This window comes from Cheilinus undulatus, linkage group 21 (assembly GCF_018320785.1).
Source record: "Cheilinus undulatus linkage group 21, ASM1832078v1, whole genome shotgun sequence".
NCBI classification, from domain to species: domain Eukaryota; kingdom Metazoa; phylum Chordata; class Actinopteri; order Labriformes; family Labridae; genus Cheilinus; species Cheilinus undulatus.
In genome coordinates this window covers 12,474,653-12,618,831 of record NC_054885.1, presented here as the reverse complement: position 1 = coordinate 12,618,831, position 144,179 = coordinate 12,474,653, and the positions used below count along the sequence as shown (strand labels likewise).

Genomic DNA, 144,179 nt, shown 5'->3' with positions numbered 1-144,179 from the left:
CCCCACAGCATGATGCTGCCACCACCATGCTTCACAGTGGGAGATGTGCATTGTTTGGTGTCCACCAAACATAGTGTCTTGTCTGATGGCCCAAAAGCACCATTTTAGTCTCATCAGACCAAAGAACTTTCTTCCACTTGACCATGGAGTCTCCCACATGCCTTCTGGTGAAGTTTTCCTTCAACAATGGCTTTCTCTTTGCCACTCCCATGAAGCTCTGACTGGTGAAGAACCTGGACAACAGTTGGTGCATGCAGAGTCTCTCCCATCTTAGCTGCGGAAGCTTGTAACTCCTTCAGAGTAGTCATAGGTGTCATGGTGGCCTCTCTCTCTAGTCTCCTTCTTGCACGGTCACTCAGTTTGTGAGGACAGCCTGATCTAGGCAGACTTACACATGTGCCATATTCCTTCCATTTCTTGACTGATATAACTGAACTCAGGGGAAGGTCAGTGCCTTGGATATATTGTTGTATCCATCCCAACTTAGACTTTTTAATAACATTTTCTTGGAGGTGCTTGGGGTGTTCTGTTGTCTTCTTGGTGTAATGGTAGCCAGGGAGACCGAGTAACCAGTGACTGGACCCTCCAGACACAGGTGTCTTTTTACTACCATAACTTGAAACACATTCACTCAAGTGATCCCCTTTTCACTAATTGTGGGACTACAAGAACCAGTCGGCTGGACCTCTTTTGAATCAGGGCAGTCACTTTAAAGGGGATGAATATTTATGCGAAAAGCCACATCATATCGACCATGATTGATTCATAAAATCAATGACATCCAAGGGGTTGATGATTTTCATAGGCACTGTGGGTGTAAACATCTTTCTACTCCTTTTTTGAATGTATTACCTGATATTGTTATGTAGACCGACCTATTAATGTTCATTGCTTTAGACACGTTTTTACCTTTTATTTATGTTGAAATTAAAGATGATACAGAGATCCTTTGTGGCTCAAACGGTTACTTTGAGTTGAAAAATTGTGAAAATTTCTGTCACCCTTGCTGCAACTAAGTTTCTGCTTTTAGGGTATGACATAAGCCGAGAAAGGCTTATATTTGCTATTTCTTCTGTTTCAGGGCTACTAAATGGAAAAAGTGTTCTTACAAGGTTTAAAATCTGGGCTATTTTATGGGGAAAACAGCCTTTTTTGTAAAGCCATAGTTGTAAAAATTGTCTCTTTTCATGGATATTCAAATATTTCCAGGATGTACCAATAACAAAAGCCACCTATCTCATACATCAACATGGAATTTATTTCATTTGTTTCAGATGAATGTTTCACATTTTGTACAAAATCATTAGAAAATGCCTGACACTCCAAAATCCCATGGCTAATCCTCGAGTAGCTTCAAACACCACAGGATTAATGGGGAACCATGCAGCATCCTGGACCAGTTGATGATGCTCAGCCTGAGCTCCTGATCAACCAAATGATAATCCACAGTTCAGTCGACAGCCACACACAAACACACACACACACACGCGCGCGCGCACACACCATTGCAGAGAGTGTACAAGCCGTGGTCATGACCTGACAGTATGGTACAGCGAAATCTTTCCACTTCTGATAATGTACAGAATAAATCATCACCACTCATATGTCTGCGATGTATGGACAAAGTACCATGACAACACCACCATGCATGTTTTCATGACACATCATTGGTTATGATTGGTTATGTAGATTTTAAAAAGATCGTTAATATCAGTGTTTAAAATCAACCAATGACTGCAGGCCTGAGGAGGAGGGGGGAGCCCACTGAGCCTGGCTTTGGATGAGGTAAAACAGGAGGGGGGGCAAGTGGAGGCTAATTACGCAGTGTTTGCTAATGTACATGCCCAGCACACACACAAATGAGGTCTCAGCCAGAGCGCACAGACACGCTTTAATCCGCAAACACATCTGCCTCATGCCAAAAGCTTCACATCATAATTTAAGAGGGGTGAAAGAGTCAGTCGACTTGTGACACAGATTGTGTGTGAAAGAAGAAAGGGTCAGAAAAGATACTAAACACAGTCTTAGTTAAGATCCGACAACTGAAAACAGATTTTATTGAGCCAAAGAGATCGCCCTCTCAAACAGAAGGAACCCTGACACTGGGGCAGCGAGGCACTTACACAATCACTTTCATTTACACAGTGCTTGCGTCAGTGTGTGCGTGTCTTTAAGTGGAGACACAGCTACATTTTCTTTTTTTTGATCAAACGTCCAACACACTCACAGATACTTGTTTTCACATTGGAGCATGTTTTAGCAGTTGGCACATGTACATGCAAAGCATCAGCTCGGCCTACGAGGCGAAACCGAAAAGAGAGCGCAGGGAGGAGAGAGGGAGAAAAAGATCGACATGTATGTGAACGGACGAACGCACAGACGGACTCACAGACAGGCTCATGAACACTTTGGGCGTTTAAAAACGCCCCCAGTCTTTGATCCTGCCCCCGCCCCCCTCGTGTTCATAGCAGCACCAGAGGAGCCCTCTGATTGGTGGGTACAGCCGTTCGTTAAGTCAGTCAGTTTCCAGGATGAGCGGCGGTTGCTCGTTCTCCTCCTCTAGGCGCAGGTCATTAAGGTCGTCTTCTAGCCCCGCCCCTCCAACGGCGCCCTGTTCTTCGCAGTAACCTAGGTTACAAGACGTCAAACATCAGACACTGAACCCAACAAACTTTTACTGGATTGTGAGTCTAAATTGGTTGTCATGAAGAAATAAAGAAAGATTTTTTTCTTGTTTTCTCTAAAATCTCTTTATCTTAGTAGTTGATGACCTAAAATTCCTCCTCAAAAATATAAAATAGGGATGCATGACATTGGTTTTTTGCACACATCTGATGTGCCAATTATGCAAACCCATTTAAGTCACTACCAGTACAGATACAGATGTACAAGTGCATCTCAAATATTATAATATCATGAAAAAAGTTCATTTTTCCCATGATAGAGTTAAACTTCCATATATTTTAGATTCATCTCATACAGAGTGAAACTACATTTCAAGACCTTCTTTGTTCCAATGTTGATGATTATAGCTTCCAGCACACAGAAAACTGGCCACAGTGAAGGCAAAACTACCAGAAACTGGTTTGTTAACCATGGTATTACTGTGTTTGATCAGCCAGCCAACTGGTCTGACCTTAACCCCATGGAGAATCTCTGGGGTGTTATCAAGAGGAAGATGAGAGACACCAGACTCAACAATACAGACGAGCTAAAGGCTGCTATCAGAGCAACCTGGGCTTCATAACACCACAGCAGTGCCACAGACTGATTGGCTCCATGCCACATCACACAGATGCAGAAATTTGTGCAAAAGAAGCTCCAATCAAGTACTGAATGTACAAATGGGCATCATTTCCCAGAAGGTCAACATTCTGTATTTTAAATCCTTTTTTTGACTGGATTTCTAATATTTTAGACCAGCGTTACTCAACCCTGCTCAACCAAAACTGTTGAAAAATGTCTTTGCAAGAGCCACAATGTAAGTGGTGAAAACGGGCAAAAACTGATTAAAGTGGCAATAAAATTAAGTTAAAAGTGGCAAATAATGTTCAAACAGTGGCAGAAAGTGGAAAAAAGGGGCAAAATAGGCATAAAATTGCAAAAAAAGGGTGAAAAGTGAAAAAACAGGGAGAATAATGGGTGAAATTACCAAAAAATGAGACAGAGGTGGCAAAAAAATTGCCAAAAACAGCAAAAACATGGCAAAAAAATGAGAGTAAAAGTGACTAAAATGGGCATTAATGTGGGGAAAAATGGTCAAAAAGCAGTACAGAGTGGCAAGAAGGCTGAAAAAAGTGGCATTTAATGGCAAAACACAGCTTAATTGGGCAAAAAAGGGAAAAAATTGCAAAAAGCAGGATAAAAGAGTCAAAAAACTGGTGGAAAAAATGGGACAGAAGTAGTAAAGATGGTCAAAAAGAAATAGCAAAAGTGGGCTTAAAGCAGTGAAAATGGATTAAAAGTGGCAAAAAATGAAAAATAATTGGCAAAGAATTGCAAAGAAGGGCGATGGAAATATACAGACAAAAATAAAGGTTGACAATTAAAACCAACTGTATAAATGTGGGGATTCAAACTGATTAATGTGACTATAATTTAATGCAAGTAAATAACTATAATTTCTGAGGCCATAGTTTCCATTTTTAAAGGTTTTCTGGGGGAATATTTCAAATTAAGACATAAAAGAGCCACAAATCATCACAAAAGAGCCACACGTTGAGTATCACTGTTTTAGACAGTGTTATTTTCTTTAAGTAAGTTGAAAGCTCTAATCATCAACATTGAAACAAAAAAGTCTTTAAATATGTCAGTTTGTTTTAGATGTATTCAGAATATATGGAAGTTTCACTCCTAAAATTAAATCACAGGAGAAAAAAAAAGATTTTTTTTTGATGATATTCTTATTTTAAGATGCACCTGTAAACACGCCTTTTTTTTTTAGTGAGGAACACTAAGTGTCTATTCTGCTCAGACAGGCTGAGTCAAATGTCTCTCCATTTCTCTCCAGAAAAAGGAAGTAGGCAGTCTGGAAGTATTTAAAAGTTTCAGCTGTATTTGTTTGTGGCTTACCTTTAGTAACAGCAGCACTATAGGTTTGAGCCACAAGTGGGCGATCATGTGACCCCTGCTCAAGGATTTCATTTGGTGGCTCAGCACTGCCGTCTAACCTGGGGTAAAGGACAGTAAAGATTCAGACACTTGAAACTCTGAGGGGTCCTTAATACCTTTCATAAACATCAGTTTTGGGCATCAAGATACCAACAGCTATATTTTTCATGAATTGTTCTAAAGGAAACTGTGATATACCATTTTTTAAATAAATGAAATAAATCACATGAGGTACTGGTTGCATTGAGATGACTCCTCATTTCAAGACAGATAAGTCATAAGCCAGTCGTGATGCATCATCACAAACAAGCCAGTTCTTCCCTTTCATGTGAACAATGGGAGATGGCTCCTGTTTCTGAGCTGGTTTCCTATTTCCTATTTTTGTTGGTGTTTAATAAACATGAAAAAGCCAAAATGGAACCAAATGAAGATCCAATTGGGAGCCAAAAGAGCTGCTCTTAGTGCTGAGCAGAGCCAAAAGATACAGACCTCATTAAAGAGACAGAATTCCCATTTTCACAAGCAAGGCTGGACAGGCATCAATAAAGCCATGCACAGTGTCTACACTACCAAACCAGTCCAGATGAAGGCCTCCCAGACTGACACCATATGCAGTCATCTTCATTAGACATTGAAATGCATCTGCAGAAAAGCTCAAAGGATCAAGGATTTCCACTTGGTATCCAAATGCCCAAAAATAAAGTTGACTTGAGCTAATAGAGGGATATATTTATTTCCATAGAATATACAGGTGTGGGCTACCTGTGCTGCTTCATTAGTGTGCATTCCCCTCCTTCTTGTGGATCCAGGTTGTACAGGTACAGGTAACCATCGGCTGCTGCCACCAACAACCTGGGAATCTTCTGAATTCTGAAATCAAACAGCGGAAAAAAGATTCACAAACCTCATGGTACCATCTCAAAGAGTGTAAATTGAGCCAACATGCAACTGTAAGTGCTGCCGAAAATATCTTATCAGTGATTTGTGCAATGAATATATATTTGAATAAAGACAGAAGGCTGAAAACATTGATTAAAAGGTGTTCTTCCCACCTGAAGCTGAGATTCCTGTTTTTTTGTTTCACCACAATCAAATTAATTGATAAACTTTAGAATCCACTATGAGCGGATATTTTTCCCCTCAAAGCTCTGTTGTACCAAACCCAGATTTTCAATTAAACTTCTTAAGACCTCAGAAGGACTTCTGTGTCAGTGTGTGTCTACTCACACAGCTAAGGCGCAGATGTTCTTATGTCCACAGAAGGGCAGGCGTACTGTGGCGAAGGCTCGCCCCTGTGTGAACATCTCTGTAACCTGGGAGGGCAGGTAGGTGGTGGACGCCATCAGGACCTTGCCCAGGTACCCTCCCCATGTGGTGGGCTCCTCTGCTGGCCTAAATACAAATACAAATATTAGAAGGATGTTTCTTTAAAAAAACTTTTACATTTTGAATGGAGAGAACACTTTACAAAGGGAGCTGTAAAGGTACGTACACATATTTCTCCTTCTGCGTCTCTAACTTGAAGATGTGGACCGTCTCTGTGTTGCTGGAGGCTGACAGATACAGACCTTCCATACTGAATGCCAATGAGCAGATGCTCACACACCTGGGATCAGAAACACACAAACTGTAAGAATAAAGGAACATATATTGTTACAGATGACACTGGTTGGTCTCAGGCTGGGTGATATAATGCCCTTGATTGTGAGTCCCCCTGATAACTACTAAATAAAATGCTGAAAGGTTGTTTAAACATTTACAGGCTGCTATGGACCTTTATGCACTGTTGCTCCTTTTGCTCATTTCATGGTTTAATTATACTTTTTGTTTGCATAGGCTGTAGGAGCATACATAGACAGTTGATGAAAAAAGAAAGGATTTTTTCAGGAGAACCGCCACAGTAATAAAAAGCATTTTGATAAAAGGTACGTGCTATCAGAGAGCCATGCAATGAATCCTTACATCCTTTCAGTAATTTTCCCACACCTTTTGATTAAAATGTGTGCGCGATTTAGTGGGTCACACCTGCAATTTATTTTATAAATCTTGCATGCATTTAATCAAATCAGATAAAATGCCTGCAGAATCTGATGATCACTTGTGATCACATTTGTTTTAGTCAAGCATTTGCATGTGCATTTTATGCCTTTATTCTCAAGGGAGATTCAGTAATTCATGTGCACATTTTATTTAACTGCTTGTGTTTAAATAATTAGGATGTGCATTTTATTCAATAATCTGCAAAAAGTTTTGCTAAATCATTAATGTGTTATACTAATTTCCATGCATGTTTTGATTAAAACTTGCAGCAATGGAAGTAATATGCGTGAACAATTTACTTGGTTATTTGTGGACATGTTTTTGGTAATTCAGATGCACATAATATTCAATCTAAAGTGTGTTATAGCAATTCACTTGCCAATTTTAAGTGAAACTTAACACACATTGCTAAGTTATACTTGTATTTTATTATTATCCTTGTGGGTTTTCTTTAATAATTTGCACAATTCACATACTTTTTTATACTAAATGTAAATTTGATTCCCTTGGAGGTGGTTATCACAGCCTTGGATATGTAAATAATAACAACGACTTTGACTTTTATGCATTATTCTTCTTTTTTATTTAAAAAAAAAAAAAAAAGTGTTTCACTCAGGGTGTAAGTGGCAAAAAAGAAGCCATGCATAAATAGCAGCAGAAAAATATAATTTTTTTTCTCTACTGTTTTGCACTAATTTTTTTTTTTTTTTTTTTAAATCCGGATCAGACCTGATCATAATAATTAAATGTCATCTTTTTTAGGTGGGAATTTAACCCTTTAAATGCCAGTTTCCATGCAAAACCCTGATGTCTGTAATGTGAAAATCCCACACAAAATATATTTTTTATTACTACATGTAAATTTTCTTGAAAGTGGTTATCACAGCCTTGAGTATGTAAATAATAAGCAACAACTTTGACTTTTATGCATTATTTTCCTTTTATATTTAAATAAATTGTTACCCACGGGGGCCAAAAATGGATGCCATACCTACATAACCAGCAGTAAAATATTCATTAAATATCTTTCAACCATTTTTGTATTTATTTCATAATCAAAATCTAACCTTATCATAAATATAAAATATTTTCTAATTTGGGGGTAAATTAACCCTTTAAATGCCAGTCTCAATAAATTGTAACCCTCGAGTGTATGGGGCCAAAAAAGGAGGCCATATATAACTAGCAGTAAAAATATACATTACAATATTTTTTCACAATTTTTGTACTAACTTTATAATCAAGATCAGACCTCATCATAAATATCAAATGTTGATTTTTTTTCAGGAATTTCACCTTTCACATCATAATTCCTAAACAGTTTCTAAACATGACCTAGAAGAGGCCTGCCTTTCTCAGCTTAATTAAATCTTAGTTGTTGCTTCCATCTGATTGGCTAATTAGACATTTGTGTTAACGAGCAGTTGAACATATATACATTGCTTAACAAATTTATTAGACCACCTGTCATATTTGTCTCAAAGACCATCCAGCATCATGAAGTGCTTAAATGCGGACTCTTTCATTTTCAGTGAGCTCTCCACGTTTTACCATTTTGAACAGGAATGAGGGATTTCAAACTGAATTCACACAAATTTGAGCCGACTCACTGGGCTTCTCTGAGAAGTCAGAAATTAATCAAGCATAACATTCAACCACTAAAGCTCATTTTTCTGTTCAGGAATGCAAAAATAACTACAATTTGACACATTAATCAAGAAATATTAATGTGCTTTACCATTTTTTAAGTTTTTTGTAAATCAGTAAATTTGAAAATTCATGGATAACAATAATATTTATATTTCAGCATTAAAAATATTATTTGGGTTAAAGAGATTCTACATATTGGTGTATTAACCATTGCAGAAACATAAAAAATGATTTGGTAATTATCAATGCTGTTAATTTAGGGCAGCTGTGGCATAAACCTTACTTTGGTTAGGGTTAGGGTGGTCTAATAAATTTGTTAAGCACTGTATTTAATAAAGTTGTCCGTGTATACATAATGATATTAAACTAATAATGTTGCTAACCCTCTGTCTATCCCAGAAAACCTGCTTTCACGCCTTAAACCAAAATCATAGCACATGAATCATCAAAGAATCTACCTCTTGACTCCTCGTCGAAACTCAAAGAGCTTCTGTCCCTCTGGAATAGAGAAGACACGAATGACTGTGCCCTAAGAGGAAGTGAGAGACACAAAGAGAGGGGGGAGACACTTACTCGGGCGGAAACACATCAACAAAGTCCCACGCAAATAAACCACAGAGACACAAGGCCAATGTACTGTAAAGAGACTGTGTTTACCTTCTCGGAGGCTGTGGCCAGTTTGGTTCCACTGGCATCAAAAGCTAAAGCCGCTAATGGGCTGTCGTGGGCTGGAATCATGTTCGCTGCTCGCTGGGGAATGAATACAGACACAAGTTAGAGACCGAACAAAAGATTCACACAGATATTTTTAATTTTTTTCTACATTACAAGTTATCTATGCCTTTAATAAGATATAGGAATTTATGTGCAAGTAAAGAAATGGAAGATGAAGTGAAAAGCTGTGAAAGATTGAATATAAAGGCCTCATTAATTAAAGTTCTGTGAGTTTTACCAGGTTAACAGTGTCGAACACTTGAACCTCTCCTATCGTAGTGCTCCCGGGGTAGGCCAGATAACAGTTGTCATTGCTGATAGAGAGGGCACACAATCCTGGAAAAACATAACCAAAAAACAAAGAAAGGAAGCGAAAGAAAAGAAGGAAGTTTAATCAGATTCCTCCGTTTGTCTGAGGATAACTGGAACTGAGAGAATGACTGGTACACAGTGAGACTGCAATAATCTATTGTAGCAGCTCTGACAGCATGAGTGGGTGTTTGCTCTGCGGATGGATTAAATCTACAAATATCACTGCAGTAACTCGGATCACTGAGACAGTTTTCAGCCTTGAGGAAAATCCCATTGCTGTTTTTAAAGTGAGCACGTAGTGAAATGTGAGAGGAAATAAAAATCTCTCCCCCCTTCCTTTAAATGGATTTTAACAACTATTGTTAATTCCTACTGGTCTTCATTAATTTTACAGCCTGATTTATACTGTTCCTCTGCGCTGAATTGTTGCATACCCTGAACGTGCACCACTTTAAAAATAAAACTACAGTCTCTGTGATTGCCCCCCTGCCAGCCTCTGAGTAATGACAACAGGCATATTGTCTGCACTCTAGTGTGAGATGAATGGCTGTAGATGACGATACAATCCGTCAGATCTATTTCACAGCATGCAAAAGTATCATCCATGTCTCCCCCATTTATACTGAACAAGTGTGAAAAATGTCCCCATCCTCTGCCTCAGCTAATTCAGCAGCTTTCCATCTCTTCCTATGTCTCCTTTCTTCTTTGCAATAACTGAAGTATAATCAACTGCTGCTTAATATTTATCAGGTCCAACAGCGAAATAATACACATAAACAAGCAAGAAATATGGAGAGTGTACCAGGACCTGAAATATAAAAATCACACTGCCAACTAGCATTTATATAAAGCGACTCAGACACACCAACACCCAGGTATGTAGTGCTTTCAGTGTTGACGTAAAGTCAACACAGAAGCATAAACCAGGCTACAAGATCATGCAGAGATCAGACTCACCTGAAGGATTGGGCGGAGTTTCTCTGATAGTGTGCAGAACTTTCATGTCTCTGATGTTGTGAATGTAAAGCGACTCCTCCAGACACACAATCAGCCTCTGAAAAAAGCAAAAACACATTAGTCATGGGCAAACACTAACGTCTGCTGCCAGACGAGTCCAGTCATTAGAGAAGAAGACCTTGAATTGGCTTGAATTTTTCAGCTAAATAACCACACTGTAGTTTTTTATCTGCATTATTTTACAACAAGCACTGAGGGAATGTTGCACTTTGTTAAAAAGCTTTTAAACCACAGCTTAAGTATTTACACTTTAGATGCACCTACTGTGAAATCAGGGCTAGTACCAATGTGTAAAACAACAATTTAGCCTATACCAATGTATAATTCATAACTTTGTAGGAATTCCATACGTCTATTTTTTAAATAAGCTATGAGTAATGTGTACTAAAATTGCTGTTAAAAGTTCCTCATCTTCAAACGTATCTGAAAATTTCTTACAAACTGGACATCCCTAATCTCTCCAGGGACAGTTTAAGCATCCAACAATGAAACACAATAAAACATGGGAATAAAATTGTAATTGACTGCAAGCGTGTGTTTTCAGAAAGTTGTGTTTTGCCTGTCTACATGGAAACGGAGCCGGGAATGTCTTGAAAAACTTTTACTTGAGCTTGTTTCCAAATTGTTCTGTTTTCAAGCACCCAAGGTGCCGTTCTTTGTAGACAGTCAGTCGAAACGTGACAAAAGTTTTATGTTTTACCTGAAAATGTTGTTGTGTAAACAGGGCCTAAATTGTCTAGTCAAGCACATCCCTTGTTAAATTAAATGAAAGCATTTTCAAGTAAATTTCAGTCACAGTTTGAAGGATTTTTGGGGCCAGGCTGAAATTCTCTGTCTGGGTTATGTTAAAAAAGAAACAGTGCTGTTGCTTTAAATACTGAGAAGGTATTTGGCAGGGAAGCTGGCACCTGGCTCAAATTGCAAACTCTAATGAAGTTTGAAACATGAGACTTATGAGGCATAATAGAGTTTTGTTTGGTACCTAACGGGGAAAAAAAGGATGAAAAAGATTCATATTCACAGCCAAATCTGAGCTGAATTAAATGGTGTTTCGCTTTCTCAAGTTCATTTGCAAACTACCACATGTATAACACAAGCTAAATACATTTACTGCTGTTTGATTCTTGGTGTGTGCCAGGTGAAAATGTGTAACAGACAGACTAACATTTCCCTGCCTGCATCTTTCAGCTACCTGTCTGTTGAGTTTGACAGCCAGTATGGTGTTGGAGTAGGAGTAGTTGCAGATCTCGGTTCCCTTCTTGAAGTGACAGACTTTGAGCTTCCTCGGGGCCTTGAGGCTGACGATAGCAACCAGGCTGCTGGAGAACAGACGCTCCACGATACACACATCCTCTGTGTCTGCTGCAGGAACACACACAGACACACAAACCCATCACCTTGCAGCAAATACACAATGGGATGCTTTCATCTTTTATTAGGTTCTTCACTGTCACCCTTGTGGTAACAATTTTCACTTTGCTGAGGGGGTGAAACAGAAAATGAAAGCTTTCAACTGACAGGACTTGTTGGCAGTACGGTGATCTACAGAGGCAGTTTCCACTCAGTGTGAAAAGTGGTGGCAAATTTTGTGTGAGATTTGTTTCTTCTACAAGCTGGAAAACTTTTAAGCTGGGGGTCAGACTACACATTTCCTGCATGATTATGACCTGATCCAGCAGACGGAGAGTTCCAGGACCAATCAGCCCAAAAGTAATCCAGCGTTTCCCACAGAATGACGCCGTACTTTGGTGGTAGAGGCAGCCTGCCTCTCTCTGAGTGTTCAGCTGTTTCGACAGAATTCATCAACAGTTAATGGTGTAAAGATATCTCTTGCCTTTTAAAATGTTTCAATAGATATTCTATAACTGTGGCAAGTTGGCTTCATGTTTGAAGGCTGGAAGCTGCAGAAAAATGCTGTATGATGGCTTATGAAGCTTAATTTCTACCATGAGACCTCAGTTGGTGCATTTACTGGAGGAATGTACCAGCTGATGTCTTTCCTGCAACAGTTATTATCATATTATCTCTAATAAGGTGAAGGAGTCAAACTGCGGTCGGGCCCTGTATTACGGTAGTGGTCATGGTTGTATGACTAAATAAGGTCAAACCCCCCTTTAAAGGCCTGGATATCATAAAGGATTAACATGCTAATTCTTGTGTTCTTTCATTTGAAACAGCACAGCTTTAAATGCTTTTAAATAGGTGAGGTCTGAGTTTTAAACTGCACAGCTTTTCGTAACTTTATGGTAGAGATCGTGCCACAACTTAGCCAATCAGATTCTTTGTACAGACGAGAAGGCTCTACCTGCAGCAGTGTTTATTAACAAAAGTTATCGTGAAAAATGTTTGTCAACGACCTTTTTTTTCAACGAGGAAGACGGGCATCCTAATATTAGCTTCTGTACAGTAATCCTCCTCAGCCTTGGTCAGAATTGCAGTGATAAAAAAAGACTCCAAAACCTTGCACTAGGTCCTGTTAGTTAAAAATATTAATCTAAAGTTGAAATCTGCATTAAAATTGGCAAGACGAATACTAATTAGCGAGCCGAAGGAGGTGACATACTATTACATTATGATGTGTTTCAAGTAAGGCTGAAGATTTGGGAAAATAATCTAATTGCAATTTTTTTAACCTAATATTGCAATTTAATATGCGTTCATTTCTCAAGTTCCTCATTTCATGTGTTTTCCAGCAAAAACAAGCAATAATTAATTCTCTACTATAACCAACACAGTATTAGATTACATTAGGGCTGGACAATTGTGAAAAAATATCTAACTGTGATGATTCAGACTCATTTTGCAAATTGGATATGAACTGTTGTATTAAAGGGAACGATAATTTTAATATAATTCTCATATTTAACAAGAAAAACATACACAAATAAAGAAAATAGGATTTTTCTGTACACTATTCTAAAAATATGCCACTAAAATGATTGCATGATATGTAATGCATAATGTCTCTGCTGCAAAAAAACTTTTAAACTGGTATTTTGTCACAAATTTCAGGTTAAAGAAATACTGCACCTTCTGCGATATGAAAATAGCAGCAGGCCATATTGCGATTTAATCTCATTTGCGATTAATTGTCCAGCCCTAGTTTAGAGACAGACTTCTGACAATTCAAGGATGAAGTTAACTTATTATGGTGATGTGTTCAAAGTCACATGGAGAAAATGGAATTTTAGTTTTTAGCGAGAAATTTGAATAAATGCGGTCTTTCAAAGGAGAAATGTTTAATTAGTAATATAAAACAGATATAAAGCATGAGTCTAGTTAAAAGCATACCGTCACACTTTTTCACCCCAAATGCACCAATATTCCTATTAATATTATGAAGATTATCAAAAAAGAGATTGATAATTAAGGCGCATTAATAAGAGTACCATTATGAATAAAAATCAATGATTCTCATCACAGAAGTATGTTATCCATTGTTTGAAAGTATTTTCATCAGTGTATTTCAGAGTACTACATGGAGGATATTGCTTGTACAAAATGAGTGTTTATTTTTTACATTCCGGCTACTTTTTTAAGAGAGAAAATATGATGTGACTAAAAGTAAAGACTAATATGTTAAGATTTTTTATTGCCTACAACTGGACTAAAACTATGACTGAAACTAAAACTATTTTTGTCTAAAGACTAAAACTAAGAATAAATCTAAAAACATCTGCCAAGATTACCACTGATCTGCAGGCTTGCAGGCAGCAATTTCAGGACCCGCAGAAATAGGACTCTTACACATTTCTTAAAAGCACTTGAGACCCACCTAAGAATCATTAACGTGTGGGAAACACTGTGACCATCTTATCCCATGTTGTTTCTCATAGTGAAAGACAATCAATGCCATGTTTGAGTCTAGGATGCCTCCTGACATTAAGTCTGGTGTGTCTGATTTTTCTTCCTACTTTCCAAGCTAGTTTCTAGATGAGACATGAGTGCAAGCAAACCAAACAGCAAAGTGAAAGAAAAATGATGACGTAGACACTGTGAGTTTGTCAAACTCTGACAAAATGCTTGCCTTTACGATGAGGGGTGACCACAACTAACTGAAAAAGAAACCAGTGAGAAACCAAAACCCAGACAGAAGACTATAAACAAACACACTGTTTTTATACTGCATTTGTTTGTCTATCCAAATGTTACATAGAATTATTGGCAAGCTTCATGCTAATGCTAATGCCAGTTTCTCAGAAGCTTTTTTTCTCCTCCTTCCAACATCATCACATCAGTTGTGAAGGATTGTAAGGTACCACCGTGTAGACTGTCATGTCTGTTGGTCAAGTCAGAGCATCGTTTTAGAGCTCTGATCTACTCTAACAGTGACCATCATAATGAACAAAAAGACTGAAGTCTATTTCCAGCTTTACTGCGTAAATGTAACTGCACATGCATTAACAGATCACTTAAAACTTTTGTTTGTGAACTGAAGATAAAACTCCAGCAGTCAGATAATTTCAGCATCCTACTACCTGCTTTGCATCTGCTATTCAAATCCACCAGACTTATCGAGAGGTACAGCTTAGCCTGCTCAGCATATTTGAGTCAGACATTAACATTACCAAACACAATAATAAAGAGGAAACTCAACATTAAAGCACAAGCATGTTGGAAAAGTGCTGACAAACCTTATAAATATTTCAAACTATTTAAAGCTACAGCAGCGCTCTAATGGTGCAGTGAATGCATCTCCTGTCTAGAGAGCTTCTACTAAGAATATGAAGGAGACAAAATATAACAGAGAAGTGATACCGCTGCTGTAGAGCAGGTAGTCTTTAGTATATACAGAAGTATTTTTGTACTTGTAAAATACTTACTACATTCATAGATCTGCTCCAATTTGTCCACAGAGGACAATGAGAAAAACTTGTATCCTGATTTGGTGCCAACAGCTAAAGACCTGTAACAAAAATAGACACAAGAAAAGCAGGACTTAATGATTACATCAGCAAAAAACTCCACCAACAAACCAGGAATATCAGTGGACTCATACCTCGCTATTACAGCTTACAGAAGGCTTTTAAAGCTAAAGAGAGAAACTTAAGGTTTGTGTTGTTTATGCAGCTTTCTGATGAGTAGAACTGTAATAGTAGCATAATATTACACTTAGATACAAATGTATTAAAAATCAATGGACACTGGTACCTTTTGTGATATCACAGCATCGTTAATAGAAGTCATAAAGAGTCAAATGTAACTGCAATGTTTTAGTACCATGTTGTATTTTCATTTAAAAACCCAGGGTTTCATGAAATCCCATTCATACACATTTACATGTCTCTGACATAGAACAGTAGTCTTGCCAAAGGGCACTTGGGAAGAAAATCCCCCAACCTTTTAGTTGAAAGACAGCTTTACCATGGATCAACTGTCCTGCACATGCATAAGTACTTCCTTTATACATATCTCATTCCAAATGAATCACTTACTGTTAAACTTTTCTGTGGAAATTTTAAAATAAGTAGATTTTATTTTGTCTAACACCTAGGCAACAATATCTTTCATAAATTTCAATCTGGTTCCCTTCAAAAATATAGCACTGAAACAGTGGTTCTGAAAGTTACTACTGACATTCTAATATGGGGTGATAAAGGGGAATTTTCTATCTTGGTTTTATTAGACCTCTCAGCTGACTTTGACACCATTTTCTAACTGACCGCTTAGCAAACTCAACAGATATTTCAATGTTTATACGTATAACTTTAGGTCTTTTCCTGCCCCCTTGCAATGTGGAGTCTCACAGGGGTCAGTACTGGGTCCGATCCTATTTTCACCGTATATGCCACCAATGATAAGCCTTAATACACAGCTGTACTTTTTATGCACAACTTTTCACATCACCTAGTCTTCAGTATCAGCAGTTTTCAAAGCGTGAGGCGGGCCTCCCCTGAGGAGGTGTATAGGACTTCCTGGAAACCACAAAAGGTGATTTTTGCATTGCTAACTTCTGCTGTGCATGGGGCAATGTGGACAGTTTTAAAGTTAATGTAGAGTCAGCTAATAAAGTCAGGATTACCTTGCATTGGTCCTGATGATGCTCAGAGGCCACAGTGTTTAATTAGCAAAGATGTACATGCAAATGACAGCATAGGGCTGTGTAAACCCTGGGGACATATTGAGACAAAAGCACTAAGTCTAATGACCAAACCAGGGGAGTTTTTTCTTACACAAAGTGAAAAGAATTTTGATACTGACGGTAACTGAGACGTTTAGCACTGTAAACACTAAGAAAGCCTGTACAAGTGCAGGTTTTTGGCACTGGCAATGATAAAAAGTGAGTACCAGGCAAGGCTGAAGGTGAAGGATGACCTGCTGTTACGCAGTACTGCATCAACTGCATAAATGGAAACTCATAATAATCAGGTACTATTAGCAAGAAGTTCTGAAACCACATAACTGACTGACTAGGAAAAATGGATGTTTAAATACATATGCAAACCAAAATATAAATATATCAATACAAATGCTTAAAGATGAGACATAAATGTTTGAAAATATCATTGTTAAAATCTGACTGGGGTCAGTTTCAAAATGTTATTAATTATACCCAAGTCACTGCATGCCTTATATAACTGAATTACTGAGCCTTTATTCTAGCAGTCGCTATCTCTGATCACCTGATCAGGGCCTTCTAACTGTCCATCTTTCAGATTTTAAACCCTGAGGTGACTGTGTGCATTTGCAGTGGAAGCTCCTTAACTTTGGAACAGTCATCCCCATAACATCAGGTCTGCCTTATTTTAAACAGCTACTTAAAGCTCATTTTTAGAGATTGGCATTTTTATAATATGTCTCCTCCTTGTGTTTGAGATTGAATGCCTGCTAGTTTTTTTTGTTTGTTTGCTTGTTTGTCAGCCCCTACTGGGATTTGTAAAGCAATTTGTGACTGTGTTTTATAAAGTGCTTTATACATAAAGTTATTTATTTTATTATTACCTCACAGCAGCTTTTACAAGTATCGATTAAAAAAGAAATAATTGCTTAACTTACCAGTGATCTTATTTACTTATGTTGCTCAAATAAATACATTTGTATTAATTTCAGTCTGTTTTATGACCAGATAAAAACTCTTGACAGGAGCTGAACACTAGAGGATGTGAGTTTGTGACAAGTCATTTTGCAATAAGAAATGGCCTCTGTGGTCTGAAGCAATGCTTGGTGTATTTAAAGAATAGCACTCCTTGCAAAACAGGGACATAGTATTAACAACAAGAAATACGGTGACCCAGTTACAGACTTTTACATCACAGTCAACTCCTTTAACTGTAGCACATGTCCTAAAAATACCAACAATCCTACGCAGGTGTAAAATGCGCTCAAACTTCTGTTATATCTTTCTATTGTCGTTTTATCAATCACAGTAATCGCCACTTTAGCCTCCATAGAAGCTACATGACATTTAACCTATATATTGTTGCTTGAGTTAGTCACGTACCGGTGTACAGATTCATCAAGTGACCGTGTTATCTGGTGACAGCTTGCCGAATGTTTCTCTGGAAGTCGTAGATACGACAGATGTTGAAACTTTTAAGGGTTTTCGCAGCTGTTTCTTAGTTATGTTTATTGTCTTGCTGTCAATATAAACTCGTCAGGTATGTATAATATAAAAAACTGAACAAATATGCTATAACATATTGTAACTGCGATGATTTCAGACGCATTCGAGTAAATGCCACCAGTTAGCACGGTCACGCGTTAAACCCAAACACCGCACAGCATCATGTTAGCTAGAAAGCTATGCTAAGAACGGCTGATATAACATATAATCTAATGGTACTTTCAGTCTAACTGGCTAGATAAAACTGGCTATCCTGCTAGCAATTTTTAACATCATAAACCACAATTAGGGTGTTTCATAGAGGGTCCTGTCACCCAGTTAGATGCCCAGACAAGTCCCCACCAAGCTAACTAACGTCAGCTAGCTTGACAGCACAGGCCACCCGATCCCCCAGACACTCTCCCCGGCCCAGCCTTACGTGTTGTCCTGGTTAAAGTTGGCGAAGAGGAGCTGGCTTCCGCCGGCTTCCCCGCTGAGACTGGCCAGGTTCATGGGCTCGGCACCATCGACATATAATAATCCGATGGAAATAGCAGCAGTCGGGCTGGGACTGGTGAAGTGGTAAGGGGGCAGACGTGCTGAGTTTCACGGAGCCATCTCTCTTTTTCCTGGCCTGTAGTGATTGTTGTTGTTTTTCATAGGGGCTGCTGCTTCCCCTTACTGCGCATGCCCCGAGGACGCAACGTGTGGTGCGTTTAAAGATCCAGGACAGTTTAGTACAAGTGCCAAATCCCGCTGGTGATAAATATGAACTATCCCTTATGATTTTAGTTGTGTTTAGTGTTTGATATCTTGGATTGTGGGAGACAGAAACCACGGGGAATCAACGCTCCCCTCCTGCAGACACTTAACTGCAGAAAAGTAGTCATGGGTTGATGTAAGAGCGTCCCCCACCGTCAATTTGTGTAAACAGCACTATACAGAAGTGTACCAAGATCCCATCCCATCATATCACCAGCCTAAAAGGAACTACTATTATATTGATCGTTACATGGTCAAAATGCTTTTCATGAGAGGCCTGTCCAGCTGATGTGAACATAACACCATGCAGCTAGAAACAAAGCCACAATGACTGGGCAAAATTAAACTCCAAAAGGAAATGCTTTCACTTTCTCTCTTGCATACTTTTTCCAAACGGAAACTGACTCATTGTTAGATAACACCAACAAAAACAACCCTTTTCCTGGGTTTCTGGACTATTTTTTACCATGCTGGTTATCTCTCAAACTGCATCAAACCCTGAAATATGATGATTAGATAATATATTTCATAAAGAAATGACTCGTAAGAAGTTTCAGTTGAAAATATTAGATTGAAAATTAGATTGCCACTCAACCAATCATGACAGAATTTTGTTTGGCAGGCTGAGCCACCTTGATGTATATCACGTGGACAAAAGCATTCCTTTGCCTCACCTTGCTGCCATCAGGGACTGTGATGACATTGTCTTCAAACACCACTCTTCCTGAAGGCTTTCCACAATATTTTGGAGTGTTTCTGTGGGAATTTATGCCCATTTTTTCTGTAGAGCATTTATGAGGTTATGATTGATGTTGGACGAGAAGGCCTGGTTTGCAATCTCTGTTCCAGTTAATCTCAAGGGTGCTCGATGGGGTTGGGGTCAGGGCTCTGTGTGAACCAGTCGAGGTCTTCCACGCCAAACTCATCAAACCATGTCTTTATAGTCCTTGCTTTGTGCAAAGGGGCAAAGTCATGTTGGAATAGAAAAGGGCCTCCCCCAAAATTTTGCCACAAAGTTGGAAGCATAGCATTGTCCAAAATGTCTTGTTATGCTGAAGCATTAAGACTGGCCCCAACAAGAGGTAAGGGGCCTAGCCCTCCTCCACCAAACATCATAGATGGCACAACGAAATCAGGCTGGTAGCATTCTCCCAGCATCCACTGCCATCTTTTCCCATGCTAGGACATAAAGCACTACCAGGGTTGTGTCAATCCCGATGGTGCCCTCAGGCTACTTACTAACCACATCTATGCCATATTTTACCTTCAGGTTTGGCCCAAACATGCCTCTGAGTTCTGCACAGTACGATATGTAAATGACAATTTCACTGATTGACGTGTATTTTGAATGTGAACAAGGGGCGTGGAGTGAATAAAATATTATCAAAATAAATTCTGATTATCCAAAATGTCCTGAAGAGCATCCTCAAATAGCCTAAAAATGTTTTCACAGTAAATTAGTGAAGCAGATCCCTAACACATGTTGCAAAACTGAATTGGTGGTTTATTATGTGGCAAGATGGCATGCAATGAATACAGATTTATGATTCGGGATACTGCACCAACAGAGTGCATATATTTTTAGTTTTTATAGGTTCAGTTGGCCTCAAGACATGTAAAATATTATGGGTGCTAGTTCAGGTCAGTTAGTAGAGCATGTCAAGAGATTTCAGTCCTCAATACACTGGTTGCAGGTTCAAATCCCAGTCCTGCAGCTTTTTGGTGCATGCCTTCCTTCTTTCTTTCTCTGACTTAGCTCAAAATATTGTGTTCACTCGCAATGATTGCTTTTAATGGTGAAGGGATTAATATTGGTCCTTGCCTGGGGCCTTCACATGACTGAAACTGCCCCTGATGAATATAATACTTAATCTACTCATTTTTTTTTTTTTTTTTGTGGTTTAAGATGTTTGATGCGTGAGATGAGGAGGAAACAGTTAGTGATCTGATGTGTTTACTGTGTAATTAAAGTTGTGAGTCATAGTTTCTACGTACTGTATATTGGTTTCACTGGAGTTGAGGTGTAAGTCTGAACATGTCTGATTGTCCACAGAATAACTAAAGCTTGGCAACAGAGTTAAATGACTGACTGTGAAGAGGGTTACTCATCCCATGTTGAGGATATCATGCAACACACCGACAAAGCCTCAAAAACAAAACAAAATGAAAGAGATTTAATAGAAAAGCTGTTTTTTAGTTTTGTACAAGTGTAATGTTAGTTTCCTGCTGATATATACATGATAATGGCAATATAAATCATAAATCTGACCCTGTCCTCTTTTGTTCATAGGACATGGTGTCTGTGGTTTCACAAAGAGTTTCAGATTTTGATTCACCTGACCACGGAACAGTTTTCCATGTTGCCTCAGTCCACGTATCACAAGCATCCTAAATTTAACCGGGACCTCGTCCCTTGTTCACAGAGAATTCTCCAGATTCTGTGTATCCTTTGATGATATTATTACACTGTAGACAGTGGGATATTCTAAGTCTTCACATTTTTAGGTTGAGGAACATTTTTCTTAAATTGTTTCACATTTTTAGTTGCAGCTTTTTGCAGACTGGTGAGCCTCTGTGCATCCAATCATGCTACTAACCTGTTGCCAATTACTTTAATTTGTTGCAAAATGCTCCTCCAATTGTTTTTCATTAGTATCACTTTATTTTCCAGGTCATTTGTTATGCTGTCCCTTCTTTTTTGAGACGTGTTGCTGCCATCAAATGCAAAACAAGCATTTAATGGTAAAATGTCTCAGTTTCAACATCTGATAAGTTTTTATCCTATGTGGTTGATAAAACAGTGCTTTCTGATTTAAAAAAATCCTATAAGACCCCTGATGAAAATGATCTATTATCATTATTATTGTACAACTAAGATCCTCTAAAGAGCACTGTGCTACACGGCCTTTTCTCCATGTGTTTATGTTTCTGTGCTGGCTGTGTCCTTTCCTCCACTTCACTCTTTTGGAGGACTGAGCAGGTCTGTCAGCACAGGCAGAGGTCCAACACACTGTGTGCTGCTGGCCTTTAGGTTTACACAAGACAGAGCTTCCAAATAAACATGACAGACTGATGGAGGCCAGGTTTGGGAGAGAGAGAGAGAGAGAGAGAGAGAGAGAGAAAGAGAGAGAGAGAGAGAGAGAGCTACATGCATATTAAGCTTTGGTCAAAAGAAGTTCATGATTATTTTGATAACGATGACATTAAAATGTCATGATGGTCGGCAGGGAAATTAAACCATGGTCACCAACTGTCCATACATGGATGTTAAAGTCATCCAAACATGAATGTTACAGTCATCCATACATGGATGTTAAAGTCATCCAAACAGGGATGTTACAGTCAACCAGACATGGATGTTACAGTCATCCAAACATGAATGTTACAGTCATCCATACATGGATGTTAAAGTCTTCCAAACAGGGATGTTACTGTCATCCAAACATAAAGAATACAATCATCCAGACAGGGGTGGTACAGTCATTTAAACAGGGATCTAACACTCATCCAAACAGGGACGTCACAATAATCCAAACATGAATGTTAGTGTCATCCAAACATAAACAATACAATCATCCAAACGGGATGTTACAGTCATCCAAACATAAAGAATACAATCATCCAAACAAGGATGTAACAGTCATCCATACATGGATGTTACAGTCAACCAAACAGGGATGTTACAGTCATCCAAACATAAAGAATACAATCATCCAAATGGGGATGCTACAGTGATTTAAACAGGGATGTAACACTCACCCAAACAGGGATGTCACAATAATCCAAACATGAATGTTAGTGTCATCCAAACATACACAACACAATCATCCAAACGAGGGTGTTACAGTCATCAAAACAGGAATGCAAAACTCATCCAAACAGTGATCTAATAGCCATCCAAACATGGATGTTACAGTCATCCAAACAGGGCTGTGACAGTCAGTTTATTATTGTCTTTTGAAGCCTTGGACTATATATATTCAGATGCAGTGAGCAACTGAAAGTGAAGCCACGTGCATTGGAACTCACCCTGCTGACTGATCACAGTGTTTTTCATTAATCAAGCCTCCATTTTAGTGAGCTTTTCTGGTGAAATATACATGAAAAAAGAGCCCAAAAAACTATGCATGAGTTTCTCTCCAAACCCAGAATTTGAAGAGATGCATTTTTGATGTAATTTTATCCAGAGGACTTTACCTTTGCCTAAAATTAATTTTACCAACTGACCATCAAACACATCAACTTACGTGATATCAGCTAATGTAACAAGGATTAACAACTACGGGATCTTCAACATTTTAAGTGAAATGTGAGCTCTGGTCCTCCAGCCAGCTTCCTTTAAAGCAGGTCTTAGCTTCATCTTAGGTCACCATTATTATACTATTTTGGCTTTCATACAATGACAGGAGACAGAAATGCATTTTAATATACAGTCAGTTTTTCAAGAAAACTCCCAGACCACCCATGTAGAAGTGGCCATTGTCTTGACTTCTCAGGGCGCAGATGGCCTAGTTGTCAGGCCACGCACCGTGTACACAGGCGGTTCGGTTGTTCGGCTATAACTAAAAGTGAGCATAAGCTACAAGATCAGCTTGATTACATAGATTCTAATAAATCCTGACAGCGTGCAAGCAATGCTTCTTTTCCCTGTCACCTGGTTCTTGTTTTCCTCTGTGTCACATTCAAAGCGATGGGCAAGGAACAAAGAAAGAGGGAGATGACAAAGAATCAGGAGTGTCAGACATAAATATTTCCTTAATTTTCTTTGACTTATTTGGGCAGGAGATTCTCAGAGTGTAAAGCAAATCTATCAGGCATGTAGTTTTTAAAAACTATCTTGTCAACATGCACACACAGCTGTTACGCCGCCACCATGCAACCAGTCCAAGGCCTAGTCCACACATATGCAGTTATTTTTGAAAATAGAGATTTTTCTTGTCCCTCTCAAAAATAAATTGTCCTCACACACATTTTCAAAAACATCTTTTTCCACATCAACACGCACAAATGCACCAGCGCAAACCGGGAAGGCCACTTTTAACAGCTTTTCTTCCTAATTACACTGCAACCTAATGGCATGCAAGTGAGCATCAGCTACAAGATCAACTTGTTAACATTGATTCTTAGTATCCTGACAGCATGCAAGTAGCTTTTTCCCTGTCACTCCATTCCTGTTTTTCTCCTTGCAACTAACATTAAAGAAGGCAAGGAACAAGGAAAGACGGAGATGACAAGGAATCAGGAGTTTCGGACAGGAAAATTTCCTTGATTTCCTTTGATTTTGGGGCTAAGAAATGTCAACGATAAACATGCCGTGTGTTGTCCTGGTTGCATCAAGTTACCGTACAATCTAAAAATGAAGGATTCATCTGGATTTGGAAACTGTTCGTAATATTTCATGCAATGTGGCCACTCAACTTGAAAATAAAAGCTTTTTAACACAGGAGTCATCCATTTAGATAAATGTCAGCATTTCAGTGCCAAATTTCTGCATATATGACCTTCATTTCTGTTGTTCACCTGCACTCATGTGACCCTCTGGTCACTGTCACCGATATTTTGACTTTTATCTCCAAACACAGCCCTGAGTGAATGTGTAACACACTTGTGCAGAACGTGCACACTTGTTTGGATGTGTGTGTTTGCATAATGTGTCTGTTCTGTGTCAAACAGCTGCCGCACAGAGCCACAGAGGGGGACATGGCTGCTGATGTTGATGTTGGAGAATATTTAATTTTCCATTCGCTGTGAGAGGAGAGTGCTTGTACGTGTGGGTTCTTAGGGTATCATGGGAAGGTCTGAAGAATGAAATTTAAAGACAGAGAAGTTTAAAGGTGTATAAATCATTGAAGAACTCCTACACAGAGGCGAATGAGAGCCTAAGCTACTTTTCTGAAGCCATCGACTGGTTTAATCTTTAACAGTGTGCTCTGCCTTGCGAACTTATATTTTTGAGCAGTCTTAATCTAAAAACAAACATAGCTGTAAGATAACAGCAGGGTAGAAATTTTGAATTAAAGGAAAAGTAAGAGTGACCTTAAAGGATACTTGAGGACAGAACTTGAGTGAGATTAAAAGATTAAATGAAAATGTGAGGAGAGGCGTATAGCCACTCTGCAATAAAGCCCAGATCAGTGGAGGACTGCAGTGATGGCTGTCCTTCTTTAACTTCTTCTCATCTCCACACAGGATCTCTGGAGCTCAGTCAGAGTCACCATCAGGTTCTCGGTCACCGCTCTTGCCAAGGCCCTTCTCCCTGCTAAGCTTGGCTGGGCGACTAGCTCTTGGGAGAGCCTTGAGAGAGTACCAAACTTCTTCCATTTAAGAATTATAGGTGGGAGATTCTCAGTGGATGAAACAGGTGTATCAGGCAACGAGTGTTGTAACACTCGAGAACAGTCATGGCCTCAAGACTGGTCTTGAGAGCATTTTTCCTCAGCTTGTCTTGGTCTTGGGCTGGCCAGACTTGGGAAATTCCATCAAGACCACCACTCATGTGCTATTCTTCGGCATCTTGGTCTTGGTCTAGGTGCACTCTGGTCTTGGGCATGTCTTGGTCTTGGATAGTGTGATCTTGACTACAAAACAGGCAACAAAGCACTCATGCCGGCAGTCTTCAAGCCCTAACTTGTACAAGTGTTGAGCTGAAATGACTACTTTTAGTTTAGTTTCTTGTAGCCAAATGTTGCCTCACAAAATAGTGCTGAACACAGAGGCTTGAACCAACATTATATCTGAGCCAGAACTTACTAAATTGCGCAGTGCAACCATACCCATCTGTAGCGCTATATAGCCTAGTTCCCACATGTGCCTCCAGTGTGGTCTGCTTAAAGGGACAATGCGCACTGAAATCACTGGAGGCTAATGCCACTACTATTCCAAAGTACCTCATACAACCCAACTTTAAAAATAAAGAAATATCCCTTTAATTATCTTGATAAAACACTTTTCTTTAAAAAACAGAAGTTACAATGTGTGTCACAGATGGCCCCCCTTTAATTTATTGGGCTATGGTAAATCCTCCTAACACCCTGCATGCACATATGAGGACATTACATCCTGGCTTTCTGACAAAATAGTAGTAATTTCTACTATTTTTGAGGAAATTATCTGTACTGCCTATTGAAGTTTAGGTTATTCATTTGAAATACTGGGAGAATTTGCTATCAAATTTTCATGAATTTCATTGATAATTTTGGGAATATATCTTTGAATTTTTCAAGAATTTTCATGGAAAATTTGGGAGATATTTACATATTTTTCAGAGCTTCATTAGAAGTGTTTTTGCCTTGAATTTTCTGGTATTTGCATGATTTTTTTTTTTTTGATGTGTCAGGATAGTTTTTTATAATTTATTTTTAATTTGATAATTTTTATAATTTGGGGGGAAATTTTATTTGACTTCTTTGAGAAAACTTTAGTTTGAGATTTTTAGGTATGCTCATGGAACCTTGTAACATTATTTATTAATTTTGGGAATTTGGTTGTGAATTGGGAAGCAGGGTATCCTTTGAAATTTCTCGAATTTCATGGAATTTTCAGGGGATTTGTTAGCTTATTTGGGGGAACTGTCCATCATTTTCCATGGAATCTTGGGGAATGCGTTTTTACATTTTGGAGAATTTGCTCTTAGAATTTTTCAGGAAAATAAATAGAATATTGATGAGAATCCCTGTGGATGCTGATCTTCAATAATAAAGATTCATTGTAAAATTAGAGGATTTTTTTTTTTTAAAAATTGGGGATGTTTTTATGGGAAACTTTACAAAAATATGTTTATCTGTACTTTTTATAGTCAAAGGTTGAGCTTTTAAACTTATGAGGTCCAAATTATCCCAAATACGAGGGAGAAAATAAAGGCTCAGGTCTCAGAGAATATAAATGTATGTTTTGGTATCTCTAGGGATCTTAAGATCTTAAATCAACGGGTTGAATAGATTTTTTTATTGTCTAAATGTCTGTTTATACTGCAGAGAAACAAGTGTGGAACCAAAAACTTCTGCTTGACAAATTTTAAAACACCAAATATTTAAAATTCGGTGTTGTCTAGACTTAAACACTGTTTATTTGACATTTTGTACAGTTGCTTATTTCCCCGATATAAAGGTCTTTATTCGTGACGAAAGTCCCATGTAGTAAGTTTTCTTGGCATGTTTTATGGAAGCAAAGTAGAAGAAACTTCTAGAATATTTTGAATGGTAAAGTTAGGTTTGGTTATCACCGTGGCGTCTGTTTTCCAATCACATGTGAACGCCACACCAGTTTGTCCAGTTGTGAGTGTAAACCAACCAGGAGAGAGTGTAACTGTAGCGTGGAGATCTGTCTGTTTGCTGTTGGGTTATCATCAGACAGGATAAGGGAAAGGGGAGGGGAGGAGAGGAGGGGAGGGGTTACAAACCCAGTCCCGCGGAACATCCTGCGAACACATCTGAGGCTGGGAACTAAACTCCCCTCACTGCTAACAAAACGGCTCACATCGCAGCTCGCGTGCCTCTGCCGGGATGTCTCGCCTTTTAACACGAGGAAAAGTCCCTGTACTTTAACTAAACTCGCCCAGTTGTTGTGTAGTTCACTCTGCGGGTCGCTCCCCCCTTGTTGGACTTATGTGTTCATGTTTTGGACACGCGGCGGTGGGACATCCGGAATGGAGAATCCGTAGGAGGAGACGCTGCGCGCTCGTGGGCTGCTGTTGGTAAATAGAGGCGAGCGCAGCAACGCACGCGCGCTCGCTAGTTTACACGCACGAAATGGACTTTAAAAAGACAAAATTTGGAAGGTGAGTTTTGTTTTGTGTTGATTTTTCTCACTGTAAAGTTGAACACTGGATGTGTGGTACAGTGTCAGATCCTGTTCATCCATGCGCACTAACGAGCTGGCACAGAACAATCACAGGGATGTTATAGATTAGTTTGTGTGTGTGTAGATGAGTGTGTGATGGGGGGGGGGGGGGGGGTTACTAGCTGGGTGTCCATTTATCTTTTTCTATGTATAAAGTTAATTGGAGTAGAGGAGAAAGAGGTAAATTGTCATTCTGGTCAACTCCGGCACTAGAAGCCACTTTTCAAAACTGCATTTTGCTTCTCTTACGTAATCTTACTTTTGAAATACGCCACAGTAACTTAAGCTTAACTTTTTTTACTTTATACAAAAAATAAAATTAAAACTGTTCTACTCACTTAGCCAGCCTTTATAAGTAACTTTTGGCCCATTTACAATAAACTTTGATATGTATGATCGAATGTTCATTTTAACAGAACAGAGCAGTGAAATTATTCAGGCCGTGTGTGAGTGGTGATATGTTAACCGAAGTTGCGTGTCAAGGCTAGCCTGCAAAAAAGCCACTCATCCATGCAAGTTGGCTTATGGCCAATTCAGACTGTGTGTGTGTGGAGGCCACGAAACAGTTGTGTCACAACTTGATTTTCATTTTTGGCATGCATTTTAGTAAGTCAAGGCCTTCGGACTGCATACTTGAGTGCCACCTTTTTCACCTATTCTGTGAGCTCTGCATCTCTCTGCCAAATTAGGCCGGGAAATGACAAATAGAGAGCCATATGTACCGAGTTTTATTTTAGGAAATAGAGTAGGGTCTATCTCTAGCCCTCACCCTAACCCTAAGCCTTCAGCCAATGTGTACAAATGCAAAGTAGCACATCTCGATAGGTAGCACAAATCAACAAAACACTGGTCTAATAAAGTTCTCAAAATTTAAATTGTTGCTGGAGCTTTGTGTTTAAACATCAGTAGACTATGCCATTGGAAAGAGAAACACTTAGAGTTTTTAGTTTTTTTAAAATAAAAGTCCAGTGTAGCACTTCTGTAGCAAATCTAGCATCATTTGTATAGAGTGCTTTTATTCATTACATTTTCCCAGGTTCAGTTAGGCTTTACAGTGAATCAAGTAAGGGAGATTTACTGAGACATATGTGGCAGTCTACACACTCCAAATGCACAACCAGTCTGAAATGAGTACATTTCCATATGCAGTACCGGCTTGACTTGACTCGACCAGACTTGACTCAGTTTTAGTACTGGGACCCTCATTTTTCATTACGGTTGATAGTAGTGTAAGGCATATAATCGAAATCTAGAGTAAATCACAACATGGCCTAGCCTGTAGCAATTTTCAAACCACAGAAGGTGCAATGTCTTTAACCTAAATATGTAAAAATACCAGTTTTAGACTTTTTTTTTCTGCCACAGGGTTGTTATGGTCTAAACATCATGCAATCATTCAAATTTTGTTTTTGAAGAATAGTTTACAAAGATGCTACTTTTCCCAATTTGGTATGTTTTGCTTTATCAAATGAAAATGACACAAAAATAACCATTCCCTACAATACAACAATTCATACTGAATTTGCAAAATGAGTCAGCATAATCTAAATTAGTTGTTTTTACAAAAGTGTGTAGCCCCAGTTTAATTATATTGTATTGGCTATAACATAGAATGATACATTGCCTGTGTTTGCTGAAAAATACATAAGATGAGGACCAGAAAATAATCACATGTTGAATTGGAATCACAATGTTGGGGAAAAATCACAATTACGTAGATTATTTTCCCAAATCTTTCAGCCCTAGTTGATAGTACCTCTCAAGTGGAGCTTTTCCACTATGACTTTGGGCTATGCTGAGCCAAACAAAGCTAAGATGATTTACTTTTTCATCACCAGTTTGGCGGTGTCAGGCTACGCCGAGCCGTGCCCAGAATGGTCGGTGACGTCAAAGCGGTTTGTCAGCAGTCAGGGACGCATCACAGACGTGCTTAAATAGCAACCGCTGCACCAAACTTTGAAATACCTGCTTGAGAAGAATTAGAGACAATGGACGATTCTTCAACAAAACAATGCGTACTGAAGCGCTGCTATTTAACACCATAGACTGAAAACACTGTGTCATCAGCTCTAGATGTGTGCTAAAATGGGTAGCTTGGTTGTGGTGGAGGGTGCATGGCGGCACAGGGGTTAGCACTGTTGCCTCACAGCAAGAAGGTCCCTGGTTCACTTCCTGGTCAGGGCCTTTCTGTGCGAAGTTTGGATGTTCTCCCCGTGCACGCTTCCTCCCACTACCACAAACATGCTCATCAAGTTAATTGGTGACTGTAAATTGACCGTAGGTGTGAATGTGAGTGTGCCTGGTTGTCTGTCTCTATATGTCAGCCCTACGATTGACTGGTCCAGTCCAGGGTGTACCCTGCCTCTCGCCTAATGACAGCTGGGATAGGCTCCAGCCCCTCCCTGCGCCCCAGAACGGGATAGGCGGTATGAAAAATGGATGGATGGATGGCTGTGATGGAAAAGGAAATACCTGCTGTGCATTGCTGCCATGCTGAGTCAAACCAAGTAGAGCCAAGCTGCTCAATGTAATGGAAAAGCCCCAAAGGTAAACTGAGTTGTCATTGAGCAGCTGCACAAACTACCACATTGCAGGCGATAGTGTTCTTGGTTGTCTGTCTTTGGCTTTTTGCCACAAAAGGAGACTATAGCTGCATTTCCATTACAGTTTTCTGCAAAACAAAGCAGTATTTCTTAAATTTCTACTAAGTGCAATTGTGCTTTGAACACATTTCTATTGAAGGAAGTTTCGGGTATGAGCCTCGCAATTTTCATAATTTTCATCTCATGAGACTCTGCTGCGAGGAAGCTGGACATTTGAAACCTGTTGCGTGTTGGTATGGTTGTGATTACATCTGCAGCAGTTGCCTTGATAATTTTGAACAAAAGACGAAGGCAATGGATGATAGTTCAGAGGCAAAGTCCGTATGTATGGCAAAAGCCACGTGTAAGGGTATAAGTATGATGTTAAGGAAAGTCTCGTCTCCTCTTCTGTCCACACATATTGCACCATGTTGTCTTGAGTAAACAGGTCACGTGACACCATATGTAACGTCCTTTTATATCGAAACATCTGAAAAACCTCCGCATGAGAGCATAAAACTTTTTACCGATATTTGACAGGCTTTTCGAAAGTCAGGTGTTTCCATTACCAGCTTTTAATTGTGCTATTTAGATTTTGCGCATTTCTGAGGGTAATGGAAACACAGGCAGTGTCTCAGTATCATATTTTCGTATGAGCTCAGTACCTCGCCATAGATGATCCCAAAAAAAGGACCAGGTACCATGTATGACTGGAAATTCAAAAACACAAAAAATAACAAAGCAGAGCTGAGACAAGTCAAACCTGTCTGAATTTGCTCGATTATCTCGTAGTTTTAGATTTTGTTGGGATTTCTTCTCCCAATAAAACTTAGCAAAGTTTCAATTTGTGATTTTTATGTTAAGAGAGATCAGATATGCTCGCAAGCACTAAAGATGTTCAGTCGGTTCGCATCCAAATGACTGTACTTGTTTAAAGCTTAGGATTTTATCCCAGGTTGATCATCCCCCAAGTTTGCTTACTCTTAAGTTGCGTTTGACTTGTCTTTAGGGTCGGAGTCTGGTTGTACATGAATGGAAAATGTTAGTTTGTGGAGTGCTGCTTTGATCTACCATTACTTTCCACACATTATAGGATCAAAAGTGCTAAAGAGTAGCACTCTTACAATTAAAATATCATTTACATGGTCAAAATTGCTGAATTTGTTGAACCAAGTTGATTCTCAATTTATGCAATCCGAGATCCTTTAGAGAGTAGTTCAGTGTATTGCTTCAGTGTGCTGTTGCTTTTTACAGCCTAAAACGATGCACGCACAACTGTTCACGGTTTTCTCAGACATGAATTTGTCTGTTATTTAACCTGGTCTATGTCTACTTGTGTGCTTGTGTGTTTGATGTGGGAGTCTAGAGATAAACGAGAGTTGGCGATAATCGTGAGAACTGGAGTTTGAGTCCCAGGAGAGAAGAACTTGATCTTTGCTGTACAAGAAATAACCCTGGGGCTACAGGGAGGGTACAAACACACAAATACACACAAAAACACACATTCTTACAGACGATGCAAGATCCATCCATAGGTTCTGATCCTCTTAGATGCAACGGATCCTATTAATGTAAGGAATGTGCTGATAGTAATGGGCTTTTACATGTAAACACTGACTTAAAACATGCTTTATTCACCATTACATAAGCAGGTAGCTCTGTATCTCACCATAAGACAAAGAAGAAATACAAATGTGTAGAAAGAAAGAACCTGAAAAGAAGGACGAGAGAATGGAGGAGAAAATAGTGAGGACAACAATGCCCTCTCTGATCAAGGCCTGTGAATCCCTGCGCCTTCCTCTCAGCTCATTACACACCAAAAACACACACACAAACACAGTTTTGTCATAACTGATTAGAGGACATCAGAGCTCAACAATACAACAACAGTGCTCCAGAAGATACTGCTCCCTTGTTGTGCTCTTGGCATGGCCGTGACGGATCTGCAGAACAAGAGAAAAGGCAGCCATTGACCTTCTTCACACAGAAGCCATTTTCTGTAATCATTATCTTTTCATTGCTTTAGGATTAAATGGCAGAAAGACAAAAATAAGATAATCCAATATTAGGAGGAAAATGTAGGTATGATAATCCATTAGCTAGCACCAGACATTAGCTAATGTTAGCAATCAGTCACTTACGAGGTTAAATCATCTAAGAATATTATCAGCTATGTGCATTGTTATATTAACCTGCTTGCAGTAATTGGCCGGCATGCTACATTGGTAAAGGAATAGATTTCTATGGCCAATGTAATGTTATCTAACTAGTCAGTTACTTGGTCTAAAGCTGGAAAGTGGCAGAAAGCTGATAGTACTCATTTTGCAGTGCTAGGTCAACATGTTACAATATCAAAGCAATTTTAAATACGAATGTAGATTTAGAATGCCAACAAACCCACATAATTTGGGGAAAAAATATCAGTTCCACCTAAAAAAGTCATTCTTTAAAACCAACATCAATTTTAAATGTTCTCAACGTGTCTTAATCCTTCTAAAAACTCACATATTGATGATCAGTGATTTTCATTTCTGCCTGCTAAAACAGCAAAAACAGTTTATTTTTGAAGTTATATAGCAAAGGTACAAAACTAAAAGTTTGAAATTGGCGCTGTAAGAAGAACGTAAAAGTAAGTTGTTTGGTTTACTGAAGTTACAAACAAACAAACCAACAGACAGGCAAAAACAAACACAGGGCTTTATTCCAACATTTAAGCCAGCCACCTTGAGCTTGTGTCAAAGGAAAATGGCGGTCATATGAAAAAGATGAATTAAGTAGTCTTAAGCCAGTATTTTCTGCCCCCACCTTGAAACATTGAATGAATTTATTGTTCGCATTGCAAGAAATACTTAAGACATTCATGTGTAAATGGGACTTGAATAAGGTTGATGATGGGTCTTTATTACCATTAAATGTGCCGAGAAGTCTATAAATAGAAAATAAATTAGCATGAGGAAGTGGCTCCTTATGTCCTGCAGTGCAAGTAAGTAAGAAACAAATCTGTTTGTTTATGATTAGTGTGAATCAGAGCTAGAAAGCCCAGATGTCTTGTGATCCAGCAGCCAGACCTACAACAACAGGACGTGCTCGTGTCATGAGGGTCCTAGTAGCTGGTGCATAAAACCATACTTCCAATAATTGAACACAGCCAAACTCATACATCAAGCAGAAATGACCTACAGATATTCAATGTCTTTGTGTCTCTTTGCTTGTTAAAAGTTGATGATATACGACTCATTTTTACAATCTAGAAAGGTGTCTTTTACCACACACTGAAACCTAAGTGCATAATTCTTCAGCATTAAAATATACTAAAAAAACAGACCTATTAGTTACTTCAAAATGCCCTCAAATACTTATTTTACTTATTGTAATGCCTCAGTGCCAATAGCACAAATGTCCACACTGACTTAAACATTAGCTGTTTAGATTTTGGAGTTCATGGTTCAAAAGGCCTCATGTTCATCCCTTTCTTATAAACACAATATATCAAAAATGCTATGTGGGACTTTGTGCAAACTTTGAACTAATGTCAACTCTGACTTAAGGATGAACTGATGTGATTTTGTAGGCCCTAGGTCAAAGATCAAGGCCAGTATGGCCTCATGTTCATCCCTGTCTTGTGAACACAATATCTCAAGACACTTTGAGGGATTTTTTACAAACCTTGCACACATGTAGATAACACTGACATAAGGAATAACATCTTAGATTTTGGAGCTCATGGGTCACAGGTTTATGTAATTGGACCTCATGTTCATCCCTTGCTTGTAAACTTGATATCACAAGAGCACTAAGAAGGATTTTCTTAAAGCTTCTGACATATTTCCAGTTTGGCCTAGGGACGAACTGATTCGATTTTGATGCTCAAAGATCAAGGTCATTGGGCCTCATGTCCGTCCCTTTATAATGACCATAATAGTTCAAGAATGCTTTTAGCCATTATTCTTAAAATTTGCACAAACACTCATTCTGACTTACGTAAGAAATTTTTAGATGTGAGAAATCAAAAGTCAAGCTCATCAGGTCTCATTTTCATCTCTTGCTTGTGAATGTGATACCTCAAGAACACTGTGAGGAATATCATCCCTCTGATTTAAGGATGGACTTCGCTGATTTTGGAGGTTTAGGTCACTGGGCCTCATGTTCATCCCTTGCTTGTGAACAGATGTCTCAAGATGCTCAAAATGCTTTGAGAGATATTTGACAAACCTCGCACACATGTTCTCTCTGACTTAAGGATGAAGTTCTTAGATTTTGGAAGCTGTAGGTCACAGGTTAATGTCTCTGAGCCTTACGTTCATCCCTTGCATATGAATGTGGTATCTCAAGAACACTACGAGGGATTTTCTTCAAACTTTGTACATTTGGTTCCTCTAACTTAAGGATGAACTTCTTAGATTCTGGATGCTGTAGATCCTAGATTAATGTCACTGGACCTTATGTTCAACTTTCTTGATGTTAGCAGCCAAAGGTCAAGTCACTGAGGCTTATGTTAATCCTTTGCTTGTGAATGTGATATCTCAAGAACACTAAAAGGGATGTTCTTCAAACTTTGCACATTTGTTCCTTCTGACCTAATGATCAACCTTAGATTTTGGAGGCTGTAGGTCTCAGGTTAATGTCACTAGGCCTTATGTTCATCCCTTGCATGAGAACATGATGTGTCAAGAATGCTTCAAAAATATTTTGACAAGCTTCTCATAACTATCCATTCATACTCAAGGATAAACTATTTAGATTTTAGCAGCCAAAGGTCAAGTCATGGAAGCTCATTTTCATCCTTTGCTTGTGAACAGGAATTCTTAAAACTGCTTTGAGGAGTTTTTGACAAACTTTGCACATTTGTTCTTTCTGACTCAAGGATGAAAGTATTAGATTTTGGATGCTGTAATTCACTGGCAGGTGTAAGTCACTGGGCCTCATGTTCATCCCTTGCTTGTGAATGCCATATCTCAAAAGCTTTCATGGATTTTCTTAAAACTTCTCACAAACATCCATTTTTATTCAAGGGTGAACTGTTTTGATGTTACTGATCAAACTTCATGGTCATGGGGCCACATGTTCATCCCTTGCTATAGGATATTTACAGATCACACTACCACAGACTGAACTTTTAATGTTTTGCCTTTATGTTACTTTTGAAGGCCAGGGTTGGGCATTTTTTCCCAATACTGGTGCCAAATCAATACTTTTAAAATGGCGTCTGTGCCTAAATCAATACTCTTAAAAGGTAAAAAGTGTGGTAAATATGGTGGGTGAATAAAAGTTGTCTTGGAATTATAAATGATTCAAAGGAAGATCTTAAAAAGATGCCAATAGGACATATAAGTAAAGATTTAGCTTATTATGAAAGAGGCTCATATATAACACAGTTTGTGCCTTTCATTTGGAGGGATGGAGAGTCAGGTACCAAAATAAAGCACTAAAATCTGCCATATAATTCAGAGTGGTAGGTATAGGATGTTTTGGTACCAGTACCATGATGGTGCTGGATTTTGATATTCATCCCTATTGAAGGCATGTATCTGTCAGTCAGAGTGTTAGTTTTGGCGATGAAACTCCTACACAAGAAATAAAATGTGTTCATTAAGTATTCTTCTACCCATTCTTCCAAATTTTAACTTTAAAAAAAATCATTTTAAGGCTGTTCAGTTTTGTTTTTAAACAAATGTATGACAAGCTTGGATGACTGGATTCTGAAATTTTTGAAGGATGTTTTGAAGAGTTTTGGTAATCAGGTGTTTGTACAACATATAATTGAAGATTTGTCATTGTTTGTCATTTAATTTCTCCTGAATGCTCCTGTGATGGTGCAGAATTAACACACTGTTATAGCAAACAGCTATGGAATATGCGTGTGTGTGTGTGTGTGTGTGTGTGTGTTGTTGTGTATGAGGCATGATGCCAGGGTGTTATGATGAGCTGTCGGCCTACATGTGTAATCAAATAACCCAACTGACTGAAAGAGACACACCTGTGGCCCCTGCATGAAAAGCACACATGCAAACTAATGTGTTTGTGTTTGTTCGTGTACGTGTGTTCATCTTGACGTATGAAATGTGGTTTCGTAACATCTCCAGATGTGTTTTCCCCCCTGTAAGCCGGGATTGAGAGATTTACTGCTGATTACATAGCCCACATAACACACATGCTCACACTCACACAGATGTAACATTGCTGGTAGTATCACAGCAAGAAAAAAATGATGCAAATGTATTCAATGTAAGCGGTCTGTGGTATCCTGTTGTTCTTGTACTGGCAGTGACATTCATGTTTGGCATAGCAACACAGACAGTAGCCCCAGAAACGATGAGGAACATAAAAATTCAGACAACGTGATGTGGATTAGAGTCCTGTAAATCCGCCAAGAATGACCATCAAACACACAACCACACACATAAATACACACGCTGTTAACTCTTAAAGCTCTACTTCATTTTCAGTAAAGCTCTGCTTCTTTCTTTCTTTCTTTCTTTCTTTCTTTCTTTCTTTCTTTCTTTCTTTCTTTCAGGTTCATGAACTCGAGGGTTCCAGCCAGTAAGAGATACCAGCCGACTGAGTATGAACATGCTGCCAACTGTGCCACACATGGGGTGAGCAAAAATAGCACAAACCAGACAGAAGAATGCAGACTTTAAGAATTAAAAACAGCATCTCTTAAGCTTTTTTGGTTCATAATCTCTACTGGTTCAGTTTGTGGCAGATTTAGTATAGATGTATTTATTTAGGACTGATTGTACAGTCCCTATAAAAAAGCATTATCTTGTTGGATGTTTCTCCCTTTCATTGATTTTAAAGAAACCTCTTTAGTGTCAAAGTGAGAACAGCTTACTACAAAGTAATGTCAATCCAGTTAATATATCTAATGTAAAACAAGCCAAGGCACAACTCCTCTATTGTACTGAGGTCTGGGCCTTCACTTGGCCACTCCAGAACATTCACCTTGTTGTCTTTAAACCATCATTCAGTCATTGTATTACTGGAAAATAAATATTCTCTCAAGACATAGTTTGCTTGCATACTGAATAAGATTGTCCTCCAAGTTTTTTCTATATTTTGCTGCATTCACTTTACCCCCTTTACAAGCAGGACCGGTTGCCAAGAAGCATCCCCACAGCATGATGTCGCCACCACTGTGCTTCACAGTGGGGATGGTGTGTTTGCGGTGATGCGTAGTGTTTAGTGTCCGCCAAACATGGCCAAAAAAAACACCATTTTGGTCTCATCAGACCAAAGAACTTTGCTCCACTTTGGGCCGTGGAGTCTCCCACATGCCTTCTGGCAAATTCTAGTCCAGATTTAATATGAATTTTCTTCAACAGTGGCTTTCTTTGCCACTTTTGTCTTCATGGTGTAATGGTAGCCAGGAATATTGGTTAACCAGCGACTAGACCTTCCAGACACAGGTGTCTTTATGATACAATCACTTGAGACACATTCACTGCACTCAGCTCATACCCATTTCACTAATTGTGGGACCACAAGCCCCAACTGTCTGGAGCTCTGTTGAATCAGGTCAGCCACTTTAAAGGGGGTGAATATTTATGCCCTTATTTTACCTTACATATTTTTGTTTTGTTGACATTACTTAATTTAAATCTGTTTTTTTACTTTGACATTTAAGAGGATTTTTTTCAAGTTCTTCTGTCAGATTAGTCCAATTTTATTGACCATGACCGATTAATAAAATCAGTAATAGGGTAAAACATCCATCAGGGTGAACACTTTTAGTGTCTATCCCAGTATTACAATTACAAAAGGTTGGGGCGCTCTGCCGAAAATAAATAAAAACAGAATGAATCCCAGCTCCGTACATATTGGTTCATTTCTCTTTTTGCAACCCTTTGATATTCCTGTATTTAGGTGCCATGTAAATTAACTCATATTGTGCTTTTATATAGTGTTTATTCTAATTATTCCATCTTTTATCTTGACCTTTCTTCAGTAAGATTTAAATTGTATGTCTCAGTGGATCTGTTAAGTTAGATGCCTCTAAAAATGACGAGGATTGGGATGAACGAGGTGAAATGAGGATGGTTTTTTGCCATGCCATAGAGGCAGTGGGCTATAATCTGTGCCTGCAGCATAATCTGCAGTAATCCCCGTGTGCTTCTATCTCCGACAGAGGGAGACAGAAAGTGAATGAAAGATAAAAATAGATGAAAGAAACATGAAAATAATGAATGTGGAGCTTTAAAAATGCTAAAGCTTTATTCAGAAATCTTGTCATGATTCTTGGCATCATTCATTCAGTCACTCCATTCTGCACGCCATCCAAAACAAATATCATGTGGTCTTTATGAGTAACAAACACAGTTAAAGGAATTGTTTTATATAAAGTGCTTTGCAAAAGCATTTGCCCCCTTCCTGAGTTCTTCTTCTGTGATGTTTCAGATCATCAAACAAATTTTCAAATTAGAAGAAGATAACCTGAGTAAAAAGGCCATCTGAACCTACCTTGTGAAATAGTAAGTACCCCCAGGTCTTTAGATGTTCTTTTGTTTTTTTGGAACTTCCTGAATGAGTTATGAATGCATTCTTGGAGTATTTTGGTTGGCCAGCCACTCCTGGGTAGGTTCACCACTGTTGCAAGTTTTCCCCATTTGTGGATAATGGCTCTCACCATGGATTGTTGGAGTCCCAAAGCCTGAGAAATGGCTTTGTCAACTTTTACCAGAGTTGTAGATGTACTCTTGGAGTATTTTTGGTTGGCTGGCCACTCCTGAGATGGTTTAGCACTGTTCCAAGTTTTCTCCGTTTGTGGATAATGGCTCTCACCATAGTTCTTTGGTGTCCCAATGCTTAAGAAATGTTTGTTACCCTTTCCAAGGTTGTTGATGCACTAAGAGTACTTTTGGCAGGTTGGCCACACCTGTGAGGTTTAACACTGTTCCAAGTTCTCTCCATTTGTGGGTAATGGCTCTCAGTGTGGCTTGGTGGAGTCCCATAGTCTGAGAAATGGCTTTGTCACCTTTTACCAGAGTTGTAGATGTGCTCTTGGAGTATTTTTGGTTGGCTGGCCACTCCTGAGATGGTTCACCACTGTTCCAAGTTTTCTCCGTTTGTGGATAATGGCTCTCACCATAGTCCATTGGAGTCCCCACGCTTTAGAAATGTTTGTTACCCTTTCCAAGGTTGTTGATGCGCTCTGAGAGTATTTTTGGCAGGCTGGCCTCACCTGGGAGGTTTAACACTGTTCCAAGTTTTCTCCACTTGTGGATAATGGCTCTCATTGTGGTGTTAGTGGAGACCCAGTGTCTTAGAAATGTTTATTCCCCTTGCCAGATTACAAATTCTTTTTTACATGGGGTCTGATAGGGTTGCATGTCTATGTGCCTTTTATAAACAGAATTATTTGAATACTGCATTTATATTTATTTGGATTGTCTTTGTTTTATATTGAAATTGGTTTGATGATCTGAAATATTCAAGTGTGACAAATGTGCCAAAACTAAGAAATCAGGAAGAAAGAGAATGCAACAGAAACTCCTTTTCAAAATTGCAAATACTAAAGTTAGTGTATATTTCTATGCACATACAGGATGTTTTGATTCTATTCTGTGTGTATTATGGGTGAACAAAGCTATTAGCTGTGTCCTTGTGATCTTTTCTAGTTGTGGATTCTCCCCAGTCTGGTTGGTGGATCTGTGCTCTACTTCCTGTCCGTGGACCAATGGCATCGTGTGGCTGCCTGGCTCTACGGGAGCGGTCTCACCGGCCTGTTTGTCACTTCAACTCTCTTCCACACCGCTGCCTGGAAAATCAGCCATCTCCGGTCTGTTTGTGTGCATGTGCATGTGGGTGGATGTTTGTGTGTTTGAAAAAAAAAAAAAGGCTTGTAAGGATTTCATGTTTACTTCATCCTCAGACATCCAGTTTGTTAATTACAGCACAGCTTGTAGGGCAAGGATCAAAGAACAGATGTGACCTGGTAATGAAAGTACTTAACATCTTCAACTCACATCTTCTAAAGAAACAAGCTTTTATGAAATCAGGCTTTCACATATCTGGTATATCTGAAACTGTAATCTACATTGGATTTTGGTGTTCTGTTTCATTTTTGCTATGTATTCTATGAAGCAGAGGTAGTTAACCATTAACTGTTAACGATCACCAATCACCTGTGAGTGAGATTGGCTGATACAATACAATCTTAATTTATGTTTTGATATCACAGCTGGTTCAACAGTGGGTCCGGCTATTTCGCTCTGTAGTGCACTGGAACCTCCTACAGGTGGCAGTGTAACCTGATAAAAGGAGCACAAAAGTCATCCTTGTTCAGTCAACAACATGCTTTCACTTCCTTCGTTCAACAGAGAAGGACAAAAACCTCCCAGCTGATTTAGTCCATGTGTTTATTTATAGGAATTAATTATTAACCTCCCTATTGTTCCCTTATTTCTTTTTCAGTTCATCATCAACCCGAAGTTCCTTGTTTTCTTTCAAAATAAAAGTGATCTGTATCCAGATAGGAAGTCACCTGCCCTTATTGTAAGACAATGCAAAATACAAAATGAAAAAGAACAGTTTTAAAATGCAAGAAAGTGGAATTTCAAACTGGGACATAAAGAGATTAATTGCGATTAACTACATAAATTCAGAGATTAATTGCCAATAAAAATTGCAACTGTTTGACAGCCCAAATTTTTAATTAAAAATTGCCAATACTGATGGTTGTCAGTTAGTCAGGGAATCATTAGTTAAAATGCTATCTGATAAAAAGATAAAAGCGACAAAGCTCAACCCAGCTTTATTTATAGAGCACCTTCCATTAATGAAAGAATTTGGCCAAAAGAGCTTTACAGAATTATGACGGAAAGAAAGGAAAACAGGAATTGACAGCTCTAGCTAAAATTATGAAAGAACAGACAGGAAAGAAAATGAGAGAATATTAAAATAGTATTTAAAAATACATTCATGTGCACAGGCATGTAGGGCTCTGAGGATTAATGTGCCACAACCCGGGGCTGCGCTGGGGGGTGTTAGTCAAGCTTGACACATGTTGACACACGTGTGTCACTCACCAACAAGGTCAAGTTCAACAGCATTACTTGTCCTGGTCTTTTCACCCTTGGGGGTACACCCCAAGATCGCCAGCAGTTTTTGGGCCCTTGTGACAACCACAGTCTGACCTGGGTCTCATGGCAACCCTAAAACCTGTACCTTGTGCTTACACCCCACATCCACCCCTTACTCCACCCTAAAGCTGTGGATTTTGTTATTCTTTCAACAAATTAGTTTCCCATGCCCCTGGCAATATGCAAGGACATCTAGAGCAAGATCAGGGTTGTGTAAATCCTCTTTCCAGCCCAATGGTGTTCTCAATGCCCCTAATACAGCCTCAAGTTTGGCCCTAGCATGCCTAAAAGTTCTGCACAGTACTGTATATTTTCAGATCCTCTATTTAAATCATTTCCTCAATAGAACAGTGTGTAGCATGTTAAAGCATCAGCTGTGATGTTAAAGCAGTCATTCCTAAAGTGGGGCTTGTGGCTTCCAATTGAATGTTCAGCTAACATGAATCTGCACAGATATCACGACTGCTAAATGAAGACAATGGTGGGTGTTATAAAGGAACAAACTTTTTTCTTTTTGTCACATCCTACCTGCTTGAGAAAGGTTTTTCTGTGTATATAAATATATGTATTTATGTTGGTGTATATGGTGCAAAGTAGGAGGGCTTCATATAAGTTTGGGATCCACTGTGCTGAAGGAAGATGCCTTCCATATGAATGTGGTTAATTCTTTGCATAGTGATGTGTTAATTAGTCTGGAGCCTAGCAACAGTTAATGTGTGATGAGTAACAAAGCCTCATCTCTCCTTTGCTTTGTTTTGTGTAGGACAGTGGAGCAGCGTTTCCACATGTGCGACAGAATGGCCATCTACTTCTTCATAGCTGCCTCCTACTCTCCCTGGTGGGTTCTGTGTTTGTAAATGACATACAGAGTGTTGGGTAGCACACAGCTCACTAACAACACTTTAATTTTCTGATGTGTTTTATCAGGTTAATGCTGAGGGAGCTGGGGCCCTGGGCGTGCCACATGCGCTGGCTGATATGGGTCATGGCCTGTGTGGGATCTATGTATGTCTTCTTTTTCCATGAGAGGTAAAAAAAATCTCCCTCTTTGTGTCTCTTCTGAGTGCACTGGATTGACACAGTCAACCTGAAACCAAACTCCCATCCTTGAGTGTTTATAGCAAACACTGAACTGCTGTTTGAAGCAGAAAAAAATGGCATTTAATTGTTGTGCACTTGCAGGTACAAGCTGGTGGAGCTGTTGGGATATGTAGCCATGGGGGCTGTTCCTGCTTTGGTCATCCTGTCTATGGTAAGCACAAACCACAACTGTTTAACCGCTGTGTCTCTCTGCTTCCGAGAAACAAAACTCTTTCCTTTGAAACAGGCTTCCTGCTATTGTCTGGGACTCTTGCATTATCAATAGTTAAAGAAACAAACTGGTGGTTTTGTTTATTTAAGCCTTTACCGAAGTATCATATTTTTAGAGTAACAACTGACAGTTATTTTCTGAAGCTTATATTTTTAGCTAACTTCCTTTTTCTCAGCAGGATCACTGGTGTCCAAATTAACTCAATTTTGAAGACAAGCAAAGGCTGATTTTATTGGTTGTCATGGTGGGAATAATTCTGTTTATGGCCCTATCTGGTTAATTTATTACACCCACTTCCCCTTTTCCATGCTAAATATTTGCTTAATTATTGACATCCATGCTAAGAGCTGGATGAATCCCATGTGATCTCCTTTGGTCTGAGGATAAGCTTTTTATTTATGTCTTAAATTTAACATTTTATGAGCCACCGCCTTTGTTCTTCTTTTTGGGTGCCAGAAGAGACCACATGTTAAAAAAGTGTGATTACCGGGGATGTCAATGTCACTTAAACCAGCCGAGTGATCAGCAAGCAGGAAATTAGCTTTAAAGTAAAGTGGCAGAGCCCTTGATTATAACTTAAACAGACCTGAAAACTTCAATATTGATGAAAGAGAAGAGTTAAGGAATAATTCAACAGGCGGAAATACAAAAAAGCCTTTATTTTAACAAGACTGTAACAATATTTTTTCATTAATGTTTATTTGTACTGTCTAGTAGTAGCAGTGTTAATTAGAGGCGAAAGAGCACATAACCAGTAGCCAAAGCTCACATCGCAAAATAGTACCAAACACAGAGGCATTCTGGGTAAAAAAAAATGGAATGCTTTGAAAATATTTGATATAGCTTACAATCAAGCCAGCACTGTTTTTTTGGATGCTTTAGGGCATTAGGTACTTTTGCACCCTGAGTGAAGTTACTGACTCAGTCAGAGAAGCCCTGCCTATATAGACCAGTTTCAACATTGTAAGGATGCTGTTATCGATGGTCAAGCACATTCTGGGTCAAAGTGCACCTTGCAGTCTTTCACTGTAGGACTAAACAGTTGACATTTGTTTAAAAAACTGAGCTATAATAACTTACATACAAATCTAATTCAACTGTGGTATCTTTATTTTTCTAAGTTAATTGAACACATTTTTAGTTTTAAGCAAACAGTGCTCGTTGACTTTAAGTGTTTCATGTAGCTGTACTCAAATTATTTGACCATCATTTCTTAATCTGCAGAGTTTTCCCAAAATGCCTTTGGGCATTAGACACTTTTGCACCATGAGTGAAGTTGCTGACTCAATTAGAACAGTCCTACCTGTGTGGAGCAACCATAGTACACAAGGGATAAACATGACAGAAGAGGACTTCCTGGTTTAGTGTGCACCTTTCAGTTATTGTTTCTTGTAGTCACTTAACTTTGCCTAACTTGAGTGGCATAAATGTTTAATGTTGACGTGATAGAGACATGTTATTCTGAGTTGGATCTAAATGGAATTTCCAAATTTTCCTTCCCAAAGTATTGGAAAGTTCCCAGTGTAGTTTTACTGAAAAAAGTTAAGTTAACCCAACAGAAATGTACAAGTGAAATTGAGTTGATATAACTTTGCTACTGAAAAATAAGTTTCTACTGCCTAAAAACTTTAACATAAACAATTTTAACAAGTATTTTGGGTATTTTCAACATGTTTTTGAAGGGGCAGCACTCACTGAGATCACTGGAGGCCAAGTACCTTATCCAACCCAACTTCAAAAAAATATCAGAATACCCCTTTAATTTTGTTAATGCTATTATATTACTTTCTGTTATTGTTATGGCTTATAAATACATCTCTACTGACGATAATGCATCATAATCAAATGTCAACACCAGTACTGCCACGGTCTACTGTAGGGAGTGATGTCATAATGGTCCTGCACCACCAAAAGGTCAAAAAGCATATGACTGTACCTCACAATACACTTGAAAATCAATGCAGATTTGGACAATATACCGTAAATGGATTTGACAAAAACATGCATTGCTTTACTCTTTAACCAGCAGAGGGCACTCTCTGCCTTGGCTTCTTTTGAGTATCAGTCCCTGAAGGAAGCGGTGACACATTTGATCATGAAATGAAGTTGCAAAGTGTAAGAACTAACTCTGCAACTTAACAATCAAAGTTTAATATGTACAAAAAGGGCAAGATAAAGATGTATTCTCCATTTTATTTGGGGTCAAAATATGTTAAATGTTGGTTGATAAACTTACTTCAATCTTATAGCTGTGAAAATTGGAAAATGGTAAGAAATCATTATAAAAACTTGAACCTGGTATTGTGATGTGTAATGTTAGAAAAACAGAGAAACACTCCATCAATAGAACCTTTTCTTCTTTGGTTTTTAAACTCTGCTTTGCTGTTATTGTTTTTTATGTTCCAGGTGGAGCGAGCAGGTGTATGTGAACTCGCAGTGGGAGGAGTCTTCTATGTAGTGGGCGTGGTCTTCTTTAAGAGCGACGGCCTTGTCCCTTTCGCGCACGCTATCTGGCATCTTTTCGTGGCAGCAGGAGCGTGTGTTCATTATTACGCTATCTGGAGGTACCTATACTTACCTGGGCCACTGCTGCAGACGTCAAGGTGACGAGCAGCCTTTACCAGAGACGACAACGTTTCTTACCGTGTCACTGACTGAGAAATATAGATTTTGAATAAGGGGACCACTGTGTCTTGGCTACAACTAATTGAATCACGAGGCTACACCTCGAGAGATGCTGCTAAGATGATCCGACTGTCGGCGATGATTGCTGAAGGTCAGATTAATTCTCTTCAGGTGGGACCAAACACTCGTAGACATTCACTCAAAAATCATTTAGGTTCAAAGTCAAATAAGAGACCAATCTGGATCCAGATCCAGATTTTAACATGTTGTTATCACCACACAGGTGGGATGTTTGCAAATAGGGCAGCACAACATTTGCCAGTACCATGGAGTTCAGTTGAGCCATATTTGATTAAGATTTTGGAAAATTAACTTTCTTGCCAAGAGCTTCATTGAAAACATTTAAATCCCAGTCTCTCTTTCCCCATATTTCCTGTCTTTCTTCCAGTAATGTTGGAATCATAAGCAAGGTTTGTAAATTAGTGCAACAATCATAATTTGATGTTAATGTAAACTGCATCTATTTACAAAAATGCATCAGGAGCTTGAAGGGTTGTCCAATTTTTGTCAGGAAGATTTCACTTCTATGCTTTAGCACTTGAAAATGAGGGGTATAAAAGTCAGAAATGAAACTCAGCCTGGATATTCATACTTCTATGCTAAGCTAGGCAAAACTAACCTTGCAAAGCAGATGGATTTGCCAGACTCCATCTCGGTCATCAGGCAAATCCACCTCAAAAAGCTCCAATCCACAACGTTTGTGCAAACGAGGCAGTACCTTCTGGTGGGGTTTAGTTGTACTCAAAGCCGTTAGCAATGGCTGCCTCCAGTACGTTGATTAGCTTGGATATAGCTCTAGTATAGCCCCAGTTTTATCAGAACTTGACCATGCTTCTGCATGAAGTACAGAATAAAAACAACACTAAAAGCATTTCACGATGGGAAAAATGTTTTTGCTCTTCTGCCGACCTGCTTCGACATGAGTTTGTGATAGTTACAGGGGGAAAGGGCCAGTTGTTGTGTGAGTGGTTGTATACAATAGCTGCTAGTGGAGTAATCAACTGCTGCTGTGGGTGTAGCCACATAACTGGACAAAAATTCTTTATTAAAGCAAAGGCAGAGAGCAACACTGAAAAGATGTTTTTGCTCTTCTCCCGGCCTGTTTTGGCATGGGTTTGCGATCGTTACGGGTGACGTTTGCCTTTGTATCCACTGGCTGCTGCTATAGCTATTAGCTCAGATGTAGCTGTAGGAAAGCAGCAGTCTTAATGAACTGAACCACATTTCTTTTTAAAACAAGAGCATAGAGCCACACCGAAAACTCATCTTGGTAGAGAAGACATCTTTGCAGCCGTGGCATCAGTTTTATTCACGAAAATCCATGAACAATCTACAGCAGTGGAAACACATCAGCTCAAGAGAAGCGCACCCGTATGTCATTTTGTCATGAGACTCTGATTGGCCTGTCATGATTGTGACAGACAGAGTGTTCCTCCAATCATCTTCTGTGAATTTTTGGAAAAGTCCTGCCCTTCCTAAACACTTTCTGTGGGAGTTTTCCCAGAAGAATGTGAAAAACATCCATGCAATAAATACACTGCCTGGCCAAAAAAAAGAGTCACCACCAAAAAAAAGGTCAAACACTCTAATATTTCGTTGGACCGCCTTTAGCTTTGATTACAGCATGCATTCGCTGTGGCATTGTTTCGATAAGCTTCTGCAATGTCACAAGATTTATTTACATCCAGTGTTACATTAATTTTAATATTGTTGATGGGAGAGTCTGACCACTGCGCAAAGCCTTCTCCAGCACATCCCAAAGATTCTCAATGGGGTTAAGGTCTGGACTCTGTGGTGGCCAATCCATGTGTGAAAATGATGTCTCATGCTCCCTGAACCACTCTTTCACAATTTGAGCCTGATGAATCCTGGCATTTTCATCTTGGAATATGCCCGTGCCATTAGGGAAGAAAAAAATCCAATGTTTGAGAAATGAGAAGTTACTCATTGCATCAGCTGGGGTTAAATAACTTGTTGCCAGCTGAAAGATAATCGCCCATGTAGTAATTATCCAATAGGAGGCTCGTACCTATTTGCTTACTTAAATCCAGGTGGCGACTTTTTTTTTTGGCCAGGCAGTGTATATGAAACATTCAGTCTGACGTGTCAGGTTAAGGCAAAACAGGAAGTTTATGTCCACTTTCTCATCAAACTCTTGGCAAGAAAGCAAATAACCAGTAGTAGTAGTAGTTTTGCAGTGTGAAAACATATTTCTTTAAATACAAATATCTGTAGCTGAACTGACAAGCATGTGTTAAGTTTTTACAAAGCAGCCCGGTTGAGTTCCGTTTAGTTTGCAATTATTTGCATTTCCATTGTCAAAAGTTGGGAAAGGCACCACAGTAACTGATCTGTACCATCCTACTTTGTTAGGACCCGTCTATTAAGTACCAATCATACCTATCCTGCCTTAGAGAATATAGCGAGGTTAACTGCAGCCCATCGATTGGTCCAAAGAATTGTCCCTTTCCATGTGACAGCAGTGATAATGGACAAGTGTTTAGTACTGAGTTGAACAGCTTTTTTCCTTGTTTTGCCATAAACATGCTTTTAAACGAAACTGAAGAGTACTTTTAATTTAATTTGAAATTACAGCTCAATTCAATACAAGAAGTTTTAAGCTGTTACAAACTGGTTCTAGGAGCTGACCCTTTTATGTTGGTTTTGTTCTAACAATAAAAATAATAAAGCCAGACTGGTAGAAAATGAAGAACTTTTTTGAGGCCAAAAGACCAGCTCTTCTTACTGAACTGAGCCAGGGATTACTCTACCAAACTATACCAAGCTACACTGAAACCAAAACTTACTGCTTTGTCGAAATGCATCATGAAAAGACGATCTGTACCGTCCTGCTTTTCTATGATATATCTACTCATGGGTACTGTTGGCTACAAACTGAACCAAACTGGGCCGCTTTGTGGAAATGCACAAATTTAGACTTAACTTTCCGTATTGTATGAACTCAGCCTTTCAAGGGATTCCATCCATAAATGTGCCAAAACTTACTACGCATAAGTACATTCCAGTTTCTGGTGCTAACCTCATTTGAAAGAGGAAAGTTTCCTCTAATTTCATTCCAGTTTTGTGCTTTTTTTTCTGCACAGCACCAACACATGACAATGTAGAGGTTGCAGTGCAAAAATTTCATTGAAAGAATTAACATTGCCGTCTTAGGCAGATGTATATTTAATGCTCCTGAGAAAGTCTTATTTTGAATTCTCAGTGAAAGATTTTTCCCCTACTGCTTTCATAAACAAACATGTGCAGGCGGGGTCTTTAGAGGCATATTTTGATTAAAATTTAATCTAGTTAACCGTCTTACAGACCAGATAAATCTCTCAGCAGTCGAAGATAGGAGGCCACTGGGGAAATGGCTTTTTTTTGTGATTCTATTGTGATTTATTCAGAGCAAATCAGCCTTAAAATCAATGTTACAGCGATCTGAATCATGAAAACTAGTTTAGGATAAGCTGATCTTATGTAACACTAAAACTTCAATAAAAAAATGCAGTAATGATCTTTATAGAGGAATGTGAATGCCACTTTTTCAGTTAAAGTGACACACTTCTCTAATATAGAGCACCTTTCTATCAGCAGTGATGTATAGAGTTTATTACAGTCTTCATAAAATGGATAAATGAACACATAGGTGTTTTATACAGATTATAAATGCAAATTTGTACTTTTATAGTTTAAATTTTATACTTCTGTCAAGCACTGTGTAGTTACACTTTCAGGTTTTACCACATTAAGTAGTTTAAATGTCTGTTTTACTCTTAGAAAAAGAGCAATTTCTCAGGAATTGAGCATTTCTTTTGTCTTTATTTTTTAATCGAATATTCTATTTTGTAAAATTTTATTTTCATTGCATTAAATAAGAGACTATCTTATATCATGTTGAATCTGAGTGATTTGTGGAGTCAAAATGCTTCAACACATGAAGTTTTTAATCAAATAATTTCATTTATTTACAAAAATGATGTGCAAAAATCAAATTTTTAAGTGGCATTTCATTAAGAAATCATAATTTGATTCAAGTGAAAAATGATTGTGTACCTTTGTTTGTTGTGTATCAGTGAATGTTTGTGTGTCACTGTGAGTGTGTGAGGCTGGTGAGAGCACGCAGCTGAAGAGGCATGGCGACGTTGGTGTCTCTGTGCCACTGAGGTGTCGTGATATGTGAAGGCGGAGTCAGGACGCTCTGAGCCACACCCGGCGCCTTCAGCAGTGACCAGAGCTCTTCCCCTCTTGTTACTATGGCAACAAGATCCTCCTCATTGGTACACCAGGGCACTGACCCGCCTCTTGTGGCCGTTTTCAGCTTGGAGAAGAACAAAGACACCCTAGGAGACAAAAACACCTTATAGGATCACAATACATTACTTAATATTAGTAAAAGATATAAATGTGGTGATGTCAGTCACCGAGGTATAAGGTCATGTGATCTGGACGCCAGCTTGGCCAGGGCGCTCATTAGAGTGGTGATGACTCTGGGGGCGGGGCAAACTGCTCCAGGTGGCGGGGCAGAGGAAGTGATCTCAAACAGCACTGCCTCAAGCGTCTCAAAACAGGAAGTGATGAGCCTCACGGAGCAGCGGGAGTCACAGGACACAGAGAGGTACTCCCCCAGCACCCACACCTGGAGAGAATATTCAAGAATATTATGTTATCAAGTGCTGCCTTATTTCACCCATCAAAGTAGTGAAGGAGTGGTGTGGTTGATTAAAATGTTGTTTTATATATGTTTTTATACTGTACAATTGTCAACTATTTTTTAATGGACTACAAAAGCACAACCAGAAATAAATTCGAAAAAAATCACTGTATACAAGACTCAAAAAGATGACACTGGACTGAAAATAACTAACAGATGTGCTAACCTTTTAGACTGATAGAACATGAAGGCACATTCCTAGCAGTGCTTGGTTGATTACTGAAATTCTGGGATAAATCACAATTACAAATTTGATTCATTTGACAGCCCTAGAAATAACTACTCCATTCATATGCATCCAAACATTCACACCAATGCAGCAGTGGGAGCAAAAAGGGGAGAAGTGTCTTGCCCAAGGACACACTGACGGATGACTGCAGAAGCTGGGAACTGAACCCCCGACCTTCTGATTGAGAAATGTCCGACTCCTTCCTGAATGACTGCATTGGTTTGATGCATCGACTGAAAGTCACCAGTTAACACAGCCACAAATTAAAGCCAAACACTGTGGCCGTTATCAGCAGGGGTGTCAAACTCAATCACAGCAGGAGCTGGATTCTGAATTTAGGTCTAAGCTGAGATTCTAACAGGGTCAACCTCATTTTCTCCAGTGATGAGTTATGCGGGAAAAAAGTCAAACTTAGCCCTGACTATAAATGATTCAGAGATTTTAAAAAGTCATAATGATATGTTTAAAGATATGATAAAAAGTCAAATTTATTAGTTCTGAAGGTCAAAACACAAAATTATAAGCCAAAATAATGTTGTTAAAAGGAAAATATATAAGAGAAAGTTGAAAACATGATTTTTTTTAAGATCAACATGAGAAAACTTAAAATCATAAGTTTTAAAAGTCAAAATCTGAGTTAAAATGTTAAATTCTGAGTCTAAAAGGTCGAAATTTGGGATTTAAAATCAAAGTAAAAATTTTAATCTAAAAGTTCAAATATAAAAAAAGTCCAAATGTTTTTAAAAGGCATATGAGAGTTGAAATAGTGAGTTTAAAATGTCAAAGTATGAGTTAAAAATTTTAAAATGTGTTTAAAACATCAAAATATGAGTTATAATGTTAAATTGTGTTTAAAACTTCAAAATTTGAGTCCAAAAGGCCAAAATATGGGATTAAAACTCAAAGTTAGGAGTCAAATGTGAGATAAAATTCAATGAGTTTAGAATATCAAAACAAGACTTCAAATTAAAAAATGTAATCTAAAAGTTCAAATATAAAATAAAAAGTCAACATTGTGAACTGAAAAGGCCAAAAATGAAATAAAAAGTCAAACTCATAAGGTTAAATATGAGATGCAAACTTTAAAATATGAAATGAAAACACCAAATTTCTTTTTCCCACATTTTTATATTAAACAGAAAGTATAACTCCAGCCTGAGCATCAACTGTAGGTGATTTTTGCAGTGAAATATTTACAGAAAAAGGCTATTTCTGCAGCATGTAAGATTCCAGGCATTGAAAGCAACTGAAACAACTCATGTTGTCATTGATCATCTTATATGGATTTGCTCTATAACCATTTTTCAAACTCCTTGCAGGAGCTTTAAGGAAAAACTAGATCTATAAACAAGCATCCCTGTCCTCTTTGTCATCCATAATCACACACATAAAGCTTTGTTACCACATGTGTGTAGACTTCTTCCTTGCTGTAGACGTTGGCTGTAGCTCCAGAAAACTCCAGCAACTCGTGAGATTGGTCGACCACCAGAGAGGGGTGAAGCTTGCAGAGCCTCAGAAGGTGGCTACTGAAAACCCTAGAGAAAAAGAGAGAAAGTGAGGACAGAGTGATATCACAAGGAAGTTACACTTCAGCTAACCTGCATATGCTTACCTGTGAATCTCTTGGATGTATTTTGGCATATTTAGGAGGAGGCCGCTTCTCTCCAGGATCACCAAAATCAAGTGTGCTAAAAGCTTATCATCTGCTACCTAGAAAACAAGCACAGACATCATTTTTTATGCACTTAAACAAAACAGCCAGCTGTTCAATGTGCTGAAGTTTTAGATTTATAAGTAGTAAAGGGAGAACATTTAAACTCTTGACCTTGGTGGCTGTGTTGAAGAAAATGTGGAGGAGCACAGGGACGGTCTGGGCACAATGAATGACTCTTGGCCAATCAGCAGCCTCGGCTAGTAGCTCATGAAGAGTGCTCAGTCGGTCTATAGTGTCACCTAGGAAAGACAGGCAGCAATAAAATATCTAGAAAAACTACTAAACTACTTTTCTAAAAGGAAGAATGAAAATGATGATTCTGTAACACTTGACAGGCAACTGGTTAGCTTAGCTTAGCTTAGCACAGACAAAATTAAAAAGTAATCAGTTATTACCTGAACCTGCTTCCCCTCGAAGCAGGAAGAGGAAAAGCCCTCGGTAAGAAGTGCTGCGAAATGCATCGAGTGAGAGGAGGGGACGTCCAGCTGTGTCAGAGATGGGCAGACAAGCTGATCTGAACACACAAAACCAACGAGATTGTTGTTAAAGAAAAGAAGCAAATCAGACTCTATTTGGCAGTTCTGTTGTGTTCTCTGCATGCACCTGAGCTGTAAAACCAGTGTGGCAGACAGACACGGCAGGTCCAGCAAAGTATGAAGGAGCTCCACTGCAGTTCCAGTCGTCACCAGAGAGGGCAGCAGATCCACAAAGTCATCCACTGTTGCTGGGCTGTCCCACGCCAAGAACTGCAGGGATGAAAGAAAAGACAGTTGGCAGTAGATCAGTGTCATACTTACGCAATCTGTTTTGAGAATAACTAAAGTATAAATGCTGGTTTTCACCTTCAGCAGATTCGGGAAGGACCGGGTGTACTGTGGGACACGGAGCTGCAGGCTCTCCAGGTTCAGACGAAGAAAGCGCAGAAGCTCGTGTGCCAGGAAGTGGTCGTTGAACAGCTCAGCGGGGAGTCGACCAAACACCAGGCTCCACACACTCTCACAGTCCACTGCAGCTGTCTCACCTGAACGAGTTGGAGCACATGTTCGAATGTAAATGTTCTGTGGAAGCAAGTCTGTGGATGACACTGTTAGATAAAGTTCTTGATTTTTTTATAGTCCTGATCTAAGGCATGTTTGATGACGGAGGTCTCAAGTATTGCAGATATGAGGCTGTCATGCTGTGATGCCACTTCTTTATTTGCCAGGAATACCTTAACAAATAGGATAAAAAGGTATTGGGTTAATTGGCAACTGGCTGGCACTTTATTAATCCAGAGGGAAATTGAAGGAGCATTTTGGAAAGGAAGTAAAGATCTCAGAAGTCTCAGAAGTAAAGATGAGAAGAGATTTAATTATCTGCAAAAAAAAACTGTAAAATTTTGGAACAATTTCAGAAAAATGGTCCACCATGAAAAATTTTGAAGACTGAATATCCCACCATCTACAGTACAGAATATCATCAAAAGAATCAGAGAATCTGGTTAAATCTTTGTGTGCAAGAAACAAGGCCGAAGGCCAGTATTGGGTGCTTGTGATCTTAATGTGGCACTGCATTCAAAACAGGAATGATTCTGTTCTGGAAATCACTGCATGGGATCAGGAACACCTCCAGAAATTGTTGACTGTCAGCACAGTTTACCATGCCACCCACAAGTAAGAGCTGTGCCTTACAAAGAAGGAACCATATGTAAACATGTCCCAGAAATGCTGCCATCTTCTCTGTGCCAAAGCTAATTAAAATGCACTGTTGCAGAATGGAAAACTGATCAGTGGTCAGATGAATCAAAGTTTGAAATTCTGTGCATGTTTACGTTCTATTATCAATCAAATATGGGTTTATGAGATTTGCAAATCATTGCATTCTGTTTTTATTTACATTATATGCAGCACCCCAACTTTTTTGGTATTCAGATTGTTAAATTTACGCATTTTAAAGCATTCTTACTATGAGGCACTTTACATATGCATTTTGCACACTAAATATCAAAATCTCGTGCATGCCATCAGGGTCACATGATAAACGTGATTAGATAACGCCTAAAATGAGTAACAATACAACTATGACTTAAAGAAACTGAATGGTTTAATCAGCTTAAAAGAAGTAGGCTAAATATATAGTTCTGTCTTTATACATGTTTGACTTGAGGGCAGAGAAAAGATCTGCATGTGCTGATGTGTTGTTGCTGCTACACACCATGGTGGAGGTAGAACTGCGCTATGGGCAGAAGGACTCGGGCATACGACAGGTCTGAACTGAGGCGGCCAAAGAGCGCCTTGATGCACGGGAACGTCCTGAAGACCAGCGAGGCATCCTCCTCACACACACAGTCCAGTATACACACCGCCTCCACCAGACACTGAGAGAATCACAAAACAGTCATGGGTTACAAGGACTTTATCGACAAGTCTTAGGGAAATATTTTAAGCTGACTTTAAATGCTGCTCATGTACTGAAGGTTTGGGTGTTTGAAATTTATGAGCACACCTCGTGTTGGCTTGAATGTTTTCATGTTCTAGTGATAATACATGACGCATAGGCTCACCGCTTTCTGCAGGTCTGTATCGATCCTTTTGTTCGCCTCTGACACAAAGAAAAAAGAGTGAAATATTATGTGTGGTCACAAAACTTTGTATGAGTTTATGTTTAGACAAAATCTTCATTTACAGCTACATGACCTCCGACACACTCACTGCGGTCGCTCTGCTCGATGAGCCGCTGGCAGTACTGGAAAGCTTTCTCTCTCAGACGCTCCTTTGGAGGCAGCAAGCGGCTGGAGGAGGAAGTCGCTGAAACCATGGAAACCACCGATCCATCCACCTCCGACCGATCATCTGCAGGGAGAGAAGTCAGGAAGGAGAGGTCACAAGTATCTGAAATATTCTTAAATAAAACACCGGCTCTATTCTTTTTTGATTCAAAGATTGTCAGAAAGTCTTAAAGAAGAACATGAACAGAGAAGAAAGCAGAGATAAAGCAATGAAAGGCTTGAGAATTTTATGATATTGATTCTGTTAGAACTAGTAATAATGGCTGGAACTAAACTGGTCAACACACTGGTCGAGGATCAATTCCAGGTCTCAGCGATGTTTGGTGCATGTCTTCCCTACTCTATTCTCTACTCTCTACTCTATTTGTATTTCCTGTCTCTCTTCAGCTGAACTTTTAAAATAAAGGCAAAAAAGTCTCCTAAAAAGGTCATTTTTCTCTGACTGAGCTCCAGAGATCCTGTATGGAGATGGGACAAAGTTCCAGAGGGCATCCATCACTGCAACCCTCTACTGATCTGGGCTTTATGGCAAAGGGGTGAGTCTCTCCTCTTTTTTTCTCACCCAGATATCAACAAATGCAACATACATGTTTTATTTTTGCTTTTCTTTGCCCTGCATTTTTGTATTTCTGACCATTTCTCATTAAATAAACTGAGGGACTAAACTTTAAATCATGATTTTGTCTTAAGGAGATATTGTCGGGTCCTGAAACCAGACCAGCTGAGAACCACTGCTTTAGAAAAGAAATTCACAGGATGAAAGAGAAAAAACAGATTTACCAAAGATTTTACAAAGATTTTAAAACACATTCACTCATCAATGTGAGATAAAAAGATAAAAATTTTTGATTAGAGGATTTTGTTAGATCATCTCAGGTGTTATAAGTTGACCCATGCCACCCTGAAGTAAAACAGGAAGTGATTATTTTGTGTTTTTACTGCTTCTCAGAGGCACGGGCATGCAGGCAAGCTCCACACAATCTTACCATTGGAGAAGGAGTGGGAGTGTGAGAGGGAGAGGCTGAGCTGCAGCCTGTGAGCTGGAGACGATGAGAACACAGAGCGGGTCATGTGACACGGCTAATATGAATGAAGCCTACAGGGTTGAAATTTTTGAGTCTGATTGTCTTGTAGCTACAGAACAAAAAGATGAGCGTCTCTAGACTCATAGGTTTCTGGGTTCATACCTGTATCTGAGGTGGAATTGCCGTTGGAAACAGAGTGGTAGGTGAGAAGCCAGTGGCGAAGCAAAGAGAAGGAGTAGACGTTCATCCACTGGTCATCAGTGAAACCCTGACCCACGCACAGCACAGTGAAGAAATCTCCCGACACGGTCCCATCCAGCTCTGCTATTGGCACCGGCTAACAGAAACACAATCAACCAATAAAACAGCTTTATTTTTGATCCAGCTGAAGGTGACAGTGTACACTTGGAGCAGCTTGTACACAAAAAAATACAACAAGATAGTAGAAGGAAGACAAAGAAAGTCAACAATTTAAAATAGGTACAGTATGGAATAAATTCTAAATTTAGAGCTGTGAAAACATATTTCTCTCCTTCCTGATTCTTTTTTTTTCTTTGCATATTCATCACACTTAAATTTTCCAGATCATCAAACAAACTACAGTATTAGATAAAGTGAACTGGACTAAAAGATATTAAAAAGCAACTTATCATACAGAAATTCAACAACAGATGAGACACAAAGTCACTGACATCTATCAGTCTGGAAATGGGTGCAAAGTCATTTCTTAGGCTTTGGAAATCTAGCAAACCACCCTGAGAGCCATTATTCACAAATAGGGAAAACCTGAAACAATGGAGAACCTTTCTAAGAGTGGCCAGCCAACCAAAATTACTCCAAGAACGCTTTAACGGCACATCCAGGAGGTCACAAAAAACCCCAGAACAGCATCTTTACAAATGATTCAACAAAAAGTAAGAGACTGGGCAAACATGGCATCCACGGGATAGTCCCGAGGCCAAAACCATTGCTGACCAAAATGAACACAAAGTCCTGTCTCACATGTGCTAAAAAACAAAACAAAACAAAAAAAAAACATCTTGACGATCCTCGGGACATCTGGGAAAATATTCTGTGGACTGGCGAGCCAACATTTGAGCTTTTAGGAAGGTACTCTTCCATTACATCTTGTGTAAAACCAACACAGCATTTCATAAAGAGAACATCATACCAACAGTCAAACAGTCAGTCAGCTTCTGCTTCTTCCTACTCCTTTTTCGGACTTATGAGATGAACTATGATGAAACATGGTAGTAGAGTGATGGTCTGGGGCTTCAGGACCTGGACGACTTGCAGTAATTGCTGGGACCATAAATTCTGCCTTCTACTACGGATGTTCTTATGCGTTTATTTCCCCATTCAGCTAAATGATTATTTAAAATGCATTTTACCAGTAGTCTAAAGAAAAGAAAAGACTTAGAAAACAGGCAAATTAATCACAGGGTCACAGTGTCAGCCACTTTGTACAGAGTATATCAAGCTCACATCACACCTGCTAACATTAGCAGCTAGCTCTGTCAGCCTTCGTTCCTCTTTGCAGATTCATGTCCTGCTTTGATATGTGGCCTCTTTTCTCTTCAGTTGAGTAGTCAGTCAATCATCAAAAACTGCTAAAACAGAAAAAACTATATTTCTTCACTTCTTGTGTTGAATCAGGAGAGTATATTGCTTACCTGGCGTGACCTCGGCCCTGTGAAAAATCCTCCAGAGGAAGCCCCTCCTCCCTGAGTGATGCTGGCATAACGCAGCCAATCCACAAACTTTTTACTCAAGAGGGTGACGTGATCTGTTATGAATCAAGTGGAGAGAAACAACAGCATAAAATAATCTCCTTTGTAAGCCAAGGACTTTACAAAACACATGATTTTGTGCATGAAAATGTCATATCATCACTGTGTTTAATCTGCTGGCCACATCGTCCCTGCTGTTACCTTCAGTCAGGCTCTCGGGGCTGTGCATGAGGATGGTGTTGATGATAGGTAGAGTGTGTGTGAGCGAGTGAGCTGATCCCTCTGACTGTCGGCCTTCGAGACCACGAAGGAGCTGAGCGCAAAGGGACGTCAGGTCAGGTCTGGATCCAGCCTAATGGGGATAACATTTGCACGAAAAGATGAAAAAGTTTAGATCTAAAAACAACTTATGTGTCAAAACATCAATGCAATTTCAACCAAAACCCTTCTTTTGTACCTTAATCCTTTTGTACCTTTGTTTTTTTTTTTCCGAATCCAACTATTTGTGCTATAATCCAAGTTAATTTGTCAAAAAAAGCTACATTAATATAAAACATCAAATAAGGACTTTTTAAAACCTGAACTGAGAAAAATTAATACCACTCTTTGCATTCTTTTTTCCTACATCAGACCACAACTGAATTTTGTGATTCCATGTTTTGTTTATATGTCAAATATATAGGACAAATACGTTTTTTGATTATTAACCCCCAACTTTTAGTATTTCTGGCATATTTAAAGCCTCTTTTCTATCAATAAACTGTAAACTGAAATCAGTCACAATGATTACAGCAGGTGTGCTGAGCTGATTATTTAAAAGGAGAACACTTTTATCAAGGAAAACCTGTCAAATAAGGGTGGGCTGTTCACATTTTTGAGAAGGCCTCTTGGTAAGATTTAGCTAGAGTTTACAACAGGACAAGGTTTATTTAACAACAGTGGTTCATGTTCCAGTAGTCCACCAGACTCCAGCAGCAGCCAGGTTTTACCATTTAACACCCAGGCTAACACTGCTCAATCTGAGCAACCTGCCGACGCGCCTCAGCAGTGGGGAATCAGAGATTCTGCCCAGAGCAGCCAGATCCTCAATGACCACAAGCAGGGGCTAAAAAGACAGCTGGCTGATGATGAGGATGGGGGATGTCCACAGATGAACATCAAAAAGAGACACCGTAAAGACTCTGCTACTCCTCCGAACTCAAAGAGAGACAGCGTCTCACCGAAACCAGAAAAAGAGAAAGATGCCTCTTGATGAAGACTGCTGTGAGACATCATCTCCCCTGATGAAGAGGGCCAGAACCTTTTAGAGTCATCTGGCTCCATCTGTGTGGTTTAATTTGTTTTTAATGTGTTTTACATGTTCAATCATGGATGAACACTTCGATGAAAGTTTCTAAACTTATCCATGACATTCCTGGCATGCTTAATAAAGCTTTAAAACTTCATTCATAATGTTCAAAGCACTGTTAAAATTACTGATAAATGTGAGGTATACGATGTACTTTTAAACCCTACACTTTACATCTAAAACACGGGAAGGTGAAAGCGTTTTGGAATGGCAGGATATTTTGAAAAATTCTCGGAAGGTGATTGGACTAAAGTTCTGTCCATCACATTTATCACGGCCCAACCAGAGTGACAAAACGTGACGTAGTAGCACGCATGTGCAGCTCTGCAACAGACCTACCAGTAAACACTACCACAGTTTAGGAACGCTGAGGCCAGTCAAGAGAGAGCAAAAACGTCTTCTCTGTTAAGACAACCTTACAGTGTGCCTATACTGACATCAACATTGACATTCCTGCCCACCTGTGAGAGCAGCAGGGAAGCAGCATGGGTGTTCAGCTGGGAGATGTTCTCCTGGTTGTAGTTCACTTCCTGACCAGAGGGGGGCAACGTCTCTCTGAGCACAGCTGAGCTCAGCACCTGCAGCTGCTCTGCAGGTGATGAGAGCAGAGATATGAACCTCTTCTGGAGCTCCGGAGGCAATCTGTGTGAATCACAACAAGAGCAACTTAACTTTGTGGCAGAATGGCTTTAAACAAAAAAACACGTATGAACTCTTTGAATAAATATATGATTTTTAAACTTTGTTCAACAGCATTTCATTGTGCAATATTACAGACATGCTCAATATAATAAAATTCTAAATAAAATACAACAAAATAAATAGTTGGTTCATGTAAATCTTGCATTTTTATACATAAACAACTAGTTTTAAGAGAACAGTCAACACAGCACAAGTAGTTTGATGTATATAAACCAATGTGTGGGTTGGAGCTCTTACACCCTGGTGTATTTGGTGGCAGAGAGGATGAGGAGCAGCCTCTGCAGGGAGTCAATAGTCTCATGACTGAGCTCCTTCCCCTGGAGAAGCTTCCCCAATCTGTTGTAAAACTTCTGCAGCTCAGACTCCTGGATCTCCCTAAAAACAGCAGTGCATCAAGTGTTAAAAAGGCTGAAAACTCTTTAAAATTCAAACACTGGTGGAAACATGTTGCCACCAGAATGACTGATAATCTTTAGATCAAAATTAAAGGAAAGGGTTGGATCATTTGTTTGATTTGCCTGAACTGCCTTTCTATGTAAGGCCTGAACTGTGACCTCAAATTAGGATCTTCTTGACAATATTAAAAGTGAAAAAATAAATAGTAAGAACAGTGGCATATGCTGGAACTTCAGTGGGATGTCATTCAGTTTACAAGACAGACAAGATAAAAATACACTTCCCTCATAACCAAGAAATTAGACTTGCAATATCTACATAATATATCATAATTGCAAATTGCAGTACTGTCCAGTATAACTGCAATCGCAAATTATTACCAGATTGTGCAGCACTACCATATACTCTTTTTTTCTGCATCATGCTGTTTGAAGATGGAGCTGGTAAAATTTATTGCACACAACAACATGTTAATGGCATGCTGACATGTCACAGCTTCCCAAGTGGCATGTCAGATACCACTTTTTCATCTCCGCACTGCTGAAATTTATAGAAAGAAATACAAGGCATCATTAAATGCATAACAGCTCTTTTATTACAGGTGAAATCTGCTACAGATATGTGCCATTAAATTTGCCAAATAACATTTATAGTACAAGGAAAGTCTATTGACTTCAAGTTTTCAACAAAGTACTCAAACATTAGTGTCTGAAATCAAATCTTATCAGAGTAGCAAGAACATAAGAGCTTATTAGTGGTCTTGTAAATGTTAGAATGATTCAGGTGATTTGGTTTGATGAGTTACCGTGTTAATTGGTGACTTTTCGACCAATTAAGTCTTTAGCTGTCTTTACAACAAATGGAGAAGACGGAAATTTTTCATTGGCATTATGCAGCTATTTACTGCAATATCGGCATATTCTCATGACCAGACATGTCTTGTTAATAAAACCAACCGAAGAGGCATTCGCGAGAAGTCTTGTGATTTCAACATCTTTTGTTACTGGCAGTCATCAGTTGACACGGTCACGCCTTTAACCGAAACACAGGATACATACATTGTAATAGATTGATAGTACTGAGCATCCCCGCCCAATCAAAACAGTCCCAAAAAATGTAAATTCTCTTAAAATGTGGACTCATATTAAACACTTCACGTGACACTTGGGAGCCTTCCTCTTTTAAAGTTTTACTTAAGAAGACACATTTTGGGCACATTTCGTCGTAACTGACGTTACTGCTAACACAGAGAAGTTGTAGTAGGGGAAACGTCCGATTACTTAGGGTTTACCGATGAAAAGGAGCTGTTAACATAATAAATGCCTTGAAAGTAAGCATACACATCTGAAGTCACATTAGCATAGTAAGCTAGCTAGCTTGAGCCTTCGAAGTTACAAATTTATTTAACGGTTTATAATGTGTGAACGAGTCCTCATTTGAGACACTCACCTTGCTTGTTTAATTAAACTCTCTGAGCCGTGAGAGTACATTTTGAAAAGAATTAGACATTCCTCCTCTTCTTCCTCTGGCTGCAGAAGGTAAACAGTGCGCACGTTAATCCCGTCCGGGCTGGAAGCACTTGATGATAGTTCCGCCTTCATGAAGGGGGGGAATTATGGGACCTCTGTCTTACACGATTAAACATGACTCACAGGAGGCGAAACAAAATATGAGGAGCATTATTTTTAACAATTACTTGAATGGTTCAGTAAAAGTGTTATTTTTATTTTGTAGCTCGTGTCTTTCCTGCGCAAAATGTAAATAAAAACAGAATGGAATTAGTAATCTATCTATTCACAATAGAACATAAACAATATATAAGATGTTTAAAACTGAGATCCAACCATTTTATGAAAATATTAGCTCATTTTGAATTTGATAGCAGTAACACATCAACAAAATGTTCCTCAATGCAAAATGCAAATACTTTCAATATTAAACCATCTACTGCACATATATCCTCTAAAGACTGAGAGAATCTGGAGAAATGTGCCCAATGGGACGAGGCCAAAGGCCAATTTCATGATCCTTGGGCCCTCATGTGTTACAGCATTAAAAATAGGCATGATTCTGTACAGGAGATCACTGCATGGGCTCAGAAAAAACTTCCAGAAATCACTGTCTGTCAACACAGTTTGCCATGCCATCCACGAATGCAAGATAAGGCTGTATCATGCAAAGAAGAAGCCACAGGGAAACACCATCCAGAAACTTCTCTGGGCCACACCTCAGTTAAAATGGGCTGAGACAAAATGGAAAACTATTCTGTGGTCAGATGAGCCAAAATTTAGAATTCTTTTTGGGGACCATGAACATAGTCTCCTGCAGTCTAAAGAGGAGAGGGACCATCCAGCTTGTTATCAGCACACAGTTCAAAAGCCTGCATCTCTGATGGTATGGGGTTGCATTGGAATGTGTTGCAGGCATCAAATTCAGCAAGTGTGTATATTTTTAAAAAAGCCCAAAAGTTAATTAGTTTGAATATCAAATATCTTGTCTTTGTGCATTTTCAACTGAATTTAAGTTGGAAAGGATTTGCATGTCACTGGCAGCCTGGGGGCCATGCCAGACCCTCTCCCCAAAGCTCCCCATCTGGCCCCAAAAGGATGATTAATGTGTGGATAGAAGAGCTATTGTGGGGTTTTGGCTATCTTCTTTGGGTAAATCTGCAGTTTTCTTTGTCATCTTTCCACTTCAGGCTCTTGAAGAGTGCAATTTTCCTGCACAAGGATCAGTACAAAACACCTGTTCTATGCTTGCATTTTTCACCTATTAGGGCACACCATACTACCCAGCAAACCCAGCGACAGACAACAGGACAGCCATAAAAAATATTGGTTAAAATATATCAATCACTCCATCATAGTTGGCTGCTGTATAGGCATTAGAGATCTCACAGTTAATCCCTAAAAATTACTTATGTTGTGGAAAAAAAATACAAATATTAATACTAACTCAATAAAATGTTAATTAGATTAAAATATTTATTCTACTTTGTCCAGCCTCCAAAGAATCTGTCAAGACAAAATCTGGCGCTTGCAGAAATGTAGTTGAAAACCCATGCTGCAGACTATTGATCATCAACTGGCAGCCGAGGCCACATCAGGCCCACCATAGCGTCCCATCTGGCCCACAGGAGATTTTAAAAATCAGAAAATGTGCAGAGGAAAAATATGTTGCTGTATTTAGGGTATGCTATTTCATAAACCCTTTAGGCTTTAAATGTTGGCTTAATGTTTGATCAATTTTACAGAAATCCACCAGGCATTATTACTGAATATGATGCATGATAAAGACAATCATTCATTTGTTCTTTTTTAAAGCATCTGTTCTCCATGTCAACTTTCCACTTAAGGCACTTTAAGAGTTCAATTTTTCCTGCCAGAGAACCACCACAATAGACTGGTTTCCTGACTGTTTTCCCACCAATCACAACACAGCATTTTAGCATCAAACCCAGTGATGTCAACATGCCAGCCCCAGAAATATACAGCCAAAATATCGCAATCACCCCCATAGTGGCAGCTGCAGTTAAGGCGACTGGGACTGATCTCACTGCCAAAGACAAAAAAAAAAATACATTTTTGAAAGGAAATAAACAATTATATGTTAATTGGGCCAAATTATTTAGTTAAATTTTGTTTTTGGGACGTCCGGCCTCTTTACTGTCTTACCAATAAAAACTGTCCCTTGTACAAATGTAGTTGTTGACCCATGTAGCCATGCCAACATGTATCCTAACACAGCGTCCCAACATTTTTGGAATTGTGTTTTCTATGTACTGTAAGTACAGTCAATGTTGATTTCGTCGACTAAAACTATCACTAAAAATGTTTGTTGCAGCCTTTTTTTCCATGACGAAAACTAGACGAAGACTAACAAAAATAGATCTGTGATGACCAAAAATTACAAAAAGTACATTTAGTTTTTGTCAAGATGACTAATACTAGACTAAAATGTAATGTAGTTTTCGTCAGACATTCAAAATCTTTGATATTTCTCCACTGTGGGTAAATCTGGCAAAATATAATGGATTTATAGCGATTCCACCTCTAAGCTGTAGAAAGCAGGGATTTGGCATAGAACATATTTCCATGATTGAGCACCAGATTTAGGTAAGAAAATAAATGCTTGGACTAAAAGTAAAGACTAAAATATGATGATTTTTTTTTAAAAATCTAGTCTAAAATGTTTTTGAGTTTCCATCAACTAAAACTAGACTAAAACTAAAAAGGGCAGAAATGAGTAAAATGTGACTAAAACTAAAATACATGACCTCTAAAGACTAAGACAAATCAAAAATAGCTGCCAATTTAACTCTGATTTTAGCTATGATGCTCTTCTGAGTCGTTGCAGTCAGGTACATGAACATTTAGGTGTGGGCATGCCCTGCGGCTCTTTGGTTTTGTTACCAAAAAGAAGCTTCAAGTTATTTTGTTTACCTTCTATTTTTGCTTTTAGCTGCATAAAGAAGGGCATCATGCATGCCTTTGCATGGAGCCTTTACTAAAACCACCCCTGCTCGGTTCCCCTGTGCTGCACACAAACATTGTGTCTTGTGTCGTGACAGTGTGTGATCAGAGAGTGAGGCACCAGGTCACACAGGCTTCCTCACCTCTCAACTTATTTCCATTCGATCTCTCACCGCCCGCCTCCTCTCTCTCTCTCTCTCTCTCTGTCTCTCTCTCTCTCTGTCTCTCTCTCTCTCTCTGAGAGTTAGAGTGGGTCCCATCCGCTCTTCAGTCCCGGTAAAAGTCCTCTCCCCCCGTGTCGGTTAAATGTAGACGACCTGATTTTCCGGATTCAAGGTTAACTGCCGTTTTGTGAAAACAACAAAACCAACCCCGCCTTGAGTATTCGGTTTGCTCTTCACTGTTCGGACTCGTCAAATCTCAGGTAGGAAATACCTCTGCTGTACGTCTGTGAACGTTTTAATCCTTTCTGAAATACAAATAAATCTCATAAAGTAGTCTAGTGGGTTTGTCAACGTCAGCTAGATGCGTGCAGGTGTCGTCAAAGTTGCGCAGCAAACTTCATCTCTGCACCTGCTGTCTGTTTATCTGCTTGACAGCAGAGCCTGCTAGCATGCCTACCTACACTGACATCTTCTTGGCGTGTAAATAAAGGCTGGTTTAGTTTGCTAGCAGAGCCTCTGTCCTCTGGGCTGAAGTTATCAAAATGTTTGAGATTCCAGCCGCAGGTGCAGAGGACAATGGGAACCAGTGAGTGACACAGAGGGACACCAAAATAATAACTTTACGGATGGAGGAAGATTTCCTCCTCTGATGGTGAAGAAAAAAAGAAAGCAAAGGACTGTTTTCCTTCACACCTGAATAAACAATCACGGGTGGGAAATGTAAAATAGCATTGCTCTCAAAGTAAAGCGCACTCACGTTGATTGGAGAGGATTCAAGTAGATGTCAAATGAATGCTCTATAAAAACACTGAATACAAAACTGAACACTAATTCCTTTGACCTGACGCTGACATCTGAGTGGTTACCTCTGAAAAGTTCATTTAATAGGATTTCTGTCCTTTCGGTGCAAAATCAAGATGTTGTCGCTGTTATTGATAACAGCAAATAGGATTTTTTTTTTCCACATTTGACACATTTTTGCCAAATTTCACCCATTTATACCGCTTTGTAACCCCCTTTCACTACTATATCTTGCCTTTTCTTGCTACTTCTTTGGCACTTTTATTTCAATTTTTGTTTGTGTCTCTTTAACCCATTTTTGCTGCTTTCATTTTTTGCCACTTTTAAACCCCTTTTCACTACCTCTTCTCATTTTTGCCTCTTGCCTATTTTTTGCTAACTTTTAACCATTTATTCTGTTTTATCTTGCCTTTTTTGCAGCTTCTTCACCACTTTCAATCTGTCTGCCTCTTTTATCAATTTTTCCCACATTTCACTCATTTTTTGCCACTTTTTAACCCCTTTTCACTACCTAATACAACCATATTTGCCATTCTGTACCCACTATTGACACTTTTAACCCCTTAAACTGCTTCCAGCCATATGTGCTGCTTTTCCCTCATTTTTGCCACCTTTAACCCTTTTTCACCACTTTTTTGCCAAATTTTAGTTCTTTTTACCAGTTAATTCAGCCATTTTTGGCCACTTTTTGCTGCTTTTTTTTTTTTTTTTTTTTACCATTTTCACCCCTTTGTTCAGCCATTTTAACATAATTTAACCCTTTTGGCTGCTTCATCCATCCAATTTTGCCATGTTTAGCTCATTTTTGCCACTTTTCAACTCTTTCTACTGCCTTTACCGGCCATTTTTGCCAATTAGATAAGATATTTTTTGTTATCCTTAAGGGCAATTAAGTTTGCAACAGATGTTCACATGATCCATATCATTAAAATACGTTATACATAACACCCATGGATTTCATCATGTCAGATAGGTGGTGAGATCGACAAGATATAAAACAGTCCAACAGTTGATGAACCAAATGACCTCTGGTAACTGTTACATTTGTCCCTACTGGCATAAGTAAATCTCCTCCCTCATGGCAGAAGTCTAAACTCATGCAGAGGGTGCTTAAAAGCCACTTTTGCAACCTTTTCACTCCTTTCATCATTTTCCAACCTTTTCAACCTCTTGTTTGCATTTTAAACCCATTGTTGCATTTCCCATTTCTGCCATTTTTTTCCCATTTTCAACCCTTTTCCACATTTTTTTGGAAATTATTTAATGATTTTTACCTCAAAGTTGTTTCAGTTTCTTCTACTTTATTTTCTTGCATTCTGACATTTGTGCACATCTAGGGCTGGGCAATTAATCGCAAATTGGATTAAATTGCAATATGGCCTGCTGCAATCTACAAATCACTAAAGTTGCAATATTTCTTCAACTTGAAATATGTCAAAATACCAGTTAAATATATATATATATATATATATTGCAGCAGAGATTTTATGCACATAGTGCAAACTTTAATGTTTTTTTAGAATAAAAATTCCTGCTTCGCTAATGTATGTTTTTCTTATTTAAAATGAGACTGATATAAAAATAATTATCCCCCTCAATATTGCAATTGATATCAAATTTGCAATATTAGCCAAAATAATCGTAGTCAGATATTTGTTAAACAATATAAAAAACTACAAAATAAAAATAGTACTGACTCAGCAGGACCTGGAAAACTCATTCATGCTTTCATCTTTTTCACATTAGATTATTGTACACACTCCTCTCCAGTATCTCCCATAAATCACCTCCAACTAGTACAAAATTCAGCAGCTAGGCTTCTCACTGGTTTTAACAGGTTTTAACTGGTTCTATTGTTTTTATGAGGTCCACAATGTCTAAGTTGTGTAGTATTGCATGATGTCTGCACTGATTGACGTCTGACATTTCTTAGTTTGAATGGCATCACATGACTTCTGGGTTTGATGTATTTAGATGTTGATGAATTATTATCTCTATCATATTTTTGGTTAGATTCTTTAATTGTTTTGGATTTTGCTGATGTTGTCAGGTGTCATTTGTTCTGTCTTTTTTTGTCCTTTATTTGGGTTTGTTGCTTTGTTCTTCTGTTTGCTTCTACACACGTCAAAACACTTTGTAAACCTATGTTTTTAAAAGTGCTACACAAATAAAGTTATTATTATATTATATGTTTTAATGAGTTTTTCCTAAGTATAATGTATCTTATATTGTGTAATTTATCATTTAGAATGATTTATTGCTTGTATTTATTGAAATATATATAAGATGAGAGACCTAAAAATAATTGCGTATCAAATCGCTATTGTAATATTGGGGAAAAATCGTGATAAGAATATTTTTGCAAATCATTCAGCCCTAATCAGGACTATGAAGTCTGACATTACTTTAATGGTTTACTTTAATGGTCTAATGGTTTAGTCAGAGTGCCCATCCCCATTGTTAACATCACTAAAAAAAAGTTCATTCTGTTTTAAGAAAAGGGCTTCACATTTTGAAAAGAGCTATATTTTACTACTGAATAAATAATTATGATTTATTTTGTTGCTTTCATAGAGTGGGGATTATTCAGGTGAAAGGATGAGGATGAGGAGGTTGGAGGTTGTTATTAACCAGAATAATGTGCAGCTGTGTGGTGCTGATCAAAGGTGATTTGAATAATAATGTCAGTGGTGACCAAACTCAGACATCAGTTCTATCCAGCTGTTACAGAGACATCAGATAACAGTGTTTTGGCTGGTAAACCAGATGTACCTCATCATTTACAAATCAAAGCTCATTATTTTAAGTTCAGCAGTCCTACTAAACATGCAAAACTGGATCTGACCAAAAACTAGATTGCTTTGATATTAAAGGACAACAATAATGATGGATGTAAATGTTTTAAGGGTAGCTTGCTGCTTTTGTTGAGACATTTCTCCTGGAATAGCTTTGGTGCAGTAAATCTAGATTTTATTTCTAGCTTAATCATATCAAAGACATGTACTTGGTAAAGAATAGAGCAAATATTTCTGCAGTGATAGAGTGAAAAATCTGTCAAATTAATGAGAGTAGGTGTGACAACTCGTCACTTCACCCAACAGTTTCACCTCTGTATGACCCCAAAGTACCATTTCTCATCACAGTCCGTTCATGTAACTTAGACATCAATGTGTGTTTTTTTAAATGGGGATTAAAATGAAATGTGTCATCATCAAATCAGATACAATCAGTTACTATTTTCTTGTTCTGAGTTATGTTTGATGAATCATTTGTTTAAATCTGGAGATGACAGAGTGTGCAATCTAAAGGTCAAAATGTCCACTCATAGTGTAGTAAGTGATGTAACCAGGCTCTTAGTGTTAAAACTTAGCCTACTTGGTATTTTATCTATACAATAACCTGTCAGCCATTGTTGCGCAGTGCACTCTGGATCAGATCAGATATGGGATCCAAATGGTTGTGTTGTTCTTCAAATCTCTCTCATTGTATTCGCCTATTTCTAAATTAGGTAACTTCCTCCTAACTGCCCTCTCTTCTTTACATCCACTCAGGTTCAAATTAGAAAGCCTTTACAGACCACATTGATGTGGGAAAAAGAACAATGCAATTTGTCACCATGACTCAGAGTGCAGTGCACAACAATGGCAACTGACATGTGAACTGATATTCTTAGTTTTCCCTCAAAATATAGAAATTTAGTCTGTTTCTTTGTACAATCAACACACTAAAGACACAAAAGCTAATCTAATAAAGTCAACATTTCTTACCATCCATCATCAACCTTTATTCTAACATTAAAGATCATTAAAAATAGATAGATAGATAGATAGAGAGATAGATAGATAGATAGATAGATAGATAGATAGATAGATAGAAATTATCTGAAAGAATTGACTCAAATTGTCTCAGAGAAATTGGAGTGTCAATCTTAAGAGTGTGTTATAAAAGATTACACATATAGGCAGAGAACACCAACCAACTCTGTTACACAATCAGGGTTTTTCCTGGCTCAGATGGAGGCAGAGGTGGTACCAGTCTGATCCTGCACACTGTGACCTGTCTAGGAGGGTCAGAAGGAATGCTCCCCTGGGAGTAAAATGTGTAGGCCTAAAGTTTTTAGTTAACTACGTCAAACTAGTGCACAAATCTATAAAAGAGACGCATCAATTAGCCAATTTTAATTCCTACTGTTTCCTGTAATATTAGATAAATATTTTGGACAATACCAGTTTTTGTCCTTAAAAAAACGTTAATTGGAATGGGATATATTTTTTTTTACCTTTTGTTTAATGGTTGTTTAATTTTAGGTTCAGAATAAATTCTTGACTGTAAATGAGCACCGACTGACTGATAATAAAACAATTACTAGTCCCAAACTTAGAAACTGGTCATGTTGCTCTTGACCGACATAATCATCTCTGATTTTAACTAATAATACTAAATTCCGCCAGAAAATTGTGTGTCACACCCTTTATTTAACCTTCATTTTGCCTTTATACCCTTATTTATGCTGGAATGTTTTTTTAAATGTTTGATATTAAACTATATATGACTTTTCTATTGTATTGAATTATTTATTTGAATAATGTGTGATTTAATTTCTTGGTTAAGTTCTCATTCTATAAGGAGTATCATTAAATTTATCCCCCTTTTTATATATATAATATAATATATATATATATATAAATCAGGTAAAATAAGTATTGAAAACGTCACTATTTTTCTCAGTAAATACATTTCTAAAGGTGCTATTGTCATGAAATTTTCGCCAGATGTTGATAACAACCCATGCAATCCACACATGCAAAGAACTCCAACCATAGATGCCCTCCAATCCTCCACCTTGTCAGTGCAAATTAATATCAGCTGGTTCAGTCCCAAATGATGGTCTATAAAAAGGTGTCATACAGCAACATCTCAGGATGAGTCAGACCAAAGAAGACCTGGTGACATTGGTTACAGAAGGATTTCTAAACTTCTGACATCCTAAAGCTGTCATTATTAAATAAAGTATTAAATACATTTCACTAAGCGTGTGCAATACTTTTTCCCTGTGTCATTCCACATTATTACACATGATTTATGGGCATCTATGGTTTGATTTTCTTGCATGTGTGGATTGCATTGGTTACCAACATCTGGTGAACATTTTGTATAAATAGCACCTTTAGAAATACATCTACTGAGAAAAATGGCAACGTTTCGGTATGACTTTCGCAGCACAAATCACATTAAATCTGACCTTTTCGAACCAGATTCAGGCTAATTTGGCTATGTTCACACTGCAGCCCTCAATGCTCAATTCTGATTTTTTTCTCAGATTTGATTTTTTTGTTTGGCTCTTCACACCAGGCTGAATTAAAAAAGATCAGATACGTATCTGATTTAAATGAAAGTGGCCTGAAACTGATTCAAAATCAGATTCAATGTGACTTGATCTGTTTACACTGTCAGAAAAAAAAATCAGATGTGAGTCCCATGTGAGCACAAAAATTCAGTTTTAGTAACAGTAACAGTTCTAGTAATTAGAAAGAACTAAAGATGGTCAGTTTTGTTACTGATGATCCTGTCTGTTGCACATTTAAGCCTTTTTCATTTAAAGCTCAGGCGGTCAAACTTCTAAAAGCTCTGTCAGATTCCTTTCTTAGATGAATTTGAGTGTCTTGTTTCGCTCAGTGCCGCGTCTTTTGACTCTTAATGTTTTTGTTTATCATTTTGACCCCGTAAAGCACGGACGCCCTAAGCTGACATACATGCACACATTTTATTTCACTCTGTTTTTACGGTAATCAGTCATTTTCAGATCTGTTTTTAAAATCTCAACTCTTTCATGTCGTTTTCTTAAGATAGCAATCCTAGTGGCTTTCTTGTCTATTTCTCACGCTCTCGTGTGAATGACGTAGGAACATTGATGTTGTTATCAAGGTATAATGGCATAAATACATTTAGATCAAAAGAAAACGAATAGAAGTTACTTGTTACAACGAGAAAATAAGGTAAAATCAAACATAAGGATGTTTTGCTTTGTAAGGCTTCCATAGCAGCACTTTGAATTTCTCTCTTTAGAAATAGATTGTAAGAAACTTGCATAAAATATTACTTAACATAGTGATGTTATCCCTAAATGTTGAGGGACAAAATCCTGAATGAATCCCATGTCCCTAGATTAAATAAAACAAAATGTCTTAAACTCAAAATTTTCCTCATTTCCAGTGATTAGACTAATGATTTATAACCCAAATAGATCGTCACTCTTGGGTGTCAGTTCAGTATCAAAAAGAGTCCAAATCAGAATAAAAACACCATCAAGTGTCTGAAAACTAAATACAGTCCATCCACATAAAAAGCAGTTAATCTCTGCCCCTTCTTTTCCGTCTGTAGTTCCTCGCTGAGCCCTCATATCAGGTTCCTATAAGCTTCAACTCTTCTGCTGCACAATGAGGCCTCTATGACCATTTGTACACCTGAACCAATCATATCTGCCCATCGGCTTGGCTGGTCGGCCAATCCCAGACCAGTATAAGCAGACGGTGAGCCCCTATAGATCGCTGAGCCTTAACGTGGAAAGGCCAAACTCTCATTTCTATCCACTTTGGACTGCACTGATGTCTTTATCTGCCGACTTCAAGTTGAGGAGAGTTATGTAATCTTGGGCTTTTTGGTTAACTTGACATATATTCTGAAGTTGTGTATCTATAAAGGCTGAGCAGGAAATAAATCTGGGACACAATAATACAAAAAAAAACCTATGGATATTTGTCTTTTGGTTTTGTCACAGCTGGATGAAAAGAAAAGATTCACAATAGTTCTAAAAAAACATGATTATCAAAAATGACATGTCAGTAAATTAAATGTATGCATGCATGTCCTCCTGGGGCTTCTGGACTGATGTGCTTTGTAAACATGCTTGTTTTTATCCTGTCCTTCTGCTCAGTCTTAAGTCTGTTCCATCTTAAGCCCACTTCAGACCAAAGATTTGCATCCCATCGGGACAATTTCAGAACGTCTCGGGACAGTTGCAGCAGTGTGAAATGAGCCGTTACCGCTCAAATCAGGTCGGCTAAAGTGCTGCCTGTGACTGAGTTCATCAAATGATTAAAAGCTGATTTTTTGATGTTGCAAGCAGTTAAATCAGAATTGGAAATCTGGTTGAGGTATGCTATAATTGCTAACAATGTTAGTTAAAAGCAACATATTTTGTTAGACAAAGTAATGCTTTAAATTCTGTCAAAAATTACATCTACTGTATCTTTTTTCAATCAACATTTCACACAGAAACTTGCGCCCTACAAACACTCCTGTCCCCTCCACCAGCATGTTAATGCATGAGAATTTTAAGGCTGCAGTAGTTAAATTTATCTGTGGAAAAATATTGTTTCCAGCAGATACAAGGGATGCATGATATTCTGCATGATATCAGTATGGGTAAGATAGATGCATTTCTGCCAACATTTACAAAAGATATTTCTATCGTATGAATACGTTTTTGGATTTGTTGGCAAGACCAAAAAACCTACATCAGCTGAAGTCTTTTTTCTTTGTCCATCCTCATTACTAGAATCATGTTTTGAGGACTGAAGTTCTAAACATTTACTATAAAATATCCTTATCAGTATCAGCCTTATTTAATTTCTAAATACCGTGTATGGGATATTGCAAAAATACAATATTGTGGCTCCTGGTTTAGCTCAGTTGGTAGAGCAGGTACCCATATACAGTATATAAACAAAAGTATGGGGTTCATGAAATTTCCTCCCTACTGGATGTTCCACAGTCTGTTCTAAGTGATATTATCAGAAAATTGAAGCATTTAGGAACAACAGCAACTCAGCCATGAAGTGGAAGACCACATAAAATCACAGAGCAGGGTCAACTGCTAAGGTGCATGGTGGGTGAAAGTCATCAATAATTTAGGGATTTCATAGCTAAGAGTTCTGAATTTCCACTGGCATTAATGTTAGCACAAAAACTATGCAGCAGGAGCTTCATGGCTTGGGTTTCTATGGTCAAGCAGCTGCATACAAGCCTAGCATCACCAAGTCCAATGCGATGCATTGGATGGAGAGGTGTACGGCACACTGGAATGTGGATGCTGGGAGAATGTCACTTGCCTGACTGCCTTGTGCCAACTGTGAAGTTTGGTGGAGGAGGGATAATGGTACAGGGCAGTTTTTCAGGGTTTGGGCTAGGCCCCTTATCTCCAGTGAAGGCTAAACTTGATGCGTCAGCATACCAAGACATTTTGGACGATGCTATGCTTCCAACTTTGTGGCAGCAGTTTGGGGAAGGCCCTTTTCTATTCCAGCATGACTGTGCCCCAGTGCACAAAGCAAGGACTATAAAGACATGGTCTAATGAGTTTGGTGTGGAAGAACTTGACTGGTCTACACAGAGCCCTGAACCCAACCCCATTGATCATGTTTGAGGTGAAGTGAAAGGAGATTGTGAGCCAGGCCTTCTCATCCAAAATCAGTGCCTGACCTCATAAATTCTTTACATAATGAATGACCACAAATTCCGGCAGACACCCTCCAAAATCTTGTGGAAAGCCTTTCATAAAGAATGGAGGCTGTTTAAGCTGCAAAGGGTGGGCAACTCTATTTTAAAGTACATGTATTTGGATTGCAGTCCCTGTTGTTGCGATGGTCTGGCATGTATAAAGTGTAAAGTGTATAGAGTATCAAAAAAGTTAAAACCTCACAGTACAATGACATGCAAGAAACATGACTTTGCATTGCATGAAATCTGATTTTACACGTTGTTAGCCTATTTCCTAATCAGAATGATCTAATTAGACTGAAAACACTTGACAAAACTGCACCAACCTTACAGGTTCAGACAACTATCTTATTGCATGCTGCTAAATCGAATAAAAGGTAAAATGTCATTTTAAGAAATGTAAGTATTTTTTGTATTCATGCATTACTACCTATTTATACTCTCTGCAGAAAATTCCAGCTTTATGCATTCCTTTTAAATATCCTGAAATAATTTATAGACTTAATGTATATACTTACAGTTATGGACGATTATGGCAAAAATAATAATCATAATTATTTTGATTGATATTAAAATCAGGATTAATAAACACAATTATTCATTGATTTCAAAATTTGAGTATTTATTGAACCACAAGAGAACAATTAAAAATAAATTAGTAACAAGTAAAATGATAACAATATATTAAATAATAGCAGTAAAAAACAATAAATAGAAATAAATATCCAATCTACATGCACTCCTGTAAAACTTGCAAAATTTGCAACATGCAAAAAACACTTATAACACAGCCAAAAACACAACCCAAAAATACTCTTTGAAGCACACATTAATCGTTTTTCTTCGATTGTAATGTTTTAATGATCATGAGAAGCCAAAATTGAAATCACGTTCAAAATTCAATTAATTGTCCAGCCCTACTTACAGTACACGTAAAGAGGTATTTTGACCAGAAATAAGACAAATAAAACTGACAGACAACAGCTTGGAGTTTGTTTTTTTTTTTTTTTTTGTAACAGGCCTTGACAGGCAGAACTAAAGTTATTGGGTAATAATTCAGTGGAAAAGACCTGACAGGTTAATTGGCTAATCTTAAAACAAGCTGCCAATAATAATAATGATCATTAGGAGGAGAGGTTTTTGTGCATTGATTACAGTGGCTCCTTTGTTGGAGTAAAACAAGATCAAAGATGCCAAGGGAAGTTCCAATTCCAATGATGGATTCCTTGTCAGATGAATGTTGCTTATAATTAGTCTAAAGAGAAATTATTAACTAAAAATTTACATGGTTACTTCTGAGGGTTTGCAGTGTGTGTACTGCATTTGAATAAATATGAAATAGAATAAAAAATAGGGAGCAAAGTGAAACAAAGTGCTCTTACTGTGGAGAGACTTGAAGGGAAAAACAGACTATAAATATAAAGGAATTTTGTATACAAAATCAACATTATATATGGCTATAAAGGGCAGTCTGTTTGTAATGTTGCCTGTAGGAAGTCTTTAGTTGGAGAAAGTGTGATTGCCATTTCTGAGTATAAAAGATGTACTGGAAACATTTGGTTTGACATTCTCTAAATGGAAATATGACAGTTAGGAGTAATGATATCAGCGTGATAATAGCAGGGTAACTGAACATAGATACAGCCTTTCAACACCCTCAGCTAAAAATGTTTGAATATATTGTTACTTCCTGCTTGTTTCTCTGTTGTCTCAGTCTTAAGTATTTGCACATATGGTTGCATCTTTCCACATAGTCTCTCACTTGTCCTGTTTTGCATCACTTCAAAAAAACAGGGTGGCTGAATTTGTCCTCAGTGAACTGATGTAAAGAATAGTAGCATGGTGCATATTTCTGACATGGATTTCTCATGATTTTTTTCTCATAAATCACTGGAATTGGTCGCCCTTTACATGATTTGAGTGGGTTTTAAAAATGTGCAAACCAACCAGTGTCAAAAGATGTTCACTATCATCATTCATTGTTGAATTACTTAAAAAGAAATACAGCATTTATTTTTCATTCCTTGATGAGAGTTTAAAATACGGCTATCAGAAGATTAATCGTGGAATTTTTAACAGTCCACTGCTTTGCATTCAGAAGTGTATTTGTGCCATTTCGTTTTTGACTTCCTGTTTGGATACAGATCTGCTTATACAGGTAGATTGAAGATTTTAACATGAACTTAACCAAGGAAAAAGGAACTTGTGATGGATTGAAAAGGAAATTTGTGAACAGCAAAGGGCAAATGTTTGGTAAATTTAAAATTGTCCACTGAGTTTTTCAAGAAAATACAAGTAAGGATGGAAATACATGATAATCTGATTAAACTTCTGGCTAGGTTAAAGGTTAAGATACCCAGAGTTAAAAGTAAAAATCCTGACCTGCAAGACCTGAGTAGGAAACAGCTATGTTCTTTAAATAGCTACATTAGCTTTAGCTACATATGCTAAAGCTCACATTGCTACTGATAACTTAGTTACATTAGCTTATGCTGTAAGATTTATTACATAGCTAGCATAGCTATGTTAGGATAAGCAAGGTTTTTTAGCTCACATTGCTAAAGCTAAGGCTAACGTAGCTATATCAGATTACTTGAAAGGGGTCTGGCTGCAGACTTCTCATTTCTGATGGCCACTCTCACTGTCCACTCATCCGAAATGCTGTCTGTCAGAATTAAAATAAACGCTACAGCTTTCAAAACAAAATCAGTTTGAACTTTAGGGTTAAAGTAACAGTATCAATACCAAAAGTTAAAGACCTGCAACACCTGATGACAAAACATTTAGTGAAGCCAAGTTAACAGTCCGCTTATGGTGTTAAAAAAACCCCTCATCCTCCATGACAACATTCTAATGCAGCAAACGTGGCTTATGTAGCTCTGTTTTCTGCGTAAGCAATGTAGCTCCATAACTCCATAGCTAAAGAAGCTACAAAACTAACATAGCTAAAGCTAAGCTTATAAAGCACCTACTCAAGCTATGTAGCTATGTTCTCTGTATAGCTACGTTAGCTTTAGCTATATACGCTAAAGCTCATGTTGCTAAAGATAACTTAGCCACATTAGCTTATGTAGTAAACACTTATTATGTGGCTAGTACAGCTATGTCAGCAATGCTAAAGTGAGTCACTGTTCTTGCCTTTACTTTTAAAACAGTCTGTGTGTAATTTCATCCCAGATTCGACCTCTGATCTGTTTCTGTGTTTTATTTATGAAATGTTGTTTAGTCTGTAATGTTTGCAGTGTGGTTATTTCATGAATGTCACTGCCATACTTCGGTCACGAAAGGGGTGTGTCACAATAGTGGTCTGCAAGAGGGGGGCGTCTCAAGGTCTGCTGTCTGCAGCCAGACCCCATCTGAGATTTTCTTTAAACTCAAGTGAGACGTTAAGGAGCAGTGGTGGACTTCATCACTGTGACTGCATGGAAACACTGATGAAGCTTAACCATAGTGATATGACTTCACGAACTGTGGACCCTAATATGCAATTAATGCCATTAATCTTGGCAGCGCTAGAATAGAATAGAAAGTTGCATGATGGTCCTAAAACATCAGAATTGTGCTTGTAGTTGCCTTTGTGTCTGTTGTTGTTTGTTCTGCAGTTGCAAAAAGGGGAAAAATTTCCGGTATAGTGAAAGGACTAGCACTCACATATACACAGAGCAATAAAAACCCATGAGCTCCCCTGACCACATTACTACAAAGAAAAACATGCGGCAGAGAGGACTAAAAAGAGAGCACAGGAAGAGAGCTACACACATCTGGTGTTAAAACGAGGAAGCAGGGACGAGCTTTCTCGGTAATGAACTCCAAAATAAGAGAAGAGAGAAAAGGAACCATGCATGTGGTTTCTGAGGGTGGTCTGCGCGTGTTAGTTTAATGTGTATTTGTGCATCGTGCACTTGCTGTGCATGAGAATGGGTGTGATGGGTGCACTTGTGGTTTTATCTTCTGCTGCGACTGAAGACGAGAATAATCGGCTGAAGTATTCAGGGTGTGATATTTCTGTCTCAGGCTGCAATTGAAAAGTAGCTTGATTTGTTCACTTTGTTGACTTGATTTGGCTCTGAGAGTGTCAAAATATTTGACAAATAAATAATAGACCATGGAGAAAGTCCCTAAAATGAGCAGAGAGTGCTGCTGAGATATCTTTGTGTGCATTTGATTTATGAAAGCTCAGTTTGGCGCATGCTCGCTGCAGGTGACAGTTTAATGCAAAAGCGTGTTTGTGCCTGCACATGAGGAAAAAGCATCAGATGGCATTGATTTGCCTAAATGTGGGCTGTTAGTCACAAAGCAGGATTGTGGGATAACACCCACCGAGGAGACAGCATGCAAATCCAGGAGGTTTACAGACAGTGTGTGTGCTTTTGTGTGTGTTTTGTGTGTGTTTGTGAGAAAGAGAGAGACAATGGAAAACCTGTAGGAGTGGGAGGAACATAAAGATAGTGTACAAGTCTGTAGAAAAGTGACAGTAAAAAGAGGAAGGTTAACGGAAAGACGTCAGTTGGTTAAAGTTTGTGTGTTTATCAGACTGTGTGCGTCTATCCTGGCCTCTAATGCAAATGTTATAGGGTGTATCAGGTTCAATATGTTTTACTATTTGAGTCAGACAGGCCCCCGCAGTCATGTTTTTTATAAGGAGAGACTACTAGTAATATAAGAATGCAGGATGTGAATGTGGAAATATCATTTTGAAGTGTTTTTCTTTGATGGCACTTTTAATATGGTTTTATTTATTGTACACTTTTATTTTGGTTTTTACAATTAGGATTATTGAGTACTTATGTTATCATTGGACTTATATGATTTTGTTGTACAACCCCAATACCAAAAAAGTTGGGGCACTGAATGACTAAAATGTAAAACAAACAGAATGCAATGATTTTAAAATCTCATAAACCCATATTTTTAATATGCTGAAACTAACACATTTTACCATTTCAGGAATTTGATGGCAGCAATATTTTTCAAAAAAGTTGGGACAGGGCTGTGTTTAACAAATTTTGATTAATCTGACCACAGAACAGTTTTCCATTTTGCCTCAGTCTATTTAATTGAGTTTGAGAAGACAGCTGCTTTTCTGGATTGTGTTCACATATGGCTTCATCTTTGCATAATACAGCTTTAACTTGCATTCAAGGATGGCACGGCCAGTACAGAATCATGCCTGTTTTTACTGCAGTGCCTCCTTAGGGCACAAAGATCATTAATATCCAATGCTGAACTTCGGCCTTGTCGTGTGTGCACAGAGATTTCTCCAGATTCTCTGAATCTTTAATGACATTCTGTAATGTAGATGGTGGGGTAATCAAAGTCTTCTAAGTTGCAGAACATCTTTCTAAAATTGTTCCACAATTTTTAGGCACATTTTTTTGCAGATTGCTGAACCTCTGATGGAATATCCACAAAAGATTTTTCTCATATTGGCGTTTCATTCACACAGAATGAGCGTGAAAATACTACTTTCTAAGAGCGGGTCCAAGAGTGAACAAATATGCATATATGACACCTGTGCATCTCTGTGAATACAACCAAGCGCACCTACTCTAACAATCACTTAACCGGCATCTGTGTGCATTGACCCCACCAACAACAACAACAGTAATGGCAGGTTACATGATTGTGTTCGTGCAGCTGAATCTACTGAGCCTCTTATGGCTCTAAGAGCAAAACCTGCTCCTCCCCTTCTACCACCGTGAGCATCAGATGGTCATGGAGATCAGAAATGCCACATGTTCTTCCATCTACCACGCAGTGCAACCAGAAGGGCATCCAGGAGAAAGTTCTGCTAAAGAGAAAAACTTTTGGTGTGCTTGCTGCACAAACTTGGTCTCTGGACTATATTCTACAGCCTTTTCAGTCATTTTTAGGGATTTTGTGCAAGAATGACATGCTTAAAGAAAAAAATTCAAATCTAAAAAGAAATATATATTTTTTGTGGACAAGGCCTACAATGCTCCTTTTATACCCATTCATGTTACTGACCTGTTGCCAATTAACCCAATTAGTAGCTAATTAGCAGTAAACTTACTTTTCCAGCCTTTTGTATCCCTGTCCCTACATTTTTGAGATGTCTTTTATTTTCTATAGAAAAATATGGGTTTATAAGATTTGCAAGTTATTGCATTCTGTTTTTATTTCCTTTTTAAACAGTGCTCCAACTATTTTGAAATTCTTGCTTTACCTGTACAAACTATTCTGTTCTAAGAAGAAAGATAAGAAGGTGCTGATGTGGAAAGACTTGGTGGTGATCGGGAGATGCAGCAATGGCATGAGTGGACTGTAGTGTGAGAATAAAAATTAAAAACCAGCTTGCAGGAAATCGTCTGACTGAACCACCACAGTCCCCCCTCCCCACTTACCGCAGATTTGTTTCCTTTTTTCTCTTCTCTTTTTTTTCCTCTGTTCTTTTTTTACCTCCAGACAGAAAGCTAATCTTCATTTTCCTTTGGCATCTTTAATTGACAAACTTAATAATACATGTTCACAAGCATGTGTTATTCCTCACACACCTTGCGTGACAGCAAGTCCAAGTGTGTGAGGAATAACACAAGCATGTGTTATTCCTCACACACCTTGCCTGACAGCAAGTCCAAGTGTGTGAGGAATAACACAAGCATGTGTTATTCCTCACACACTTGGACTTGCCGTCAGGCAAGGTGTGCAGGAGTACAGTTCACCATCTGGTCTGACACCTACCCTGCACCAGCTTTTGCAGACATAAGAAATAACTATTTGAAGGATCAGTCTGTCTGCTGTTTGGTTTTGTAGGTCATAAAGATGCTGTGATATTGATTTCATCCTGTTTTTTCACCATCAGGGCCTTTAAATCACATGTATATAAATGCTTAATGCTAAATAAATCAATGCAGCACACTCGTTTTTAAACATTTTTTGACTAATCTAAATTTTTATCAAGATAAACCTTCATGTCAGACCTTAAATGTGACCTTTATTCCTTTAGTACACCAGACTCTGCAGCCTTATGTCCTTGTGAGAGACATTTAGGTGGTATTTACCTAGCCCACTGTCAGGGGCTTTAACAAGGAAAATGGCACAATCATTGAAGGTGAGAGGCTTTCCGTGGTTTTAATGCGTCATGATTCTCACTTAGATTTTTCTTGATAACTTACTGAAAAAATCTTGCATAATGATTTGGTTGCACTTTCCCTGAAAGTACTGTGGAAATGAGTACCACCTTGTGCCCAGGTTTGAGGTTGTCATTTCACAAGAAAGCAAGTAAAGATGCCTCAGAGTTGACTTTAGTTTATTTCTTTCTTTCATGCTGGTCTTTCTCATCGTCACCTTTTCTTTTGAGGACATAAACCAAATAACCTTGTTCTGTCGATTTACTGTTTTCTAGGGGGTTAAAGATGGAGAAAGACATGGTGGAGATGTGGGAGAACGTGGATTGCAAACGTTTTGACCTGTGCCGCATCATTTCCCCTGCAAAAGTCACCCCCTACCTCCGCCAGTGCAAAGTCCTGGATGAAGAGGATGAGGACGAGGTCCTCAACTCCAGGCTGCTCATCTCCAAATCAAACCGTGCAAGTGAGAAAAGACATTTGAATTTCTATGCTTTATTTTCTCAATTTCTATGCTCGTCACCCCAGCACGTTTACAGATGAGAGACTTGAATCACTGCTGAGTCTGATTTACCAACAAAGCTGCAGAATAAATAAAGAGATGAAACAGTCAATAGAGCAGATCTAGCAGGCCCAATTTCAGCAGGTAGGCCATGAACAAAAGCAAGAGAACAACCAGAAAACAACCCCTATCAGAACATCAAGACTCAAAGGGGGTTTGTAGGTCATTTATTACTACTGGTGTGGTTCTAAAGCGGGGCTGTCAAACTCAAGGCCTGGAGGCCAAATCCGGCCTATGGTACAGTTATACCTGGCCCACCAGATCATATTTTTAATATAACTGGATCACTGATATGAAGTCTGCAGATTTCCTCCAAAATGTAAACTTAAACTTGATAATTTAAAATATCCTTGTTAAATCATTAAAATAAAAAATGTAAAGGGTAGAAATAATTTGATCAATAGTCATATTTTTACAATTTGGGCTCAAAATGTAACATCTGTTATCATATTTTGATCTTTTTAACGCATTATTTCAAATTTTCTTCTATTTTGACCTTTAAAACTTGTGATTTTGAATTTATCTTATATTTTGATAATTAATTATCATGATTTTAACTTTCTTTCTCAGAAATGTTCCATTTAAAAACATTGTTTTGACTTTAAATGTTGTGTTTTGCCCTTTTTAACTGATAAGTGTGAGTTTTTATCTCAGATTTTGAGCCTCTAGACTTATTGTTTTAACTTATTTAAGTTCAAGATCACCCTTTATGTGCATTTTCTAGATCAAAATATATATCCAAATCAATCTATTTTCTTCCGCTTATCCAGGGTCAGTTCGCGGTGTCAGTAGGCTAAGCAAGTCAACCCAGATATCCCTCTCCCCAGCAACATTTTTCAGCTCCTCCTAGGGGATTCTGAGGCGTTCCCAGGCCAGATAAGATATATAATCCCTCCAGAGAGTTCTGGGTCTACCCAGGGGTCTCCTTCTAGTTGGATGTGCTCCTCAGGACCTCCACAGGAAGGCGTCCAGGAGGCATCCTAATCAGATGCCCAAACCATGTATCAGCTGGTCATGCTCATATAGTTGCATTTGCATGAACTTTAAGTTAATTTTTTCTCCTTCAGGCCGTCTACTTGACATCCTCCGCACCAAAGGAGAGCGCGGATATGTGGTCTTTCTGGAGAGTTTGGAGTTCTACTACCCTGATCTGTACAAGATGGTTACAGGGAAGGAACCCACCCGACGTTTCTCCACCATCGTAGGTGAGGCAGACACTTCAGAGGAGCTGATCTTGTGGACACTATTATTCGACTCTTACCTGTTACTCCAATTCAGCAGGCAATGTGACCTGTCGCACGATATTTATCTCTAACATCCTCCGTTTGCTTCCTCGCTGCAGTGGAGGAAGGTCACGAAGGTCTGACCCAGTTCCTGATGAATGAAGTGATGAAGCTGCAACAGCAGTTCAAAGCAAAGACCTTGCAACAGGTCGAGCTCAGCAGGAAGAACTGTACTCTGGAGGACGAGCAGAAGAAGCTCCGGCTGGTCAATCAAGAGCTGCTGGCTTGCCAACAGAGTAAAGAAAGATGTTACCTATTTTTTTTAAGATACAAGCTCTCCTTTACCAGCATTCTCTGCTGAATTTGCTATACATTTAGAAGACGTGAGAATTAGAAAAATATAATGTATCGTTTAAGTTCTCTTTTAGGTCTCTTTTGTAAGTTTAGTGCATAGGGTCTCATGTGGTTCAGCTTTAAATCAAACTCAAAAGTTGCCAACACATACTGAAACTGCCTCCCCACCACACTGGCTACGGTTCTCATGCTTGGTGCACCACAGCTGGGTTAACAAGAATGAGAAGCTAACTATGGTGTCTTAAAAAATACATTTTTCATGAAACTAGGGTACTCTAGTGTCATCCTGCACATGGTAACCAAACAAATTCCTGTTTTATTAAATGCCTTATGAATGTGATCTCAGTCTGGGTGAACTGCAAATGATTGAATGCAGATTTAATTCACAATAAAACATAAACAAAGTATCAGAAGTTTCATGAAAAATATTAGCTTAACATGGAGCGAGAGTACCCATCTGTTATGCTTTACAGCCGAGCTTCCCTGAGTCCTTCTTAAAGGAGCAGTGCATACTTAGATCACTGGAAGCTAGTGCCACCAGGTCCGCCCACAAATTTGACTGGGACCCTGACAAACCCAGAGAACAGGTCCTCCCCTGTGATTTATTGATGATATCAATCAATATGTGTGGGATCAACAGCATTGGTTCTAGCATCCTGGCTAACAGTTACTTCCTTTTGAAGTTGAAAAGTGTGTCAAGCTTTTATTGGTTACTGATGTTGACAGTATTCATCTATTTATTATTTATTTTGTTATTTAACATGTAATGCACCTTTCTTTTACCTCTTTTAACTATTTTTCCCTCACATTTTTGCCACTTTTCATTAATTTTTTGCTAGTAAGATCCCTTTTCACCACTTTTTCTGCCCATTTTGCCTATTTTAACCCATTTGTGCCTATTTTAAATCCTATTTCACTACCTCTTCTGCCACTTGTTTCAACTTGAAGGTATTTTGCCACTTTTACCCCTTTTCCACCACTTTGTCTGCATATTTCTTTCTCCTTTAACTAAAGTTTGCTACTTTAGCCTATTGTTGCAACTTTCAACTCATTTTTGCTACTTTTAAGATACAATTTCAAGACCTTTCCTGCTCCTTTATGCCACTTTTAACCCATTCTCACCACTTTTTATGCCTGTTTTGCCTTTTTGACCAATTTTCACTGCCTTTCACTACCTATTCCAAAAACCTTTTCACTTTTAAACCCGTTCCTCACATTGTCTGCATGTTTCTGCCACTTTCTGCCATTTTTTGCCCCATCACCCCATTTTTTGTAATTTTCAACCAATTTTTGCCACTTTTTAATCCTATTTTGCTACCTTTTCTGCCCATTGTTGCCACCTACAAGCTATTTTTAACCAATTTTTACCTCTTTTAAACCCATTACTATTCCATTTTTAAAAAAGGTGTTCTTATTCTGAAGAAGGCTATATACTACAGCATGACTATTTTTGAAAAATGGTTTGTTACTTTGCTAGATTTATTATTATTCAGGAAAAAAACAAAATTTGGGGTGCTAGTGTGGCTCAGTGGGTACAGCAGGATACATATAGATACATTGTCCTATATGAGAAGCTAAGGGGTATCATTGTTTTTCCAGGGTACAATAAGTTAAAGGAGGAAAGAAATACCTACAGTGATGAGCTTCTGAGAGTAAAAGATGAAAACTACAAACTGGCCATGAGATACGCCACGCTGAGCGAGGAGAAGAACATGGCGGTGATGAGGAGCCGAGACCTGCAGCTGGAGGTACGGTGAATACGTAAGATGAGGAGATGTGCATTTTTATTGAAACGTTATGATCTGATCTATATCTGCCCTTTGATTCTGTGTGTTTAGATTGATCAGCTGAAGCACAGACTGAACAAGGTAGAGGAGGAGTGTAAGATGGAGAGAAAGCAGAGTCTCAAGCTGAAGAACGACATCGAGAACCGGCCAAAGAGAGAGCAGATCTTTGAGCTGGAAAGAGAGAACGAAATCCTCAAGATCAAACTGCAGGAACTGCAGTCCATCATACAAGTAGGCTACAACACAAACCGTGTTTTTGTCATGTCATATAAAAGTCATGAATGTTTCCCTTCCCATACCTGTTTAGATGCAAATCTGGATTTTTCTGCTTACTAGAATTTACTAGACAAACTCTAGCTGTAATGGTCATTTATGAGGGAGGAACTCATTTGCAAAATTTGTATTGAAATTGCCAGTAGTGAATGTGTAAAGGGGTTCAGATTGAACAGAAACAGTGATATTAAGGCAGTAGTATCAAACAAGAATCTTAAAGAAGATAAAGAGGAAATAAAGCTGAGTGGAAATACAAGTTACACTTTACCTGGAGTAAGAAGAAAGAAAAATACTAATCCCAAACATTTCATGTGTAAAATCTGTAGATTTATTCATGTGTAGATCTGTGCATGTGTAAAAACATCATCAGATTAAAAAAAAAAAAATCCCTGGATCTTGGGTTAACATAACATCACTTTTAAAGAGGCCCTGTGACTATTAGATACAAATAAGCCATTTGCTAACAGCATGAGGCTCACGCCCAACATTTCATGTGTTTTTTTGTACAGCCTGGGCCACTACCTGAATCAGACAAGGCCATCCTCGACATTCTGGAGCACGACAGACAAGAAGCGCTAGACGACAGACAGGATCTTGTGAACCGCTTGTACAACCTCCATGAAGAAGTCAGACAAGCAGAGGAATTTCGAGATAAGGTAAAATGCACACAACAAAGCTTTTACATTAAAAGCCTGTCTGCTCCACAGTGTTGTAGTAGGAGAAACCAAAGCCTCCCATAAAGGGGGATAAAGGGGAGAGTTTTCTGGGGCCCAGCCAATTGGGGGCCCCTTGAGTTCTTTAAAATCATGGTCCATTTTAGGGTTAAGCTGTGATGACCATATTTTATACCTAACCTGAATAATAACAACTCGTATCAGAGCAACAAACAATAAATTCTTGTTTATTTATGCTGTAGTACAAATAACCTTTTAATATGTAATCCTCTTTTCTTAAAACAGAGTTAAATTTTGGGGTAATGTAAACAATGTGGATGTGCATATTGAGTTTAACCAATGTGAACAAAGGTCAGGATGCCAGACAATAGAGTAAAAGAAACTGAGACAACTTTTAAGGAAAAATTATAAATAACTGCAAAAAGTAGCAAAAATGTGTGAGAAGTGGCGAAAATTGATCATAAAGTGACATAATGGGTTGAAAAGGGGGAAGAATGGGTTAAAAGATGCAAAGATAGATGAAAATTGGCAAAAATTGAGCAGAAGTGGCAAAAAGGGGTTAAAAGGCAAAGATGAGCAGGAAAATGGTGTGAAGGGGTTAAAAAGTGGCAAACCTGGTTAAAATGTGGTGATATGGACAGAAAAGGGTATAAAAAGGGCTGAAAGTGGTTCAAAAAATGGGTTTAGAGACACAAAAATTGGCTAAAAATGGTTACTATAGTAAAATGAGTTAAAAAAAGGCATATTGGCAGAAAAAATGGGTTAAAAAAGGCACAAATGAGTTAAAAGTGGAAATCAGGAACAAAAAAAATAGGTGAAAATGGGTTATAGTTGGGCAAAATTGGTTGCGAGTGGCAGAAAAGGGTTAAATCAAGCAAAAATATTATAAAAAAAATAAAAATAATAATAATTGGCAAAAAATGGGCTAATTAGATAGGAGAAGTGGTGAAAAGGGGTTAAAAGTGGCAAAAAATGGGGATAAAGGGAAAATAGGGACAAAAAAAGTGGTGCAAAGGGTTAAAAATATGGCAAAATTGGAAAAATTTAAAATATGATCAGAAAAAGTGGTGAAAGAGGTAAAGAAGTGGTGAAAATGGGTCTGTGAATTGGTTAAAAGATGCTAAATCGGTGAAGATTGGCACAATTTGGCTAAAAGTGGCAAAAAAGGGGGTTAAACAGACAAAATGGCTGGAAAAATAGTGAAAAGGGGTTTAAAATGGCAAATTTGGTTAAAAAAAAAAAAATGAAGCAAAATAGGAACAGGAAAAGGGGTGCAAAATTGGGTTTAAGATTTAAAAAATTGGGTGGACTGAGGGATTTTAGTCAAATTTGACACCAGCTACGCTTGGACATGAGGGTGATTTTTATTAGATTTTTGAGGTCAAAGGTTCCCATGGCCTCACATAGAGTGAGGTCACAGTAACCTTGTACCATAATGTAGCTTTCAGAGGCTGTACTCTATTACTCTCTGTAAATAGTATATAGTAATAGGCAATAGTGAACTTCACCTTGAGGAGGCAAACAATTGGCAGCTGTGAGTTCTGGTTATATTCAGGTTTTAAAGCTAGTGTCTTTCTGAAGCTCTTTGTTGGTTTTTGAGAAGGCAAGAAACTAGTAACACAACACATGACCATGGGGACCAACACCCATGAGACTTTCTGTGAAACACACCCTGTTAAAACCCCGCCACAAGCCTTTCTCTTTATATAATCTGGGCTTTCTTGTTTCTCCTTCTTTTTTTCTCTTCCAGGATCTGCTTTTGTTGAGTAAACTATAAGTTATGCTGCTGGTGTTTTTTTTTTCTTTTTTTTGTAGTATCTGAACGAGAAGGAGGATTTGGAGCTGAAGTGCTCCACACTGCAGAAGGACTGTGAGATGTATCGCAATCGCATGGACACCCTCAGCATCCAGCTGGAGGAGGTGGAGAAGGAGAGGGACCAGGTAAAAAGCACACACTGATGCCCATAGATTAATGTACAGCATTTTGTGACCATGATCTCACTGTATATCAATATAAACTACCAAAATACTATCCCAGCAGACACTGACATAGTGCAGTGGTGACGTACACCCCAATCCCAAAACGTTGGTGTGTAAAATGTGTGTTGGGTGCTAGACTTTTATAATGGTATCATTAGTTTTCATCATGTTTTTACTCCTCTTGCACTCTGCCCCTCACACTTTAAGAAGCTGCATCTGTAAGCAGATGAGCGTATATCTGTTATTTTTTGCATCACAAACTTATTTAACAGAACTACTCAAACACTTGGACATAAATCAGAATGATAATAACAAAATATCACAACAGACTCAGGGTTTGGCAAAAATGTATTTGACATGTATTTGAACGAGTAGTTTGACTCATATCCCATCTGTTAATATGGAGGAGGCATGGTTTATGATTCATTATGCAGTCAGTCAGCAGGGGGAGCTCATGTGCAGCCTCTGATCAGGATGACTGCAGGACTTCTCCATGTTTGTGGGTGTCCATGAATGTAACGTTTGTTGTTGTTTTTCTGCAGGCGTTTCGGGCACGAGACGATGCCCAGCACCAATTCTCCCAGAGTCTCATCGACAAAGACAAATATCGTAAACAGATTCGAGAGTTAGAGGAGAGGAGTGATGAGCTTAAGATAGAACTTGTCCGCAAAGAGGCCAAGCTAGTCGCACAGGAGTCCCGCCTCCGACGGCTCTCGAAAGACATTGTCTTGGACCAGTATGGGGTAAATTAATCCATTTATAATCATCGTACTTGTTGAATTTGATCTCAGCATGCAGTATGTTCAAAAACATGCCAATGCTTTCCTGATTTTTTTTCTCAATTTTTCTCCTTTGATTTTGCAGAGTCTACCAAGAGATCTGCCTTTGACCATCATCTCTCAAGGGGAGGAGTTAAAACCAACCCCTGGCCAATCAGAATGGTCCAGTGATGAGTCACCTGAGGATAAGCACTTAAATGAAGAACCTCGCCTCAAGCGTAGACCCAACATTAAAGGAGTGGTCAGATACTTTTTTAAAATTAACACTTTTTGCGCTTTACTTACTGTGTTTGAGATTATAAAATGTTACAGTGCCTTTAAAAAGTATTCACCCTTTTTGAGCCATCATGACCTTGAGATAGTTGTCCGTCCCTTAATAAGTTCTAGGCTGGATTACTGCAATGCACCTTATGTTTGCATCTCCCAGTCATCAGTCAGATGCATTCAACTTGTGCAAAATGCTGCTGCACGTCTTTTGACTAACACAACCAGACGAGAGCACATTACTCCCATTTTTTTCCCTTTAATGGTCTTCCAGTCCGTTTTTGAATTGATTTGAAAGTTTTAATGTTTGTTTTTAAAGCTCTGAATGGCCTTGCTCCATCTCATTTATCTGAGATTTTAACTGTTCATGGACATGGCAGGGCTTTGAGGTCATCCTGTCAACTTTTGTTGGAAGTGCCCAGGTCCAAATACACTGGGGCGGGGGGGCCTTTTCAGTTTTGCACCCCGGCTCTGGAATAATCTCCCTTCTGAGATACGTGTTATCTCTGGCTTGGGTATGGTGTAAATTTTAGGACATCCTCAGGTCTCGAAGTGATGCATCAAGTCTCAGGAAAAAAGCATCAGGTCTCATGAAAAAAGGCGTCAGGTCTCCGAAAAAAAGACGTCAGGAAAAAGGCATCAGGTCTCAAGAAAAAGGCGACAGGAAAAAAGCATCAGGTGTCAGGAAAAAGGGTGTCAGGAAAAAGGTGTCAGGTGTCAGGAAAGGTGTCAGGTCTCAAAAAAATGTGTCAGGAATAGAGTTGTCTGATTTCAGGATAAAAGGAGTAAAGAAAAAAGGCTTTAGGTCTCAGGAAAAAAGGCGTCAGGTCCCAGGAAAGACCCGATGTTTTTTTTCTTGATGCCTTTTTCCTGAAGCCTTTTTTTCTGAGACCTGATGTTTTTTTATATGACACCTGACACCTCACTCCGAGACCTGAGGATGTCCTAAAATGTACACCTTACTTGGGTCTTTTCAAATCAAAACCTAAGACTTATTTATTCAGGATGGCTTTTAATGCCTTGTAGTGCAGTGACTGTTTTATCCTTTTAGTCTTCATTTATATTATATTTTTTTTGTCCTGTGCTGTGTTTTTAATGCTCTTTGATTTTTTGTAAAGCACTTTGGTCACCTGGGGGGTGTTTTAAAGGACTATATGAATAAAGTACATTGCATCCTTTCTTTTTTATTGACATTTCACATAGCACCCCAACTTTTTTGGATTTGGGGTTGTAAACGACTTTCACTGTTTTGTGTTTCAGTTCAGAGTGAAGTCTCCACTAAAGGACCTCCAAGCTGAACCAGAGGCTGTTCAACCTGCAGGTAACAAACGGTCACTCCACCAATTCATAGAGTATCTCCTGAAATCATGATGACATTTCCTTCGGATACATTTGTTTCCATCTTTTAACTTTTTCAGTCAACGGAGGAGACTGTCTTGAGATCCACATGTCGAACTCGCACGTCAACAGCAACTCCCTCCCTCCCTCTCCAAGCTTCATGATGTCCCCAACGTATCCAACCACCTCTGCTCTCCCTCTCTCCTCCTCCTTCCCCTCAACCCCGATCCCAGTTCACTTCCCCATCATGGAGCAGCCAAACAGACCTAACATGGTGAGCTATACCCACAAGCTAATAAAGAAAATTTGAGTTCTGCTACAACAATTTAAATCAGTTTCAACTTTATTATAGGCTTAACTATGAGCTGTTTTGAAGTATATCCATCTGAGCTCTGATACAATTATTTAAGTATTTAGAGGTCAAGCCATTTACATATAGGTAGAAATGTACATTTTGTGCTTTTTGAGTCCATAACTGGGGTTTTATTCAATTTTGAATTTCCAGCTGCGTTACCGCCATGACAGCATCATGTCCACGCTCCCTGAGCCGCCAGATAAATCGTCGCTTTACCGCCGAGAGAGGGAGAAAGAAAATGAATTCCATCCACGCAGGTTAGTAACACAAGAATTGGTTAATCTACATGTTTTGATGAATGTATACTTTTTCAGTTAAGGGATTTTCAAGAGTGGAAACGTGGCTAGAAAATCAGATTTGTCCCTCATTTCAAAGCCTTTTTCAAGCAGACATTTACCTCTTTTGGAGCCATAATTATCTTAGGTATATGTAAATATCCTGACCTATAGTTCTCCCCTATCTTTTCCGACATTTGACCTAAAACTGGTTTTAAATCTTTAAATGCTTAATTTATAACTTTATAACACATTGTCTAAATGGAATCATATGTTACCCCAAATCTACATGTACTTTTGAGCATTAATGGTGCCTTCACAGATGTGCAAGTTACCCATTCCATAGGCACTAAAACACCCCCACTCCATTTAATGGTTGCAATGTTTCGCCTCTTTTAGCCTCTCAGACTTTGATAGCGACACCATGGAAACAGAGTTTGGTAAGTGTACCTCCACACATTGTCCAAAATATTTATAATACAATTGATAATTTTACTGTCTTAATATTCTTTCAGTGCCATGGTTTAATTCAGTTTCTTAATAAATCTTACATTTTAACAGAGGATGAGGTACAGCGAGGTCCACCCTCTGTCCACTCATCTTCCTCGTCCTATCAGTCAGAAAGTATGGACACGTACGACTTTGAGCAAGTCAACAACATCTTCAGGAAATTCTCCCTGGAGAGGTACAGTATCACAATCAACAAAAGGTGACCATTTTCCTCAGAGAACAGACTATGGTTGTGATGCTTAAATGCTATAATAATATCAAGATTTTGTCATGTTGAAGTCTAATAAATTGAAGAACTGAAACTAAGTATCAGATGAGATGAAGATCTGAAAAACACGATAGTGAACGTTTGGAAGTATATCAGCAATATTTAAAAGAAAAACAGCATATTTGAGAACCCATTAGCTACTGTTAGCCAAAATGTTATGTTAGTATTCGGCCACTTCATAGCTAACATAATGACAGGTAGCAGTAAACACTTTTCTCTATCGATTAAAAAAAAAACAAACGAAACCAATACAATCAGTGATATACAGTTACACAAAAAACTCAGAAGTACAATGAAACCTATGTCATGAATGTACATTTTTTAATAAAATAATTTATAGTTCAGGTGTTGGATAATTTTTACTCTTGCTAACCAACCAGAAAGCTATTTAAGTTAAATGATTTGTCTGATTCTTTAAACCTAAAGTTTCTAACCCAAAACTCATTGATAAAACTTTTTAAACAGCATTTTAGCTTCTGAAAATGACTTAAGAGGAAACTGGGTGCTGTATGAATATTGTACATGAAATTAAAATGTATCATTACCATCTTCAACTTGATGTATGTGGATTTGCATTAATTCATGTGTGTCCTCCATTTAGACCCTTTCGTCCATCTTTGTCCTCCTTCTCGAGGATCAGCTCCTCCCTGAAACCCGTGCAGGAGCTGTCATTGCAAGGTGACAACCTGATGAAGGACATCACTTTGGTGGGGGGAAATGAGAGCGGGATTTTCATCTCAACGGTGCAGTCTGGCTCCATCGCTGAGAAAGCTGGGCTACGAGAGGGCCACCACCTCCTGTTGGTATGTAGTTCACTATGTAAATCTTGTGGCATTTCAATAATTGTGGGTTTTTTTTCGGTCAAACTTGGCAGCAGGTACTACTACTACGGTCATAAGTTTTTGGCCAAATCTTGAGTTGGTTCAAAAGTTGCCATTTTTTCACTGAAATTTGGCAATTGGTCTGTGATCATGACTTTTTGGTAAAATGTTGAGTTGTTTCAAAAATGGTAGATTTTTTGCTCAAATTTTTCATCAGGTCCTCTGTCATGATCTTTTTTGTAAAATCTTCAAATTGTTTAAAAAAAGGTTGATTTTTTTTTTTTTTTTTGGCTCAAAATTGGCAGCAGGTCATGATCATGACTTTTTGGTCAAATTTTGAGTCATTTCAAAACTAGGCGATTTTTATGTCAAATTTGATGAGAGCTCTGCGGTCATGACTGTTTGGTGTGAACAAGGTCTGTTACATGAAGAAAACGTAGAAATCAGAGGTATGAAACTTTAGAAAAATTCAGACTTTATGACCATCAACCATGCATTGTAATTATTTTCAATGCCTAGTTTTTAATTACATCCCTCAACCATTATAACCTTTTATAATGAAGGGATAAGTCTGAAGAGGTGCCATAAGATTTTGTAGAAACCCCCAAACACATCACCTGTAGCTCATATTTTTGTGCTGTGATTTGCTGACCAGCTCGAGGGATGCATCCGTGGGGAGAACCAAAGCGTTTCATTGGACACCAGCACGCAGGAAGAAGCCCACTGGACACTGCAGCACTGCTCTGGACCAGTCAGGCTGCACTTTAGAGCAAACTATGACAGTAAGTGTCTTTTTAAACTCATTACACCATTATTACAAGATTGCAACTGTATGGTCTGGAAGTTGTTTGAAGCCAAGATTGCCTTTTTTTATACTTTTCTTATTTTTCTGTGCTAGCCTTTATGGGATAAATAAATCTTGAGGTTTGCATTGCAGTGTTAACAAGTTATTTATGCATTTTAGTCCCTCTCAAAAAGAAATCACAGTTAACCTTGAATGTTTTTTTTTTTTTTTTTTTTTTAAATGTGTCCATCTTTGCAAAGTTTGCAACCACTTATTCCCAGTGCTGTTGTACCTGTACCTTACTATCTATACTGATGGACTCTTGTCCCATCAGATAATTTGGACATAAATAACTGTGGATTAATCGTATGTGTTGCTTGTGCGTGCTCCAGCTTACCGTCGTCTTCAGAGTGACCTTGCAGAAGGCACACTGGCTTCCGGCGACTCTTTCTACATCCGGGTCAACCTAAACATTTCAGGCCAATCAGACAACTGCTCTCTGAGCGTACGTTGTGATGAGGTGGTGCACGTGCTGGACACATGGCACCAGGACCGCTGTGAGTGGATGTGCGCTCGTGTCGACCCCTACAGTGGCTTGGACCTGGCTGAACGTGGAACCATACCCAGCAACTCACGGTACAGAAACTTTCTTTAAGATCTGTACCTTGTTCTGATATGCGTTTAAATAGCATTTTGCAAATGAAGAATGTTTATAAAGAACATTTAACACCAGATGCAAAAAGGTTTGTATGATATGAGTAAAATGTGCAGTGTGGAATTACTGTCATATTGATTTGAGATGCAATACATAAGAATGAAGGAGTGCATTTTGGCTATTACATTTAGTTTCTGAGTTTTTGCAAATCAAAGACAAATTTCTGTCCCTGCATGCAAAAGCAGACAATAGCGTATTTCTCAGTTCTTTTCTCAATCATTTGTGATTGATTTGATTTTTTTTGGTCATGACTTGTTGACCTTGAAGCCTGGATGACAGGAATATTGAATGACTGTTTGATTGTTCAGAGGTCTTGAAACTAACTGGTGGTCTGTTCTGACAAGATCAGAACTGAAACTACTTGTGCATGCATTTATGCTAAGGTTTGAAGTTAAAACCTAGGCATGTAAATGACCCCATAATGGCTTAACTTAAGCCTCAGACTCAGATCAACTTACCCTTGAACTACTGGAAGTTGAGCCACAGGAACAGCTTTTTGGGAGTTCATATTTTCAGACAGTAGAAGTAAAAGTTGTCTCATCTTACCCCACTCTCCCCTATACTGTGCGGGCATAGATGAAAAAAAGTACCATGTGACTGTTCTACTTCAGTGCTGCAGAGCATGATGCAAAACTGATGTAACGGTAGAACAAGCATGCAAATTTTATAGGGGACTTGAGGGGTCCACATCTACTTTCAGAATGCAACGTTTCAATCAGCCATCAAGAAAAAAATGCAGCCTTATTTACAAACATACAGTCTGGCTTTTGAACATTTTCACCCCAAAGCCCCACAGCCTGCTGTTGTCTTAAAGAAACACTAAAAATAGATCTGTCAAGGACACTTTTCAAGAAGATGGAACAATTGATTTTTCTCTCCTAATTGTGCAAAACTCGATAATTTCATGCAGACATTTGTGTGTAATTGTGTGTCAATTTCTTGAATGCAGAGCCCAGCAGCTGCTCCTTGTGAAGATTCAGAGGTTGTTGTGTCGAGGGGGAAAAGAAGAAAATGAAGTCTACCGCAACAGCAGGGTGAGAAACCTGCTAAACTATCATTTTTCTAGCAATGTAAACTAATGTGTACATTTTATTTTATTTCATTTATGCTATCACATGCATACCTTTAGTTCTATCTGATGGAGAGCCAGTGGGAGAAAACATATGGTGTATGTAACACCTGGGAGTTTTTAGCACTTTCTCAAGCTGACTTTTTCAGGAATTGTAGTTTGTTGCACTTCAGCATTGGCTTTATTTTTAACATCAGAGGTTACTGTTTGACTGTGCTTGTCATTATTTTATTTATCCTGCAAAAGTGTAAGACAGAAATGTGCACTGCTACTGAATTTCACTACCTCTTTGTTAACAATATGTTAAAAAAAAATTGTATATATTTGTCTGTATAGATCAGCTTGCAGCCAGAAGAAGCCAGCACCTCACCTGACCCAAAAGCAAGCCCTCGACTCTCCAGAGCTAGCATCTTCCTCACTCAAATTCTCCAGGTAACATAATCTTATAAAGTGGTAGCCATTTCACAAGTGTCCTTTAACATTCAAATATCCATAAAATCTTCCTACCAAGGCTTCATATTTATATTTTCTCAGCTCTGTTGATTTAAATACATTTCTTCTAAAAAACATCAAAACATATCTCTTCCACCACCTACATCCAGTTATATTGTGCCTGTTATCGTTGCAGTTTGTCAGCAGGGTGGATATCAAGTACAAACGAATGAACAGCAGTGAGCGTGTGAGGATCATCAACTCAAGCGGCACAACGCTTCAGCGACAGGGCTTTGAGATGTTTTTGAAACCAGAAGGTGAGAACAACGCAGAAAGTGAGAAACCCTATCTATTGGAAGAAGCTGTGAGAAAATATAAAACTTTTGAAAAGATTCTGTAGGCATGCCTCTTAAAAAATCCTTACACAGATGAAGGGGTTTCATTTTTCTGTATTGCATACTTTATAAACTCCCATGGGGGAATTAGGATTTAACTCTGTTATTAAGAGACCTGCTAGACCCAAAAAAAGGTCTGAAATACCCACAAATAAAACAGAAAAATGGACATTCATGACTGGAGAGATGTCACAGGGAACTGCTGCTACTCCGAGTCAAAATGGCATTATTACTGCAAGTAAAAAAAAAAAAAAACATTAAGGAAGTATACGTCTTAGCAATTCTAAGTCAAATCAGGACATACAAAAGTTCTCTTCCAGTAAATAAAATGGTCAAAAACCCTCAGTATCTTTAGCCCACATGTGGATGATTGCGTGTTCCCCTTTTTAATCTGTGCTGTAAACAGATGCTGCTGACCCGGACAGTGATCTAAGCAGGAGTTTGAACCTGATTCCCTACAGTACCGTCACCCTCCAGCGGACCCAAAGGAAAAGACCAGTCCTTTTCACTCCCACTGCTCTGGCCAAAACCATTATCCAGAAAATTCTCAACATGGGGGGAGCCATGGACTATAATATCTGTAAACCAGGTCAGTGTGTGACAGGAATACGCAAATGCAGTTCAAGGAAACATATCCTACCTTGTTGGCATTTTTGTCTTGTGTGTTTTCATCTTTGGAAACAATGAAAACAAGTAGTTGAGGAGGACAGGGAGAATAAAGAGAGCTACTATTGGGATTCAGGTCAGGTATTGTATTGCACTGTGGTGTAAATGTTAAACAGTGTAACCAAAGACACAGAGAGGGCAGGTTTGAAGATGGCCTGTCTGATAATTGGGATGGTGATGATGCTGGATGATGCAATGACACAGAGGAATTTAAATCTCCATTAAAACATTACAACTAAATCAGCCTACTTTATGCGGAGTAAAAAGTTTCCAGTTTTTCAGTGCCCACACAGAAGAAGTAATAGTAGTAGTAGTAATTCTGGCTGTGTTTTAATGTGGTAAGAGCAAGCACAGGAAGCCATAATCATTATTATTATCCCACTTCCTGATTTATTAGCCACAATGGAAACAGAAACTCAGGAGGGACAATTGGACTTATTTCAATTTACAATGCAGTGCTTAAACACAAGAAAGCTTCTATCAGACAACCGAGGTAGTGGCTGAATGCTAACATTGATCTTTCTGCATAAGGATGTAAAAGAAAAGGCATGAAAAGCTGTCAGAAACATAATCAAGGAAGTGGTGTAATGCTAACTTTAGCTGAAGACCTGAAATGACTTTTGTATCATGTAGCATTATGCTGAATTGTATTGGTTGGTACAGTATCAGAAGTATCATATTGATTGTACAGTAGAGGAAGCTAAATTTCCCAGCACAATGAGATCAAGACACATTTCCCCAAGTGGAGAATACATTGTGTCATATAGTGTCACATCATATATCAATCTTTTCAATCCTTATTTGTGTAGTGACAATTCATAATAGATGTAAGGCTGATAAGTTGTAGTAGTTGGGGTTCTGCAGGGCCACATCAGCAGGTCATTCACACCAACAGGAACCTATGAGACATGGGGGCAGTTGATGGAAGGGACTTATCGTATCGTACATATCGTATTGTAACGTAACTAAACGTATTGTGACTTATTGATCGGGACGTAATGAATCGTAACTTAACAAATCATAACTTAACAAATTGTAATGTATTGTAACATATCATAACATATCGTAACATATTGTAAAGTAACGTATCATAACATAATGTATTGTAACGTAACGTAACGTAACTTAAGATATCGTAACGTATCATAACCTATCATATTGTAATCTATCATATCGTAACCTTTCATAACGTAACGTAACATATCAAAAAATAACGCAACTAATGTATCGTAATGTATCTAGTGTAACATAACATATCATTACTTCACATGTTGTGACGTACTGCAACATATGATAAAGGTTACATAACTTAAAGCATTGTAACATTATGTATCACTATTTAGCATAACATAACTTAACGAATCATAATGTAACATCTTGTAACGTATCGTATTATAACTTAACGTTTTGTAATGTAATGTAAAATAATGTATTGTAATGTATTGTATCGTAACATATCATTTTAAAATGAAATGTTTCATATCAAAATAAACCATAACATTATGTAAAGTATTGAGTTGCATTGCATCATAACATATATAGGATCATATCATTTTGTACTGACTCGTATCCTATTGCATTTAAAGGGTACCTATTGTATTAGATCGTTGCAAAGAATCAAAACAATACGATTTTTTATATAAAGCATCATATTTTATTGTACTGTAACTATCATATTGTCTTATACTTAATCTACTGTAGTGGCAGCTAATCATCACAGCACTACAGTCCAAGACAAATTTCCCATGTGCCATACTGCAACATATTTTAGGGTAACCCACTGAATTGTATCGATTTATATGGCATTGTATCAAACCGATTGGAATCCCACTTGATTATATCATACTGTGTTGTTCTGTATGCTATTGTATAGTATATCAATTGTAAGTTTATCGTATTATATCATCTTAAACAATACAGTTCTGTTTTTCAAATATGACACACTGTCCTTCCAGATTTGACTTTTCATTTTCTGGTTAATTTCTGCTCAATATGAAAGACTGGAAAAGATATTTGACAGATTTACCTCATTAGTATGATTCACCCTTTAACACAACAGTAGGATCTTTTAGCAGACTTTGAGCCCTATTCCTGGTCTCAGAGGAAAACCGCTCATCTGTCAAAGTTCAGTATCATTCTGGTCCAACCAGCTGTGGACAAAGAGTTACACGGGGTCAAAAATCTTCTCTACATGTAGCTGAAATTCCCCAGGGGCAAAAACACAAAATGTTTCTGATCAAGAGAGATCAAGCCCAAATATATTTTTTGCACAAACATTTTGGGGGAAATTCAAACATTTCTTTTTCTTTCTTTGCTAACATTGTTGTATTCTTTGTCTATTTTTGGTGTAGACACTTTGTCCAAAGAGGAATTTCATCTGAAACAGAGTCTGGAGCCTTTCATTCACTACAAAGAAAAACAGGCTACATTTGAATGCATCACTCGAGAAAACATAGAAGCTGTTGCTGCTAAGGTAGGGTGATATTTTACTTTGATGGTAAATTTCAAAGCAGTGTTTCTGAGAGATGTGATTGTTTTGAAAGGAGTTAAACATTTTTAGTTCATTCTGATATTTTTGTTTGTTTGTTTTTTGTCTATTAAAGAAATGAAACAGCTGTGGTTTTAAAGAGTTCTTTTTTTAGTATCCTCCTTTCACAGGAGAAAAGTACTCATAGACCTGTATTTGTCTGTGAAGCCTTTATTTTCTTGTCATCATTAGGGCAAACACTGCCTGCTGGAGGCTGAGCTGAGCTGCGTCAAAGACTTGCTGCGGAGAGAAATCTACCCAATAATCATCTACATCAAGATCTGTGAGAAGAACGTCAGAAAGTTACGGTACGTATATGAAACCAACAGAGGTGCTCCAAAACCAAAATGCATGATGTGTTGATACCAATGCTAGTGTATCAGCTCTGCAAGTGCAGCTGAATATCTTACACCTGACATAAACCTCTGCTGTAAAGTGTCTACAAGTTTTCATCCGTTTTGTGAACCTTACCACAATCACCTGCTTCCTTCCTGTTTCCGGTCCATGCAGGAGGCTGCCTCTACGTGTGGAGTCCGAGGATGAGTTTGTGAAATCGTGTCGAGCAAAGGAGAAGGAGCTTGAGGGCATCCCCTGCCTCTACGCCAGCCTGGAACCCGAGGCCTGGGCGGGAACCGATGACCTCATCAGGATCATTAAAGACCGAATAATGGACGAGCAGAAGAAGTCGGTGTGGGTGGAGCAGGACCTCCTGTAGATGCACATCTTCTGTACATTAAAAACATAACCTGAGTCCTCATTAAAATGTATATTTACAAGCAAATGAGTGGTTTCCTTTGAGTGACCACACTGAAAACATCAAAAAGTTACATTACTAAATTGAACGAGGATCAAAGTGCCCTCCTTTTTGCTTCAGTTTCATTCTCTTAGCAGTGTTCGCTTTGATTACACTGCCATCTAGTGCTAAGACTTATTAAGACTCAAATCCAACTCAATGACAAGCTTTGACAAGCAGATAAGTGAAATAAAGCATCAAAACTGAGTATTTAATATCTTTGAAACATATTGTAATCTTTCTCTTTTGTGGTGAACAGCTGTAAGCACAAATATTTCAAGGGTCACATTAGTGTTTTTCATTAGGTCAAACAGCCTAATGGGTATTAAAATCAGTCCATCTTAACCTTTTCCTGTTCTTATATTTAAATAAATATCTTCTTGTAAAGCCTACCTACCAATGACTAGTGTTTCAGTCATAACGGGGTTTTTAGTCTGAGGTCTCGGCTTTGACTCGGCCACTCCAAAACATTCACCTAAATCATTTCTGTGTAGCTTTCGCTGTATGCTTCAGGTCATTGTCTTGCTGGGAAAAAAAAATCTGCCAAGCCGTAATTCTCTTGTAGACTGAATAAGATTGTCTCTCAGGATTTTGCTGCATTCATTTTACCATCTACTTTTAAAAGCCTTCCAGGGCTGGCTGCCAAGAAGCATTCCAACAGCATGATGCCGCCACCACCATGCTCCACTGTGGGGATGGTGTGTTTGTGGTGATGTGCAGTGTTTGGTGTCCTCCCAACATAGCATCTTGTCTGATGGCCAAAAAATGTAATTTTGGTCTCATCAGACCAAAGAACTTTCTTCCATTTGACCGTGGAGTCTCCCACATGCCTTTTGGTGAACTCTAGTTGAGATTTCCTGTGAGTTTCTTCAACAGTGGCTTTCTCTTTGCCACTCTCCCACAAAAACTTTGACTGGTGAAGAACCTGGACAACAGTTGTATGCAGAGTCTCTCATCTCAGCTGCTGAAACTTGTCACTCCTTCAGAGAACTCATAGCTGTCTGAAGCAGTGACTGGACCTTCCAGACACAGGCGTCTTTATACTACAATCACTTGAGACACATTCACTGCACTCAGGTGATCCCCATTTCACTAATTGTGAGACTCCTAGCACCAACTGGCTGGACCTCTGTTGAATTAGGTCATTCGCTTTAAAGCAGTCACTTATTTGACCTTACATATTTTTGTTTAATTGACGTTACTTTGTAGATTTCTGTTTTGATATTAAATGGTTTTTATGGTCAAAAAAATCCAAATTATACTGACCATGACTGATTTATTAAATCATTGAAAGAGTAAAAAATTCAAGGGGGTTAATGTTTCCTTGCAGATTTAGCCCAACAAAATATCAGACATAGGTAAGCTTAATTTGCAATATTACATCTAAGCCCACATGAGCTTTGGTCACTATGTTGATTATTACAGCACATAAAGCTCTGTTTAGGCCACCAGAAGGTTCAGTTTGACAAATATGGGCAGGCTGGAGGGGGATTTAGCCCTCTTTCATAAGGCTGCCAGATAATCTCTCCATCTGGGAGGAAAGACGCGTACAAAGCTATATGCAATATTCCCGGAATAACCATGTCAACAATATGCTCTATTAAGAAACCCAAAACAGCAATGCAGTCTTTAAACTTTGAACCTGAACTTTTCAGATTAGTTATGCAATTTTTGAATGATAGTGTGGCTGTATATGCCTTTTAATGTGCAATGTCTCTGTGTGTTTAGAAAGAATAGTACGTGCGTTGTACAAAGCTCAGTTGGGTTGGGAGCCAGTAGGATGTGAGTTCAAGTCCCACTTTGAACAAATCTGGAAACTGGTCTAGTAGCTGGAGATGGGCTTGTTTGCTTCCTGAGCACTGCTTTTGAGCACACTTGTTCCATATCTCTTCTGGAAGGGTGCATATTTGTTGCAGCAGTCCCACATTCTCTCTAGTAGCACTTGTCCTCTGGATCCTCTTTGTGCATATTTTAGCCCATGTGTTCAATGACAGTGTAAAATTGAATTTCCCTTTCAGGGATTAGTAAGCATCTTCTTCTTAATGCTTATTGTGTGTGTGTTTTGGTGTGTTTACAGGAAATGACTGCAAGTGTACAGATGTATTTGCAAATTCTTCAAGGCACAGAGCTGAGAATAAAATCCAGGGTCTGGGTGAAATGTGTGAAGTTGATTGAAAGCAGATGCTGATGTGTGTCTGGGGTTATGCTGCAAAGCGAATCAGCAGCTCTGTAGGGGCTCCTCGCTATGTTTGATGTCACAGGATGAAAAGGGTTCACAAATAACAGGATTTTAAGCACATCAGCCCAAGGCAACCAAAATAGACACACATCCCTACAGGCACATTTCTCACTTTGACTCTTAATTTTTTTTTTTTTTTTTTTTTTTCTGGTGAAGATGACATTTGTTTTTGCAGGTACAGCAGGTTATTTCCAGCACGCTGCCTCTGTGGGGAAGGAGGGGGAGGTGGAGGGGGTGGGAGGAAGCTGTCTACATAAATCATCCCGGAGTGGAGACATGTTATGCTGGAGCTGACCCAGAAAGTGAATTTTTCCCTTCATGAGCTCACTCCGCAGGAATATCAGTGGCGAATTCTCGCGGTGATTTGCGAGACTCACGCTCCATCTCCAAGGAAAAAAATCGGGTCTCTCTCTCTCTCTCTCATCACAGACTCAGCTGACGCGGCGCTGAGAGCTCACGGGGACGAAAAGAGGTGAGAAGCTGTTCTTTATAGTCATCTTTTATATTTTTAACAAAGCCTAACATTTCAGCAACAACGCTGTTTTTGAATGCACCTCTGCAGGAATACTGAGCACTACTTTGCCACCTTTACTCCGCCACAGGCTCACTGACTGACAGCGTGTATTGATAAACCCACCACAGGCTGAACGGAAGCGTGTTGTTTTCTCTGCTTTGTGCGTTATCTCTTTACGGCAGTTTGACTCGCGGTTTAACGAGACACCTTGTCGAACCGAGCCACGAGCCGAAAGCCACCCCAGGGTGAGGAACAGCCCGTTCCCGCGGCGCTGCTCCCCGTCAAAGGCTACATTGTATGTCCCCGGTCTGGCATCCGCTGGCGGGCTGCTGCGGGCAGGACGGTGTGATTTATCTGTGGTCCGGTGAGCTCGTGCTGCTCTTAATACCCCTTTTTACCCGCAGTATACAAAACCAACATTGTTTGCTTATATGGGGCAAATAACGGATGATATGCAAGGGTAATTAATGCCTCATGCTACTTTGAATAACAATGTGATGTCTTGACTCTACTCCGGTAAGCTCCCTATGTCAACACGGAAAGATGCGCGTGAACCATGGGCGTTAAAATTAGAGTTGCATTCCCTGTGTATTAAAAAATATTGGTTTAATGCTTTGGCATTTTGTCCATAGCAACCGTGCATTGTCTTTGAGAGGGGTTTCAGGTAGTTTACTTCAATAGAGTAGTTATGAAGGTTGTAAAATGTTCAAGGCTTTAATACTTTCGTTTTCTAGTATTTGAAAAACGTTACGGCTCCTTTTTTTTTAACCTGTTAAGCCCTAGCCTTTTTTATTAGGCTACTGCTCGAAATAACCAGCCCATCTTTAAATGAGTATAACTCTGGAACTACAATGCCTGTCTGCATAATCAAGGTACAATAATGAAGAGGGCATTTTTGAAATGTCACAGGGTAAGAGTGAATAACAATAGCACACACGTTATAAATAAAAATTTTCACCTATTTTTCATTTTTATTTTTATTTTTTTTTAGCATATATATACCGTAGAAATAATGCAGTTGAAGTCCAAAAATCTCCAGTAGGCCAAAACTTTTATGCAACAAGAGGGTTATCAGGACAAGACGGGAGATATTTTAGTTGAAAATATCCAGGCGAAATCCCCTCTTGTGCCATTTGGGAACAATTTGGCCCATTTTGGCACTATCTGTGCCATTTGAAAACTCTCAGGTATTAAACTTTTTTTTTTTTTTTTTTTACTCATACACCATTATAGGTGGACACTGCATCATGGATTTCTGTTTTTTGCCCCCAAATCACCTAGACCTCCATACAGTTCCCTTTTAAAGAAAATCTTACAAAGGAACTAAAGTTTGACACCAAGAGGAACAGATTTATTTTCAATGGCACAAAAAAACAAAGCAAAAAAAAAAACAACACCAGGGTTGGGCTTTCAAATGAGACCTTGTTTGTGTCTGTAGTACCAGACTTCATCCCATAGAGGGCGGAAGTGTCTGGCTATGTAGCGCTACGGCTATTTTGATATGTTGTCATTGATTTGATTCCTTTTTTGAGTTGTTTGTGGTGTAGGTAAAATGTTTGGGCTTGTAGCTGAGCTTCTTCTGTTTAATTTGATGTGTAAGATGACTTTTTGTGCAAAACTAGAGTGCTCAAAGAGTAAGGTTGTTTAGATCAAGCTAGCAGGACCAAATTTGTTCCTTATTTTGAGCCTCTAACTGTGAACTCAGTCCATATTCTAAGGCCCTGTGAAATCCGTTTTATTTTTTGCCAAATTCCTTTTTTTTTTTTGTTTTTTTTAAGATTTATTTTTGGGCTTTCTCATGCCTTTATTAGAGAGAGGACAGCGGATAGAGTCAGAAACGGGGAAGAGACATGCAGGAAACAGTGCCACAGGCTGGATTCGAACCTGGGTCGCCTGCGTACATGGTGCGCGCCTTGACCAACGGTGCGCCCCCAAATTCCATTTTTTAACTTGTCCACTAGTTTTACCATAAAAAAGTGTCCTGTTCATGTGAGTGAAAAAAATGTTCCTTAATTATATAGAAATAACCTTAAATTTATTGAAAAAGGGTCACAGGTGGCCCCGGAGCCGTTCTTTGGATATCCCTGATAAATATAACCACCCACATAGCCACCCAGACCTGGATCTGGGGCGGAGGCGTCATAAAGTCTAGAACAGATCGGGGAAAAAAATCCGCTTAGGAGTCCACTTGCACGGCATGACTGATCCGGAATGAATAAGGATCCTGAATCCGGTCCAGCTCCGGCACAAAGCCTAACCGGATCCACTTATGAAGAGACACATCTGGTCTGGATCTGATTTGGACCCTGAATCTGAATTAAATTGAGCTTTGGGGGCCGAATGGGATGCTGTCGTGGGCCTGATGTGGACCCCGGACCTCCGGTTGATGATCGGGGCTTTTGGTTATAAGATAATAAAATAAACTTGGGCTATCAAAAGATTACAAGTTTTAACCATCTCAGAATTTATAGGTAATTGCGATCACGCGTCCTTTATTTAAAAAAAAAATACATTTCACAATTCCACTGTTTTGCATTTAAAACTTTTTTTGGATCATTTTGAAATTTTCAACTATTTTAAACTAAGGGTGATTGACTTCCTGTTTGTACCTGCTTTTATAGGCAGAATAAAGATCACAACATGAATAAAAGCAGGGATGGGAATTGATCTGATTTTATTGATTTCTATTCCAATATCAATTCTGCTTATCGATTCAGGTCTTTATTGATTCCCTTATAAATTCTTTCCAGTTCATTTTCCTTTTGGAAAAAGTAGGTTTTCACTGTTAACTCAAATTTTATGGAGTGTCTTTCTCTCTGAATGCTGAACAGGATGAATGCCACCTTCAGTGAGACTCAATGAGAAGCACAATTCAAATACTGGCTATAATAAACGGCTTAGATAACTAAAAATGTTAAAAATCAAGTGTTTGGGAGGAGAACATGCTAAAATATACAGTTTTTTTTTGTGTGTGTGTGTCTGAAATGTTTCCAAGCAAACAAACTGCTCTCTGGAAATTCAATTTCTGAGCTTGAACTTAAATACAATACTGCTGCTCATTTTATTTAAAAGATAAAACCTCAAAATAAATATAAAACCAGTGGCTGGATCCTAAATCTTTGGATGTATAAAAACAAATTAAAATCTTGTACAAAATTAAGAGTTCTTGTGCAGAGAGATAGATGCCTAATCACTGTTTGACTGATGTTGCACGTCACGCTGCTGGCATCAGTTTTTGAGAAATGAAGCCACACGTTCAACCGCTTTGGCCTGTTTCTGTGACTGTCCACCATTTTTACTTCTTTGACTTCTCTGTTCTTGTTTGCGCTGAATGCCTCTTGCAAGACGGTGTTTTTCAAGGCACGGGGAAGTAAAACATCAATAAGGGAATCAAAAAGATAAAATTGAAACAATGTTAATCAATTGAACCAACTGGAACCAGTTCTCAACTGGAGCCGGTCCTCAATTCCCATCCCTAAACTTAACTTTGGAAAAAAGAACTTGTTAAGGGTTAAAAAGAAATAAAGGGGAACAGTAAAAAGGAAAATGTTTGATACTACAAAGAGTAGCCTTCTCCAATGAGCTGTCTCTGAGGGTTTTTTTAATTTTACAGTGAGATAAATCATCAAGGCGCAGTGGTGGGCGAGGGAGGGAGATGCTCACATGGATCAACCAAACAATCGCAATGTTGAAAAAATGAATGGTGGATCTTAGTTAATCGCAACTAATGTGATGAACTTTGACAGCCCTAAAATAAGTAAGTAGCCTAATGACAGGCAAATCGCAAAAGGTCAAATTACACAAAAACATTGGCAACACTTTGGTCAGCTCCCATAATTTTCCCTGTATTAAGTTTGCAATTTAATGCAATTATTTTTAAAGTTCCTCATGTTATGTATTTCTGAGGTAATGAGCAACAGGTATAAATCTGTCAGATAAGGATGCACAATATATTATATTAACGATATCCGGTATGTTGATATTTAAAAATCTTTTGAGCTGATACCAATTTTAATACTGATACAGTTATATAAATGTAATTTAGGGTCTTAAAACTTCAGTCCTTGAAAGACATTTGAAAGTTTAAGGATGAACAAAGAACAAGTCGGCAGCTTATGTTTTGTTTTGTTTTGTTTTTATTATTTATTTGATTAGGACAGCGCACATCAATCAACATTTCTGCAAAACACGTCAATGTAAATATGCCGGAATTATCACAATAGCTAAATTTCATCCGTTGTCCTAAGGCAGGTAATTACAGAAAGAGCAAAAGACATTAAAATAAAAGCACGATTCACAAGACAGTACACAGAAAACACACAGTTTTAACAAACAAGATGGACGCAATTTATACATAAATAACTCACCAAAGGAGAGCTATGTAAAAGCAAGAGGCATAAAATGAATGTGCGCCTCTAATAGACGCCACCTTCTGGCTAAACTCTGTTCTACGCCTCGGTATATTTCAGTCTCCTCTGTATATTGCCTAAAACTACACTAACTTGTTTGTACATATGGCTGATATTTACAGCTTTAGAATATCTGCAAAGATGTTCATATCTGCTGATACATTATTAAACTTTTTTAACCAATGTCTGAGGATACCGATATTATGCTGATGATGATGTGCGTTCCGTTCACCATGGAATCAGTGATTTTCAAACATTTTTGCTCAAGGCACACCATCGTCATAGCCATGCAGAATTTCCCCTTATGTTTTCTAAGAGTGTTTTTAGTTGATACATAGTTTTAGCAAGAATGCATGGTTGTTCAAATTCACAATCTTACACCATTTTGGAACAACTGAATTACATAAGTACATGCTAATAATCATATTTTGTGCAGCATATATTTCAGTCATATCAGCCTTTTTCAAAGCTATTAAAGCCCTCTAATGTAACTAATCCCAAAATTTTGCACCTGTTGTAAGTTATTTTTACATCAGATTACACAAAAACATGCATATGAAACAAAGGCTCATTAAGAAAATACCAGAAATACTACAGATAATGCTGAGTTTCTAAATTGTTGTCGAATTTTTTGATACTCATGTAGTCATAATAATCATGCATGGTTTTAAAAATTCCCAGGGCACACCTAGACTTGCCACCTTGCCACACCACTGTAGAACCGCTGCTCTATAATACTGTATCATACTTGATTGTTATTTACAAGAATTATGGACTTAATCAATTACTGCCTTAAGAGAGGATTAGATTAGAAATAAACACAAGATAATTGTACCCTAATGAAAGTATAAGCGCTCTGTGAAGAGTCCCCTTATCTTCATTATGCCCCTATGTTCTACTGATGTTACATAACCAACCTTATGGACCTTAGTTGCAACAGCATCACCATCTTCAACAAATCCTCGCTGCTTATATGCAAGGTCTAAGTAGGAACAATGTTGATGCTAACTTACCCATGAGGCCTAGACCTATGGGCAGCAGGAGCAAGGACATAACCCAGGGTTGTCAAGTGGGATGCCCCCTTTGAAGATGTTTCATCTGATGAGTTCTATGACACGTCAGGGAGGTCAGCAGTGAACTTTGGCTATGACAAATATTTAATAAATCTAGTCAGCAGACTTATTAATAAAACAAGTTCATTGCCTCACAGCCTTAAATATTGAGTGTTGTGTTCATAAATATGCGAGTCAAATTTGTATGATTAAGCCGGTTGAAGTGGAGGTAATAGATTTAGATCAGTTAGGTAACACTGTTTTTGGAAGTCATCTATTTGCTTTCTATGATGTTGATTCTGTATTTTTGTTTCAGAATTATTATGTGTGATTCAGTTAGATACAGATCAATAAATAAGTGAAATGTATGACATATCCCACCATAGAGGTAAAAAGAGAAGATTGCATAAAAACAGTAAATCCCACCAAAATAGCTCTTAATTAGAGCAATTACCTAAATTATCATTCCATAATCCCCTACTGGCAGAAGATGTTAAGATAATCTGCTCCTGATGTCAGATATGATGTACTTTTTAGAGCCGCAGTAAAATACACTGGTGTGCTGAGAGGAAGAGAAGCGTAGTCGTCTGCAGCCTCTGGAGAGGGGAATGATGATTTTCCATGTCAATGGTCCCCCTCTAAGCTGCAGGAAAGAGGAAATAATATGACGACTGTTGCATGAGAGCACAAAAGTAGAAGGTTTTCGTAATGAAAAAGCAACGCAGTGTGACTTTAAATTAGCACAGAAATGAAAGGAAGGACTAAAAGTGGAGAGGATTTTTCATTTACTTATTTAAACCAGAGGTAGCACACTTTATATCTTCTTTCTTCATGCTGTGTTTCTGCAGCTCTCCAGGAAGTAATATGGGATTTTGTTCAGTTCATGAGCACAGTAAGCTTCAGTGTTTCTGTAGATGCAGAATGTAACTTGGCTAGGTGTATAAAATATTTGCTGCTGGCGCTCTTTCAAAGGTTGCTAACACAGGGGCTTCAGAGGTGCCCCGTATTAAAGTGTGCAGATGCTATACCATAATCCATAGGAAGCCCAGTATGGGTACAGCAGGATACTTGTGCAGCACAAAAGTTAGTACTGTATGGTATGCAGAGCCCTGTGGCATGCAGATATTTGACAACCACCTGTGATTTTACTGCTGGGAGTGGGAGTTGAATCCACGAGGAGAGGTGAGGAAGAAATTCAGTTCATGCCTTGTCAGACATTTGAAAGTTTCAGACTTGCCTGCTTTGCTCAAGTTTTCAAGCTCTTTTCATAATCAGGAGAGCAGAGAGAGACATCACTTATGTGTTCCAGTAAAAGATTCTTGCCTTGAAATCTGAGTGCTTTTGTTAGTTTGATACTCTACCTTGCTTCTTCAATAGAAGCAATTTACAGGCACAAGGAATTCAGCAACACTTGAAAACACCTCAATGTTGGTTCACGGCCTTGATGTTATGCTTTTTAGGCTGCTTTATCAATATTTCTGTTTTAGTTCCCTGTGCTGCTGCGTTACTCTTTTATGTAAGTGTCTGCTTCTGCTCAAACCAGGTTACAAAATGATTAAATAATCAAGTTTTTATCAAGTATTGTCTGTGGTTGTTGTTTTGGGAATGTCAACAAAGAGAAAAAATATTTTTTTAATGCTGGAGGGAGTTGTTCAAGACAAAAACAATGGATTCTATCCGTCTGCTGTCTCTGTCTGCAGGTCGCTGCAGGCATGGAGCTGAGGTGAGAGCGAGTCAATGTACGGTCAGTTCCACACCTGCACCTGCAGTGCACCAGCATCATGAAAAGCCCTGTTCTACCACAGTCGGTGCTATAGCTGCCATCATCCCGTCGCCATGGTGAGAGAGAGAGCTCCTGGACCGTGACTCTGTTGCCATGGTGACCTTGGGAACGCTGTAGAGACGCTCTGTGAAGTCAGTTGCTATGAGGATCTTGTAGCAAACAACAGTCGCCATGGGAACGTCCAGGATGTTCCGCATCTTTGTGGTCCTGGGCTCAGCCTTTATGATCCTCCTCATCATCATCTACTGGGATGATGTCGGAGTCTCACACCTGTATTTGCACACTCCTGTGTCACCAGGCCCCAAACTCCCACATGCCCCTCCCCCTCAGCGGCCTCAAACCTCCCGGACTCCGTCCTTCCTGTCTGACATTGATGCCTTTGTGAACCAGTTCCTAGAGCCAGGAACTGGAGAACCAACAGACCCAGTCCCCCCAGACACAAGTAATCAATCAGAGAAGGCAGAGGAGCGGTATATACCAAGGCGAGAGTGGAAGATTCATCTGACTCCGCTTGCACCGGAGCTTCGTGAGAGACAGGTTCATATCTCATTATTTTGTTTATATTGTTTTCATATGATTACATTAGTAATATTAGTAGTAGGAATGGGACATCCAATATTTACAAATTAATTCTAATAATGATATCGATACCAATTTTTATGTGTAGTTATGACCAGAGGTTGACCAGTATTGTTTTTTCTGAACTAGTTAGTTCTTGAAACTTATGTATATTGAACTAAAAAAAACTCACTAGATATCTGCATTTTGAGTAACTTGATTTTATAAGCTCACCAGGAGGTACCACATAAGCAAAGAAACTTGTGGACCCAGATAAGTTAACAGAGCTAGCTTCTGTCAATCTGTTAAAATGAGCCAATCAAGACCAAAATTGTACATTATTTCTGAACTAGAGTGAGCTTTTAAGGCTTGTTGTATAGATGAATTCACAGAGAAGGTTGTATATGAAATCAACTGGATTTCAACACTCTTAAGTTTTATTTACAGCACAGAATGTTCTATATATGAAATGAAGTTAAATAACATAAAACAAAATTTGCATACGGAAAGGTGGAATAAAAAAATAAACCTTCAGCTAGCCCTATTTTAGAGTTTTTAGTTGAGGGTAATAATCTGATACATGTAATTGTTTTGCTACAGGAACAGCGACGGAAGTTACTTCAGGAGATGTGCACCAATGATAGCGTGGTGTTTCCTGGTAAAAACCGTTCATTTGATGACATTCCCAACAAGGAGCTGGATCATCTTATTGTGGATGATAGGCATGGTATTATCTACTGCTATGTTCCTAAGGTACATAAAAGTCTTACTCTTTTCACTTCCTTGTAGCTGTTGAATTTGGTATCATAACTTACAACTTATGACTAGTTTGCATGTTAAAGACTTGTAGGCTGTCTTACTGTCAAAATGTCAACTTCAGTTGTCCCTGTTGGCATTAAGGGCTCATGTCGTAAAGGCGGTAGCTTGTTTTGATTGTTCTCTGTCAAAACCTTCATTTATAACCTACCTGCATTATTTTACTCTGAGTTTTAATTTTTATTTGGCGTAATCTAGGTCCTAGGCCATCTGCAGCCATACTTAGGTGATTTATGTTTTGGAACAGTTTACCCTGTGTCCCCACTTTGGTGTTCTTTTGTCTGACACCTCTCCCCAAATATACAACCAGTCAAGAACATACAAACACACATTTACACACTGAAACTTATCTTTGGCACCAATAGGGAGCTATAGGATGGTATGAAACTTAAAGGTCCTCTTGGTGAACTTGGTCTTTGACTTCAAATGATGCACACATTTAGCTGCATGCAGTAGAATAAATGAAGTAAACAATCAACATGTAAACAAAGAGTTAAAATTACTAATTTGGACATCTGTCTTTAGCCTGACACACCAGATAGATGGTTTCATAAATACATTTCACATTCATCTGTGAAACCTCCCATACAAATGGTTTGGGAAGGGCTAGAATTTTAAAGAAATTTTAAAATAAAAAAAAAGTTTGTCTGTTACATTCCTTGTGGGCCAGTCAGAGCAACAAGACAAAATTGTATGCATGCATAGCCACTGTAAGTAGCATGAGCTCAGCAGTAAGGTGCTGTTCTAGATTATGAATAGAGGAGCTTGTTGTTGGATATAATTCAAGCGGAGGCTGGACAGAAGAAGTGCAAAAAACATCTTCTCTGCCAAGAGAAGCTTTCAGTGTGGTTCTTTGCCCTTCTTTCTTTTGAAGCAGGCCAGGAGAAGAGCAGAAACGTCTTTTTCCTGCCTGAAGAGCTTTCTGTGCATTTCTTTGAACTTATTTGCCCTTGTTTAAATAAAGAAATGAGACATCTTTGTACTAACTGCTATTTTGATACTTGCTACCCTTTCATAGGTAGCGTGCACTAACTGGAAGCGCATCATGATTGTCCTCAGTGAAAGCATGCTGCAGGATGGCGTTCCCCAGAGAGACCCACTGGCCATTCCCACAGAACTGATCCACAACAGCAGCATGCACTTCACCTTCAACAAATTCTGGAAACGTTACGGCAAGTTTGCAAAGCACCTTATGAAGGTTTGTTTGAATGTAACATCATGTTGTATGCTTTTTTAAAGTTAATAGGAACTACGTAGATCTGTTGGATGCATTTATTTCTGTAGGCTTGTGTTATATGTGTTGCATGATGCATGAAGAGACCTCAGGTGCAGAGCTGCAGGGCTGCACCTGTTTAATACTTTTGTGCATTGCTGTGAGAGTGGCTGTGACACCTGCTGAACCATTACAGACATTACTGCGGGCACTGTTTTTGTGTCTCTACTAGAGTATAGTTTTCTTTGATCTGAACACAATGAGAGCTAAATTACCATCAACATTTTGAAGGGTTAACTGCTTTTTTTCCAACCACATTTACAAGCAGACACATCCTCTGCTAGTGTCACATCACAATATCAGTGTCATATTATTACATCTGCTAGCTTCTGTTTACTCTAGTTGATACTGTGCCTCCCACACAAGAACATTCATTTTATTTTGTCCTTTTTTTCTCTGGAGGAAGAGCTCTAGATTTTCTTCTTTTTTTTTTTTTTTTTTTACAAAAAAGTATGATCTTTGTGGAGGAGAAGTCACTTGAGTCAGCAGCCACAGATGCTTCATTTTCACATAGCATGTTATTAGCTTCTGTTTTTATGAATTTCATTTGCTTATGTGATGTGTAAACACAGTTTTTATTATTTTGAAGGTGAAGCTGAAGAAGTACACCAAGTTTCTTTTTGTGCGGGATCCATTTGTGCGCCTCATATCCGCCTACAGGAACAAATTTGAGTCACGCAATGAAGAGTTCTATCGGCGTTTTGCACAGGTCATGCTGCGCCGCTATGCCAACCAGCCAACACCTCCTGCCTCCGTGGACGAGGCGATCAGTGTGGGTGTCCACCCTGCCTTCTCCCACTTCATCCAGTACCTCCTGGACCCTCAGACAGAGAAAGATATGCCCTTTAATGAGCACTGGCGGCAGGTGTACCGTCTCTGCCACCCATGCCAGATTCAGTACGACTTTATCGGCCATCTAGAGACAGTTGAGGAGGATGCAGAGCATCTGCTGCGACAGCTCCGCGTGGACAATGTAGTGGAGTTCCCCACCTCCCAGAGGAATCACACAGTCAGCAGCTGGGTGGCTGATTGGTTCAGCACAGTGCCTGTTGAAGCAAGGAAAGAACTCTACAAGCTGTATGAACCTGACTTCAGGCTTTTTGGCTACGACAGACCGGACTGGATCCTCAATGAGTGACTCATGTTTCTACAAAGCTGATCACACAACACAGACAACATGTTTTTGTTATGAAACGACTAACACCACACTCTGACAACAGCAACACCTCCATATCTCACCCTGTCATGTCTGTTTCTGACTAAATGTGCACATTAAATGGGACACTCTCTCCTCTGAGGAAGCACACTTACAAGGTAAAACCAGGTAACTGCTATTAGCCATTTTTGATTTATTCATACACAAGAAAACAAAAAGCACATAAATAGAGAAGACAGAGTAGGAGGGGATTTTGCAGACAGGATGAACCCCTAAGGCCGGAAACATACTTGCTGTTTAATCTTGTGTGTCTGGCTGCATGATGAGCATATTTCTAAATATACTTTGCCTATACATGACACGTGTTACTGCAGGAAACCTCTAAAGGGCACACAGCAAATGTCTGCCTGATGTAAATCAAAGATATGTGAAGTTACTATTCAGCCGGCAGTGTTTGTAGATGTAATAGTTACAGCAGCTGATGAAAACAGAAAGTGCCCTGCAAATGCCTCTTTCTGTAATATGTCATTAAAATGTCAAAATATATTCATCAGTTGTGTTAAATAAAACTTAAGCATAGATGTTGATGCTCTCAACTAAAAGCTACAAACACTTATCTTGTTTCCATTATGCAACATTAACTTCAATTTCATAATCAATCTGTGGCATGTTTGCACCTGTGCACTATCATTTTAATTGTGAATAATTGAGGACTTGGTCTCTTAATCTGTCTTAAAAACTTCATGCCTCTACACTGCCCCTTCTGGTCATGTGTATACTGCATTTTGCATTTACAAAGCATTAAGGGTCGCATATTTTATCCTTTTAAGACAAGTTTATATTGTTCTCAGAGGTCCCCAAAACATTCCTGTGACATTTGTTGCTGAAAAAACACTCCAGTATTGAATTTTTGCATGTCTAAAAACTCTCTGTGTTGGCCCTGCTCAGATCAAGCTGTTTCTGTGTCTGTGGCTTTAAACTTAAACAAGCTGTCTGACTCCGCCCCTGACCCCACCCCTCTCAGGAAATGGATGTGGCCTCCCTGGTCCTCAGCTGAGAGGAGGGCCGAACTTTCTTCTTCAAGCGGGGAGGGCCAACCGAGCCTGGGGGTGGGGCTAACTCCCCACATGACATTATTAGGGAAAAATCTCAATCTCAAAAATCTTGTTTCAGCACACGTGACCTTTAAGCTTTTTAAGGATGAGCACAGCTGATGAACCAGAAAAATGCATAGTACCATCATGCAGTATCTGCACGCATGGATTACAGCAAGTATGTTTTCAGCTTGAGATGATGCACATTCAGTTTTGTTCTTCACTTACAGCTGAGTTAAATCACCCACCTGACTGTAATAAGCCCTGATCAGACATAGTGCAAATTCTTACACATTTAATATCATGTTGCCTTTTTTATTTTAAGCCAGTGATGTTAACAATGCAGCCAAATTAAGTTAACTGTCCTCAGATAAATACCTTAATCTAAAGAAGCATTCTAATATACACTTTATGGACAAAAGTTTTCAGCTGCCTGACAGTTACACCAACAGAGACTGTAATGGTATTCAAATTCAATTTAATATGGAGTTGGACCACCTTTTGCAGCTGTAACAGCTTTCACTCTTCTTGGAGTGTCTCTCTGGGAATTTGTGCCCATTCATTCTGTAGAGTGTTTATGAGATCAGGCACTAAAGTGTAGGACGAGAAGGCCTGGCTCGCAGTCTCTGTTCCAGTTCATCCCTAAGGTGCTCAGTGGGGTTGAGGTAAGGGCACTGTGCAGGCTCATCAACCCCTGTCTTTATAGTCCTTGCTTTGTGCACTGGTGCACAGTTGCGTTGGGATCAAAAGGGGCCTTCCCCAAACTGTTGCCACAAAGTTGGAAGCAAAGCATTGTCCAAAATGTCTTTGTATACTGAAGCATTAGGATTGGCCTTCAATGCAAGGGGCCCAGCCCAAACCCTAAGAAACAGCACCATGCTTTAGACCACTCCATCTGATGCTTTGCATTAGACTTGGTGATGTGAGGCTGAGTTGCTGTTGTTCCTAGATGCTTCCACTTTCTAATAATATAATTTACAGTTGACTGTGGAATATCCAGCAGCGATGAATTTCACAAAGCATCCTATTGCAAATGGGACATCCATCAGTCACTGAGCTCTTCAAAACAACCCATTTAGCAGCACAAATGTTTGCAAATGGAGACTGCATGGCTAGGTGCTTGATTTTATACACCTGTGGCAACAGATCTGATTGAAACACCTGAACTGTATAATTAACAGGTTTGTCCAAATATTTTTGTCCCTATAGTGTACCATAATGCCTGCTATTTCAATCCTTCTAAGTACATTCGGAGAAAATCACACAGCTCCAGCTCTCCAACAAACCACTCTAACACTTTGTTTCTATGCAACAATTAAATTTCAAATCACATAACTAAACTCATCTGATTTGAGGATAGGAAAAAGCAAAAAAAGCAGAATGATAAAAGGCAGTTTTTCAGCTTGAAGTGTTTATAGCACTACTGTGACAACACAAAAAGCTTCAGGAGTCTGACAGATAAAAAGCACCTTCCACGATCACAAACAGTTTGAAAATGAAGGCTCTTGAGTTGAAGCCATGAACCATCTGATCTGGGCCTTGCACTTCAATGTCATGCCTCTCCTGTCATGTATACCTCAGTTGTTTTGTGGCAGTAACATATACTATATAACAGGATCAGTGAAGGCAATGTCAGATATCCATACCCTTGTGTGTTTGTAATCATACTCTTATGGTTTGGCCTTGTATTCAATTATAGATATCAGCATCTATTTTTGTTACTTTTAAAATCGATGTATAATGAACAATCCATGTTATATTGATTAATAGTAATTAGCTGTAAAAATACAGATCTTCCCTTTTATTTTAACTCAAAGCTAATGCATTGAGCATTTCTAAAAACAAGTAGGGGAGGATGGGGTTGGTTGTTACACTCTTTAGTGGAAATTGCATTTAATTGAAGCTTAAGGCATTGACTTGAAATGTATATCACTCTCCTTTTCCAATTTATCTTAACAAAGAGGTAATTAACTATCTAAGACACTCTTGACACATCATGACAACCAACCCATCACAGGGGTGGTTGTCCCACACAATAGGGTTGCTTGTCACAATGTTATTTTAATGGGAAAAAACTTAAAAAGAAGGCAAGAAACAAAACTACATAACACATACATACATACATACATACATACATACATACATACATACATAACTTAATGCATCTTAATACAAAATGAGCAAGGAACATGAACAGGAACATCTTTAGACCAGCAACCAACCACAACTGGAATTTCTTGCCAGCATCAAGGCTAACAACCTAAACTATACCCTTCCTGTCTCATATTTAAGTGTAGTTGTTGTTTAGTTTTAACTCCATTGTGTAAAAGCCTAGAAGAAAAATACTAAGCAGCTGGATATTTATAACTTGACATGATATGCTCCAGAGAAGATTGTGTAGGTGAGCCCTGATCCCAATTCTGTAAATTTGCATACCAAATTTTGGGAGACTGCACCCTCTGGTAGTGAGATAAAATGAGTGTGACAACCAACCCAATTCTCCCTTAATTTGTTGGCGTAGAATGGAAATAGGTTTATATATTATTTAATTTCTGCTACAGTCACATTATAGATTAGAAATCTGGTATTGTGACAACTCTGCCAGTATCGTTTTAGCCCTGTGATAAACCCTAAAATCTTAATATAGCAGCTAATGAACTGATCTGTTACAGGACTAGTAGTGCATTGTGCTAGTGCAGAGTGTATTGATAGTCAACTGGGATATTCCACAATCATCAGCCGTATTATGTACTGCACTAGAATTGGAGTGGTATTGTTTTTGCCAACTCAAGTCTAATATGTAATGATTAGAAGAAAATTGCATTGTAATTTAAATATTGGAAGTTCTGATATCAGGAGCATGAAGTTCAGTTAAAAAAAGGTATTGCTGGATCAGTTTGAGTTGCACTAGTTTTCATGTTGTTTATTTCAAATTGTATCAAGTGCAATGTTTATGTGCTGCATGAAAGGGATTGTTATGTTGCAGGTTCATACTGAGGACAGCTATTATTTTTGGAAAAAGGTTGAATGATTCTATACCTCATTGAAAATATCCTCATATGTTGTGTATGACACTGCACTGCCTGGAATATTAGTTTTAAGTGTGTAGAACTCCATTGGATCACATGGAAAGGAACGTTTCAGATTGCTTGCTTTACATTTAGGGGCATGTTATACATGCAAAGTTGCGGCCTCATCATAGAGCTGCACAGCGGCGTTGGGCGTGCATAGCTGAACTTGTCTTATCTTGTTTTGGAGGCTTTAACATTCTTGTGTTGTAATCTCAGCTTGATGTGCACAGGTGTGCCTCTCTCTGTGTTTAAATGGCCAGGTTTCCAAAGGGATCTTATTCTTTATTGCCTGTTGTTATCATAATGATATTTGATGATTTTATTACGTAAACTGCTTTTACTAACACAGACTATAATGGGTAATTCTTGAGATAGTGTTGTTGCTCTAGTTTTCTATGAGTAAGGAACATTTTACAATTTTTTAAGGCAGCATTTTTCATGGCATGCAGTATTCTGTAGCATGGAGCCAAGCACATTACATGAGGTCAACATGGATCGTTTTCAGTGTGTGCTACGCAGCGCCACACATTCAGCTTGTACTATTTAAATGCATTCAAAATGACGTTATGGTCAGTCTCCAAGTAAAGACCTGGTTATGGGACTATCAGTTTATTTAAACCATGATCTGAGAGTGGGAACGTAAGATAGTGCCTTTGGTTGCAAAAGTTTACACAGCAAAAAAAGTATTTTTGTAGAAGGACTAAATTTTTACTTTGAACACAAGCAGAGAGAGATTTAAAGCCACATTAAGGTATGTTTCAAATACTGGGCTTTGTTCATTGTGCTTGGGTGTTAATAGGAAAGATAAGGAAAAGAAATCACAGCCCTTCAGCAGAACTATCAAAATGTTTATATAACTCTGTGTGGACTTTCTCTGGTGTCTACTCATAGATTTGTTTGTATATCATTGAACATAAAGAATAACTATGGTTTGTACTGTATGTGATGTCACAGACCTGTTCTGTGCAACCTTATTGTGCAATTCACTAAAGATGTTTATGTTCACTCTATTGACTCCTGTTGTGTCACTGCTTTTTGGTTGACTGGTTTGTTTAAAAAAATCAGTTTGACTGTGATGTGACTCAAGACTTGCCAAACTATAACTATCCAGTGGCGGTTATACCCCTTTACTAGGGACAAAAATGACCAGAAAGTAAAATGTCAAGGGTGGGCCAAGGGGAAAGGCTAGGGTGGCTTCTGTGGTATTGTAATTGATATGAATCTCATAATCAAGGGATGAATCCATCAATCCATTTTCTATACCACTCATCTCATTTGGGATCAATCAGTCAATCTTTGTTTCAGTAGTGCCAACTCACAACCAAAGTTATCTCATGACACTTCAAAAAGAGGACAGGTGAGGATAACCTTTCTTGGTCCAAGCTAAACTGGGGGTCCATGGGGGTTAGCAAAATCATGGGTCATTTGAAAATAAATCTGTGATAAAACTTTAATATAAGATAAAGACACAGGATTATCTTTCATTTGTAATGTTAATAATTTAGATGGGCACACTGAACTAAACCATTTGGAAAGTAATGCCGAACTTCATAGCTAAGCCATAATCTGTACAAACTTCAGGATACCAGAGAATAAAGTAGAAGTAATTGCTTTTAGGAAAAAGTAATTGTAGAATAAACTGACAAAAATGGGTTAAAAGTAGCAAAAATTGTGTGAAAAGTGGCAAAAAATGGGAGGTTGAAATGGGGAAAGAGGTGAAAAAGTGACAAATATAGGTATATTGTAAGAAATAAATGGTGAAAAGTGGTTCAAACGTGGCAAAATTGGTTGAAAGTGCAAAAATAGTTAAGGGTGGCAGCACAAGGGATAAAACAGCAAATCTGGGTTAAGAAAGTAAAAAAGTGGGCAAAATAGCCATAAAAATGAAGAAAGTGGTAAATGGGAAAAATGGGGTAAAATAGGCTAAAAGTGGCAAAAACTGGCTCAACAAGTGGTGAAAAGCAGTTAAAAAGTGGCAAAATAGGTTACATGAGACCAAAAAAGGGGGGGATAAAGCAGCAAATATGAGTTTAGAAAGAAAAAGTGGCATAAATGACAGGTAAAATGGTGAAAAGCCATTAAAAAGTGTCAACAATGGGTTTAATGTGGAAAACGTGTCATAAACCCAGTGATGAAAAGAGGTTAAAAATGGTACAAATAAATAACTAGAACATCAGAACACAACGATAGCTTGACTCTCCTTGCAGTTTTCAAAAAAAAAATAACTGTTACCCAGGATGCTAGCACCAATGCCACTGATCCAACACACACATTTAAATCAACAATAATCACATCAGGGGCCCAGCCAATCCTGTGGGCAGGCCTGCCTGGGATTTGACCTCCAAAATAAAACCAATCTGGGGGCATTAGAAGTGATGACCTTCTCCGTAATGATGTTTGAGAAATTTCACCTATACTGCAGTAAGTCATTAGGATGTGGCTGAGATATTTTGGTCTCACTGTTGGAGAGTTGTTGCACCAGTCTATTTACTCAATCTTTGAATAAAACCTACCAGTACTCTGCTGGGAAATAAGTTCTTTATAACTTTGACACCGACGCTGCTGAGCCAATAGTGGTGATATTTTTCCCAACTCATAAGCTTTGTATACTAAAGCCAAAACCTACATATCTGTTGTGAGTCATTATTTTTTAAACCAGTTTCATCTGGTGTCATGAAGCATCTATTTAATGTTCAAGACACAAAAAAGTTGCAGGGTATGGTGGGAAATAACTCATCTCAACTGAAAAAAACACAATAATATATTCCCTGTGTGACATGTTATGACACAGCGTTGACCACTTAGGTAACACTGGAACATAACTATTGTTAAAGATTTGGGAGCCAGAATGGTCAGTTTGTTTCCAGAGGGCAACTTTGTGTGTATTTGGGAGGGAAATATCATGAATCAGGGCAACGGGAAATGATGAGCAGCACCAGTGAACTTTTAAAAATGTTCAGAAAAATCAGGGTTACTCAAAACATAATTAGAAAACAAGAAAAAGCATTGGGTTCCCTGAAATCTACAATAACAAAATACTCGGGCAACGAACCAGCTGTTCTCCATGACATCCTCAAGGTGTCACTGTGGTCATTTTGATCTAAATCTCAATTTGAAGATCTGGAAAGGAACCCTTCATGATGAGATACATTTGTCTTTAATGGAGTAAAATTAATATTTTAAATATTTATGATACATATAGAATCAAACTTCATTTATATACTGTAAGAATATTTGAAAAACAAATTCATATGTAGGCTGTGATTGATGTGCAATACACTCTGGGAAGTAATGTCAAATGGTTGCAATTGTTTTCCCTATTTAATATCAGTTGAAATTAATATCATTTGTTTTTAATGCTCTGTTTTTTCCCCACATGAATATTCATTTACCACAATATTCCCATTCAGGAGCTCTTTTTAAGTATGCCAATATGACATAAATTAAGGGTCTGACTTAAAGCAATCTCTGTAGTGACTGACTAAATTTTATAGATTATTTATCTTTTTAGCTCTTCAAAGTTGTTGCATGTAAGAAAAAAAAAATCTTGGTACTCAGAGACCAGCTGATGGCTTCTGAGACTGTGAGATATCAAGCTCAGAGATCCACTGCATGGCTGTGATTCCTTCTCCTTACTAAAGATCTTTGGTAAAAAATTACCTTATACCTGTACAGTAAGTCAAAATATGTCAAACACACTGAAAAACTAAGCTCCTCAACTACAGAGAAAAGAAACATCATATCTTGTGTAGGTTTAAGGCTGAAGAGTCTAAAAATAACCAGAAACACTGCTTGGATTTGTTAGTTTTATTTAAAGAGGGTCAAACGCTGCCATCTGGTGGTCAAATTGGCTAAAACAGAAAACCAATTTCAGAACATATCCTTATAATGAACCACAAATAGAAGTCACTGGCCTCATTAATACTAGAAGGTCGTTTATTACAACAAAAAGGATCATTGTTGATGCCGATGTTAAACAGAGAGAATTGACTGTCCTCCTGTGGTCATGTGAGGAGCAACAAAGAAGCAAAACATGGTCTACAACATGCCACACAGGCACTTCAGGTAAAAACATCAAAGTTAAATCAAAGCTAATGCTGGAAGTGATTAGAAACAAGCAAATTCATAATTAAAATCCTCTAGTCATTGTTGTTATAATGCAAATTCATGTTGAGGGTTATTCTTATGCAGTATCGATAAGTATTCATATCACAAGCTTTTAAGTGTAATAAAATAATCTTTAAGTTTATTTCACTATTTCATGAGTAAAGTCACAGTCTATACAGTTTCTTTTTTAGAATAAAGGGTGGTGTTATAAGCAAACTTGTTCACCAACAGTCAAGTAAAGTGAGTTTAAAGTTTGTATAGCCACTGGAAAGTTTGACTGGAAGAGAAAAGTGTCATAAGAGAAGATGCACAAGCAACATGGATGAGCTCAACCCTCAGAGGGTTTTCATACAAAGAAGACTCAAGAACTCAAGGGGGCTTCACAAAGACTGGACTGAAGCTGGAGTCAGTTGATCAAGAGCCGCCACACACAGACGGGTCCAGGAAGTGGACTACAAGTGTTGTGTCCTTTAGTATTGAGCCCCTCCTGAACCACAGATGTTATAAGCCTCTCACCTGGGCTAAGGACAAAACAAACTAGACCTATGCCTGGTGGTCCAAAGACCTTTTTTAAGATGAAACTAAATTCTGAATTAATTTGGAGATCAAGGTCCCAGAATCTGGAGGAAGATTAGAGAGGCACAGAATCCACGGTGCTTGAAGTCCAGCGTGCACAGATTCCACAGTCAGTGATGTTTGGGGTACCATGCTATCTGCTGCTGTTGGTCCACTGTGATTCATCAAGTCCAGTCATCACTGTCAGCAATTTACCAGCTTTTAGAGCACTTCATGCCACCATCTGCTGAGAAGTTATGGAGATGCTGATTTCCTTTTCCAGCAGGACTTGGCACCTGCCCACAGTGAAGCCAAAACTACAAGAAACTGGTTTGCTGACCGTGGTGTTACTGTCCTTGACTGGTCAGCCAACTGGTTTGACCTAAACCCCATAGAGAATCTCTGTAGTATCATCAAGAGGAAGATGAGAGACATCAGACTTAATAATATAAATGAGCTGAAGGCTGCTATCAGAGCAACCTGGGCTTCATAACACCCCAGCAGTGCCTAAAATGTTTGAATATTTTCGGGGCTCTGGGAGATAGTGATGCATTATCAATATGCAGATCCATGTTTAAAAAATTATATAATCCAATTTGTATTAACATGGATGCAAAATTATTTGGCTGACTTGCACAGTCTTGCTGATTTGATGCATTAAAATGTTCATTTCTCCGCCTTCAAAAAAAAAAAAAAAAGCACAAGATGTTAAAGAAATGAAGAGAGAGAAATAATATTTAATGGATGCAGTGGAAAGAGTGTCCCATGCAGCGTAATGCTAAGTGATATCTGACGCTCACATGCTGTTAGAAGATGGTGTCAGAAAAAAAGTCATGTTTCCTGCATTTTCTCAAATTTTAAGTTCATAAAAAAGTTCAGTTAGCACCATTTTTTAGCACCACATGTAAAAGGTTACAACAGTCCTCAGTAGAAGTGACCCTACTGAATGACTCAGTGTCTTGTTGTAGATAACAAATAATCATTTTCTCTGACACATAACATATATTTGCAAGAAAAACAATGTCCTTGTACTGATTAAAACACATTTTTAAAAATCAGTAAACCTGAAACAGTCCTGGTCAGTGGATTTTGCTACTTCTGCTCATGAGTCCAGCTTCTCTAGGTTTTATGCTAAGCTAAGCTAAGCTAACAAACTAGTTTCAGCAGTGATTTCTCAGAAGTGGCATGAACCTCCCTATCTACCAAATGATAAAACAACAAACTAGCATACTTTTGTGCAGTTTCAAGAGAATTAAATTGTTGCCTATACTTTCAGTTTGGATTTTTTGTGCGACTTAATTGGCAGATCAAGTTTATTTTAGCTCATCCTCATTGCTTATTTTCCAGAAAGCAAAAATGGTATGCTGAGTGTCTTTTTTCATTTTTACACCAAATTTCTGCTCCTTCATTCTCTGTCTGCACTAGACTTGATGAGGTATCCGTTAAAAGTGATATAGATGTCGACATCATCACTGTAAATTGCGTTCTCCCTCTCCCTCTTGTACAAACGGACCCAGACCTCGTCGCCTAGCTTCAGCTCCAACATCAGGCTCTGACTCTGCATGATGGAGCGGTCGCTGGGCTGGGCGTACACGATGGCACGCTCTGTCTCGTTCTGCATGATGTGCAGGTATGTCTCTTTGAAGTTCCATGTGTGGATGTTGACATTAAAGAAGTAGATCCCAGGGATCCGGCAGATGAATTTCCCCTTGAACATGTCAAAGTGGTCCTCCAGATTGACAAAGACCGTGTCGAAAAGAAGGCTCTGGTAGGTGTCCAGGCTGTGGAGGGATTTACGACGGCCGACTGAGAAAGCAGAGTTCTGGATCTTGCAGGCATCTCCTGGAGGACCGGCCTGGCCTTTGGAGCCTTTTGAGCCTGCTGGCCCTCTGAGACCTGGAGGACCTTCAGGTCCAGTTTTGCCTGGTGTTCCTCTGTCACCTCTGTCTCCTTTGTCACCTGCACAGTCACACAAGTCAGTCATCAGATTTCTCTGTTATGCGTGACATTAATGTGCTCCAGGACAACTGTGCCTAAAATTTGGTCATGCTTTTCAACAAACTCTGTCAATGAAGAGCAAGTAATGTTTAGTCAAAAATACTGGCTTATACTGTGTAGTTATAGAAATACAAATGCAGATATGATACCTTTAAGGATAGTCATGTTGATATAAGTGCGTACTTCTGGCACATGGCTGAACCCTTTTGTTGGAGGCTCTGCTCCACTGCCATCTTCTTCCTCCAGGTGGTCACAGCAGCGGCTGCAGGGAGCAGGAGGAGGAGCGCCAGGAGGAGGTACCAGAGCCACCAGGGAGGAGAAGGACAGGAGGAGGAGGACTCCCAACATCGCTGCGCCTGCAGTAAGCACAAAGAACACTATTACATTGTTTATACAGTGAATTTATGACTCTCCATCTCATAAAATTTCTTATCCATTTTCTAAATAAAAGCATACAACTGAGGAAATAGGTTACAAGAGTTTAAAGCCATTAGGATAGGAAGCACAAGGTAATTCATGAACGCAGGGGTTCTGCAATAATTGCTGTATTATACATATGATGTGATGCATCGTGATATTTGATAAAGACTGTAAAATAGCCCTAAAAAGGAAAATTGCATTTATGCAAAATTGCATGATTAATGTGTGCATGAACTGAAATTGGGAGTCAGCTTCACCTCCTATCATGCTTCACAAATTTAACTACTATTCAACATTAGTAGTGGACCGATTATCAGATTTGCATTTGGTTGATTATCATTATCAGCACTTTATTTTACCCATAAATGACAAAATGTATTTATCAACAAATGAGCTACTTAGGTTCTACTGCAAAGTGTGTCTTCACCTCTGGCTTTATTTTCAGTCTCCACGGTCTCACCAAACATCCTGAATATAACAGTCTGATAGGCTAGATGTCACACGCCACTGACACAGTAAGTCTATACTATCACTTCCTGTTTTCCTGCTGCTACTGTGTTGCTCTGTGCTTTTTCTAAAGCAGCAAGTTTTTGTATTTTTCCTAATTTTTTATAATCATGCAATTTTACTTTTTCCCATGTTGAGTACATTTTTACAAAGGTTTTTTGGACATTTTGTGTCTTCATTTATAGAGTAGGACAGTGGATAGAGTCTGAAATGGATAAATGGGGTTTTAACCGCTAGACCATCTGCGTCCCCATGTTAAATACTTTTTTCCCATCAAAGTAGATGAATATTAGTTCCAAATATTGGTTATCAATCTTAGGAACAAGAAATAATCAGCAAACATCAGCCAACCCACCCAACATTAACCCGCTGTCCTCATCTTTGTCCAATTCACTTTTAATGATAAAAGTAATAATAAATTTTATTTATTAAGCGCTTTTCAAAAACTCAAAGACACTGTACAATAGTAACAGAATACATTACACAAAAGAAGAAGCCAAAAACAGGACAATATCACAACCAAACAGAGAAAAACAAGCAAGCAAGCAAGCAAGCATGTTCATGTTGGCCTCTTAAAATTACAATTGCCATTGCTGGAGCTGTAAAGTTGAGACATGTTGAGTCAGGAGGGCCATATTTAAAAAAGAGAGTAAACTATCAGTATTCCAATCCATTGATTTAATAATTGTCTTTGTCCTGCTGTCCTTATCCCAGTATATAAGCACAGTGAGAGAATTGCTTTGAATAGATCCAACTCCAAAAAAGTAGCAAAAATGTGTAGAAATTAGCTTAAAATGCCTTTAGAACAGTCAAGCATTTTAAATGTAAAGTGATCATAGAGATCATGTTTCAATAAGATCATAGATCTGACTCAAAATCATAAAGAACATGATGATATGACTGTGAGGGAGATCACACAGGGTCCTCACTGAGTGTGATCAATCAGTACAGTGCCAGGTGTGTGTGAGCTGATGGCTCCTGATTGTGGCCAGGTGTGGCAGTGCCAGGTGTCTGTGTGAGCTGATGGCTCCTGATTGTGGCCAGGTGTGGCAGTGCCAGGTGTGTGTGAGCTGATTGCTCCTGATTGTGGCCAGGTGTGGAAAGCCTACTTATACTCCTGGGTTTCAGCTCTCAGTGCTGACTCATTACCTCACCTTCAGAGCTAGTGAGCGCATCTCCTTGTGTTTTCCTGTGTTTTAGTGAGAGTTTGCACAAACATAACTGACAACTTACCTGAGTATACTGTCTGTGATTTACCAGCTAAAGTGGTTTAGTGCTGGAGGCCTTTGCCCAGTCCTTTTGTTTAATTTTACACTGGTCTGGTGACCTTAGTGTTTCACTGGAGGAGGCTTTTCTTTCCCCTTAGAGCTTTGTTTCTAGTCAGCTGCAAGGCAGTGGTGGTTTTGTTCTTTTCTCAGTATTAATTTAGTTGGGGAGATTCTTAGTTCTGGTTGCTACCAATTTGGGTTTTCTCCCTTCCCTTTCCCAAATATTGCTTGCGATTTTAGTGGTTATCCTTCTGGGATAACTTTAAGAAACCCGGGTCCGCAATTGTGTCCCACTTCCCCATCCTGACAAGGACAGGTGATTTTAATTTTGTCCTTATGCCTGTGTTTGATGGAAAGTTACTATGGTTCATTGTCTGAATAACATGAACTGCATGTACAAATTTTCCTTATATATTTCATGCCTTTGCGCAATCAAAACAAAAAGATCAATCTCATGTTGATGCTCACTGAAGAGGCAGAGGATCACCTAAATCATTAGGGACCCCCCATGGTAAACATGTCTATACAGAAGTTATGAATATTTTTGTAACTTTTGATGAGTTATTTCACACAGGAGCGGAGTTGTGGAGAATCGACCACCCAGCAATGCTCGTTATCAGTTAAAAGAGCAATGACAAATAATTCATAAAGGAAGGGCTGAATATGTTTCATATGCCATATTTAAACTGCTTTAGCCTGGCTATACTTCACTGCTCCCTGTGCAAGCTGCTTCTTGCAACCCTCCTCCACCCCAGCTTCTCCTCTATGCTTTATCTGACTCAATCAACATCATTCTGTTGTCACTGATGCCTAATCTGTGTGCTGTTCCTGCTTGATGCTTTCCACAAAGGCTTGTGGAAGGGCAGGGGGATCCCAGAACAGCCCCACTGCCAAATATAAATAACAGCAATAAAAGCAAAATAATAACTGCTGATAAAGAGAAAATTTATAAGACGCAAATCATGTGTTTCTTGACAAAGTGGTCCTGACTGAAGTATTAAAAGTAGGTTCCAGTAAAGATAAAAAAGACTAACCTCAGCTGTAGAGTTATGCACTTTTGGCTATTCTTTCATTATTGGTCTTTTTGGACTTCAAATTAATTGGTAATTGTATTTTGAAATACATGTCAAACGCTTTGGACAAAAGAGTTAAGAGACTGTTTCATTTGATTTGTGAAACATGTGTACTGGCCAAAATATCAGTTGTTCAGCAGCTGCTCAGAAAATCAGACCATTGTGTGTCCTGGATGTCATTCCCAGAGCAGCAGAGAGGAAAAAGAAAATTCCTCTCTGAGCCAGAGAAAACATTTTTCACCCCAACAGCAAGAAACGGGAGCCAGGAAATGTGGGAAAACAAATAAAGCAAAGCTACCATGCGAAAAATAAGCAGCTTAAATGCCCTAAAAAGCCTCTGCAAATACTTTCACATAAGCTGACTTTAAAAAGGTCGAACAGTGCATTAATAAAGGTGAAAAATGATAAGAGAAGGCCAGGATACAAAGATGGAAATCACATGAAAAATGACCCTACATGAAGCCCATAAATCACCACTAATGATCCAAGGAAGCAGTGACTGAATGATTTTAATGGTTTATTTTAACAAAAGTAGACAGTCAAGGTTTTTGTTTCCATCAAAAGGCCAAACTGAAAATTTTCAGAGTAAAAGCAATGGCCTTCTGCCAGACCCAGTGGTCGATCAGTTTCTGTGTACTGTAACTGGAACATTGTGTGCTGCTGTGTTTATACACCACAGCTGTTGCTTTAACTGGGATCCTTCCTATACAACTGGACCGACAATCCAGCAAAAGAATGCAAACAGACACATTCTTAATGATAAAAACTTCACTTACAGCTGCAGGGACATAATTATTGCATGTTGACAGAGCTTGTAGATTTTCCAGGCAACTGTATAACTTATCTATTTTGGATTAACATGCAAAGATATTTATGTGGACATGAAAGTGAGGTGATATTTATCTGACTTCCCGTCTTCATTGATAAAAAGCAGCCATGTGCAGTGATACAGACTACTGAGGTTACAATCCATTGCGATGCATCATGATATTAAATTGAAACTCTGTCAGGATAAACAATCAAATCTAGTGGTGAGACCAGCAAAGATGCACAACTCTACAGCAGAGAGCCAATGAAGTAAAGCCACTTCATCCATCAATTACCCATATAGTTATGTAAGTTGGAATAAAACTACTTTTAAAATGCTTGTAATTTAAAAGGTTGAGATGTGACTGACAACTATCTATAGATGACTTTGGAAAAATTCTTTTGAGCAGCGACCTTTGCTGGCAATAGTTTAAGGAATCTGCCATAGCTCCTATGCACAACAAACCCCCTTTTAGGGCCCTACGGATAGGGTGAAGAGAGAAATAGAGGAAAGAGGTGGGAGGCAGGGTTACAGAATAAGACAGCAAAAGGAGAAGAAATGGTTGAGGTGTGTTCCTGCTCCTGAAACTTGCATCCCTTGTAGCATCCCTTCTCTACGTTTGTGCTGCACAATTGTTGCAACTACAATTGCAATGTCAAGCAATTACATAATTGTTTAAAAAGCTGCAATTGTTTTTGTATTAACTAGTGCTTAAAAGGTTTTTTAAACATGAGACATTGCACCTTAATTGGTACATTGCAGTTGAGAGATGCTAGTGGATGTGTCTTGTGTATCCAGATAATGATATCTATGATTTTTTGTGAAACATAAAAAGGATCTGCAAATATACTTGGGTGACTGTAAATATACCTGGGTGGCCCATCAACATACCATCTACGGTGCTAGGAAAAAATTTGCCTTATTCCGTGGAGGAATTTTACTCTTTTTGCAGAATAGCTTTATTTAGCCACATTGGAGGGTTTTCATGCATGAAGCCACTCCAAAACTTTCGTTTTGTTTTATTTAGCCATTCAGAGGCTGGTATGTTTCAGATCATTGTCCTGCTGGATATCCAAAGTGCACTTTGGTCACAAACTGATGGCTGGACATTCTCCTTCAGGATTTTCTGGTAGAGGTCCAGGTCCTGAAGCAGCAAAGTAGTGCCAGACCATCAACTTAACAAAATCACGTTTGACTGTTGGTATGATGTTCTTCTAATGACATGCTGCCATTCAGATGTAATGGGGCGCACACCTTCCAAAAAGTTTAACTTTTGTCAGTCCACAGAATATTTTCCCAAAAGTCTTCGGGATCCAGAGATTGACTGGCGACCAGTCCAGAATGTACCCCGCCTCTCGCCCAGTGAAAGCTGGGATAGACTCCAGGCCCCCGTGACCCCCAACGGGAAAAGCAGTATGAAAAATGGATGGATGGAAGTCTCGGGGATCATCAAGATGTTTGTCTGCAAATGTGAGACGAGCCTTTGTGTTTTCTTTTTTGGTCTGCAGTGATTCAGCCTCATCCCATGGATGCCATAACGGCCCGGTCTCTTTCTTGAATCATGAACACTGACCTTAACTATGTCAAGTGAGGCCTGCAAGTCTTTAGATGGTGGTCTAGGTTCTTCTCTGACCTTCTGGATGAGTCGACGCACTCTTGGAGTAATTTTGGTAGGCTAGGAGATCCAGGGAAGGTTCACCACTAGTCCAAGTTTTTTCTCCATTTGTGGATAATGGCTCTCACTGTGGTTTGCTTGAATTAGCTTTGCAACCCTTCCCAGAATGAGAGCTGTCAACATTTAATTGTGACAAATATGCAAAAAAATGATAAATCAGGTAGGGGGCAAATAGTTTTTCATAGCTCTGCAGTGAGGTAGACACTGCTTGTTAGCAGGGTCAACCTGAAGAATATCAAATAGTGGATAAGCTGGCAGGGGGCATGCCAGTTCTCTCAAAATAGACAAACTTCCATTAGCTAATTGATTTTCCCTTGATGCTTATATACTGGGACCAGGACAGTACTCCAGTTACATACCCTAATCAAACTACAACCAATTGTGCATGCAAATGTAAATGTACTGATTGAGTGAGGCAGGGTAGTTAGTTTGTTTACAACTATAACTGGACTTTTTCTAACCACATGTACATGTCCTGACCCACAGAGACAGACAAATGCTCAGTCACACCTACACGTTATTCAGAGCCACCAATTAAACTAACAAGCATGTGCTTGGGCTGTGGGAAGAAGCCAGAGTACCTGGAGGAGGTTCTCTCCACATATACACAGAAAGAACACATGAGGACAACAGCAATAAGATATAAAAAGGACTGCAAATGGACAAAACAACTCAAAAGATAAAAAAAGACACAAATATGACTTCAATGACACAAAGGCAAACACCACTTAAGGTCTGAGGGTCCTGCTTCAATATAAGAGATTATAAGACTTTTTTTGGCGTTCAGGGGTCTTTTGTCAAAATAAATAAATGAATAATAGTAATAATAATTTGCAGACTTGGCACAGGAAAGTCAGACTGAACCTCAGGGGAGCCTTTATGTGTTCTTAATTTGGCCAAGACACTCAACTGGGATCTAATGTGAGTGGTTTTAAAGGGAAATTCCAGTTGAGCTGGAAAGTTGAACATGAAATGATGACTGCAGAAAAACAGAAAGAATAGGAAAAAACAAAAATAAACACAAATCCTTTACAAAGACATAACGGCTCATTAAAAATACAAGGGTAGCTGATAACCCTGCACTGTGCATCGTTTTAAATCCAAGCATTGTGCAACGTTAAAATTTACGCTAAAAGTAACTACTGCATCCAGACATCTTGCAGTTTGCCCTGCAACAGCCTGCAGACGCTTTCTTCCAGGCAGTCGTGCACATGAGCACACTATTTTACTAGAAGCATGCCTCCTGATCTGAAACGGTAAATAAAGCAATAAACAGCATCACAACAAGAGCACTATCGACAGAAAACAAACACATGTAGCTGCATAAATCTTACCTCTTTGACGTCTCTGCAGCCGCTTCGCCTGCCGAGGGGACAGAGGCAGAGGAGGGGAGGGAGATCCTGAGTCAGCAGCGCTCTCTCACCCAGTTTGTCTCTCTGTGGGAGGGAGCTTTGATTCCTAACGACCCCTCCTTGTTGTAGGAAGGCAACAAGTGCCATGTGCGCTTTACTTGACAATGGCTGACAGTGTACACTTACTTTAACGCTGATGAATGGATGAAAACTTCTTGCTGTCAAAATTATAACTGTTACCTCCGCCAAGGAGGTTATGTGATCAGGTGGGTTTGTTCGTTAGTTTGTTTGTTTTGTTAGTTAGCAATATAACTCAAAAAGTCATGGACGGATTTTCAGGACATTTTAGTAGTGAGAATACTCCCAATGCTTGGAGGAATAGTGGAATATTCACCCTCTGCCATGACTTTCAGTCGTCCATTGAGACCATGGGTGCTTCTGTCATGACAGTCGACATGTAGCGAAGCCAGTGCTTAGCTTCACCGTGTCTCCACCCCACTGGGGAGGGAGTAATTGGCGAATTAGATTTTGGGAGTGGTCCGGATCACCGTCTGGATTCAGGAATGTTTTTAAAGGATTCTTCACTATTGGGAGATATGGCTAATGGCGGAGGTCTGTGCTCTTTGAGGGCTTTTCTAGTTGTTTTATTTCTTTCTTTTTTTTGAGAGAGAGAAAAGTGTTCCATGAATCGTTTCAGCACATTTATCCTAATAAAGCACACAAAAAAGCCTTCAATAAAATGGCTGTGTCACAAGAAGACACAAGAATATTGTAATGGAGGCAGTTTTTAAGATTAATATTGGAAAAAGAGTTGTTTTGGCAGCTAACTTGCATTGGCACCTAAGGTTGGCCACTGCTATCTGAAAGCTAGCTAGCTGGCCTTGTAGTTTACCCAGAATGACCGTTACATCTTTGAGCTTTTTTGCCGATGTAAGGTGTTTCCCTTTAATCGGTGACCTTGTTATCTGGTGACTTTTAGCCAAGTGGGTCTGTGGTTTTGATGTATTTACTTCTACAACAACACAGATACTGAAAATGAAAATAATGTGCATGCCTCTTGGATAACTTTTTTTCGTTATTGGTATTATTAATATTATTATGAAAAAAATTCTCACAAGATATTTTTTAATTGGAAAATTAAACAAAAGGGCATTTGGGAGACAGCTATTGTTACAACATGAACACATTAGGCTGGGTTGCTAAACAAAGCGTAACACCATACAGCGCTAACAAATAAAGCTACAATTTATCCGCCATTCTGGTATTTACACAGTTAGGTAAACTAGCTGATAAAATCAATGCAAAGCTTTATGCTGTCTCTAAACTTAGTAAGTTATGAGACATTACAGTAAAGAAAACCAAAATTTTATCTCCTAAATGTTAATTTTCAAACTTTAAATTATGTGTTTTAGGACTGAAGTTTTAGGTCTGAACTACATTTAAATATCAATACCAAAATCAGTATTAGCTAAAATTTATTTGTAAATACCGGCATATTGGTTATTGGCAAAATTCCAGTATTGTGCATCCTAACTTTTCCCTGTGTGCTCTTCTTCTTCATGCATTCATGTGTTGTAAAAAGATGATTGTTGAGTGATAAGATAATCTGATAAGACATATGCTAATATCAACCCTGCCAATGCAGGAGATCCTTGATTGTCCACTTGAGGCTGGCTGCAGAAGCACCAGAAGTCACCCATCGTTACACATACAAACCCTTTGTTAAAATACTTATTACAGTAAGAGTAAACATATTTACAGCCTCGTTCATAAAACGATTTTGAATAGTTCATGTCAATGTATGGTGGGTGACTTTTCTTTGTAACTTGTCTGTTTAGTTTTTAAGGATGATATGAGGTATGCATATTTAGGGGCATGGCTGATGTGATGGCAAGCCAGCAAGATAACTATTTCTCAGGAGATTATGTCTGAGCTCTACCCCTTTGTCTGAGACAGTGTTTTCAGTATAGCAGCCACTTTGGATTGGCTTCTAAAGCTATCTGCAGTAATCAAAAGGCCGACATCATTCAGACTTGGTTCCATCATTTTTTACAGTCTGTGCTGTACATCAATAAGTCTGGTTATGTTTTTAATTTTTGCCTCTCAAAAGCCTTTTCAACCCTATCCCAATCCACCATTTTCCAGCAGAGAACCAGGGGTAGGACATGGAGGTGCACTCAGCTACAAACCACCCCAATGCCTGCAGGAGGTCCCCAACTGAAAAAGCCAACAGAACCACATCATCTGCAAAAAGGACTGGAACCAGATTGACAGGGGCTGGATGGTGATTGTCTGGTGGCCAGGCAGGGCTTCTCTCTATGGGAAGGTAACATAGAGCTGCTACCCTGTGGGCCCACCACCCACAGGGCTGAGCATAGGGGTTTGGTGTTTAGTAAGCTGTGACTGTTAAGTGCCATGAGAGAACTTTTATTGGGATTTTCTGCTATATATTCAAAATTTATTGTTACACAAACCATAGTATGGTCTAGACTTGCTTTACCTTTTGAGGGTATTTGTTGCTGTATAAATGAAAATGAATGATTGAGTTAAGGCAAAATACCAATTTTCAACAACTCACTTGACTTTGACAAAGTCACTGAACTTCTGGTTGTTCCCCCAAGGGTCCTCATTTCCTCTGTGCTAAATTCCTCCATTCCTCTTCTGCTGCAGCTGCAGACAGAGAGTGAAAGGAAAGCTGTAATCTAAATTTCCAGACCTCAATTAGGAGGGTCATGTTCCAACACAGGTTTGATTTGGAGACGGGCGGTTGCTAGAGAAAAATTCCAGAAAGAGCAAAGTGTAAGGACTAAATCTCATACAGAGTGAAGGAAAACAAAATACTGCAATCAACCTTTTCCACACCACAGGCATTTTCATGAGATTACAGTAACTGAGGGTTGCAAATGTTTTAGTGATTTAGTGGTGTTAAAGCGAATCTGACAAATGTTTCATATTTTGGTGATGACTTTAAGGCAATATTTCAAGTAAATCAAAGAGCCCTCTACTAAGCTGGCATTAAGCAACTGCCATCAATAGTTTTTATTTCCTAGCCAACATCACAGTTACTGTTACACCACACAAGAGAAGAGAGATTAAATCGTCCTCTAGAGGACTGTTGAGTGTGCAGAAGTGGTTAAAATAAGTTCAACTGTATGTTTTATGACTGTATTTGATGCAGTGCTTTTAGGAGACCAGGATGTTGAGGTAGAGCCTGTGCACACATGCAGTACAGGCAACAGCTGTTGAACATTAGCTGTTGTTCCTGGAGATTTAAGTTTATTGAACTGTTGTGCAGTTACATCAGGAGAAAATTCCCACAGCTTTCCGGCTGATGTAAACTGTTATGTTCGAAACCACCTGACTCTGTTGGAGCTGTCTGCCTGCAAACAGTCACTATCTGATGTCTAGAAATCAGATGCACATTTCCAAGTGGAGCTCATAACTCTGGTCGGTGAGTGTGACCTCAGAAATCCTCCTCTGATGTTATGTAGGGGGGTGGTCTTAAATTTTAAGTCTGGTTTATCCTTCCATTTGTGGGCTATTTTATGAGCTCTTGTAATAGCTTCTCACAAAAAAAGACACTTTTGTAAAGATCGCATTCTTCCCATGACCGGCTTTGACCTCCCAGGTGAGCAACTTTTCACTGGTTGTGGGTAGAGCTAGTTAAAACATAGCTTATCATTTTTACAGCTCTTATAACTGACTAAAGCCTTAGGGGTTGCTCTGATAGCAGCCTTCGGCTCGTCTGTATTGTTGAGTCTGGTGTCCCTCATCTTTCCCTGAAAGTACCACAGAGATTCTCTCTGGGGTTTAGGTGATTGATTGGCTGACCAATCAAGCACAGTAACACCAGGGTCAGCAAAAGAGTGTCTGGAAGTTTTAGCTTCACTGTGGGCAGGTGCCAAGTCCTGCTGGAACAGGAAATCAGAATCTCCATAAAGTTTTTCAGCAGATGGAAGCATGAAGAGCTTTAAAATCTACTGGTAGATGGCTGACAACATTGACTCTGAATTTGATAAAGCACAGAGGACCAATGGCAGCAGATGACATGGCACCCCGAACCATCCACTACTGTGGAAACTTCAAGCGCCTTGGATTCTGTGCCTCTCTGATCTTCCTCCAGTCTCTGGACTCAAATGAAATGCATGTTTAGTTTCATCTGAAAACAGGACTTTGGACTACTGAGCAACTGTCCAGTTTGTTTTCTCTTCAGCCCAGGTGAGAGGCTTATTACGTCTGTGGTTCAAGATTGGCTTGACACAAAGAACATGACACTTGTAGCCCATTTGCTGGACCCGTCTGTGTGGTGGCTCTTGATTCACTGACTCCAGCCTCAGTCAGCACTCTGTGAAGTTCCCCTAAGTTCTTATACCTGCTTTGTTTGACAATCCTCTGAAGGCTGAGCTCATCCCTGTTGCTTATACATCTTCTCTTACAACACTTTTTTCTTTTGGTCAACTTTCCATGAATGTGCTTTGATACGGTCTCTGAGAACAGCCTGCCCTTTAAGCAGTGACCTTCTGTGGCTTACCCTTCTTGTGAAGGGTTGTCAATGATTGTCCTCTGGATATTTGTCAAGTCAGCAGTCTTCCCCATGATTGTGGTTGTTTTTACCAAACCAGAGTAAAACAAACCATTGCAAATTGGACTTTTCCACAATATTCTAATATTTTGAGATAGTGTATAGTGAGATTTTTGTGAGCAGTAAGCCGTAATCATCAAGATTAAAACAAAAAAGTTGAATTATTTCATTTATAGAAATTCAATATAATATCAAATTTTTTGAGATGCACCTGTATATGCTAAGCCTAACAGGGGTCAAAGTAAGCAAAAAGTATAGCATTCATCTTGTTTGTACTGAAGCTAAAGCATAGTCCTTGTTCAGAAAGTACGGCGCTGTAATGTCTGTTCATGTGTTTGCTGTTTGACATACTATTTGTTATCTGCTTGCTAGCTTGTTAGCAAGATCAACAGGAAGAAGGTCCACAGTAAAAACCTGAAATGGGCTGCATCGCCTTCTGCAATAATGGAGTTGGACATGCCCCTGTTGAAGAATCAGTTCTGTGGCTGTGCCCTTAAATGTACTGACTGTTGAGTGATTGCTCAATGGTGAATTAATGTTTGGTCTCTATAATTAATATCCCCAAGAGTTCAGTTTGGACATGTTCTCTTCTTTCATGAGAAATCATTTGTTGTGACTTGGCAGAAATCAGACAAAAGTTGATGGATGAACTGATAACATTTAGAAAAACACGCCGTCCAAAGATAGTACACAGTTTGATTTGGGACTTTTTTGAGCAGAAGCAAATGCATTTGGCTTTCTTAGTCAGATTGCATGGCACTCAAAGCTGCAATTTAGAGTTGAATTGAAATTTCAGACCTCAGAGCATTCTTGTGGTTTGAGCTCAGAGAAAAAAGAAGATATCTTCCAGAGTCACAGACAGCTTGTGAAATAATCCAATGCTTATATAATAAGTGACCTAAATAGAAATAAATCTATCTTGTTTTAAATAAGCTGTGCCATTTACCAGCCTTGACTCGATGACTCATTATGATGTTTCTTATTAACTTGTGGTATCCTGTAACCTCTTAGATGTTTAGAATTCTGCAACGTCTTCCAACTCCAGTCCCTCGTTTCATGTTCTTGCAAGAAGTTAGAAGGTAAGTTAGATATGACTCAAACTTATGAAATGGCTTTTCAAGGTTTTTTTCAATGATGGAAGGAAGCCGTAATCTAGGACTGTAGTTATATAACTACAACGCTTACAGTATTTCTTTGGTTCAGCTGGTAATGAGGAAAAATTCTAGCCTAAATTTCACAAACAATGGCCTAACAGCTGATCTACAGCTGATTTACGAAAATAGACTTTTTTCTAACATATTAAAGCCAGTGTTTTATTCATTGGTAAGTTTTTGGATTTCAATCTTTACATAGGTAAATGTACAAGCTTCCAAGCAGCACACTTTCAAGCAAAAAATTGTCATCATATGTTAACCATTTTATTACTAAATATATTTACACTTTTACTTGGTGGAGAAGGCTCTGCTCAAAAGATGCTCTCTGGCTCAGTCAAGCAGCAAGCTTTGACTTTCCTGGGAGCGCATGGCTGAAACCCCCAAATAGATAGATACAGTTATGACAATGCGTGAATACAATAAAATTAGTTCAAAAGCAATTAATCCAAAGTAGCATGAATCTCAATATAAGGGTGCAACAAGCTTTATCCTGTAAAGGAGGGGGCTGGGGTGGAGGATGTTAAGCTTTCCCAGCAGCAGTGTGATGAATCAGCATTAATGCAAGCAGGGATCAGTGAGAGGTACGTCATATACAACATATATATGTTCTCATACACTGCTGTGTTGAGAGAGAGAGATGTGATTGGCTGTGGCAGCTGGGAGGTGATAATAAGGATCAGCTGGCTGTCAGCTGATCATGGCTGGGTGTATGAGTACTGTGTCCTGTATGAACTAATTTTCATCTGCACACTGTCACTTATAGATATTTTCCCTTTTTCTGACCGTTCTCTGTAAACCCTGGAGATGGTTGTGCGTGAAATCTCAGTGGATCAGCAGTTTCTGAAAGACTCAGACGAGCCCGCCTGGCACTGACAACCATGCCAAAGTCACTTAAATCCCCTTTCTTCCTCATTCTGACGCTGAATTGGAACTCCAGCAAGTCGTCTTGACCACATCTACATGCCTAAATGCATTGAGTTGCTGCTATGTGACTGATAAGCTATTTGTGTTGACAGGCAATTGAACAGGTGTACCTAATAAAGTGGCTGGTGAGTGTACATTACCAATATCATTAACAAGCGTGTTACACTTCTAACTTTGTTCATCTGGTATTTCCTTGGTTTGTGTTTTGTTGGTGCTCTAACTTCCTTTGGTTTCTGCTGGGTTCTTTGCAATTTCGTCTGAAGAAGTAGTCTGGCATGCCACACACACAAGTTTGTTTTTACACCTGAGTTTTTGCAAAGATTAACTGACGTCAGGGTGAGGCTGCGTGTTTAACCGATTAACTGGATTTGTGCTAAGCAAAGCTAAAAGTCTCCCGACTTTAGTTTCCTTTTTAGAGCATTTTTAGACCTTTATACATAGCTTTAACTTGCAGGATGAATAAGTTGATGATTGTAATTCACTCTTTATTGATTGAGTGGTTGATATTTTCTCAAACTTGTCTACACATACACTAAAATGCTGGCATATTCTTATCTACAAGGCTATTCTTGGTCTTTTTCCTCCCTACCTTCTGACCTACATAGTCAGACAAGTACTGGTCATTATAATCTCTAGTTTCAGGATCTTTTGTTACTGTCTACTCCAAGGTTTGGAACTTAATTGGGACAAAAACGCTGCTTCTTTACCTGGAAATATATACTGAAAGACCTGAAACTTGATGACCTGGTCCCATTGAATGCTTTTAAGAGAAATAAATGTTTAATGACTTGAAGGTAGACACATCTGGCAGCACTGCATTAAAAACAGGCATGAGTCTGTAGGCCTGCAATTGACTGGTGACCAGTCCGGGGTGTACCCTGCCTCTCACCCAATGGGATATGCTCCAGCCCCCCCCCCCCCCCCGACCCGGAACGGAATAAGGATTCTGTAGGCTTAGGAACACTTCCAGAAAGCCCTTATCGGCTAACAGCCAGCTAATTCACTCTGAGCACACTATTGCCTGATTGCACTCATGCTGCCATATTTAAACTGCTCTAGCCTGGCTGCAAGCTGCTTTTTGCGACCCTCCTCCACCCCAGCTCCTCCTCTATGCTTTATCTGACTGCTAATAAGGAGAAAATTTACGAACTGCAAATCATGTGTTTCTTGACTTAGTTGTCCTCACTGAAATGCAAGATAAAGCTGCATCATGCAGAGAAGAAGCACTACCTGACTGGGATCCAGAAATGTCTCTGTCTTCTTTGGGCAACACTTATTTAATGTAGACTGTGGCAAAATGGAAAACTGTTCTGTGGTCAGATGAATAAAGATTTATTTAGGTTTATGTAGTAGTGTAATTTTGAGAAGTCTTGCAAGCACGGAATAAAGTCAGTCTCAATGACATTGACCTTTGACCTCCAAAATTAAATGGGTACATCTTCGAGACATTAAAGATAAATTAGTTTGGCCAAGGTTTACTTGTATTATTATTCTTTGCTTTGGCAGCAATTCCTTGGCAGGGCTGCCAGTTTCAACTGTGTTTCTAGGCTTTGCACTAAGCAAAGCTAACATTCTCCTGGCTCTTGCAGTCTGTCATGTAAGAACATGTGCATTTTTCTCGTCTTACTCCCACAATGTTGAAATATTGCCTTAAACTTAATAGAAAGCAGGTTTCCGAAGAAGATCTTTTCTCATACCAGGAGATAATAACTTTGGCTTTGGTGTTTGTTTGCATGTATACAAATCATCCATATATAAACAGCCTGGTCATTCTCACAGCTTTAGTAAAATCCCTTTCATATGTTCTCCCTCCCGTATGTCTCCTCCTCCTGACAGCAGTGGTCTGGCTCTCTGTTCCTGCTCCACATCATGAAGGTGAAACAGGCTGTCAGGCCGACCCCACATCCTCCTATTTCACTGTGGCTCAGATCCAGAACAAGCCTTGTGGTTTTTCAACAGAACTTACAAGATTTTTTCTCCTCCTCTATTTGATTTATATCTTCCTCCTCTCTTTCTTTCTCTCTGCTCAGCTGGATCAAAGCGTCTCAGTGATTGACAGAGCACGCAGAGGAAATCTAGAAAGGCTGAGAATGTGAAGCTGTCCAGCTGAGGTTACGTCAGACACACAGACAGACATTGTGAGCATGCTCAGCAGATACGGATTAATTTTACTGAATCAGTGCAAAGGGAATAAAGGTAAAATGTTTTACACGCTGGTGGTACACCAGAGAATCCCTGTTTTGCTAGTTTTCTAACATCACCTAGTGGCAGAATGAACACGGTGCAGCAAATAAAAGTTTTTCTGCGGCTGAAGTGAAACTCAGACAAGAAAAATCATAGAAAAAGTTAAAGCAAAGGTCAACACACTAGGCTGGACAGTTTTAATTAATAAAATAAAAAAATAAACGGAGCAGCTAAATTTTTTTTTGCTAACACATTGACTTTAGTCAGATGTGGGATAAAAGATTTAGACACCAAATATTAAATCATCAATGTCAAAAGTGCTTAAAATTGTTCGTTTAAATTCCTGAAAACCCTGAAAACAACAAAAAAAGGAAACATTAAGATATATACATTAATTTTTTTCTGTCTTAAAGTCTCAATATTTGTAAGATGTGTAATCTGCCCATGCCATAGGCTCTAATACAGGGCTGTCCAATTTGGGGCCCGCAGGCCAACTTTGGCCCACAAGTGATTATTTTTGGCCCGCTGCCCACGCTCGATATTTTAATGCTTTTTTTTATAATGATCATTTTCCCACTGCCAGTGGTCTAAATATTTCTTTCAATATTTATTTACTGTTGCACTTCCTCTCCTGACCGCAAATTAACATTGTGTTACATTGGGGGAAGGGTGGCGCTGTTGAGCTCCTGTCAGCTCAGATCTGGAAGCCCATGACCAGAGAGTGAATAAAAATAGTTGGGAACATGAGTACTTTTTTAATAAAATTGATTAAAGGCAGTATGCCCAATTAGTATTTGTGCCATATGGATGCTCAGTAATTTCATGCTGTGAAACACAATAAAGAATGGTGTTATTCATTTTCAAAATTGCTTTGTATGAGTTTTTATTTTGCACAGTTATGCTATAGGCATATTTAATTTCATGCACTGCAACATGAATGTTGAGTTTTGGCCCGCGACCCTCCAGCCTGATTCATTTCTGGCCCTTCACTGAAAAGAATTTGGGCACCCCTGCTCTAATAGAAACCCCATACCATCAGAGAAGCACCCTTATGAGCTAACAAACTAGATGGTCCCTCTCCTCTTTAGTCTGCAGGACATGGCATTTGCGGTTTCCAAAAAGAATTCAAATCTGGATTCATCTGACCACAGAACAGTTTTCCATTCAGCCTCGGTCCATTTTAAATGAACTTCGGCCCAGAGAGGATGGCGGCATTTCTGGATCATGTTCACATATGGCTTCTTCTTTGCATGATACAGCTGTAAATTGCATTTGAGGATGGTGTGGTGAACTGTGTTGAGACACAATGATTTCTGGAAGTGTTCCTGAGCCCATGCAGTGATTTCCAGTACAGTATCATGCCTGTTTTTAATGCGGTGCCGTCAAAGCAAGCCCATTGTCAAAGAAACCCTCTCTCTTGTGTTTGAGGATTTAATGATTTTCATGCTAATTTTTAAAGCCCCTGTAAAGTGATTAAAAAATCTTTATTTTCAGTTTGTTGTATGACAGGCCACTATGTTATGAACCACCAGGCTAAATTTCAGTCATGAAAAACATCTCTAAGTAAATAAAATTCAGAGAGTGAATAAAAATGAAAAATGAAGCAGTAAAATCTGCTCTAGGATGGTATGGGTGTGGTTGGATAAACTGAAGCCACACCCACTCATGAGACAATTAAAGAAAGCTACAATCTCAATGGAGTAATTATAAGTCTGATGTTGCAACTCTTTTTTTAAGCTGCCAGAGAAACATTCACATTTATATCATGATAGGCTGACAGTTTCGAGCTAAAAAGACTGTGAAGTTATGCCTCTCTCCCGTTTATGAGACGTCTTTGCGGTTAGGTCGCCGCTGAAAAAACTCAGTTTCCTGATGTTGCTCTTCAAAATAAAGTCTTCAGCTTAGGAGGCTTTTTTGTGACGGACTTGGCAGAAATAGAATGTGTCTATCATGGAATAATTTACTAACTTTAGCATCCCAACGCCAACAGACAGAAGGGGTTAAATTGTTGCTGCTTTGAGAGAGACAAAGCCACAGTCTGCTTCTTTTAATTATCCAGGAGATAAATGAAATATGGATTAAAACATAACTTCAGCAGGTAAGATGTTTGTTCCTGCTGCATCTGGTTCGAGTGAAAAATGCAAAAGCACTCCAGCAGTTAGTCTGCCTCCTGACCTTGGAGTAAACTATGGCCAAAGCACAGCTGCCTGGCTCTGGGATTTTATATTGTTGTAGCATTAGGTGGAGGCGGGGTAATTCCCCATCAAGGGGAATAGATATTTATATCTGTGTCGTATTTGTGGCAAGTACCCAAATGTAAGGACTTTGTCAGGAATAATGTGGTATTAAAACATCCCTATTTAAAAGTATTTGTCTCTCTGTTGCTTCTCAAGAAGTTAACTGTACCTCAATTACATAAGTTCTCAAAATTGGAGCAACATAACAGGTCACCTAGAAAGGTTTAACCAAATGTTATGCAAGTTAATAACTGCTTTCTGTTGTAAACCCTCTACATATTTCTGTACAAATCTTTACATAATGTGTGTATGATGTAACAACCCGTCAAACTTGTGTAAAATGGAAAGAAGACATTGAGAATGAGCACACATTGTGGCTTCTTACTGATAGTGCTTAATATTGTAAATCCTCCCAGAGGTGAACGGATGTTGCTGGTTGTGTCACAGTTAAATGTCAAACCACACTCTAATACACACGCTCCCTCTCACAGTCACACACACCACCAGGACCACCTGACAGGACATGTAAACACGCAGCTCTACACGCACTCGTCTCATATGTATCACATACACACGCTGAGGGCTCTCATGCTTTCTCGCGTCCGCTCACATGCCCACCCCTCAGCCCTCGCTCCACGACGACACAGGAAGTCAGAGGGATGGGTGACCCATTTCTACCAGAAGTTTTATTTTGTTTGGTGTATGTGCAGATGTCACTGTTTGCAACGGAAACACGTGTGGAGACAAGAGATGAACTTAAAGTAACACCGACATCACTGATTAATGTGTATGTTGATACCATAAGTAATCTGTGTTGTAGAGTTATTTTTAGTGCTGTCAGCTCTACCATTGGGTGCCTTTTATGCATAGGGACTGACAGCATGCTTCCAAAATGACCTTTATTTAGTAAATAATAAATATGTCAATGTTAATTGAATTCAGGATTGCATTTTTAATCTCAAAACACTACTTACACATTTATAATTTACAGGAAGAGCATCCATCTACCATCTAGTCTGCCTGGCTTAGGTTTGCAATGGAAATGCATAGAAATTCAAGATCAGATGAGAAACAAAGTCGTTGACATCTATCAGTCTGGAAAGGGTTACAAAGCCATTTCTAAGGCTTTGGGACTCCAGAGAACCTCAGTGAGAGCCATTAGCCACAAATGGAGAAAACTTGGAACAGAGGCGAACCTGCCCCGAGGTGGTCGGTCGATCAAAATGACTCCTAGAGCGCATCCACGACTCATCAAGGAGATCACAGTAGAACCCAGAAAAACGAAGACCTGCAGGTATCACTTGACTCTGTTAAGGTCAGAGTTCATGGTTCAACAGTTTGACAATATATATATTAATGATCCCTGGCACCTGGAAAATATTCTGTGGACTGATGAGACAAAAGTTGAACTTCTTGGAGGGTGTGTGTCTCATTACATCTGGTGGAAAACTAACATTATTTCATTAACCAGCAGTCAAACATGGTGGTGGTGGTGGTGTCATGGTCTGGACCAGAAAGACTTGTTGTAATTGATGGAACCGTGAATTCTGATCCAGACCAGAGTCCACCTCTGCAGGTTTTGGAGTGGCCAAGCCAAAGCGTGGACTTAAATCCATTTAGATGCTGTGGCATGACTTTAAACTGGCTGTTCATACTCAAAAGCCCTCCAATGTGGCTGAATTAAAGCAATCCTGCAAAGAAGAGTGGGCCAAAAGTCCTCCACAGTGATG

At 38.8% G+C, this 144,179-nt stretch overlaps 6 protein-coding genes across 8 annotated transcripts; 3 read left to right on the top strand and 3 right to left on the bottom strand.

The window, feature by feature from the left end:
- Positions 1 to 1,240: 1,240 nt before the first annotated feature.
- wipi2 (WD repeat domain, phosphoinositide interacting 2) lies at positions 1,241 to 18,573 on the bottom strand. Its single transcript, XM_041778363.1, has 12 exons — positions 18,327 to 18,573; positions 15,168 to 15,250; positions 11,537 to 11,706; positions 10,285 to 10,381; positions 9,254 to 9,351; positions 8,959 to 9,051; positions 8,760 to 8,830; positions 6,104 to 6,217; positions 5,839 to 6,003; positions 5,374 to 5,481; positions 4,573 to 4,670; positions 1,241 to 2,628 (listed from the first exon to the last, which is right to left on the bottom strand). The coding sequence occupies exons 1-12, from the start codon at positions 18,398 to 18,400 to the stop codon at positions 2,516 to 2,518; spliced, it is 1,284 nt and encodes a 427-aa protein (XP_041634297.1). The 5' UTR covers positions 18,401 to 18,573; the 3' UTR covers positions 1,241 to 2,515.
- Positions 18,574 to 27,060: 8,487 nt separating this feature from the next.
- mmd2a (monocyte to macrophage differentiation-associated 2a) lies at positions 27,061 to 46,786 on the top strand. Its single transcript, XM_041817057.1, has 7 exons — positions 27,061 to 27,425; positions 36,584 to 36,665; positions 39,687 to 39,847; positions 41,914 to 41,988; positions 42,078 to 42,179; positions 42,333 to 42,402; positions 44,869 to 46,786. Exons 1-7 carry the CDS (start codon positions 27,397 to 27,399, stop codon positions 45,067 to 45,069), a joined length of 720 nt encoding a protein of 239 aa, XP_041672991.1. The 5' UTR covers positions 27,061 to 27,396; the 3' UTR covers positions 45,070 to 46,786.
- A 2,311-nt stretch (positions 46,787 to 49,097) lies between these two features.
- ap5z1 (adaptor related protein complex 5 subunit zeta 1) lies at positions 49,098 to 61,331 on the bottom strand. Of its 2 annotated transcripts, XM_041778555.1 has the most exons (18): positions 61,222 to 61,331; positions 59,614 to 59,751; positions 59,136 to 59,316; positions 57,528 to 57,678; positions 57,270 to 57,382; positions 55,759 to 55,933; positions 55,558 to 55,611; positions 54,495 to 54,635; positions 54,347 to 54,384; positions 53,998 to 54,160; positions 52,647 to 52,825; positions 52,408 to 52,550; positions 52,200 to 52,318; positions 51,916 to 52,043; positions 51,703 to 51,800; positions 51,493 to 51,625; positions 49,572 to 49,786; positions 49,099 to 49,490 (listed from the first exon to the last, which is right to left on the bottom strand). In XM_041778555.1, the coding sequence occupies exons 1-18, from the start codon at positions 61,260 to 61,262 to the stop codon at positions 49,238 to 49,240; spliced, it is 2,463 nt and encodes an 820-aa protein (XP_041634489.1). In that variant the 5' UTR covers positions 61,263 to 61,331; the 3' UTR covers positions 49,099 to 49,237. The 2 variants fall into 2 exon arrangements, with proteins under 2 accessions (XP_041634490.1, XP_041634489.1); XM_041778556.1 differs by lacking the exon at positions 55,558 to 55,611 and having other exon boundaries at positions 49,098 to 49,490; positions 61,222 to 61,329.
- A 3,137-nt stretch (positions 61,332 to 64,468) lies between these two features.
- card11 (caspase recruitment domain family, member 11) lies at positions 64,469 to 100,024 on the top strand. 2 transcript variants are annotated; one of them, XM_041816956.1, is made up of 25 exons: positions 64,469 to 64,668; positions 81,075 to 81,262; positions 82,426 to 82,563; positions 82,701 to 82,877; positions 84,535 to 84,683; positions 84,774 to 84,953; positions 85,505 to 85,651; positions 87,485 to 87,610; positions 88,192 to 88,392; positions 88,514 to 88,669; positions 89,953 to 90,013; positions 90,111 to 90,304; positions 90,536 to 90,642; positions 91,060 to 91,100; positions 91,222 to 91,345; positions 92,040 to 92,241; positions 92,915 to 93,041; positions 93,436 to 93,679; positions 94,708 to 94,792; positions 95,164 to 95,259; positions 95,456 to 95,576; positions 96,061 to 96,243; positions 98,672 to 98,793; positions 99,040 to 99,155; positions 99,358 to 100,024. In XM_041816956.1, exons 2-25 carry the CDS (start codon positions 81,085 to 81,087, stop codon positions 99,560 to 99,562), a joined length of 3,480 nt encoding a protein of 1,159 aa, XP_041672890.1. In that variant the 5' UTR covers positions 64,469 to 64,668; positions 81,075 to 81,084; the 3' UTR covers positions 99,563 to 100,024. The 2 variants fall into 2 exon arrangements, with proteins under 2 accessions (XP_041672890.1, XP_041672891.1); XM_041816957.1 differs by lacking the exon at positions 64,469 to 64,668 and adding an exon at positions 77,448 to 77,507.
- A 2,279-nt stretch (positions 100,025 to 102,303) lies between these two features.
- LOC121503637 (carbohydrate sulfotransferase 12-like) lies at positions 102,304 to 118,528 on the top strand. Its single transcript, XM_041778141.1, has 5 exons — positions 102,304 to 102,351; positions 109,555 to 110,174; positions 110,796 to 110,948; positions 112,030 to 112,209; positions 112,874 to 118,528. Exons 2-5 carry the CDS (start codon positions 109,809 to 109,811, stop codon positions 113,420 to 113,422), a joined length of 1,248 nt encoding a protein of 415 aa, XP_041634075.1. The 5' UTR covers positions 102,304 to 102,351; positions 109,555 to 109,808; the 3' UTR covers positions 113,423 to 118,528.
- A 4,456-nt stretch (positions 118,529 to 122,984) lies between these two features.
- Positions 122,985 to 131,662, bottom strand: c1qtnf6a (C1q and TNF related 6a). The gene is made up of 3 exons (XM_041778651.1): positions 131,351 to 131,662; positions 124,415 to 124,621; positions 122,985 to 124,226 (listed from the first exon to the last, which is right to left on the bottom strand). Exons 2-3 carry the CDS (start codon positions 124,611 to 124,613, stop codon positions 123,673 to 123,675), a joined length of 753 nt encoding a protein of 250 aa, XP_041634585.1. The 5' UTR covers positions 124,614 to 124,621; positions 131,351 to 131,662; the 3' UTR covers positions 122,985 to 123,672.
- Positions 131,663 to 144,179: the final 12,517 nt, after the last annotated feature.

What these genes read in the sequence shown, in the direction of transcription:
- wipi2 (XM_041778363.1), bottom strand. Translation starts at nt 18,400, where the DNA reads ATGAACCTGGCCAGTCTCAGCGGGGAAGCCGGCGGAAGCCAGCTCCTC. An exon ending in AACTTTAACCAGGACAACAC is followed by an intron (nt 15,251 to 18,326) that starts GTAAGGCTGGGC and finishes TTTTTGTTACAG; the next exon opens with GTCTTTAGCTGTTGGCACCA. An exon ending in TGGCCACAGCCTCCGAGAAG is followed by an intron (nt 8,831 to 8,958) that starts GTAAACACAGTC and finishes ACTTCCTCTTAG; the next exon opens with GGCACAGTCATTCGTGTCTT.
- mmd2a (XM_041817057.1), top strand. Translation starts at nt 27,397, where the DNA reads ATGGACTTTAAAAAGACAAAATTTGGAAG. An exon ending in CCAACTGTGCCACACATGGG is followed by an intron (nt 36,666 to 39,686) that starts GTGAGCAAAAAT and finishes GATCTTTTCTAG; the next exon opens with TTGTGGATTCTCCCCAGTCT. An exon ending in TGGAAAATCAGCCATCTCCG is followed by an intron (nt 39,848 to 41,913) that starts GTCTGTTTGTGT and finishes TGTTTTGTGTAG; the next exon opens with GACAGTGGAGCAGCGTTTCC.
- ap5z1 (XM_041778555.1), bottom strand. Translation starts at nt 61,262, where the DNA reads ATGTACTCTCACGGCTCAGAGAGTTTAATTAAACAAGCAAG. An exon ending in CCCCGAGAGCCTGACTGAAG is followed by an intron (nt 57,383 to 57,527) that starts GTAACAGCAGGG and finishes GATTCATAACAG; the next exon opens with ATCACGTCACCCTCTTGAGT. An exon ending in TACATCCAAGAGATTCACAG is followed by an intron (nt 51,626 to 51,702) that starts GTAAGCATATGC and finishes CTTTTTCTCTAG; the next exon opens with GGTTTTCAGTAGCCACCTTC.
- card11 (XM_041816956.1), top strand. Translation starts at nt 81,085, where the DNA reads ATGGAGAAAGACATGGTGGAGATGTGGGAGAACGTGGATTGCAAACGT. An exon ending in ACCATACCCAGCAACTCACG is followed by an intron (nt 93,680 to 94,707) that starts GTACAGAAACTT and finishes TCTTGAATGCAG; the next exon opens with AGCCCAGCAGCTGCTCCTTG. An exon ending in TAGAAGCTGTTGCTGCTAAG is followed by an intron (nt 98,794 to 99,039) that starts GTAGGGTGATAT and finishes TGTCATCATTAG; the next exon opens with GGCAAACACTGCCTGCTGGA.
- LOC121503637 (XM_041778141.1), top strand. Translation starts at nt 109,809, where the DNA reads ATGGGAACGTCCAGGATGTTCCGCATCTTTGTGGTCCTGGGCTCAGCC. An exon ending in CGGAGCTTCGTGAGAGACAG is followed by an intron (nt 110,175 to 110,795) that starts GTTCATATCTCA and finishes GTTTTGCTACAG; the next exon opens with GAACAGCGACGGAAGTTACT. An exon ending in TTGCAAAGCACCTTATGAAG is followed by an intron (nt 112,210 to 112,873) that starts GTTTGTTTGAAT and finishes ATTATTTTGAAG; the next exon opens with GTGAAGCTGAAGAAGTACAC.
- c1qtnf6a (XM_041778651.1), bottom strand. Translation starts at nt 124,613, where the DNA reads ATGTTGGGAGTCCTCCTCCTCCTGTCCTTCTCCTCCCTGGTGGCTCTG. An exon ending in CAACATGACTATCCTTAAAG is followed by an intron (nt 124,227 to 124,414) that starts GTATCATATCTG and finishes GTGACTGTGCAG; the next exon opens with GTGACAAAGGAGACAGAGGT.